The sequence below is a fragment of the Drosophila elegans genome, unplaced genomic scaffold, assembly GCF_018152505.1.
Source record: "Drosophila elegans isolate 14027-0461.03 unplaced genomic scaffold, ASM1815250v1 contig_183, whole genome shotgun sequence".
Lineage (NCBI taxonomy): Eukaryota > Metazoa > Arthropoda > Insecta > Diptera > Drosophilidae > Drosophila > Drosophila elegans.
The window spans coordinates 10397447-10519342 of NW_024545550.1; the positions used below are offsets into that span (position 1 = coordinate 10397447).

Genomic DNA, 121896 nt, shown 5'->3' on the forward strand with positions numbered 1-121896 from the left:
TGGGTCATTCGGTCTGGTTGCTGTACCGCCAAACCAGCATCCCCAACCCCCACCCCATTCTCTCCTTTTTTGCCCTCGACAGTTGACAAGTGGAGCATACGGCCAAATGCCTTTTAGTACCTCTTTCATCTGCAAATATTTGTGTTATTAGAATTTTTAAGCCAACTCGCAAAAACGCTTTTGTCAGCCGGCAACAAAACTATATGCACGAAAAAAGTTTTGCTTAAAATAAGGAAGTTCTTCACTGCAAATTCGCTGCCAAATATGCTAAATAGTATTAAAAGCAGAAAAAAATATCATATTAAAAGGATGAGAAAAATTACTTATTATAATAAATTTTGCATACAAAATTATTTTAAATAAAAGTACATTATATAAAAACAATTTGTTAACTGAATTTTGAAAAACTTGTTTAAGAAATTGGTCTATAAAATATGTAATTATACTTAATACTAATTTGAAAACAACGGTGAAAAGTTTTCTGTAAATTTTCCACACTTAATAATACAGGCTGTGTTTGGATCTTAAAAAGGAAAATAATGTGCCCAGCGAAATAAATCCTTGGAACACCTTGCACACACACACCCAGGCATTTGATTGTTTTCCGTGAAAAACGTACGTATGTATAGCATACTTCTCTGCGCAAACATGACCAGCTTTTATAAATGTATTTGTGGATGTTTCTGCTTGCTTGCGTGTGTTTGTGTGTGTGTCCTGGGGTCGCTGTCAAGTAAAATGTTTTGAAATTGTTTCGAGGCTCTCCCGTTTTTGTTCATTTTTTCGCTCGCGCTATTCAAAATATTTAATTTCCGTATTAACACTGCGCAAAATGCCAAAAAAGTTTGAAACGCTTTGTGCCGTATTTTCGCCTCTCAGCGAATTTTCTTTTTATTATGAATTTTTCAATGTCAATGCATTTCAATTTTGTGGCGCGTCGCCGTCGTGGTGACAATCGAGCGGAATAGATTTATGACAGCGACACTGCATTTTATTATACTTTAAAGGAAATCTTTCTTGAAATTGGCACACGGCAAAAGGGCGAAAAATGAAAAGTTTTTCTGTGAGGAATAAACGCAAAATGGCCAAGGGAAGGGGTTTTTTTCTTTGGGAGGGTGGAGTTTTTCCAGGGACACCTGAGGGCCAGTGGATGGGGTAAGTGAAGAAGTTGGCGTAAGTAAGGCAGAGCCATTTATCAGCGTGACACCTTGCCGGGTGGCCAACTTGGAACCCCAGAGCCCCGGGATCCTACCTCCCAGTCCTGCCTTCTCACCATCTTGTGGTGTGTCTGGTGTCTGTGTGTTCCTCCGTAAGTGTGTGCAGCATTTTTATGGCATGTGAGAAATGGCGCAGAAAGTGTGACACAAAATTGTAGACAAATTGCTCGAAATGATTTCATTTCTTTTATTTATGATGCTCGGTTCAGTGGGGCTTGCCTTTGGCTGGCTGAGTCTGCATTAAGCCTTCACTGAGGTTTCAATTCTGCCGAACAGTCCAATGAACTCAAGGTTGTTCGGTGATTTTGGTTCCTTCGATTTGGTTTGGCTTTTCGGTTACGTGATTGATGGCCAATTGACTGCAGAGACCATAAATTTCGATAAGAAATGCGATGAAAAAGATTTCCGTGCTAAGCTGGAGACATAATAAAAGTTTTAAGTGAATTTGTCGTTTATATACATGACTTAAGATATGCAGCTCCAATGCAGCATTTTAAATTTTTTTTAATAAATATTAAAAATGAATATTTAAAATATAGGACACATGTTCGAGTATGAAATAGGTTCTTTAATAATAAAATTAAAAATTCAGAAGTGCTGTAAGCATTCCAAATCTGGTTCATTTTTGTTTGCATTTAAAATAGATTACCAGAAAAATCGGAAAACCACTAAAGCACTTTATTTGCTTACACTGATGGGTCTGCTAATTTTGTAATTTAATATGCCACATCTGACACATCTACGAAATTCGCTACAACAATGTCAATAGATTTAGTTGATTTTACAAGTTATTAAAAAGTAAGCAAAAAACAACATGTGTATTTTGCATTTCTATTGCATAAATCAACGGGTAAAGCCAACACGAAACAATTTGTACAGAAGTAAACCGAAAAGCGGAGCTCAGCGCATTCCATATCCCATGTCAGGATGACAAAACTAAACTAAAACACAAATACATATGAGTAACACATACAGCACGCGCGAGGGGCGCTTAAAACAAATCCCCAACACAAATAACTGCCAGAGAGCATTTGCATATCGCACAAAAAATAACCAAAAGGCAAAAATCTAACAAAACGGCAAAAACCAAGGAAAAGTCACAAAAATGCAAAACACTTTTGGAACAAAAATGAGGCATTTCCGTTCGACACGCGTGCAAAAAAAAGCCCAATAAACGGAAGGACCAGCGACGGGAAAGGATATCAAATGAAGGGGTTAACAGGAGGCGCGAAAAACGTAAAGAATAATAAACGCAGGGCACATAAAAATCGGCGATGAAATCAGCAGAGCAAACAAAACGCCAAATCTAACAAAGGATTCGAACTGAGGGGTAAGTTATCAAAAGTATTCGACTGCGAGTTACCAATCAATTTTTTGGCTAATATAGTTTTTGTTAATATTAATTTTTGGAATAAATGTAAATGCTTGAGCAGATTCAAAGATTAAATAAACAAAACCTTAAATTATATGCATGTAGGGTTGCCAACGAAAATTTGTAGGGCTTTTTAATTGTGTTTAAGGTTTCTAAAAGTCAGGAAAGTTAGTGATAAGAGTTCTTGATATTATAAAACTATTAATACTTGGCCTAAAACTATAAAATACATTTTTAAATAATTATACTTTATAAAACAAAGTTTATTGGCTGAGAATGAATATCAAACCGCTGTCCTCAGTCTATAACATTCCCCAATTTCCACAAGTACCAGGTAAGCGACAAAAAAAAGAAGAGTTATATATATTTAAAGCATATGCCACGGATGCGGATGCTTTGGCTAATACAATAACATGAAACGCAATAAAATCCCGGTCGGGGTTTTCGAAGGCCTCAAGTGGTGCCAGGATCAGGATTCTGAGGATCCGAGGGACTGTGAGGTACGGCAGCTGCTCTTATCAGTGTGAAGCAATCGAATTCGATTAGCCGAGGGAGGGTAAACAGCAATAGCACCAGCAACAAAGGCTCGAAACACTTGACTGTTTTGGCAGCTGCAAAATTCGAAAAATAAGCAGAGAACAAAAATTGAAGGCCCACGAAGGGGAAGTTCAATTTTTTTTCCACACTTCTGGGGCGGGGGAGTCGTTGGATTCGCCAGTTGCCCTGTTGCCGCGGTAATTGTTTGTTTTGTGTTCATATTTACCCTGCCCCGTTTTCCTCGGAACATTGTCAAGGCTACAACTTGTTGAAAGCCCAAAAACGCAAAACGGGCAAATTGAATGGAAATAATCAGAAAGTTGAGCCAAACCGAAATCCAAAAAAAAAAAACCTCCTATGGAGGGGCATCAAAGAGGCATAAATAGCAAAAAAGAGCCAAAAAAAAAAAAAAAGAAAAACAATTCGCTAGCCGACGATATCGAGCTTAGCCCCAAAGACTTATATAGCGATGGCTAAGTGGTTTTCAAGGACGGTGGAGGCTTTAAAAGTTCGCCTCCCGGAGCTCGAAATTTGGTGGGCTTACCAAGCCAAGATAATACAGAATTTGAAATGTATTACGATTCAAATCCGAAATGTGTTTCAAATGCGATTTGGCAACAAGATTTCAGGGCCTCGTAAACCAACAAAGTTGCCAACTCCAGCGGCTAAGTGGCCATATCGAAATTTGGCTTTCTACCACCCCTTCCCTCGGCCTCAGCCCCTTCTCACGCCCTTTGGCATATGACCCTGGGGTCATATGAAGGCCCAGCTGAGCCTCCCCCGTCATTAAGGATTTCTCTAGCCCCACGGGTCTAGTTGTGCGACAGGGGCCCAAACCCATTGAAACCTCACTCGGGTTGTTGGCCAGACAATTTTACCTACTTTATCGTTATTTATTTGCATATTTTCCAACTTAAAGACGACAAAGAGGACACCATTGTTGGCAAGCACAAAGGCCCAGCTCGCAGGACCACAACAATAGTCGAGAGTCCCTGTATGAGCATTGTGCTGTCGCTTCTTTTTTATAATTGACAATAATACTTGGGAGATATGTTCGGGAAAAAGTAAAAAGCATAATAACGCTAAGTAATACATTAGCCAGACGTAAGCCAACCCTCCTTAAAAAAATGGGGAGGGCGGCTGACACTGACAATGCATTTGCGACCCCGTGTCGGAAAGGTCACGTCTTATCTATTTACCTAAACAATTTGCTTAAAATGTTTACAACATAAGCAACATCATCATCAGCATCGGTAAGGTGAGCCGTCGGCTGAAATTTGGGTGGGTGGGGTGGTGTGTAGTGGGGGTGGCATGTGGGTGGCCGGGTAGTGTCATCTATTTACCTTAAGTAGTCATACGACCACTGCTTTCATTCTCCCCAATTTCTGTTTTTTTTTTGTTCTGTCTCTCCGAGAGTCACAAGGACGGACCAAAAGCTTGGCCAACATTAGAGCGCAATAGCCAGGGGAATTGTTTTATAAGCTATGAATAACAGGCCCAAAAGAAAACGAAATGACAGAGGGTGGTAGGACAGAAAAAAATAGAGAATCTTGTATTCCAAATGCCGAAGATCAAATGCTCTTAGTACAAAAATTAGGATTTTCTATTAAATACATAAAACTTAAAACAAAAACTTACAAATGACCTTAATTTATAGTTTAGTTTAGTGAAAAATACAAATATTTCAACACTTTTCTGTTGAATATTCTGTTGAAAAATTATATATTTGAAAGTTTTCTATTAAACTTATTCCCTAATTTAAAATGCAATATATGTCTAAATTTGTTCAAGCAAAAAAAATTAATGAACAATAGTCCGCAGACTAAAATTAGTAATATATTTAAAGCTTTAACCAATAACATGACTGCTACAAAATTAATCTTATCAATTTGTACTAGATGTTTTGATATCGTTATATTTCTTTTAAATCTCCTTTTATTTGAGAGCTAAGTTACCCATTCCGAGAAGTGCAAGAAATCAACGAGAAGTGCACAAAGAAGTGAAACGAGACAAAACATGGCAAGGACCAGTGCTCAGGGCCAGGACTCTGCGGCTTGTGGCTTGTCCTCTTCCTCTCGTCCCCCTTTCCTCACTCCGACTCTGCCATCAGGAAAAAGCTTCTACTTCCATTCTCCTTCTAATTTTTTTTTAGCCCTAAAGTTCGTGTTCAAGCGGAGACGTACGACATCGGGCTAAAAGGACGCGTTTTATTTTTGGCAACAACCGCTTCCAAAAACTTCCACGACCGACGCACCATTAACCTCCGGGAAGGGCTTGCGAAAATGGTCCTCGGTTGATTATTGGTTCCTCGTCGCATCACTCTCTGCAATCAGCATCATCTATCAGAATTAAACTCCAAGGCAAAGCCCCCCGAAAAAAGCGAAAAAAATAGAACCAACTGCAGACAAAACAATTGGAGGATGGTGAAAGGAAAAGTACTTCCGTTTAGACCCCGAAAAACAAAGCGTTCACAAAAGGAACGCGTGGAAAACATGAATGAAAAAGGAAAGACAAGAATTGCCTTTAATGTGTATGTTGGTAATTTTCTAATCACAGACCGTGGAGCGATGCAGACTTTAAGATAAGCATTTCCTCATTTTCCTCCCTTTTTTCCCCACTTTGGGACGGTGTTAATTGTATAAATATAGAAAAAGTTTTTATGATCTACAGATGGAAGCTTTCAACGGAACCAACCCTCGTTTCAGGAAGCCAAGCGGCTGCTAATTGAGCCTGGCTGTCGCTCCTGCAGGATGTTTTTTTACGAGCAGTGGGATGGGCGCAAAAGTGAATTATCTTGTTGGAAAAATGCCTCGAACTGTAAGGGATATGAACAAGTGGTAAATAGTATCAAAATTGCAGTAAATTCTGGTTGATAAGGCTTTTAGCGGGAAGGATTGGGTTCTAAATACGTTTCTTAAGCAGAGAAATGTTTTTAAGCCATATAAAAACGAAATAGTATTAGACAATAAACTCTAAAAGTTGGGGTGCCACAAAGGCAGCAACCCTTATTTGTTTACAATCTTGATGTCACAATGTTTTTCAGAACAAATTTTACATTATACTGTGAGTATTGAATTGAAATTTAACTGTCTAGAGATTCAGAACTTCAGCACTTGTTTAAATATAATACAAACATTACCATTAAAATCAAACTATAATCGTTTGCTGTGTAAAATTTTTTATTTTCTATATATTCAGGCAGGTCTTAGAAAAATTTGTCTGCACTTTTGGAAAAATATGAATACGAAATATATAATATAATATGAAATTATTTAGTTTTGTGTGGCATTACTTGTTTAAATATAATATAACTATTACCATTTAAAATCAAACTAAAATCGTTTACTGTGTATTTTTAAGCAGGCCTAAGACTAAAACTCCGGAATATCGTAAACAAGGTCCTGCTAATGTGTGTCATTCATTCGACTAACCATCAATCAGGTCCATTTCCACTCTGTATCTGCTTCGCTTAGTGGAAATTTTCGGAGGGGACGACCTAGTTACCCAGCTCTTTGCAATTAAACGCCATCCGCGAGGCGAGAACTGCAGCCGGCAAGGAATTAGAATAACAATGGACGAAATTCGACTGGTATACCGAATACCACCTCGACGGAATTCAACCAGAAGGCCCAAACCAATTGACATGACCATTGTCATTCACATGACCATTTCCACTGCCATTTCCATTCCCAATTGGTTGATGGTTGGTAGGCTGCATTCATTTGCGAACGCAGGCATTTGGAGTGGGTTTTTGGGTTTGGGTTTGGGTTTGGCATTCGCGTGCCCCGGGATCTCCTGCAGCGCTGCGTATACGTAATTTATTACAGACGACGCCATTTTGCGCCACAGCCATGTTCTTGCGTCGGTGGAATGAGTGAGTGTATGAGTGTGGGATAAGCGTGAGCAGATAAAATGCAAAATAGACGTCATGTCCGTACGCAAGTTTAGATGCGAGTCAAGTCCTCATTCCAACTATCATCCCCTCCAATATCGGTGAGTGCTACTTTTCACGGGATATACATACAAGAAACAAGAATCCCAGCCATCCTAATTCAATTACAGCGAAAAAATTGCGTCGTTAAAATTGTTGTGTGACCTGCCTGGAAATTACAGCTCAGACAACGAATTTCGACACTCCGCGAGCGAGAACAAAGCTAGGATTTTAAGCAACTTGGCATTATGCAAATCAATTTGTCCCTGGCTGAAATGGAAATTTGTTACTGCATTAATTCTGTGCGGGCCACTTTGTTTAGTTTTCGGTGAGGAAATTAATTTCGAAAGCAAATCTTTAATTTGGAAAAAAAGAAGAAAATGAAGAAAATTGCGGAAAATTTTCAAGAGCTCTTCCCCATTGAACCAAAAGTTTATTTTTTGTTGTGCTAACGATTTTCTCTACTCCGCTTCTTTTACTCTGTCATTTGTTTATTTTTCGGTTTGGTTTTTGCCTTTGGTTTTTATTCATCGAGCTAATTATGCGCTACAATGCGTCTCCGTGGCCATTGTGCGAACTTTTCGCTACCAACTGTCTGGCTTCGGAGGCGAATAGAAGCCGGATTCATGGCAACTGGCTAAGTTCAAGGACGGAAAATGTGGCCTGTCTATTAATAAGCCTAGAGATTTTGTAAAGGGGTGTGGTTGCCAAGGCGACGGGTTAAAAAAAGAGGAAATAGTGACTTTACTTTCACATTTCAATTAAAGCTTACCCATTCCACCGAAACTTAAACCGCAAGCTTCTGCGGCCCTTCAGATAAAAGGAATTTACAATTTAATTGGAGCCTAGCTAATTATTTTATGGTCATTGCTTGCCCAAGCCCGTACTGTAAATCAAGGACTTCCCAGTTTATTTGACTTATGCATTCGGCCCAATCTCCAGTTCAAACTGTTTGTTAACTGTGCAAAAAAGTCCATCTATAATGCTCAATGTTGTGTGCCCAGCCATAAATCACGCATAGTGGCTGCCAAAAGTTTATGCCCCACAGCAGCAAACTGTCAGAGCATCTGCTCATTACGCCGCACCAGTTCAGTTCAATTGGACTGCGAACTGGCCAGTTGGTGGTCAGATATCGAGGGTGACATGCCGGGAGGACCACTGCTCATTATACTTGGAATTGAGTTTTATTTTTTGAGGCACCAACCAATGTGCAACGCAAAGCATTCGATTGGGTCACCACATAAACTACAATATGTGCACGCGATTGGGCACTCGAAAAATTCGTAACTTCTAAAACTATGGAGAATTTATTTGAAGAAATTATAAGTTTGAAACGGACTTTGAAACGATTCGAATAATATTAAATATTTGGTATTTTATTTATTTAAAGTGCAATACTATTTTCAAGAAGAAGAATTTTTTTTTAAATTTGTTTTAATTTAAATGGAAACTTAAATAAAAGTTGAAAGAGAATGCTTACATATTTTTCACTTTTTATCTTAAATGTGTTTCATTATCAAAGGTGTATTCCTAAATTCAAGAAAATCAAGGAAATTCTGAGGAACTTGTCAATTTCGGCTAAAAGACAAATAAATAAACCAATTGGTCAATATGTTTTGACAAAAGATGCATTCGAATCACATATTAACTTGTTTTCAGAATCCACAATCAATAATAAATTCAGTAATTCAGTTAAAACATTAATGCGTTTTCCATTTTCCCCAGTGTGTTTGTGGGGTCGCCTGTGCAATGCACTGCGAACATTTGGCCCATTGTTGTCATTGGTGCTCACTGCTAATATTGGTAGCTGTCGGTGGCTGCAGTCGATGGCAGTGTCAGTGGCATAGAACAGTCCCCCCAGCAGTCCGACAGCCAACACTCGCCCCATTCATGTGTGTTTTATTGCAACACACTCGCTCACACACAGTCCTGCACACAAAACAGCACCGGAAGCAACTGACCCCATGGCATTGCATCATCAGAGTACAGAGCACAGCAACAAGAGGAACATTCGCATCGGAATCGGAATCAGGACCAGAGACACACACTCCGCACATATTTATGCCCCATATGGTTGTGCCATATCTCCGTGGGCATAAACCACAACTCAACGACTGCCCAGCGGAACTACACCAGCATCAGCAGCAGCAGCAGCAACAACAGAAGGCCAGCAGCGGCAAAATAAGTGCATTGGTTCACTTTCAGGCTCATTACCGCAACCAGGGTCGCAGTTGGACAATGCTGGCTGACAATAATTACAGTTTACAAAAATGTCCAGAGTCACAAAAAACTATGTCAGGCTTGCACAACTTTTAGTTTTATTTAAGGGACTGAAACAGATTTCTAAGGAAGTTTTAGCAAGTGACATTAATAGAAATAAGAAAGACTTAATAAAATAATTTATATTGTTTATAGGGTCATTTTCTTTTCATTGCTTTATTTTACAAACACTCTTATATTAAACTTTTGGATACAATACATAATAAACATCAAAACTCTCGATAAAATTAAAGAAATTTAATAGTGGGATTTAAAACTACATTTTTAAGATAATTCTCAAAAAGCCCATTTACCTCTCAAAGGTAGTAAATATTTGCAAATTTAATTTCTAAATTAAATTAAAAAACCTCAATACTCTTTCAAGTAATTTGAAACTTAAGGTCACTTCTCATTCACTTCAAATGACCATCGTTAAATCGAGAACAACTATTTTGGCCAACAAATGGTCTAAGGGCAAAGCATATTTTACCAGAGAGACAAAAGCCAGCTCTGGATTTTGTTGTCTACTGATTTGGGTTTTAATCAAGTTGCCATAAGAGTTTTGGAGCTGGACTGTGGAAATGAAAATGGAAATGGCAATGGGAGTCAGAGTCAGAGTCAGAGTCAGGCCCTGTGACTTCCCATAAATCCATTCAATTTTCAACAGACAACAAGAAAGTGCAAGCGTCAGCAGATTTTTGTCTACGGCCACATTTCGCAAATGCTGAAGCAACAACTCTAGCCAAATAATATTTATTGTCATTTATTTTATTTCACATTTAAGTGACTCGCTTTCGGGCAAAGCTAATAAGCTGCAGTAATAAATTATGCGGCGTGCAGCATATAAATTATGCGCAATTAACTACAAACATTTTTGCATAACTGCACAAAAATGTTTGTCGCCTGCAACTCTCTAAAATATTCTCACATTTAGCGTACCGAAAACTTCGCCCCACACAATAGTTTGAAATACATATTAGTAGCAGATAAAGCTGTGGGTTATGCCGCACACACGGGATATATATATTCATACACTCGCTCTCGGACACACACACTTAATGAGGTATATTAAATGGATTTAAATTTGGTTTTAAGTGGCGAAATAAACTCGCATTAAGTGCTGTTCGCTGCCATTTCGAATGCCATCTGGACGTAGATTTTGGCTTTATTGGTGCCTGATTAAAGTTTATTGGGGCACAACAAAAGATGATTAGCCAGCTGCCAAATCAGATACATTGTCATGTTCAGATCTCCAGCTAGATTTACGAGACCTTGACTGTCTGGGCTACGAAAGTAAACAGAAAGATTGTGTCTGAAAACAGGAATTTAAATTTCAAATGAAATCTCTAAGTGAGTTTATATGTTTATGGGAGTGCTAAAAGTGGTTTATGGTCTTCTTGGAATTTCTACAGTAAATCAAAATGGTTCTGCAAAATATACAAAAAAAGTAAAAAAAAAATTTATTAATTGCTGGTAGAGAGGCAGCAACAATCACAGGACCAATCACAGGACCTAAACTCACATTGTTATGCAGTGGGGGGAAGGGGAAGGGGGATGGGGAAATGCCGTATGCATTTAAATTTATGCGCAACTTAACGCTTCAGAATTGAGTGCAACGAACGCGACGCAAGCCCAAAACAGGAGCAACAGTCGCATCAAGTATACGCCATGGCAGCCGGAAGCGAGACTTGGAGTGTTTGCCTGACTCCTGCACTCCACTCCTCTTCCCCTCTCCCCTCTCCCCTCTCCACCACCCCACAGCAGCGCAACAAAGCGCGACAACAACAAGGACAGGCCATGCCTGCCTGGGTTCATGTTTTCTTTGCCGCTTTTAATTTCAAAAATTTATGCGCTCGCGCCACGCTAAGCGTAAAATAACGATGCCCGGACAAAGTCGGCTATACGACAACTTTGTTGCGGATACCCTGCAATTGCTCGAATCCTGAATAATAGGAAAAGACACTTAAAATTAATTGGGGGTGGCACTTAATACCTCTTCATGGTATTAGTTTCGGTTTTACTTACTTAAAGTCAATTTCTTGGCTATCCCAATCCGGTTAAACTTTTTTAGGGCTCAAAATAAGAAGACCCTTAATCACCAAGATTTAAATGAATAACTATCGTGACTATCACATTAAATTATAAGTTTTAACTTGCAGTGTTAGGATGCCAAATAAATAATAATAATGATGAAAAAATGCAACGATTTTTAAATCTAATGAAGCAATTATTAAGAAATGCATTCCATTTTTAAAGATAACAATGTATTCAGTTGAAAATTATTATGGTTTGAGAAATTCTTTTATCCCCGCAGAAGTCAATAAAATTGTCTTACTTGACTTTTTAAAAAATTTATGGAATAATGCATCTTCTGCAAAAAGTTCGATAATGTGAGACTCATTAAGCTAATCCTGGCCAGGATTTTAATTTAGATTAAGATTAAGTTGAAATAGCTATTTATTATATAGTGTTTAAGATATATTCACAGGAAAATTCGAACAAATGGTTTTTTATTGGAATTATAAATGGGTATTGCCCCATTTTTACCGGAACAAAATAAGCTTTTAATTTGTTTGTGGGTGGAACTATCATTAAGAACAACATGTATATTACTTAACTTTGATTTCCGAAGAGCAGCTTCACTTCGGCCTGCCAATTATGGTATTTTCTCAATCTTTACTATTGTTTTTGTTTTCCATTTTGTGTTTGTTGGACCCCAGACCCCTTTTCCCTGGGCTCACTGCACTCGCTCGCTAGCTGACTGGCTGGCTGGCTGGCAACTTGATCCTATGCCGCCATTTCGCAGCAAACTCCCCCCAGCCCACCGGCAGAAAATACCCCCCGAATGTCCCTCCATACCGAACATGCACTCCATTAAACTCTGCCCGTTGACTTTGTTGCAGTGCACAGCGTCACACTGAGCTGAGCTCTCTTGCAAATTTTATTTATTAAAAGGAGGGTTACAACGTACAAGTCAAGTGGCTCAGCTCGAAAACAATTAAAATGAAGTTTTCTTTTTGAGATGCGTTTTTGCATGGCCAAAGAGTGGAGAGGCAAAACGAAAATGTTTCAGTTGCAGTTTCAGTTTCAGTTTGTGTTTGTGTATGTTGCCTACTTGAAGGCGCAACCGAGCCGAGCGTAAGATCTTAATGAGTTTTTGGCTAGTTTCACATGCTCGACTGGCACCCAACTTAGTTCCCATAGAGGTACTCGCAGAAACACAAATCTTGCCAAAAGAATGGCATAATTAATTGCCGTTGCCGTTGTCGTTGTCGTTGTTGTTTCCATCGCCAATGCTTTTGCCTTTGCCTTTGCTTTGCCCAAAAGCTTTTCGTACTCAACGCTTCGGTTAAATGTTGCATGCAAATGTGATGGTTTGATCCGGGGAGATGGGGACATGGGGACACTGGGACGCAGGGATCCTGGAAACGGATGAGATAAAGGACCTGGTGGGTGGCCACAGAACCGTACACTCTATTTGGGTCACCTGCCGTGCGTAACGGCTCGTGAATATTCAATGGGTGCCGCTGCTCCGGCAAGAAGGAGTCATCAATTACTGGGAATTCAAGTTGAACCAGTTCCATTTTAAAATAGTAAAAACAAATGTGTCAGCCAGGAAAACGTTTACAAAATGTACTACACTGATAGGAGGTTAATTAAATGTTCTGCACATGAAATCGTTCTGATTGGCTCTCTCTAATTCAGGAACAACCTGTTGTGTTATATGAGTTGGGAATGTTATTTACAAGATATTTGATTAATTTTCAAAAATGGAAATTCTTCAAGTACAGAAGGGATTTGAGATACTGTTTTTATTTAAGATGGCTAAGTACAGTCTCTAACTAATCCAATCATACCTTGGTTTATGTATATACATCCTTTTCATCAAAGGAAAAAGGGAATCAAGCTTAGTTCCACAAAATAATTATTTAAGTTAAGATTTTTAAGAGTAGTCTTATTTTAATCAAATCTTATTCCTGTTTACGTATCACACGTATTCCCTGATTTGAATTAAGAACAACGTTTATTTCCACTATATATTTATAAATTTACACCCAGAACTCTTGTGTTATTTCTTAAAGCCTTTCTCGCTTGGCTATCAGCTCCTTTGGATTCTTGGGAAAATCTTTGCTTATGCAGGAATACAAAAAGCAGCCAAGCGCTAAGAAATCCGCCTACACCACCTTCCTTGGTCCTGCGTCCTCGAAGAACTAAACTAAGGCAGCAGTATGTCTTCCTGCATGAATGTGTGCTGGTGCTGGAGCTGGTGTGGGCCCGGGTGTTTGTCTATGTCTGGGTGCAATTTTGCGGCGTGAAACCATTTAGCACGCAATGAGGTGCTGCCAGGCTTGAGAGCGAGACCAAAACCAGGACCAAGACCAAGTCGACGAACGCCGATGCAGCTCGTCAAACTCCGTCCGTCCCGAGCAGATGCCAATGTGGCTTAGACTAAGAGGCAACAGATACGGAGAGAGAACGGAAATTTCTTTGGCAACAATTTTCATTTAAGTTCTTGCTGCTGGTTTCGCCATATTTTGGGGCTTATGGCTCCTTAGCCGACTGAATGCTTCCCAGAAAATCGACACAAGAAAGAGCATAATAAGATAAGTTCTCAGCAAAATAACCAAATATAATTTTCAACTTAAGAATTTGGCAGGCAGGCTTGGACTTAAATATTTAATATATTTCCATGAAAAAAATGTATTAATATTTATGAAGATCAAACTTTTATTCGGTATAAAAAGACATCATTGTAGACGAGCTTATGTGCCTGATATTGCATGCACTTAAATGGAAGGACTCTATACTTTGGCAGCTGCTACCCCATGCATTAGCAGAGGAAAAAAACAATAAAGGCAAAAAAGTTGCAGCACACATTGCAACTAATTCTATGCTTTGGTATTCTTTTTATTCACTTGCGACATTGTTGCACGAACCAGCCCTGGCGAAACTTCATCTGCCATCAACATCCAATGGCGAAGGAGCGCAAACGTTTAGCATGCGAAAATAAGTGAGGAACGGAACAAAACGATGGGGAGGGGAGCAGAGGGGAGGAGAGGGGAGGGGAAAGGAGATGAGCTGCGGCGGAGGCACTACATTTTAGCAAACTTTGCGGCATTCTCAGCAATTTGTGGTATTTTACTATTTAATCCCTAACTGTCTCGGGTGTCGCCCTAATACAGAGCTAGCTGCCCTGCGACCTCAGCCTGCCACAAGCCATCAACAGTTTGTTTCAAATCAGACAACTACAACAAGTGGAGCAACAATGCCGACGATGACATTGTGTGGCACCTGGTGTGCAAGTCCTGTTCCTTCGCCAACTTCTGGGTCCTGTTCGGTTCCTGCTGCCGCCTCCGTTTCGCCCCCCCCAACACAGCATCCAGGACCATTGTTGCCCTCATCCTAGACAGCACCATTGTTGAGCTCCGCCTGCTCCTGGCAATATGTATGAGTGTGGTAGCTGCGAGTGTGTAGTTCGGTATGTGTGCGCGTATCCCAGAACTGCCAAAAGTCCTGTGCCCCCACCCCGCACCAGTTGAGCTCTCAGTTCGTTGCAAAGTTTAATTAAAGTCGCGCTACAACTTTTGATATGTTCTTCGAGTTGCCTGCCGCGCGCTTCCGCTTCCGCTGGTTGTGCTTCTTCTAAATAGCATCGAGTACAGTGGGTTTCAAGTGGCTACTCTCTCTGGGAATAGACTAACAAAAATTCATAAATATAATAATAATAAGTAATAATTTTTTTCTATTGAAAAGTCATTATTTGTACAAAACGTTCGGCGCCAAAACTTGTGAGTACTTGTCCAAAAGGCCCCAAAATTTAAAGGCTCTTAAAAAATGAACATAATATTAATATTATTGATTAACTAATTTAAAGAAAATTAACTTCAAATGTATTATTTTTTCGATAGTCTTTCATGTGCTATAACGTAACAACGTCTAGTGGCAAAACCAAACCCTTCGTCAAACTTTGTGACCTTAGATAAGTATTATTTTGAAGCGATGAAAATATTCTAATGCCATTGCCATGCATTCCACTGTTCGGTTTCACGTGGCAAATTTTGTGTGTTCGGATCGAAAGGACTTACATACTTGGCTCAAATCTTTCCACGACAGTTTCGCCTGCATAGTTTTTGTTTAGTTTGCTGTTGAATGTTTTAGTTTTCATATCAACTCTGTTGCACATGAATAGCTCAGCTGTACGGGGGGCTGTGGGGGATTTTGTGGCTGCCTATGACAGGCACCGACAGCTGCTGGTGATGGTCTTATGGTTGCTCACCTCTGAAATAACTGATTTCGATTGGAGCTGTCAAAGTTTCTCCTGGTATTTGCTCTGCTGCTCTTATTCCCATCGCTCGCTACCTAAATTGGCAGCAGCCGCCAGAAGAATTTCTCAAATTTATATCGTTATTATTTTTTATCCAATTCAACAAGACATGCACAAGGAGAGCCATTATTATGGCTATAAAATATTCATAATTCTGCTATTATTATTGGGAATGTATAAAAAGGTCGTTGTGTTTGATGCCCTACATAAAAAGGTGGCCTACTTTGAATCAGAGAAGAATTTTAAATGGAAATTTGAAAATAAATGAATACATAAACATTTGATTGGACAAGTGTGCGACATCAACCCAAGGATTTATTAAACAAATTTTAAGAGTGTTTGCATAATATAGAGTGTTTGAACTTCGTTTTTTATCACATACTCGCAGCGTTACATATAAATAAAATACTCTATATGCAAGTGGACTTACATAAGCATTGTGTGCAGGCAGGCGAACAAATTGACAGCATTATGAAAGGTCAGGTCAGAGCGGGGCAAACCATATTTATATATATTAGCCTGGCACGTAACTAAAAAGGACATACCATTGTCCCATAATGTTGGGCAGTTAGCACACACACACACACACACACACACACACACACACACACACACACACATTGATCCATACCGAGTGGGAATCAACGCAGCAGTTGTCCTTTCTCGTTCTCGATTCAATTCCGAGTTTTCTTAGCCAGTGGCATTTCCTAGTCCTTGTCCTAGTCGTAGTCCTCTGGTCCTGTCGCTTGGCAACACATTCGCGCATCCCGAATGCCAAATGCAAATTTTATTTATGAATATGATTTCTGGCAACAAACAATGGCTGGGCCAAACATACACATACAAACATATAATAAAAAGAAAACCCCTCTCGAAAAAAAAAAATTATATTTTCGGTTTGACAAACTCATACAAATGGCAGGACTAACTGCCTTCGCCCCAAACAGGGCGTGGCTGCAGCTGTTAACCCTTTGCTCCTGCGACGAGGAGTTGGGCAAATTTCGATGGTCGATGGGTGGCTTGTGCGTGCCAAAAATTTAGCATTCTATGTGCTGATGCTGGCGCGTGTTAAAATAATAAAATATGCTGCTGTTTGCTCGTGGTCCTTGGTCCTTGGTCCTCGTCCTTCTACTGCTGCTTGCCATAACCGCAGAGTGCAGGAAATCAAAAATTGAGGAAATGAAATTTGGTTATTAGTCAGCGTGCGACGAATGACAAACTGGGGGTTGGGATGGGGAAAAAAGGAAATTCAAAATGTGGGAGGTGGCGTCGTCTAGTAGGTGTGGCAGATGGTCCTGCCAGCACACACGACGCTGAAACAATAATTATAAATCAACGCCAGCACTCGAATCAAGTCTAGACAATGCCTGACAAAGCCAGCCAACCGGCCACTCATTTCGCAGATGGTAATGGAAATCGGGATTGTCCTCTAGGATGGCAATGGCCATGTGTGTTGTCTGACCACGAAGCGAGTCCCTTGGCCAGCTGCCCACACGGTTGATTCCAGACACACACCCACGCATTCCCCAACAAAATTGTATTAAATTACATTTTTTGTAATAATAAACAGTTAATCAGGGCTGAAACACGCGAATAGAGGTGAGAAGTGCTTAAAAATAACCCTTTTATAAAATAATTTATTTGCAATATTTGAAGTGTTCGGCAACACTTGATTTGCCAACAAAATATAATACTTATCAAACACTGATTTAAATTTAAAGCTCTGCACTTTCTTCAGCTCACGGGAAATGGATTTGAAAAAAAAAATCTAACCACATTCAATTGGAATCACTTCAATCGCTGTTTCATCTGGCTAACCAAAAGCTCTGAATGGCAAAACACTGAAAGCAAACCAATGTGTTGCCACATTTCAATCGCTTTTGCCAACACTGGCACAATGCAGCGGGGCCGCAAATGTAGGCAACGCATTTACGTTCGCCCACCACCCACCACCCACTTTTATATTGACATTAAATAGCTGTTGATATAAATCAGCAAACGCATAAAAACGCACAGCGAAGCAGAAATCATCAACACAGTTTGGCTCAAACTGGGGGTTCAACATCGCCTCCTTTTGCAATAAACAAATAAATATGCCAGGTCCTGTTCGTTGGTGTTGCTGATGTTTATTTAAAAATAAAATAAAATAAAATAAAAGGGGACAAGGGGCCAGCGGCGAGAAAGAAATGCGGGCCATGATTTTTAGCGACATGGCACGTACACAGCCAAAATGTTTGCACTGCTGGGGTGGTCGGGCCGAAAAGGAGTGGATTCCTGGCAGGGATGGCTTCGAGGCTACGTGGGATGCAAATTCGGCCAGACGGTTGGGCACTTCAAAACTCGCCGGCAGCACGGCTCCTGTTGCTGTCAATTTTGGACTCCGGCTGGCTTTTTGTTGTGCTCTACGTGCCAGACAGCCCTGGCTGTTGAGCCTTGAGCCTTGATGAGCCGCAGCAGCTATGTCCTGATGACGGCCTCACTGGCCTGCACAATACAAAAATGTTGTTACTTCTATAATGATCCATCAAATGATATTTTACTAGCCCCAAAAGAGTTTACAACTGACGAAAGATAGATTAAGAAATCCCCAGGACATGTATTATTTTGTGCGTTTTAAACATTGCATCATCATTAAGAATTAAAAAAAAAAGTTTTCCAATTTTTTAGAACATTAAAATTCTATTTTTCTGGTTCAGATTTTTCCTAAGCTTTAAGAAAACACATTTAAATGATATATCTTATCAAATTCAATAAAAAACTCTTAATTAATTTATTTTTTTCAGTGTAGCACACACTATAACTTGATGCCTCCCGTTAACCGCCGTTGTTTGTTGGTCGGGTCGAATTACCCGCACAGCTGAAAACTGAGTGCTGTTCGCGAGTGGCTGAACAATGGGAAAGTGTGCTTTAATAAATGAGATTATGCATAAAATGCTTAAAACAAGTCAAAGGCCAAGGACAAATAATAAACTTAAGGCGAAAGAAATAAACCTTTTAGAAAAACAATATATATAAAAATGTTGTTTTGAATTGTAGTTTTGCTGGCCAATAAATAAAACCAATAGTTTTACATAAACCCAATTTAAATAAACAATAGAGCAAATAATAGATGCAAAATATTAAAAATCCAAATACATGATTCATTTGATTTGATGCAAAAAACCTCAATGGAGTGCATTTTTCCGGCTAGTTTGTTGTACACACTGGCAATGCACATGACATGTGCTGCAATCATAAAACACCTATAGCTCTCCCCAACTTAATTAACAACATTGTAGCTCATATTTCGGCTACTTGCAGGTGGTCATGCCCATTGTTAGTTTCCGAGCTTCTGAGTGCTCTGCTTGACTGCAGTTGCGGTTCAGTTCTGTTCGGATTGGTATACGTATTTTCGGTTTCTGGTCGAGCATTCGGTCATCCCGGGGTTGGACCATAATTGCCGAGCCTGCCAGCCAGCCGTAAAAAAACACAGACAAATGTAAATGCGGCTCTGCCTGGTTAATTAAAATGCTCTATGGAAGGCCAGCGGCCGACAATGCGAGTGTTGGCCCATCGTTTTGGGGTTTGAGGAGGCTTCAGGATAAAGGAGTCAGTAAGTTAATGCCGAACATAAATAACAAAGAACAAACAGAAGTGTGCAACACAGCCAGCCACACCAACTGCAATAATAATACAAATAATATTCCAATACGTATATGTATAGCATGGCTGGGTTGGCAACAAAACGATATAATAGAAGTGCAACAGAGATCTACTTTCTCTGTTTTACAAAGGAAGGGATCGAACGTATGATACTTAACAGTATGAGTGAAAAAAGGTTGGGGCTTAAACATATAATAAATACTTTTAAAATTATATAACAATTAAAAAAACATATTACTTCGATAGTTTCTACTTCAAGGGTTATGGTAATAGGCTTACCCTTCCATGAATCCACTTAAGTAATTATCCCTACTTTAGCTTACCATAAGCCATGGCAATTAAAGCTCCATTTGCGTTCGGCATGTAATTTAATCAATAGCCCGGTTTTAACCAGGTCCTAATATACCTATTTCCGTTTGGGATTGCAATCAACTTTCAGGGTAGGATTGCAATATAATTACACCAAATGGTTGTTGTGGTTAACAAATTTATAACGCTGAATAACGAGGCGGCAGCAACAGTCAGTTTGGTCACATACCACTGGCCGTCTCCTGGCCATTTTCTAAACTGACCACGCCCCCCGCACCCCGCCCTGCCGACCCCGGCACACCGCCTCTTTTTAGGGCCATAACACGCACATGGTCGGCATAGAGTTGACCAAATGTTTCCGTAGTTGTAGGTTATATTCCCAGCCACAGGTTGTCACCGGAATGGGCAACGGACCAGGACAAAAGGTGAAATTATTTCTGGATCTGGATCCCCTTCACCTTTTCGGCCAACTCCTTTTTGGCCATAAGCGTATGCGGTCCCGTTTCCCATTGTCGACAGCAGTCAGTTGTTTGATTTATGCCCTGCCCATGTTGTTATTGTTGTGGTGCTCAAATTAAAAACTTTCAAATGACTGGGGCCATTACTCAAATGTCAATGCATTTGTGCATGTGCATGTGGCAGCATTTTGTTGTTTTAACTCTGCAGCTAAACAAAGCACTAAAACTTCATTTATTTGAAATGCCTTAGAAAATTCATCATATTCATTAGGGCCATTTATAGTCAGAAACTGTAATTACTATTTGGATTTTATTAAAATCATAATTGCAATTAAAACAGAAATGGAATTTAAAATAAATTGAAACACATTTATTTATTATTCTTCGTATTTCAATATAACAACACTAATGTATAATGTGTGACTTATGCCAATCAAAATGTAATCATTATTTTGAACAAATAAGTCTTTAATTGGTCAATATTACTGTTTGTGCAAGGGAATTATTTTGTTTATTTTTTTTTTCTGAGCATTCCTTTTAGTAAACAAGATATTTACGAGTACAACTTGTCAATAGAGTCTTGAATGGCACCACTTTGGTAGCAGGGCACAGCTGGAAGTTGCCCCAAAGCCCCCCTCTCTGCAAAGGCAGTAACTATAAACGTTTACCACAAGCGGGTTGCGGAACCACATCAAAACATCAGGGAGCTTCTATCAGTATGGCAAAACAAGGGCCCAAGAATCGGAATTGTAGAATTTCAGAGGAGCTGGCAGATGCGGGGAGCCGGTCAAGCTGCAAATTGCAACTGCAACTGCAACTGCACTCTGCAGACGATTGGCGGCGGCAACAATTAGATAAGATCAACAGGCGGAGGAGTCGCAACGTAACGTAACCGCAAAACGGAGCCATCGCGAAAAGGGGCGACACACACGGAACCGCAAAACTAAGTGCCACGCCCATTTAATTGCAGAAAACAACGCCACATGGGGCGACAACTTGCTGGCGACATTTAGCATCAAAGGGCAGCCGAGCCAACCGCCCACCGCCCCCTTTTCGTACCCGCTGTCAATGCATAAAATTATTTCCGCTTGAAACTACACTGCACGGAAAGAAAACCGACTGGCTAGATTAATTTACTAACTTGCAGTTTTTTAGATGCCAATAGGGTTTCTATTATCCAACTGCCCTTCAGAAAACAATCAACTTAAGTTTAACCTAATTTTATTCCCTAAATATAAAATGATGGTTAAATTGAGTATACAAGATTTAAAATAAACAAAATATTTATTAATCAAAATGGCTTAAGGCAAGATATATTTTTCATTAGAGTAAAGTTTATTTTTTTAGACCTTTTGACTGCTATATGATCTCTTTTTTACTTTGACAACAATTGTTGTATCAACAATCGAATGTTAAAAAATTATGCTGCCTTTGCTTTTTTGTGTGCTGTAAATTTTGTAAGACTTAAAAGATTTTCTATTGGGTAAGCTAGTTATTATTTATGAATGTGACCGTTTTATCCCCAGAAATCCGGGTAAAAGTCTTTTTCGAGTGTAAAGATTTCCCTGCCCTTGTCCGCTTCCCGGCCAGCAATTCTAATTAAGGCAAAAGACATTTGGATTGACACGAGACAAGCGAAGCGACTGTGTAATCGGAGGAGTCGGTGACCACCGCCCAACCATCCATCCCGGCCAGCCCACAAAATCCAGAAGTCGAGAAGTCGAGAAGTTGAGAAGCCGAGAAGTCTCCCCCTCGCTGTGCAGCAAATTGCATAGAATAAATTTTCATTAAACACTGACTGGACTGGAGTCTCAGTCGGCACGTCGATGTAAAATGTCAGGACATACAAAACGGAGGGCGCGGCCTTAATAATAATGGGTCAATGGCCAGCCAGCCAGCCAGTCAGTCCATCGGCAATGAAGATGGAGTTGAAATTCGAGTAATTCCGTTCTGTTCGGCACTGTCCTGTCCATTTTCATAATTTTTAATTATTTTTAATTTAATTGTCGCGCCTCGCGTGCTCTTCGCAACCCAACTTCTGACTCAGTTGAGCACTGGTGATTGAAGACTGTACAGTGATGGTCGGAACAAGTGGACAGGGGCAGGGGAATGGTCAGAATGAGCGAGTGAGCAATAAAATTCGTCTACATTGGAAGCGATGTGATGAGTGCGTTTTGACTGTTTAATAAGATAGTAAATCAAAAAGAGCTACCCCGAAGTCCAAATACTCTATTAAAATCAAAAGATAAACGAGACTTTGATATTTAACGTACATAAGAAGTACACTCTTTTCAATTGATAACATATTTTTTAATTTTTTTTAAATTTTATTAAGCCTTTACATTTTCAATTATGTTGATGATCAAACTGTTTAAATGTTTAAACAAAAAAGGTACTTCAAAATGAACACGAAATAATCAGTGCTTCGTTGTTTCATTATACCTCAAAATAACCTGTATAAATTACACCAGACTTCTGTCGAACTGGTTATAATACAAAATGACAATACATACTTCTCTAAATTAAGTAAATAAATACGTACTTGTGTGGCAAACACTCTGCCAATTTCAATGGTACGCAATTACAACTGTTTCAATCAGCTTTAGACACAATCGATTTCCATCTGCAAGTAAAATCAACAAAGACCTAAGCTCACAAGAGAGTGTATTTTCCTCAAATTTTGATGGTCTCAATTCTTGAGAAAGCACCGACAGCGTGAATAATGCGACCACATATAAAAGCAAAATGCTTATTTCAATAATTTTCTGTTTTTCCCGGGAATTAAATTTGAAATTTTTCATGGTCGCAAAGAAGGAGGAGGAGAGAATCAACCAAACGAACGAACGCTGGAAACATAAACAGAAATTTTAATTACATCAAAATGTGCGGGCGCACTTAGTGACCATTTTATGGGGTCACGCGATCTGCAGTCCCCCAAAACCTCTGAAAGTCCGAACCCAAACAAAAAAAAATTTGTCTAGCCACAGTAGTGGCATTGGCTGGGCAGGTGCCGGTATCCAGCCAAATGGTGAAGCCAGTTGAAAGTTATTTAGCCCCCTGAAAAATGTTATGTAATTACAAAAGTTTTTGGCTCTAACCGTGCTATCTCTCGCAGCTAACCGAAAATAAACGCTCCGGCCGTTGTCAACGTTTATGGCAAAATGTTATCATCTGCAGAGCTGACACCAAAAATACCCCAACTATGCGGCGGAAGTGGGTGGCTTGGGTTGCTCTGGGTTGCTTTGGGTGCCAACTTATTGTCGCCGCTCAAGTAATTCACACAGCAGGTGCTCGCAGTTAGCTGCGGTTCCCATCGCCCAAGTCCAACAAAAATAATTATCACTCTTGATTATCTTTCGCAGAAATTAGTGTGCACACAGAGGGATATTCTCCAGGATCCAGGATCCGGGAGCCTGAGTCGGTGGCACCCTCCTCTCACTCCCCCCAACATCCAAAAACCTCGTAAAAGTAATTGTTGTGTTTTGTTGTCAAAAACCTTTTGGAGCCCTTTAAGTGGGCAACTTGGCAACTTGCGCAGGTGGCGGTGGGCAACTCAACTGTCAGGCAACTATGCTAACTGTTTAATGTTGTTACCTGAGCAAATTGTCGCCGCTTGTTGCAAATTTCTCAACGTTTTATTGGCGATGTGGGAGTGGCATTTCACCCATGATGAGTACGATGGGTTTGGCTATAGAAGGACACAGGAAGCAAACGATGTTTGGCTTGCAAATTGCTTGATATGATGCCAGCCTGACAGTTTTCGGGTTAACAGTTGTTCGCCCAGAGTCTGTCGAAGTTATTAAAGCAGTCAAGTACTTAATTGGTGCTTCGGAGTCACATTAAGGGATTTGCCCTAGCAGATTTTGATTATGAAGGCGGAATAATTATTTTACATAGTTACTCGATTTGAAAAACAAAGAATTGACTTTTTGACTTCAAAGAAACATCCCTCTATTCATTTTAAAAATTGGAGGTAACATAAATAATTGCATTTAAATTAATTTACTTCTAAATTATAAGTATTTTTTGTCAAATTTAAATCAATTTAAACTCATTTACTTCTAAATAGTAAATAAAATTATAAATATTTAATTTAAAATACTTTTTTAAAAAACAAATGCCAACAACTTTTATTTTAAACGTGCCTATTGTTAAAAAAGTCAGGTGATTGATTCTCTAAAATAGTTCTGAATTTAATAGAGGTATTTACTTATAATAAAGACAACCCATACTTACTAAAAAATTATGTAAAATTAGACTGTGATGATATAAAATGATATAATAAAAACATCATTTAGATCTTCAAAATAGTAGAGCTTTTTGTGGCATAGAAAATGCATATTGGCTATTTTTATTTCAAATATTCTACTTGTATGTTAACTGAACCCCAAAGTAGTAAAAACTTTAACCCTTACTCTAAAGTTATGAAACGGACTATAAGCAGACATTTTGAGAGTAGATAATATGTATATTTTCTTGGAAAAGTTTTCAAATACTAGCTTGCTTCGCATCGTTTGCATACAGGGCAGAGTGGCACCCAAGAGCGGTCGAAATTGTTGATTGTAGCTGGTTCGGCTTGACTGCCACTTCCGAAATTCCATAAATGGCTGGGGCCGCAAACTTTCGGATGACATTCACCACCCCGCCCAAAGCCGCCTTTTAGATTTTCCCCTTAGCCGGCTGCTCGACGTTCTCGGCTTCTTTTGAGCCCGGCTCTGACTGTCTTGGCCACACTTTTGTGCTAACAACTTGCGAGCTGCGCATTTCCGCTGAAAACGTGGGTAAAAACTTTTACTTTTGTTTATTTGTCGCTCGTTCCAGTTGATGTTGATGTTGATGCTGATGCTGATGTTTTTTCATCACTAGCAGCTCTCGAGTTGGACTCGAGTTGGACTCGAGTTGGCTTTTTGTGCTCGAGCTGCAATCGCTGGCCGCCGCTCTTGTCTGCCGTTAAATGAAAGCTAATTAAGTTTTATTTTTTCCCCCCCAGTTCGCTTTCTGAATGCGCCTCTTCGTCGACTTTTCCCCGGACTTAAGTGCGGCCCAGCCCGGCCGTCCTTTGTCCGTGTCCGTGTCCGTCTTTTGGTCATTACAAGTTGATTAACTCATAAACATTTACTGACAACTGACGTCGGACATCGGACATCGGACATCGGACATCTGACAAGTGGCAAAGTTTGTTAGCGGCAGACCCCAACTGAAAGCAAATGATTTTTGTATTTTAACTCGACTTTGCCTGATTTCTTTATTACTTATTTAATTCTTATAATTCTTTCTCTGAGCCAAGTTTTTCGCTTTTTTCGCTTATTTTCGTTTTATTTCCCACTTGTTCTCATTTTATCTCGTTTGCATTTGCATTCAAATAAATTCAGGCTTTCCGGAATTTGTTTTCGCACTTTCTCGTGCTGATCTTGTCGCTCTTTTTGCATTTGTAAATTTAATTTCTTTGCGCTTTGTACGCTCCGAATTTCATTTCATTTCTTCATTCGTTTTGTCATTTTGGTACTTTTCATTAATTTGGCGCTATTTTTTCGCCATCGTGTGAACCCATTTAATGTTTTTATTTTTCTTTTATTTCGCCGCTGGCCCACAAAGTAATGTTGATTGTTTGCCTGGTTGACTTTGATTACGAAATTGTTCAAAATAAATAAAATTACACCCCGCTACCCCCTGAAAGTCCGCCTCTCCGTAAAGCAAAGACGCCTTTTAATTGAGTTTTTCTCGTTTTTCTCGCCCCGGCTAGGCGATGGCCATGGGTCAGGCCAATTTTCCTGAACCTGAGCAGATTTCATGCCGGGGATAAGGAACCCTGACTGGCAACGCAGAAAAAAAAGGTAAAGGTCTCTCGCTCTAGATTTCCTACAGGCTTGTTAGGGCTAATTAAAATGTGACTTGTTGATGGGTGGGGTCAATCAAGTCGTTGAAAATAATTAACAATGATTTGGCCTGGCTTGCAATTAACTTCCGCTATTACAATTGTACTAAAATAATTGGTATAATAGCAATAATTAAAAATTATTTTATTTTTGTAGTATGGAATGTTAAAGCAACAATTTCTTTTTTAAAACAGAGATCATATTGTTATATTTACAAAAATATTTAGAATTATTTTTATTATTAATAATGCTTTGGAGCTTACGATATTCTTGCATAAAATCGAGAACATGTTGTCCCTTTATAAATGTATTTTATTATATGTATTATTAAATAACAGTGAGATTTTTGGAGCTGAAGCATACATATCTAAATATTTTTAATTGTCACAAAACGTACCATATTTTTTAAATTTATTCAATTCAGTAGAAGAAATGCACCATAATGTTAAAGATATTCCTACTTAACCAAAAGGTTACGATTATTATTACGGCTTACTTCAGTGCGTAACTATTATTTGAAACACGGCTGTATATATATGAATTCCCCTGGACAAAATGCACAATTGCGAGTGCTCCATTGTTTTCGTGGTCACAAAATCCATTCCTCCGCTTGATTCAGCTTGCCAGATCTTTCACAACACATCTCCCATTACAAATCCCAGGCAGAGTGTTCCACTCACAGATGCTCGACAATGTCCAGGCACTTTCCCAGGTGTATTAGGCCAAAGCCAATACGTACGACTGTCGTACAATAATCAAGGTAATTAACATGCAAACGAAATTATGAACGAGAGCAAAAGGTAAACATACACACACAGTCCAAAACCGAGACCGAGTCGGAGACGGAGGCAATTCTCAATGGAAATTCATTGTGGAAATTCGGTTTGAATAAACACGGCGCACACAAAACGTGGCCCGAAAATACCAAATACTGGTATGCCCCAAGATGCCTGGGAAACCCAACTCTGGAACGTGATGCGACAGTTGTGACGCGGTCTATTGGTGTTGCCATTGTCATTGTCACTGCACATCCACAGCCTCTTTGAAAGCAGGGCAATGATTGGCAAACAGCGTACAAGTACAGGTAACATGTACAAACGCAAAGGCAACTTCAACGGCAACGGCAACTGGAACGGCAAAGTCAAAGTCTCGACTCGACCTTTATGCGTGCGTTGTGTTAATTAAGCAAAGTGAGCGAGACACACGTAGCCGGGTAGCTGGATACCTTGGTATCTTGGTATCCGAACAGGCAACTGGGAGAAAGATGCATTCAAATGAAATGCACAGACACAAACGCAGACCTACAGACACGAGATTCCAAGGAGTCGCCGCACAAAAGGACGCGATGACGCGCTGTCAAAGACTTTCGGGGGAGTTCGTGTCTACCTGGCCGCGAAATTCCATATGGCAGGTGCTGGACTACCAAAGATACCCATTAAAATGAGTAGCAAGAAGAAACAAAATTAAATATTGTTATACCATCTGAGAGTAAGCCTTGGGGTAACTTACTAAATACAAGTAAAGCTTTCAAGTTCCCGTCTTTTACAATTTCACACTTCTTTTTGTTAGTTTTCTAAATTAATATTCTAAAGGTTTTTTGTTCTTCATTTTTGATATACTTATTTTTTTTTTATTTATTGTTCTAACTCATTTCTAAGCAGGCCCAATATACCCTTTCAAAATCGCAGTCAAGTGGCATGGAAATGTTGCAAGAAGGCATTGAAGCGTAAGTCGGTGATAATCACGGCAAGCCGACGCCTCAACACGTAACCGTGACGTCAAATGCCACGACACCGTCCAAGACAAAACCAAAGGCGCTTACACTGCAGAAACAAAAATTTAAACTAATTTAACAGAGATTTATACAATTAAATATGAATTTTTCCAAAAACTTATTGATCTTAATAATGAAACTATTTAAAAACATTTAAAAAAGTCTAATATTACTTTTATTCTATTTATTTATTTATTCTTCTATTTAAATTTCTAAGACAAAGAAAAATTCTCAGATTCCAATCAATTTTAAATTGAAAAGTCAAAATTCTCAGTTTGGAAAAATATCCATTTCAAAATAATGTAGTTTTATATTTCCATATTCGATAATTTCTTTAGGTGTAGAGTGTCAGCTGCATCAGCAGGACGCAGTCATTGTCACTGCCCCCACCTTCCCCCAGCCGGTGAAAATTGCAGGATAATCACAGCAACTTGAGTTCTCAAGTGCATGGCGGGGGAGGGAGAAAAGGCTGAAAGAATGCCCCATGGCATTGGGGAAAGTCCGGGGGAAAGGGAAGTCTGACTCTGTTTATGCGTGGTAAGCCAATTTTGATATGAAGCCCTAGTCCAAAAAATAAACGTTAGGAAAAGCGAGAGCAGACGACGAAAACCAAATCCATTGTCAAAGTGCATGAAGGGCGTTATTAGAGGACGGGATCGGAGGACTTTGTTGTCGCCAGAATAATGACATTTTGAGCTCTTCGACGTTTGCTCCGTCGCTATCGTCATCGTCGTCTGCACGATGAAAGCGAAAATGTGAGTTAAATTTTAATTATTTCTTTTTCTCTTTTTCTACTATGCTTCTGGTAAAAATGCTTTAACAGAGAAATCGCATGAAAGATGCACTTATACAATGCAGACTTCGAAAAGGCAAGCAGAATACAGCATTTTAATGCAAATATAGGCAAAGCAACCACAAAATGTTGCACTGAAATTGCATTGAATTATATCAGACACAACTAGATTCGATTTTCGGCAAAATAGGAAAATTGGATCTAAAAATGCGGCTATGAGTTCATTCAATATGTACAGATACCTACAAACGCCGTTCACCTGCTGAAAAATTTGTATGCAAGCAAAACAAGTTTCAATATAAAAAAATAAATACAGAAACATTTCAAAACTGCAAATGCTTTTTCAGCAAAATGGATAATTCAATTTTGCAGTATCTTAAGTTAAATTGCTTAAATGTTTAGTTGCTGAAAAAGGTTGATTATAATTGAATATATTATTATTATATTCTTTAACACTTAGACAGAGCTAAAGCAAATTCCATAATTTAGTAAGAATGTTAGTTAGAAAATATAATGTTTCTTAGTAAAGTAGTTAACTTTAAGCTTTGATTTTCCAATAGGCAGGTTTTTAAGTTCATAAAGTATGTAATTATTTTAGAGTTTAAATGCTCAAATAAGAATATATCAAAATTTACAAAATTTAATAAATGGAACTTAAGTCCCTTTGTTTATTGTAGCCACTTGTAAATGTTGTTAACCTAAGAGAGCGAACAGTCAAGAGCTCCTCTTTCATTTACATTTCCGTAAATGCTTTTTAATGGAAATATCATTTCAATTTTGTTCACTTACATTGACATTTCTGGTATTAGTTTAGCAAGGAGATTTTTCATATTTTTTATCCAGAATACGTATACTTTAGAGCCACCCCCACCGCCGACCAGTTTAAATTTCGACGAAGAAACATAAAGCACACCCCCCGTCGCTGTCAATTTGATATGCCCTGCTGCAATTTCCGTAAATTGCGCGTAAATCGTTTCAAATTTTCACTTGTCTACATTTGATTCTCCTTTGAAAGACCCCCATGTACCATCGGTCGACCCACAGACACACGTTTCCGTATATCCACATAATTCAGCAAACATTTTTCCATATCATCAGGAGAGGCAGGGGGCGGGGGGCGGGGGGCTATAAACCAAATAAATCAATAAAAAATTATGCGAAGTAATGCATGGGGCAAAAATGTTGGGGAAATGGGAAATGGAAAAATCGAGGGAAAGCAAACGGAATCCATAGAAAGCCACAGCGGCGAAATGAAAAACAAACTGTGCGCCCCAGCATTCCTAGATTCGCTTCTCTTCTCCTTTTTTTACTTACCATTTCTGCTGTTTTTCATTTCATATTTTGTCCTGGCAATCGAAAGGACTTCGTGGTGAGCGAAATTTTAAACGGCATCTAAAGCTGCAAATATGAAACTTATGGCAATAATATTGATGTCGTCTTTGACTCGTTTCCCATTCCACGTGCCATGTAACCCGTAACCCCTGCTAAGCAACCCGCATCAAAAGAGTATGCCTGCCAGCAGGAAAAAGGACGAAGACCAGAGGACTAAGACGTTGCTAGATTGAGGACTGAGGACTTGAGGATTGAGGATTTTTCGGGGGGGGAAAGTGAGAAAGGGGGGAGGGCTACGAAACGAATTGCGATAAAGATAAATAAGCAGCGATACACTTGATGATGTCCTTGTTGCTCTTGTCGCGCTCACGGCTTCACTCGCTTTTGTTGCTGCTGTTGTTATTGTTGTTGTCCTTGTTATCCTTGCTGGTGTTTCGCCCCCCAACACCCCCCAGCTCCCCTCGCAATCGTATTGTATTATTTAAATTTGATTTTATTTCATGAAAATTGAGTTTGGTTGCGGGGCTGTGTTTTTGCTCTCCACTGTCTGTTATTGCCGTTGTCCTTTCCACCGTCTTTTTCAGCAGAAGAAGGACCTCCGCCACCATATCTGCTTATCGCTTCTTATGCTTTCTTATTTTCCTTATTTTCTTCGTCCTGTTTTCGCAGCCCTATTTTGCGGCAAAGAAAGTTCGTAAACAAATTATAATATTGAACTTGTCATAGATACGCGCTTTTGATTGTGTCTATCTGTGAATGGCCAAGTGGGTGAGCGTTTCAAATTGCCAGAGGGATGCGTGAGGTAGGTCATTAAATGGTTCGCCATTTATTTCGGAGAAAAAATATCGGGGAATATTTACGTGGAATTATTGATGGCTTTTTATTTTCGCAGTAGACAGGGTATGGAAAATAGTAGTCACTATTATTTTACATTTAGAATGAAAAATAAAGAAACAAAACTAAGAAAAAAATTAAGATGATTATTTTAGATTTGTATTCATTTTCATTTTTTTTATCAAAGAAATGAAAATACTTTCTAGAAACTACGAATTAATTTGCTAAACTTCATTTATAAATTGTAATAAAATGGCTTTGAAATTACATAAAAACTCAATCAAAAATTTTAATATGAGCTTTTTTCTAATATATTTTTGTAAAAACAACTTTAATATACCTTTTTTAGTATACCATATTATTTCTATATATTTTACGGGTAATGTTAGTTAATGTTAAGAAAGGGGGCTAAGTAAACAGTTTACTTTTTATTTGTTTATCTTATTTCTGATAAATATTTTCATTAGGTTAATTCCCCTAACTATTCCCCAGCACTTTTCCGTATACTCCGCAATTTTCCTGTAGTTTCCCTGCTTTCAGTTTTCTGGTTCGTTTCGTGGCCGTTAAACCAAAACAACAGGCTTCATTTATTTTCAATTAAAAGTCAATCATAACTTCGCTTATCAATGGAACCTCCTTCGCGTACGACCGCTTTTCCGACTCATGGGAAAAGGAAAAGCTTCCGAGTGGAGGGGCATAAAGGAAAAAAACTTTGCCATAACCAAACAATAAAATGCTTGGGCAACAATTATGGTGCACTTTCTGCCCTGCTCAGTGGCTTTCCCCAGATTTTCTGTGTAGTATTTGGATTTACAGAGCATGCTTGTTTGCCTTATGCGTTTTCTGCTTTGTTCCCCGAAAAACATGCGAAGCCGCAAACTGCACAACTTGTTTTTAATAGGCTTCCTTATTGTGCTCGACCCGGCTTCTGTTGATTTTCCTTTCCCGAAGGATCTGCGGATAGTTAAGCTCCCTCTGGCTGATTTTGTTCTCCATTTTAGCAGGGCTTACCTCAGAATGCAGCAAATGGAGTGGGTGGGCGCAGATTCGTGTGGTTTCAGAACATTTCTAATTGAAGCGATGGAATGCCATAAGCGGATTTCATTTGTTTTTCCAGCTTAGCAAACGAATTTCTCATTCGTTATTAATTCGATGCTTTCGGAAGCCTTTTTTTTCAACATTTTGTTCGCTGATAAATTTAAAACCTAAAAGTGGTTTAATGAATTTAAGTATTTATATAATTGGTAGGTATAGTACATTCACTTCGTATGTTAAAGCCATGTAAGCCGCTGAGCTATAAGGCAAGTTTTGCTTTTATTCCTTTAATAAATAATTGCATTTTAAATTTAAATAACCCTTTAAATTATTTCGTTTTACTTTTACTCTTTAACATGATCAACCTTAATAACATTTATATTGCAATGAAGTTTTTCATTCGTTATCCATTTAATTTATTCCGAAATAATTTAATTCCGTTGTTGACTGTGCAATTAAAAGAGCTATTTACTTGCCCTTAAATTGCCGTGGAATTCTTAATATTTACTTATTTTGTAAACAGCAAATTGGTTTATAACATTTTAAATCTAAGCAAAATATAAGTAAACAAAGAAATTCGGTAAAAATACTTTAGTGAGGGAATTTAAAGTTTTTCCCGTTGAACAAAGTTCGTTTGGAAATATGTTTCTTATTTTTATATTCTGTTGAATCCAGCCAGGCATCAACTGTAACAGCCAATTATCGTGATAAGGCAAAGGAGCATTGCAGACAATCAGTACAGAGAAATTCTTCAGGTGGAATCGCCTCCCAGGAGAAGCAAGTCTGCAGGCGACATCTACGCATTAGGGCAGTTAACGCCCCAAACCCTTCGTCCTTTTTGGGGGTTAAAAGGGTGGGGGAAAAACGCGTTAAGCCCGCTACTAAGCCAAGTTGACGGGCAAATATTCAGGGTTATGCCACTGCCAATCCCATTGCCATTCCCATTCCCCTTTGACAACTGGTTACTGGTTACTGTCATTGACATGCATTTAGAAGGGAAACAGACCCCAAAAGCCGAACAATGGAACAAGGCGGGAAATCGTCATGTCAGACCCAACTTGAAGTTTTCTAGACCGGGTAAACAAAGTAAACAATTGCATAGAGTCAGGAAGGGCGAAAAAAACAAAAATGTTTTGATGTGGGTAAGTATTTTCTTTTCTCTTTTTTTTTTACCAGGCGCAGACAGGACTTAAAAATTGAATTTCATTTGCTTTTCAATTTGCCCCGAGGGCCACAGGGGGGAAATGGGCAAAGTGGGGGTGTGATTTAGCTAATATATGGTCGTGCCCCCAAAGCCATGGTTTAGTATCTCTTTCTCTCTCTCTCTCTCTCTCTCTCTCTCTCTCTCTCTCTTTTTGTCCCTTTTCCGCTTGCTCTAAAAGAAAGTAAATATTTTATTACACACATTTATGACGCACTTTGCTGCAGAGAAGAGGGAGCGAAAACTTTTGGGACGCAAAACTGCCAAGTGGAACTATTAAAGCTGTAAAAAAGTTTTTCCCACACACACACACACACACACAGATAGAAACGTAGCCAGAGGGACACACACACAAACATGCGGCCAGCGCTGTCAGCATATCTCCATCTCTCTCTTTCTGTTGTCGTCGTCGTCGTTGTCGTCATTTTGACCGGAAATGCGCAGTTTTTAGTGAAGTGCATGCCATTTTGAATTGCCAACACACACACACACATACAAACACACGCACACAGAGCACAGATACACAATCACACATATGGACTAGATGGACTCCTCGCACCAATACAGGCGCACAGATGCTAACCACTGGCGTTTGTCAACACAGCTCGCGCACTTTGGCTAAAACAAAACGAGTAGGCCCCGAAAACCCCTCCCCCCTTAAACCCTACCACCCAGAGAAAACGAGAAAACCCCTTCCCCACACCCCCGTGTCTCATTGAAATGCTTTTGCAATGCTGCATGCTGCACTCGTTTGGTCAATATGGCGCACTTTTCCCCATTTGTTTCGCTTTCCGTTTTATTTCTTGTTGTTTTTGGGATGCCTGGCCTCGGCGGGAGATGCAAACGTGAGTGCTGCGAATGGCTCTGCATATCATATCAAAGATGCTCGGGGAATCTGGCGAACACTAATGTGGGTATAAATAAGCCAAATACCAAAGGAATTCTCAATTTAACCCTAACGTTCGCTTTCAATTATATCTGAAAAATAATTTCTTCTTTGGGTATAAAAAACTTCATAACTCTTACTTATTTTATATCAACAAAAATCAACCATAGTATTTAAATGGTTTTTATGGTAAAAGCCATTTATAGTGATACAACAAAATATACACAAAGTAGTTCGTTCAATCAGTTAAAAAATAGGTTGGTAAATAATGTAACACTGTGTACATATAAATCAATATATTATTGTCATAAAAACTTTGAAGATATTAACAAAAATGTACATGACTTTATGAAATAAAGTTGAACTAGAGTTTCAAGCTATTTTAGTTTTTTCAAAGACATGTAAAAACTGAGAAAACAAAAATATTAAAAGAAGTTGCTTGATGCCAATTTTTCAAAATAATCCTAAATTGTGAAATTGCTTGGCCAAACTTTTTAAACACATTAGGATTTTCTACAGTTTTTCTACAGTTTTTTTTCACAGCTTTTCCCCCATTTTTCCCCCGAAATTCCCAACTCACGCCGGCATCGCTGTGTTGTTGGAGTGGTCAGTGAACCTGCTGCTCCGTGTGTGTAAACTGTAAGCTGCAACTGGAAAACTATGCGACTGTGTCGCTAACTGTCGCTGTCGCCTCTTGTTAGCCCCGCTGCTCGTTGTTGTTGCTGCCGACGGCTGTGTTGTTGTAGTTGTTGTAGTTTTAGCCACCACTGTTGTTGCTTCTGCAATGCTAATATCGACATTTCCGTTTAGGATTCATTTTGCTAGCTTTGCTTCTGTTACACCAGTTAGTTGTTGGTTTTTTTTTTTGCATGTTTTTTTGTGCCCATTTTTCACACGCTCCCGCTTTCCAAACGCCCCTCCTTTGACCCCGCCCACTTCCTTCATCACAGCACTATATGTGTGTGTTTATTGCATTTTGACCTAGGGATAATTCTCAGGATTGTTGTCCGATTCACTTTAGAGCTTTTCTTTGCACTTTACTCGCTCGTTTTATTTCGTTATTTGGCTTTCCGAAATTGCTAATCCGGTGTGTTGAAGGACTTAGAGGGCTTTTGTTTTCACCTGTCAGACTGCATATTCAAATCTTAGTCCCGGATGTTAAGCAAGGTAAATAATAAACGCTTAAATAATTGATGTGCGCAAGATCAACAATTTTCGTACTTTAATTTATCAATTTCATGATGTTTATGTTATATGACCAGGCTTTAGAAATTAAGTAATAAATGCATCACATTATTTGCAATGCATCGTAATTATTACAAGCTGTATTTTGTTTTAATATTTAAATTGTGTATAAATTTTATTGTTGCTGAACAAAAAAAAAAGGGTTAAACAAAACTTAAATGGGATTTCTATCAAACTTAGTTAATTAACTAATTATTTCCCTATAATGTATTATTATTTTCTGACTCGATTTGACTTTTCTCTTTCTGAGAAAATATATTTTAGATAACCGGAAACTAAGATAACTTGTGGTCAACATTTGAACCTTGTTTTATTGGCTTGGCTCGCAACACTTGGCCACACATTCAACCTTTAAGCCATGCAAATCTATTAAGTGTGATTCTTCGGAAAACCCAACACCCGGAACTTTATCCCATTGCGTTTGCCGCCTTCATCAGGAAAGTTTTGGCCTACTTTCTGGACCCGATTTCCTTGCGAGAAACTCGCGCTCTTGCCAAGTTTGCATTTTGCCAGCGCCTTCTCTATATTTTTCCTGTAGAATCCCCAAGCCTCTTGGCTTTGGCAAGTTTCGTTGAATCCTTTCATCGGAGTGCTCAGACTGGAGGTCCAAACCCACACCCGCACCTAAAGCCATCCTTCCTGGCTGGCAACTTGAATTACTTAAAGTTTTTCAGTTGCCAGTCCTGCTCCGTGTTTACTCGTTTTAACAATCCCCCCTTTGTTGCCTCACTTTTCACACAGCTTAATTTGGATGCTAAAGTTTTCTTTGTTCAATCTAACGTCATATGCGAATCCTCTTCTGGCCTTTCGGCTTTATTTCCTATTTGCTAGCCAACAAAAAATAATTCATCTGCCCCCATAAAGCTTTGAACTCGAGACGGACGGACCCTTTCCTTATATTCGCATCCGTTTGCGGAAAATTTTCATTAAATGTATACCCTTGTCTTTCACAAGGGTGGTTGTCGGTGGCGCAAAGAAATAATTCGTCTTGGCACACAAAACAGCCAGGTTCTTGTTTGGATTTTCACCAAAAACTTCAGGTAGATTATAAACTTGGTTTAAAAACGATGCAATTAAAAAATGATTAAAGGCTTTGTGAAATTAAATTTGTTTTAAATATGAATGGCTTTTTTTTTTTTGATAATATTAATTATAAATATACGTAAGAAAAAATTCCAATATTTTTTTAAAGGGATTTCATTTTAAATTCTTAACTACTATACATCCAATTTTTTAAATATTAAGCTTTAGATACTTTACATTAATTTTCAATTTTGATTTTACAAAGCATCTCCTCATTAAGTTTTCTGTTCCTGCTTAACTTTTAGTTAAAATACACCTACAAACTTGTTGGGCAGTGTTATATCGTAACATTTTTCTAAAGTTGTATTCATTTCTGTGTGCTCAGTCCGCCCTCGTTTGCTTTTGTTGCTTACTCATTTGCTTGGGCGATGCCATGCCCATTAGTTATATTAGTTCTCCTCCAAGTGCAACTCATCCTCACCATGAAAGCACATCCTTTCTCCAGCCCCTTCAATTTCACATATACGTACGTGGGGGGATGCTCTCACTTTAATCATGGCTTTCCTTTCGTCCCGCTCTATTTATTATTTACCATCGAAGGACTTGTGAGGACATTGCATTAACTCACTTCTATAAACATGCATAGTAAAGCATATGGTGACGGTTCCCCCCAAAACACATATAACATACATAAGATACCCATATGTAGTATACATAGTATATGTGGCAAGTTTGAGCTCCAATGCGTTCGAAGATTTTTGATGGCTCCATTGAGTTTATTGCTAGACGCTGTCGTCGATTGCACACTTTCAGTTTTATTCCTGGGAAATGCAGGAGCGAGGAAACAGGCTAAAGAGCGAGCCGAAGGCAATGAATTATTTTCATATTTTCCTCGTACTTTACTACCCAATCTCTTGGATACTTCTCACTGCTGCCACTCCATCGCTCTTTGTCATTGTCAATCGTAAAAAGTCCAAGAGCATCGCAGCAGCAGCAGCAATAACAACAACAACAACAGCAACAGCAACAAAAGGCTTCGAATAATAAGCACAAACAAAGATTTCGATATCGAGACGGGCAACGTCATCATCCTAGAAACGGGAGCTGTAATGGTTAGCCAAGTTAGTCCAAGTGAGTGAAAAATGTAACAACAAGTGCTCTCCTTTGTATACCCTCTGCTGACAGTTTTATGTGGGTATATGGGGTTTGAGAAAAGGTATGTAAGAGTTAGCAGAAAGGGTTAAGTGCCTAATATGATCAGGTTATTTGTATATTTCAAATAAAAAGCGCTTACAAACTTAAATTTCCATAACTTTCAACATTTCTTAACAAAACAGTTAAATAAAAACATGTACTATACTATATACCTTATATTATCTGATTATCTGTTTATCTTCTATATCCGTAATGTGTTCTGTTTTTTTTAACTTTCTAGTCCTAATTGTAAATATACTTTTTGTATTGTAGTAAACTGTAGAACTAGGAAGATTAACCTTTTAAAGTTGCAGGTACATTAAAGATCAGTAATCAACAAAATTGAAACAAATTAAAATCACAACATTTATTAACAAAAATATAATTAAGAAATAGACAAACAATTCTTTATAAATTTAAGTAAATAAATAAAAACTACAAAATAAAATATTTCTTTAACTTAATACTTCCATGTGTGTATGTTTGTTTTGATCTTCTAATGAAAAAGTTGCTTGAAAATATTAATTAATAAATGCAAATCAGAATATGTAAACTGAGTATCTTATTTGTCGAGTCCATTGACTAAAGCGATATTTCTTGGGTTTTTTCTTTTGTAATTGTGTGTGCGCATCTTATATTCATATTTATTGAATTTACGCTCGACAGCCTCAAGGAGCTGCACAAAATGCTTGATGTGGCTAAAAGGAAGAAGAATCGGGGCGGGTAATTCCCTTACTTAGGGGAGGCATATGTGTATGTGGGGGGTGTTGGTGTGCATGGCTTAGTGGATATTTATGTGGCTTGCACTGCGCGACTCCCAGTTCGCCTTCATTTTTTTCATAAATATTAAAACAGCTAAAAAAGAAGTCAAAAGTCGCACGCGAATGGCTCTTCTTCTTGTTCACCCTTTATAGTGTGAGTTTGAGCAACGGCATGTGTGTATCGAATGTGTGTGTTTGTGTGTATGCATGGGTATCTATGTGAACTGCATTGGCATGTTTTGAATGCATTTTGCTCACTTGCACTGCCCATCGAACTTGTTACATTGAAATTACCAGCTCGAATAGGTTGGAGTTCAATGTAGGAGGTTGTTGTCCACGCTAAAGCAACTTATAATGTTCGGGTATAAGGGTTTCTAAGAGTTTATACCAATTTACACCGTTGAATTAACCATATAAGTTTGATATAAGTTCGTTTAAGGCGTAGCATATAACAGTTTAAGGTGCTGCTTATACATAGAAGTTGCACCAAATCTGTTTTAAGTCGCAGTTGCAAGCGTCGGTTTTGTTTACATCGCAAAAGTTCGAAGAAAATGCCGGTGAAAGGCAAACGAACTTTTCCCAGGAAAAACAACAATTAAAAGCAACAAGAAAAAAAGGGAGAAATAACATATCCGGGAAATTCGATACTTAAAATTTAAAAAGAAAACAAATTAAATAAAATAAAGTGGATAACAAAAATTATAGGAAAAATTTCTATATTTGCATAATTCTATTGTAGAACTTAAATTTAAGATAAATTGAAGTAAGAGATTTTATTTATTATTTACTTATAACATTTTATTAAATCAATTTAAACAATATGTAATCATGAAATACCGAATTAAATTAAATATATTTTTTATAGTCTGGTAAAATATGAGAAAAATTAAACATTGAAAATGCAAATAGAACATGGGGAAAATGATACAGCTTCAATACGTAAAAAACCGCCATACCGAAATGCATAAGAAATGAATTTAAATTTCAGTCCTTTTATAAATTTTTTCGGCAACAGCGAACTGGTTGGTTGACTAATATAATGAAAAATATGGCTGAATGCCAAGAAAATTTAATCAATTTATGCATGAACTTTTGTTCAACAAAATAGAACAATAGTGACTTTTTTTAAAATCACATATGCTTGATAAGCTGCGTTTTTGGTTGTTTCAGTACGTAAAACTCAACATGCCAACATTTCTCTCACACATCTCAATAACTTTGCTAATCCTTTTTCATTCGGGTTTTATGGCTGTTTTGGTATCTAATTTAAGCTCTCCTCCATCTTCATGGAAAAGGAACACAAAGGAGCTGGGGATTAACCCCGTTTCGATAAGATTTTCTTTGTCTGCGCGATGAAATACGAATTTCGTTTGTTTTCACAAATTAATTACCCACAGCGAGAACCAAAAATACAGATTTCTTTATAAGCCGCACTCAGCAACCACCAAAAATATTCGAGCACACACATACTGGCAGTCGCGGGTACATAGACCAAATGAAAATCTGAATAATTCTAAAAGCGAACCGAATATTTTCAGAAGCATGAGGGTGCGCCGGAGTCAATGGGCCATGCCAGGGGAGGGGGTGCCGGGGGGGCGCAAGGGGTGAAGGGCCAATAACTTCTCTGTCGACATGAAGTTAAATTCACTGGACGCTAGTTTTTTTCAGCACTTGAAACTTTAAACCTGCAACACAAACGAAGGACACTGAAAGAAACAGGTGAGTTATACCAGACATCTTAATTGGCTTTTAACACTCTTTTGTGCCTTTTTGTTATTAAATAAATTATTAAAACTCATACTTTTAGAGAAAATGTTTCAAAATTGTACAAATTTTGAGCTTAAAATTGAAGATGTTTTTTGACATCATAATTTAAATAATAATAATTTTAATAAGCTTTGAGTAACATTTATATTTGTTGACTATTAACACCTACAAGCAACCATCATATAATTCCTTTTGATTAAAGACATAATAGATACAGTATTATACTTTAAATAGTCTTTCTAAAAACAAAGATCATTTCAAATTTCGACTTAAGGATATTTTAATTTTATTTTGAAAAACATTTTAAAAATTAATCCTTTATTTCCAGACCAAGAACGTAAGTCATGAATGTTTTTTCTTAAAGCTTCTCCTTTAAAAAAGTGTTATCAATAACATGTATATATAAAGCAAAAATGTCCCATTTTTCCAGTGTACACTTCACCTCCTTTTCCAACCCCCTTTTCCGACAATGCGCAAATGAGGAGTGCACTTCCGATGGCCAAACGGAGACGTACTGATGAATGGAGAGGGAAAATCATGACCACCCGCAACTTTTTTAGTGAACCCGCAGCGCGGTAATGAAAATATAGCTACGTGTGTACGTAAGGGGGGCGGTGCAGTGCGGGGGAAAACGGGGGGTACGAGTGTACTTAACCCAGCCCAGACATCGCTTTTCCCACTTTTCCACGTATTCCTTGTGCAGTGAATCGTGCAACGTTCAACCCGTCAACTCGTTCATCTAAATTTCATTGGCCGCAGGCGGCAAAACTGTAACTGACAACGAGCCAAGACCCGAAATCCAACTCAAAGTGCCACCGTCCCTCCCGCACCTGACACATTTTTGGGGCTAATTGAAATGTCTGTCTATCGCAGCAAAGCAACCCATCTGTCAACGGGATCGCTGCAATCGGGGCCAAAATAAATGCAGCTCAATCAGCGAAAGTTCCAATCAACTTTGGCAGCCATTAGACCAAAATGCTCTGGCTGCATCCCCTCGACTTTCCTACGGCCAAATATTCTCCTTATTTCGATGAATAATTAAACAAAAAGTCTGCAGATGAAGCGGCAGAAACAGAAGCAGATACAGAAACAGAAACGGCAAAAAATGGTGAACAATTAAACATGAATTATGTATTAATAATTTCTTCCACTGCAAATGGGGTTGGGAAAACTCCCGAAGAAGTGCGGGGTTCGAGGTCCGTTCAACGAAAAAAAACTTATTTTTTTTCCAAACAAAAAAAAAAACAAAAAACAAAACATTGGCAACGCTTCCCACGCGCCCCAAACAATAGTGAGAGAATTTTTGTTTTGCCTCGTAGTTTTATGTTTTCCAGGCATTGGTAATACTACGGCAGCGCCAACAACAGCTTCAATCAAATACTGGCAAAAGAGGGCAAAAATCTTTTGGCCGCATGCGAGATGTATAAAAGCAGCGGAAGAAGAAGCGGCCCAAGAGCGGCAACAGTGGGTGAAACTATAAGGTTTCAGGGGGTAAATAAATAATGTTTTAGTTGGAAACGATTGAGTTATTAATATCTTGTGAAGCCATACGCTTCACAGAGCTCAACGGGAAATAGATTTATAAATAAATTGTACTATTATGATGAGTTATAAGGGCACAAATCAATGGTTAAATGTTAGAGATATAAAATAATGAATTTCGTTCTCAAATACGGGCTGAACTCATTGCCATTAAAACCATAAATTTTTGCTGCTAATTTTACATAATAATGTTTTCCCACTTCATTATCAAGCTAAGAAACTCGAACTAAAAAACTCTATTTTTAATATTTAATTTTAATAAATAAAAGTAAAATAAATATATATTAAAATATGAAGAATTTATTCAGCTTTTATTAAGCATTTAAATGAAATATTTTTGTATATTTTTTAAAATTAAGTTATCTACATTACACAAATAGTGTGACTGACTCATTATTATAAAAGTGATAACTTGTTGCCCTGAACACTTAATATTAAAATATTATTTATTCAACCATTTTCGCGTTAGTAACATTGAGTTTTCCTAGTTAATGGTCCTGCCACTTTAAATGAATGGCCCTAATAATATTTTTTGCAAACAAAATTGGGGACTTAATCAAACAAGGAGGGAGGTTAATAAATAAATAATAGGGCCAAAATGGAAACAGATAGGCAATATCGGTCAGCGCAGCTTTTATTTATTATACCATTAATTGAAAGCGTTCTTTGGCATTCACAATTTGCATGAATGGAGCCACGAAGGCCCATTGTGCTGCGTTTCGAAAAAAACAAAGAAAAGCCAATTCCCACCCGCACACACACACAAACACGCACGCGTGGGAGACAGACACACACGAGTGCAAGATGCATGTGTGTGACGCCATTTTCATAAGCAGCCAAAGAAACAATTTGCTTTTTTCGTTGGCTTCTGTGGCTCTTCTTCAGCCACATATATGAATGAATATATACGGATATATATTTTTGTTGCTGTCTGGAGCGGCGTCTAAATAAGTTTTTCCGTTTCTTGTTTGCATATTTTAACCAAAGCAAAGCAACTTTAGTATCTGTCTATCTGCTTCTGCAGCTGTGCATTTGTATCTGTATTTGTATCTGTATTTGTATCTGCATCTGTATCTGCTCCTGCCGCTTCAGTCCTTTCATATTTATTCGGTTTCATTGCGTTTTCATTGTGGCACTGGCTTTAGCTTTGGGTTCTCATTCGTTTTTAATTAAATGCATAAACCAAAAAGCCCGTTTGCCGTCAAATGTTGGACACAAAAATCATTTTTGCAACCAACACAAACACAACAAAGCCGGCCAAAAGTGCCATAGTTTTATTTTTCATGTACCTTTTATTTTTCCCAGCTCTGGAGACAAATTACTGGGGGGAAAAGCGTCTCCGGTCTCCCATTATGAATTGTTTTTAATTGCATTGAATTTGCTTGCGGTGAAAATGCGGCAAATACCCACAAAAAATCGAGGCCATCTAGGGAAAGAAGCAACAAGAAATAAACCAAAAAAAAAATCAAATTGTTAAGTAGGAAAAATACAAAAAAAAAACACACAAAATAACGCTCTTGTTGTTGGTGACGTTGATTAAAAACTTTTCGAGTCAGTTGACGTTGCAGAAAAATCTCCGAACAGAGATGAAAAATCCTGTATTTTGTTGTATGTGTGTGCATGCAGCTGAAGAGGCAACTGTAAAATTAGGTTAGCAAAGGAGTTTTGGGTTTGGAGGTGTGGGTTATGGGTTATACGGCTGACTATGTGGTCACATGTGCAATTTGATTAAAAACTTGGGTGCCACTAAAAAAACTGCTGCCCAAGTGAAGGAAAAACGGGATAAAAAATAAGGGAAAATCTGAAAACGAACGTCGTCATGGCTAAGTGGTGACCATGTTTCCGGAAATCATTTGTCCACTCAACTGAACTGTTTTGAGGCCAGGTAGAAAAAAAGGTAGTTTTCCATCAAACTTAAATAAAATTTCGAAAAAATTAAACGACTGATTTGATTTTATGATCAATTATTGTATGTTTAATATAACAAACAATTAATTTCTAGGGGGATAGTACAGCAAAAAGAAAAAGAAACTTAATAAGTAACTTTACAAAATGGAGTATTTATATAAAAATAATTTTTATTGAAAGTTCAAATATTCTGCAAAATTTTTTCATAACAAAATATAAGTTTCATGAAGTGTCCGAACGTAATATAAATCGATAGAAAAAATATAAACATTGTTCACCAATTGTTCACCTTATCACTTGAAACTTTTCAGTTTCCACATACCTCTTCACAAGAAAGGTAATTTACTAAAGGTAAGGGATAATTTACTTAATTTAAACGTCTCTAATTGTAAGGTGACTTTTTATCGTTTTGGAGAAAATTGCTCTTGTAAGCGATCTTGGCTTCCTTCTCGACCTAAAAGTTTACGAGTAGCGCCGAAATTTTTTTGAATTTTCAAACGATTCTTATGCCATTGAACTTTTGTCAGTTATTAAGTGGTTGCAGTCTTTGCTAAAAATGCTGCTTAGAGAAATTACTCCAAAAGTAAAAGGTAAGGTCGCATGTAAAATGGCTGCAACATGTTAATGACTTGTAGATAACAGAAATCCTTCAGATTGAATATTTACAAATTTCAAAAACATCCCGTAAAAGCAGCATGGTCGTATCTAAAATAGTTTTTGAATGGTAGCGTACTAAAGAGCGACCATTCACAGGCATACAACGCTGCTCCTGTAACTTAAAAAATATTTTTGTGAAAAAATAAATCAAAAAAATACAAAATGTTTCAAAACATTCTATCTAGTACTTTTTTGGAAACAAATTCCACAAATTGTCTATTGTTGTTACACTTGTATAACCCCTTAAAGAGTATGACACATGTAAAAGTGATTTCAAATCGTTAGTCTCAAAGTGATTTTAAATCTTTGGTCTCAACATTCCAAACCTCCTTGGAAGTCGAAAGGACCTTAATTGTACCGCTCGAATAGCGTTAAACTTTTTGTAAATAAACATGGCCGCCAGGGGATGAGTCAACTAGCCGGAGAGCCAGAAATCCCGATGAGAGACCCGGAGAGAGGAGAGCACTCGGACTCGCACTCACTTGTTATGCGTGGGAGCGTTGCGGAATGCGCGCGCTTTTTGCAATTGTGGAAAGCGGAAAAGCGGAAAAGAGGAGAAGAGGAAGACGACGCAGACAGGAAGCTTTTCCCACAATTGCACAACGTCGGAGCGGTATTATTATTACGCGACAGGCAATCGGTGCGACAACAACAGCAAACTAAGCAACGCATCGCAGGCGCAACAACAAAACTACATATTACAACATATTTACACGCCGAACGAAAAGGGGGAGGGGCAGGACATTTCCACCCAGCCACCCCCAGAAAGTGGGTGGCGGAAAAATCGTTGTAGGATCCGCTCCTCCGCGGCCATTCATTCAGTCACGAAATCTCATTCGGTGTGTGAGTGTTGATGAGGTTAGTTGTGAAACGCGGTTCGTCTCGGTGAAATCGGAAAACCGAAAAGTGCATCAAGCAATTAATTTGGAAAATCAGTGAATTGAATTAATTCCACAGCGGCAAAGAAAAACCAATCAATTTAGCCCAGTGAGCCCTGTGAAAAGAGGCGAAAAAGTGTTGCATACTTCCGGGGCTGGCTGCCAAAATCTTCGCTAACATGTTGGTAAGTTCCGGATTTAAATATTAAAACTGATCAGGGAAAACTATCCCATAATTGATTTTTCTGGTAAGGGTTTTTGAAATATTTTCCCAGCCGAGTGATTTATTGATTTTTCCGCATTGCGTTGTGTGTGTGTCAGTGTGTGTGTGCGTATCTTTTTCGGTATGCACTTTTTCCAGAGAAACACCCCACTGGGGCCAGCAACCCCCAACTAAAAAGCGCCAACTTCTATTTTTCCATCATCAATACTTCACACAAACACACGCATACATAGGAATAAAAACAAATGGTATTGGTGTGTGGAGCAGAGCAGGCGCTCTATGCAACATTATAACGGTATAGCAACCCCCAAACAATGCACACAACCCACCCTCTCTCGCTCTCGTTTTGAAGGGTATTACTATCCCGCTCTCGCGACAATAGCTCAACTGTTTTGGCATTTGAAAACTAACTGCCTGCCCCCCTCCTTCCCCCTTTTTGATTTCTGGGTTCTGGGTGGGTGGTTGTTTTTCCACAGCCGTAGAACATCATAAATTTTGTGTCTATAACAATTTTTGTTATATTCAACCCCACCCACCACCCCAAAAAGCGACCCACACCCACACCCCTTATCAAAAAAGTGCAAAGGAATTGTGTTGCACTTTCGAGAGTTCAACTTCCGTTCGTTCACTCTCTCGTGCTCTCTTCTCTCTGGAAAAATAACGGCACAGGCTTGCGCTCTCTCCAAAGAGAGAGAGCTGCATTTTCATTTCGATTGTACGGGGTGGGGGGCATTTTGCAAATGGTTTTTTGGGGTTTCGGTTTTTATGCAACATATGCGACAACATATATGTATATGCATTATATAATTTGTATTTGATTATTTCGCCTTTGACGAATTCCGTTTGTGGAATGGTGCTTCAGATGGAAACTAAAAATGTGTGGTTTTTTGTTGCCAGGGGCAATATGGTGAAAATTTGTGGGTGGCAATGTCTGCTGCAAAATGCAAATAACTGCATTCGTGAGCCATATATATATAAAAGAATATATTCACACGCACATATTAAATACATTTATATATTTTATATAGAAAATGCAATTTGTATGCACTCGAATTGCTTTCGGTCCGGGATTATGCCTATATAAATAAATTCTATGCTGGGAGTTGGGGAGAATACCGGCATCGGAATTTTGTTTGATGGCGTCTCCATGGATTATATATATAGAAATTAGTTGTGTATTTGAAACTGCTTACATAGACTGACAGCTTAATTGATTTTTACTTGACGACAAAAATTGATTTTAAGTCCGAGTTTAACGAAGGAAAGCACTGGAAAATGCAAAGGAATCCAATGCAAATTACTTAAGATTGGAAAGTGTTGGTTGGAAAACGGAAACTAAATATGCATACTAGAACAAATTGACGCTAGCTATTAAATTCCAAAAAAAATTTGCATCAGCTTATTTATTACTCTCATGCCAGACATGTCAATTTTAATGTTTATTTAAATAAAATTTAAATTTCTTGCCTTTGTTTTTTAATATCAACAACATCCCAATCATCACCCCCTTTATCTACAGATTTGTTAACTTCTTTGAATTGGCAAGCCCGAATAAAGTTCTTTCAGTTTATCGAAACGATCATTTGAACATGTTCTTAGCCGCAAACTGGCTATTTCCTGTTGACTTCGTTTCATTCACACTCCCCACGCTGATGATGATGATGTTGGAAAAAATCACCCAGGGGCCAAGACCCAGTGACTCACCGACCGCAAGGCAAGCCATGCGGAGACTGTACCCAACCCAGAGCCGAGAACGCACACATTTACACTACCCACCCACTCACACAAAGCCACTTGGAGTTGGGAGTCCGGAGGGAGTTGCGCATGCGTGGCCGCGTCCCACGCCCACTCTGCAAGGGGTGACTCCACAAAGAGAAAACTTATTTGCTTAAATTTTGTATCTATCATTAACATGCAACGTTTCAATTCAACTACAATATGATGTTAATTTTGTAACCTATAATAGGGTAGTGATAGGAGGAATAATGAAATCAATGTGTGCCATTTTATTTAGAGAAAGGTTTCTTTTAATATTTAACTTAAAACCTTAATGACAACAACGATCAATACAAACATAGATCAAAATCACGTAGTAGTCTACTTAAAACGGTATTCGAAATTTATTTATGTTAGTACATATTGGCCTAAAAATATTCTTATTTTTTGCTGTGCATTTTATGCTAAGTGTACGTTTATTGAGGGTGGGAGAGAACTCTGCAGTGGGAACCAGCGATCGCACAACCACCCCGGGGTTCCTAAGTTAAATGAGACGTGACAAAGTGCAAGAATTTCGACCCCTTTTGGAGAAGGGCAGGCAGATTTCCTCTTTACAAGTGGCGCCAGCAAGGAGACTTTCTCCAAAATCGATGAAGAAGGGCTTCGGCTTCGTCTTCAGGGGCAACAGGTTTGGCCGGCCATAGGAAGCCATGTGCTGTTGTAATTGGCCTGGCTCATTACGGGGATCGTTGGTTATATCACAGCTTGCACCGGTCCAAGGATGGACTAACGGGTCCACCCAGACCCAGCGAGCTCTGCCTCCGAAAGAACCTCTCAGGGGGATTCGAGGTGGCCCACATGTTGGCCAGTGACGGCTGCTCGCGAACCGGTTCCAGTCCCCAGGCAGCTCCTTTATCCGAGATCATCATCATCACCATCACCATCATCATCATCGCAGTGCCCAGCCACTTCCACTTGAGTGGCAATGAAGGCAAAGTAGGGTGCTCAGGCTGCTCCATTTCGAGGGTTAACCTGTTTGCCGTTGCCCTACAAATGAGGCATTTTTGTTGCTCAGGAAAATATGGTGATTGGAATTTAGACTTCATGATTTTTGAAGATTTTTCACCTTGCCCATCTGTTTTATTCACATTATAAAAATTAGGAAATTTATTTATTTATTTAAATGCAACTAACTCGGGAGAACTATGTTACATACCAGAAAACCTTATAAAGATTTCCCTTATTTTAATTAAATTTGTATGCCATTTAGGACTATTTGAAATTCTACAACCTACTTAAATAGGGGTACAACCTACAAGAAGCTTACTTGACAATTAACTTGGAGTAAATCCCATGGAAATTCCCAGGGGACAGTTTGAATTGTTTGAATTTTTCCCATACTTTTAGGCGATTTCCGAACCTATCTGGCCGAATATATTATCTTCGCCACCTTATTGCAGTATACGCATTTTTGCAACCATACATCGTTGGCGCTGTTTTCCTTTTGCGGGGGATATACAAAAGTTGTTCGATCAAAATCAGCGTCATCACAACCTGCGAAACCAACAACAACCTGGCGACGAAGATGCACTGGCGTCCATTGATTGCATTTAACTTTCAATTTCATTGACTTGTCGTTGTTGTTGCATTGGGAGTTTCCCATTTATGAGTCATGCACATTTGCATGGCAATTGTATCAGAGATAGCACACATTTATAGGCTAGCCAACCAAAGGTTGAATGGCAAGTCTTGAACCCGAAATCGAATGCGGTTAAAATCAGCCCACGCCAAAAATCGGCGCTCCATGCCACCCAATTGACTCTCTCATGTGGGTGAATGTGTTTATAAATACAGTCAAGCCTGTTAAGGGTGATCTATGAAATATTTTTATAGATTTTAAAAAGAACTGAAAAACAAGTTAGTTTTGAACACCTTACAAATGCATGTTGAAACAAAAATTATGAATCCATATAATGTAGTTGAAATCGAAAAAAGTATTTCCAAATGTGTATACTGAAAGAGTAATAATTCTTATCACTCGATTCCCTTTCGAAGAAAAGAAAATTAGTCATCTGAAAGATTTTCAATCAGTAAAAATTCGGGTTATGGGAGTTGAACTGTGGCTTCACTATATGTATGTCTACCTGGGCCATGTATCGCACGCCCTCCTTCTGGCCAAATACCATATTATACCAAACCCAAAAAAAGCCTCGGCCCCGCTAATGAACGCAACAGTCGCAGTCGTCTGCTCCTCCTTCCCCCTCCTTCTCCTCCGACAGCAACAACAATAACAAAAAAGCAACAACTATAGCAACCCACATGCACGAAGATCATTACCAACCCGAGCGACGCATAAAAAAAACGTATGGCAACAATAACAAAAAAACGACGAAATCAAGTTGCGCCGTCGCAAACTGACCTGGTCCGAAAATTCTACTCCGAACCACCCTACGCGATCAGCTCTCCACCCTCTCTTCAGTCCATTTCCCACTCCCACTCTCGCTCTCCGCCGGCGTCGCACAGTGGGCCAATTGCTCGATTCCCGACAGACTACTTTTGTTATATCAACAACTTTTCGTGAGACTAATATGTAATTTTTAAGTAATAATACAAATTTAACTGAAAATGAATACTATGTTTATAAAAATACTCACTTACTATTTATAATTTTATCAGGTAAAATCAGTTTTCAATTTAGTACAACACTTTAAATTGAAAACAGAAAATTTAGTGATTCAACAGACTGGCTCTACTAATTCTAGTTTTTAAAAGGAATATTATATTTAACGTTCATTAATATTCTTTTTTTTACAAATTTGTGATTGCTTTGTCAGCCATCTCATTCTGCAAAAATACTTATATAAGAGTTTAAGTATAAAAAGTTTTGGCTTGCTATCTTGGTGAAATATCCCACTGTGCAACGACGGCCCACACACAACCACAACAACAGAAAAGTGGAAGAGAGGCAGCGACAACAACAACAAATGTGAATGAGCGGGTGGGGGTGGCTTGCCTTGCTTTGCAGCCGACGCCTCTGCCGACGTCGTCGCGCCGCTTGTTTGTTGCAATTTCTCTTTTATGCGATCATTCGTTTGTAAGGTGGCCGCTCGCACAGTGTGTAAATATTATATTAGTTTTTATTTTATTCCTTATATACCATTTTTGAAGTATTTTATAAAAGTATGTAATAATTTTGTCATAAAACTTCATAATAGGAAATATATTTATTATTTAATACATAAGAAAATAAATGCAAATAAAAGCTAGCGCCACCTTAATGAAAAATTAAATTGATATTAAATAAATATTGACATCCCATAACTTAAATCTATTAACGACACTCAGAACTTTACAAAATCAGCTCGGATATATTTATGTTTCTCACACTTGGGAATTGCACACATCATCTCAACTCGGGCACACTGTGCGCTGCTTTGTGCGTCGCATGCCGGCTGAGCTGAGCAGAGCTGCCCGAATCCGAATCGGCGTCATCGTTTGTTGTATCTCTTCCAGTCTGTTGGAATTTCTCGTGGTGTGCGGTTCGCTCTTCGTGCTTGGAATTGACTTCTCGATTTGTGCGGCATTTTATTTAAAACATTGCAACGCGTGGTTTTCCTGCGAATTTTGGCACGAGTTCTTATTAAAGAATAAAAAAACACAGCTGATTGTACGTACTTGTATGTGAATTGCCTATCGGCTGTAATTAATCCGAAGTGAACAAGTTGTGAACAAATAGTGACTGAAATCCAAGGAAATAAATACAAGCCGGCTGGAAGGCATCATTTGCAAAGAGGAGAGCGATGGCCAGAGGGCCAACTGGAAACAACTAATTCTGTTAACCATAAAAAGGTATAATATGATTGTTTGTGACTTCAAAATTAGAGGGAACTTTGTTGCATATAATTAATTACCCATACCATACCCAATCCCAAACCCAAAAACGAACCCACACAATCTGCGAGCCATCGAGAAATCACCTCGAAGGCCATGTGCAGAGACAAGCCCAACAACCCACAGGTAGCTAGGCCCAGAACCGGTTACCCAATTTCCAATTATAAACCAAAAAAACAGCCACTCCAACGCCCCACAAAAAAAAAGAGGAAAAAAGCGGTGGGCACCCCTTTCCTGAAAAAGAGACAAAAGATTCCAAATGCGACGCCGCAAGGGGCTCAAAAAAAGAAATCGAAAAAACCCACCACCAATCCTTGCTCCTCCTTCGCCTCCTCCCTCATTATCCTACTTTCTTCGCTGCCGCTGGTTATCATCTTCGCACACACTGAGAAATCTGGCCTGCCTTGGAAAGCCGCCTACTCACACACATGGCCTCTCCTATTCGTTCTGCTTTGTCACATGTTCCTCTTCCTTTCCCTTTCACCCTGTTGCGCAGGAGGAGAAATAAAAAGAAGAAAAGAGAGAGGAAGGGAGGCGACTGACCGTCGCGACGCCCGCTGTTTCAAATGTTGATTTCTTGTAGGTTCTCATTTTGGCGTGGCTTTCGGCCTCTCCCTCCCCACTGCTTTATCACTTCGCCTCTGCCTCTCCCACACTCTCCTTTGCATTCTGATGATTTTTTACACCCACCCATCGACAGTAACTTTTGCATTCAACCTACTCCGCCTCTTTCCTATCCTCCTCCTTCGCTTCTCCCCCTCTTCGCTGAGTTGCCGCCCCCACTGACAGTCGCCCTCTATTATTTGCTTGTTTATTATGGACTCATCTTCGTTGTTGGCTCGCCTTCCAAGGAGTTGTCACTGGAACGATCGGTCGGAAAAAAGGGTTGCTCAGAAAATCTCCCCTAGGGGGAAATGGAATTGAATTCTTAAAACTTGATAATTCTAGACAGTAAGAACATTAGTGTGGGAGGCGTTCCACCATTTATAAAAACTGAAACGTGTTCGAAATAAAAAAAATATTTTAATATGTATTACATCAAATTATGTACTTGCAAATTAAGTTGAAAGTTAAAAAACGCATACCGTTTCTGTAGAAAACTTGCTGCAAGAACCGCTTACTGAAAAATCAAAGAAAAGTTATAAATACTTGTTGATAATGTGGGAGTAAATAAATTACTGCTGCTTTGCTGGAACTCATTGAGTCATCTGACATCTTATATTTTCCCCGGCCCCCGACTTTTTACTGCCAACCCACGCTTGGCTTCCTCCCCCCGCCACTCAACTTCGACATTCCCATGGAAAAAGCGACCCCAAAAAAAAGGGCAAAAATAAATTACGCACTTCCCGTCGTCGGTGGTAGAGCAATTTTATGCAGCTAGGGGAGGGCGCAAGAGGGGTTGCGGCGGCGGTGAAGGTACCTGCCCATGTCGCAAAGAGGGTTGTTGCTGCACCGATCCCGATTCCCAATCCCTATCCCTAAGCCGATCCTCTATAGCCCATTCGATTCGGTGCGACCCCAGTTGGCGACCAGGGCAGCTTGTTGTGCAGCAATCTCACCGAAAATCACATAGGAATTTCCTGTTACACCCGCCCCCTGGCCAAAAGGCCCAGGCCCCGAAAGTTACCTGCCCTCTCGGTCTTCGCTTACCTGTTTTCTCCTGCCGCTCTCTACAGCAGCTGTTTGTTTTGCGGCTTTCAAGGTTTCTACTTTTTACCTGTTGGCGTCAGTTCGATTCGGATTCGGCATCGCCATCGGAATCGGAATCGGAGAGTTCGTCCCCTTTCGCAGCACAGCCACCCCATTGCGTAGGACTCATTCCATTTCTTATATCTTTCGCTTCTTTGTTCGCTTTGTGGGTGGGGTGTATGTCGGGGGGAGGAGGAGGAGGAGCAAGAGGAGGATGAAGAATAACAAGGGGAGGGGGTGGAGACTTACTCACATCTTCTTCAATTCTTTTGTTGGCCCAAAACTCAAGCCGAAAATCTTTTGGGCGTCTTGAGTTTTGGTTGGTCTCGTTTTTGCTTTTGTGCCCGGCGATCATCATTATCTCCGTTTCGCTGGCTCATTCTATGGCACCACCACCATCACCACCACCAGCACTCCTCCTACTACAATTTGCCTAAAAAACCCCAACCGTTTCGACCGTTTTTCAATATTCAACGAAACCAAAAAAACAAAAACAGAAAAACAGAAAACGATGGTGGCGAAGAGGAAGAAGCACGACAGACGGCGACGATGTCTGCTTGAAGGTTGTTGTGAAATTTCATTATGGGTCTGGGTCTGTCTCCTCACCTCCACCTCCCACTTCTTCCTCCTGGTACTCGTACTCCTCCCCCACCTCTACATCCACCTCCTACTCTTCTGATTGCCTGCTGCTGTTGCTGTGGTTGTTGTTATTTTTAAGAGGCGTCCAGCGTCAACATTTCAGCGCGGGGTTTCGGTTTTGGGTTGGGTTGGTTGTCTTGGGTATATGTATTATACATATATACGGATAGGCTGGCCCATGGATTGGGATGGTACGCTTTGGTTCGGTATGGGATGGGATGATGATGGTGGCGGCAGCTTGGGCTGTGGCATTTCTCGTGTGTAGGTAGGTGGTTTCTCGGAAATCCATTTGTTCATATGATAACCCAAAGAGTACAACACGAAACCCAAATGGCTGAGAGGCAAAGGAAGCGCAGTCATTTGCTGACGGCGAGTAAAAGCTTTCAACCCGATCGCCTTTTGTAAATCGGGAGGGAGTATGTGGGAGCCCTATATAGATAGGGATCTTAAATCTACGAAAGATTGTGAGTTATGAAATCAGAATAATATGGCTTGTTGAAAATTAAAAGTTTTCACAGAACCTATGTATCTTTAAAATGTTACCAAGAAACAAATGAATATATTTTTCCCCAATGTCGATAGTTCACATATTTTACCGAATTCTTATAAACTCTAATGAAAACAAAAAATCTATAATTGATCCATTATTCACATGAAGAACAAACTAGAAAGTCACACCTAAATGCGTTACCTCTCTTGAATTTCTGAACACAAATCCATTTATCATGCTCCTATGTATGTATTCTGGAACCTCCTTGTACTGCCAAGGATCGCATCCGTTGGTCCGCAACAAAAGCAACAGGATCGGCACTTAAACCCCACTCCACCCCTCAGAAACCATTCCCGCGACCACCCCAACCACCGGCGAATGGCAGCTGCAACCTGCAGCCCAACGGGCAACCCTAAAAGTGATCTCTACTCTGGGCAGCAGGTTGTTGGCTGTCTAGATTGCAGTTGAAAAACGAACGAGGAACGACGAAAAACCACCCCTAAAAAGGGAATGGAAAACATGGCACAAATTGCTACCCCATGGATGATCGGACACCAAGCACATGTTGCATGCGGCAAAGATTTCAACAGAAAAGGAGCAGATCAGGGAGGGTGCAACTGACACTGCTCGGACTTAGGTCTCAGGACCCCGGTTCTCAAGACGAAGGACAGACGAACATGTGCAACGTCTGCGCCTGCATTTCTGTATCTTGAGTTTTGTTGTTTTTTTTTTTTTTTGCTGGCCATTTTATGAGGGCGCGCACCTGCCAACAGCTGCCGCCGCCGCAAAAGACGAGGAAAAATTAAAGGCGGGCAATCATAGCCAAAAGCCATGGTCTCCGACTCGTTTCGTTTCTGGGCCTGCCCTTGAAGTCGACGAACGCCCACCACCACCAGCAGAAGATGAACCACCCAAAAAATTCGAATGAAGCAACAAACGAAACCAGCTTCGAAGACTTTGGGCCGAAAGCGATTTGCTTTTGTTGTCTGCTGGCCGGCCATCCGCCTCAAAAAACCAAAAAAAAAAACAAGCTCAAAGAGAAGACACCAAAAAAAAAGAAAGAAAAGAAGAAACAGCAGCTGCCGTCGCATGGTGGCCACAAAAAGTACCACCTGCCGCCCATATACATGTCGCCTATAGCTGCTGTCCTTTGTTCGCCGGTAGCCCCATTAACCCAAGGATATGCCACCATGGGAATGGGAAAGGAAGTGTTGAGAAAACGTGCTCCCTTAAGTTACAATTCTATTTGTAAGGGGAGATGGGAAGGCATTGAATGGAGTTGTAGGCTAGGGTCCAAAACTCTACTACTAGTGCTCTTTATAAATTTGTATTCAGTTCAATTTAATATTATAAATAAAATTACCGCTCTGAAAAAACAATTTTTCCTTATATTAAAGTAAATCACTAAAACAAAAAAAATTTGCAATCAAAACAATCAGAATTAAAGCAGATTTAGAAATTTCTCTAAGATTGTTATAATAATGATTTCTACTTAGCCGGAAATAGTGACGTTTCTAACTTAACAAACTGATGAGTAATGGGTTTTTTTTTTTGAGAAAGCAAGATGAGTTGAAGATTATAGGTCTAAAGATCGAAACACATAGTCTTTAAATTGTACAACTCGAAACCAGAAAATGCTGTTGCTTAAAAATTATTTAACAAACTTTAACCTCCCCATTAAATATAAAATAAATGTGGAAAAGAAACATTGACCCACGCAGCGAATTGGCCAACGAGTGCAATCGATGACAACAGCTGCGGCCCACACATGCTTAGCTCACCTCGCCTCATCCCATGTACCCACCCACTCGCCACCCCCGTAACCCCCCTTATCCCCTCATACAATACTAACCACCCAGCTGCGCCTGCGTCGCTGTCGCCGTCGATTTTTCGGATTGTGGGCGTTGAACGGCGAGGGAAGCTGAATCGAACAGTGAGAATACCGTTGGCAGTCGCCGAAGCTTTAGCTTTTGTTGGGGCCTTTTGCCGTTTGGTGTTAATTTGGCTCGCATATAAAATCTTCGATTTTATTTCGTTGTCGGTGGAATCGGTTGGATCATTGGGACAGCTGCGGTCAGTTGGATACGATGGTGGTGTGTTGCTAGACACCCACCCACTTTGATGATTAGTTGTAGCTGCCAAATACTAATGGCACAGTGGTTGCTCTATTCTCTTTCTCATTCTAGTAAAGGTAATATTATGAAATACAAAAATTAAATTGAACTTGTTCTAAAACAGATTTCTTGCAAAGCTTGGAAGTTTATTCAGTATAGTGAGTCAGTGCTAAAATGAAATTCCAGCGAATGGTTTTATTAAAATGTGTTGTCTTTAATTAGTTGCTAGTATTAAATATCTCTAAAAGCAATCTTGAAGCAAGCGCAGTTCGTAGGATCTTTTTCTGATAATGAATTTTGCTGGAAATTTCCCAGACCGCAGCGATTGAACAATTGACTGCTGCACTTCGAGTGCGAATAACTTCCTCGTGCAGCTCCAACCGTCCCACTGTGCGTCATCGGCCAAAGCGTTTTTTAATAACTGCGTGCTGGTCGCTCGCAAAGTTGGTGGTAATAAAGGGGGCTTGGAGAGACGCGGAGTACGAGGAAGGGGGTGGCTGAGTGGAGGGATTGTGGCGTTAACATGTCATTAGCTGGTGGCTTCGTCCGATGTTGTTTCTGCCGCTGCTGCTGGTGGTACTCCGCCCCCATCCCGTCGGCCCCCGCCCGCCGTAACGCCCCACCCCCCTCTGCGGTCGCGCTGGTGGCCTTTCACCGCAACAACAAGTAAATGTTGTGGCTCACCCTGAGCTGCCAGGTCGCCAGATTGCCAGATCGCTTTGCCCAACCCACGAGTGTTAAAAAGTGTGTGTATACAATATAACTCTACAGTCCAACTTCTGTAGCTCAAACTACCAAACAAAAAAAAAAAGTGATACAGATATGATAATTTGAAGGGCTTAGGCTTAAAAAAGTCATAAATATCAACCTTTCAACCTTTAAAGAACAATAAACATATTACTAAAGAAGGACTTGCTCAAGTAAATTTTAGAAGATTATTATTATATTAATTAAATAAATCAGATTTCTATTTTAAAATATTTAGGTACAAATCTTAATACAATGGTGTCATTTTATTACATTTATAAACTTTTTTTATATTTTTGTATGTTTGTTTATCCATAGCATACATTTTTGTTATGTACCTTTGTGGCCTTAAAAAGTTTGTGACTAGAGATCTTACTTCATGTTTTCCTCCAATTGTTTAATTTAGGGTATCCCCACTGTAAATGCGTAAATGTGTGTGTGTTTTGTAATTTGCACTTTGATGACCGCCCTCAAATAGAGGCCATAACTTTTGATTAGCCTAGGCTTTAAATAATTATTGCAAATACCCAAAAAAGCCCAAACCCAATAAAAAAGATCCAACAAAGCACCCCACTGGCCCCAAAAAAAGGGGAGAGCCAATAATGCGTTTACCGTTAACATCTGCGAAAATGACATCTGCCAAGTGGAAAAGAGAGACGGATCAAGCGCGCTCTCACTTATTACGTGAGAGCCAAAGCAGCGAAAATTCCCCCAACCGGCATTTTTCAGCTGCCCAACCGGTTTCTCTCGCTCTTCTCCCTCTCTCGCTGTCTCTTTCTCTCACAACTCCCCCAAGCTTGCACACCCACCACACAATTGACGTCGACTGCGCTGCCGGCTTCACTGCCGACGTCGGCTGATCGCTGTTCTGATGTTCGCGTGGTCTGGTGTTGTTGTTGTTGTAAATTGATTTTGTTGCTGGTTTGCGCGCCCATTTTCAGCCCACTCCCGTTGTTGTTGTTTTATGTTTTTTCTGCCGTCTGTTATTAGCAAAGCGGATGTTGTTGTTGCTGGTGGTGGGGCAGCAGCAGCACGAGCAGCACAAAAAAAAAAAAACAAAAACAAAAGGGGGAGGCACAGGCACCCACACGCGCGCTTTTGCTGTTGGCAACGCATAACACTTTTTCCGCTGTTTTTTTTTTTTTTATGGTGTCTCGCCCACAACAGTTGACCCCTCGACGGCTTATCAAATTCAGGGGGTGGTGGTGGTGGGGCGGCGCAAATCGATAGAAATCTTGGGAGCGGTACTTCTTTTCTAGCTTGATCTTGCTAAAGACAAGAACCTTAGCTATAAAGAAGATATACAAAAAATGTTAAATGACTTATGCAAGTGACATAAGAGATATAGATGATATAATAAATTTTCCCTTCTAGTGAAAAACCAGTTTGCAACCCCACACTTGCACTTTCCTTCCTCTCGAAACCTCAGATCCGAAATGGAGGTTATGGTGCTGCATGATCTTGAGAGCGTGGCCAAAGTCAAGCGGCGACGACAACAACAAAGACATGCCCTTGGCTTGAAAAACCACACGCAGCGAACTGAGTGAGGCCAAGCCAGCAGATCAGGGCATGGCCCCCAATCCCCTGAGATCCCCGATCCCCGATCTGCGAACCCGAGCCTCAGACACCAGACCCCAGACCTCCCGAAAAACACTCGAAGTAAAGCAAACAACGAACGCAAGAACAGCAACAACAGCAGCAACAACAACAACAACGGCAGCAACAACAACAACAAAAACAAGAAGAACAACAAACGCCCCCATGGAGGCAGACAAACACCAGGCAAAACACCCCACTGTAAAAAGCACACGAAGCATAAAAATCAAATATGCAAAACTCAGATACGAAATATGAACTGAAAAGAGACGACAGAAACAGGCTGCGGATCGGATCGGATCGGATTGGATCGGATTGGATCGTATCGAAACGGATCTCGGGACTGGGAACGGTCGTGGGTATGTGGGTGTGTGGGTGGGTGGTGGTGCGGCGGTGGTGCGCTGCCTTGGTAGCTGGGTGTCGGTGACTTGGCAACTTGGGCTGGGGCCACCAGTGGGTGTGTGGGTGGGCGCAGCCGTTGGCGCTGGGCCATAGAACGTGCCCAGGGCCCAGCAGCAAACCAAACAGACAGTTTTGTCGCCACAAAGTGGCAGAAAAAACGTTTATTCTCTCTGCAAAAAAAAATGTAAGAGAAAAACGGGCGCAGCAACATGAGGCCAAGAAAAATAAACACGTAGAAAACTTTATTTCTTCTTTTGTTTATTTATTTAGTAACTTTAATCGAAAAAGACTGCGCTGATTAACTTTTAAAAAACATTTTATTAAATTAAAATTTTTGAGTTTTGAGAACAACGCATTTTATTTCTTTAGGCAACAGGTAAAGATGTTTAATTTAAACGAATGGAGTTCGACTTTTTTTCAGTGTAGAGAAAAAGGGAGGGCGACTAAAATAACACACACCCACCCACCACAGAACAAAAGCACCGCCAAAAAAAAAATTGCCACGATCGTTGGCAATTTGTCTTTCTATGAGGATGATGCTGGGCTAGCAATGAAGATGATGATGATAAACCCGTCGTGTGGTAGACGATCAATGGGTTTTTGGGTTGGTTCGTTAGTTGGGCACGTCAAGGTGGTAAATTTATTAATATATGCAGCCGGGACCCAAAAAACAGCCGAGAGTGTGCGTGTTTTTATGCATTGAACAACTGGTTCAGGCGACGAATATGTCACTTTGTGTATTTTATTGGGTCAAATTTGTATTTACAAGGAAATGGGGCTTGTTAAAACTGAAATATAATAGTATGAAAAAACTATACCATTCAAATTTTATTAGTTTTTATTGAGGGGTGCTTCAAAGTCGATATAACAAAATTCTTGCAACCACTTGAACCAAAATGATTTCGTTTCTTTGGTGACCTGACACCCGCCGACATCGGTGGTCCAAAAATCGGAGATTCGTAAACAAAAAGCCCGCTAAAATCGCTGTTGTCTGGCTGACTCAGCGATGCTGCGCCGACGTCAAATCGAAACCCAAGCCCGAGTTCAAGCCCAATCCCCAACCGAAACCAAAAGCAAAACCCCCCACGCAAGCGCCCCAAGGCAGTCCGGTCCCACCCCCTCTCCGCCCGCCCCTCCACTCCCCGCGCCCCCCTCTCCCTGTTAACTCAGAGTTGGATGTGTCAGCACTCGTTTCCCATTAGTGACGTTGTCAACGGGAGACAGTGGGTATTTCGGTGCCGGATGTCGCTCTAAGATAGTCGGCTTGAATAATCCCTCCATGCAGATGAATATTTTTTCATAAGCTACTTATACTCGAAATCTTATTAGAGCCATGATAAAAGTTAGTTAGGTGTAACTTTTCTATCTAGAACTTTTAATATTCTCCAACATTTTGTTGAAATTTTTGGTTCATGTTTCATAAACTAGTTTTCTGCTACCTTTGGGACAGCTTAATCGAATTATATATTGTGGGTAAAAGCATTACAGGTATAATTTATTTGGAAACTCTTCATGAGTTTAACGATTTAAAAAGTATATAATTTTTAATGATTGTTAAAAAAATTTTAATTGGGATAAAAAACTTATTTAAAACCACTAAAGCTCGAAAATATAACTATTGTATATATATTGTCTTTTCTTGTTTTAAAATGAAATTTACACATTTATAATTACTCCCAGTGTACTCATGAATTTCCGTTCGCTCCCTCTCTATTATTTTTGTTTGCAGTTCTCGGCGAGTGGACGTGGAGGCAACAGCAAGAGCAGCAGCCTCCGCCCCCTGAAAGCAGCAGCAGCAGCAGCCCGCCCGCTAGCCAAGGCCGACGGCAACTTGAAGCACCTGCAATGGCCACACTAATACCAGTGAACGGCGGCCATCCAGCAGCGAGCGGACAATCCTCCAATGTGGAGGCGACATACGAAGATATGTTCAAGGAAATCACACGCAAATTGTACGGCGAGGAGACCGGCAACGGTTTGCACACGCTCGGCACGCCGGTGGCGCAGGTGGCCACCAGCGGGCCAACGGCGGTGCCCGAGGGCGAGCAGCGCTCCTTCACGAACCTGGTAAGGATTTTGGTCGGGAATAAGCTCAATTTAAATTTCATATTAAAATTGTAATCATATGTGACTTGATAAAGTGGAACGGTTATTTAATATAAATAATAATAATGCCTATAATAAATCCAAATATATTTCGTTAGGTACCTTTAACGTTTGTTAACTTGTAATTCTGATATAATAATGATTTTACAAACTACAAACAAGTTTGAACAAAAAACTCCTTTACTCTTGATATATAATAATTATTTATAATTTTTGTTTCTTAAAAATATCTGCCGATATGTATGTTTGAATACATTTTTAATATTTGTGTAGTCTATATATGCTATATACAACTCCTTAAACTGTTTTTTAAAATAAACTATTTTTCGTTGTGTATTTAAAATGTTTTTTAAATATGAAAAGATCATAGGTGCATACTTAAAAGTATACTTAGTGTAATTGCTTTTAGCAAAAAGTATATGAGTTATTTAGAAAATTATATATTTTATTCCACATATTTTTGTTAAATCAAAGCAAGAAACTAATAAAATCACCCATTACCTTCCTTTGTAGCAACAACTCGATCGCTCGGCAGCGCCCAGCATTGAATACGAGTCCAGTGCGGCAGGCGGCGCCTCCGGCAACAACGTGGCCACCACCCAGGCCAATGTAATCCAGCAACAACAGCAGCAACAGCAGCAGCAGCAGCAGGCGGAGTCGGGCAACTCCGTGGTGGTGACGGCCAGCAGTGGGGCGACTGTGGTGCCGGCACCCAGTGTGGCGGCCGTCGGTGGCTTCAAGTCCGAGGATCACCTGAGCACGGCCTTCGGGCTGGCGGCCCTGATGCAGAACGGCTTTGCGGCGGGACAGGCGGGTCTGTTGAAGGCCGGCGAGCAGCAGCAGCGCTGGGCGCAGGACGGATCTGGTCTGGTGGCGGCAGCGGCCGCGGAACCGCAACTCGTACAGTGGACCTCGGGCGGCAAGCTGCAGAGCTACGCTCACGTCAACCAGCAGCAGCAGCAGCAGCAGCAGCAGCAACAACAGCCGCATCAGAGCACACCCAAGTCCAAGTAAGTAGCAAGCGAATGATTGATATATTATATGTTAAAGAGTCTCACTAACCAAGTCGAATCTTCTGTTTCCCGTAGAAAACACAGGCAGGAACATGCGGCTGAGTTGATCTATGCCAGCCCTTCAACCTCGGCCAATGCGGCCCAGAATCTGGCCCAATCCACACCCACCTCAGCGCCCAGCAACAGCAGTGGCGGCAGCACCAGCTCCTCCGGCGGCGGAGGAGGCGGAGGCGGTCGCAAGAAGGCCGCCCAAGCGGCAGCCGCCGCCGCTGCTGCGAACGGAGTTCACATCCAGAAGCGGTACGCCTGCACCCACTGTCCGTACTCGACGGACCGACGGGATCTGTACACCCGGCACGAGAACATCCACAAGGACGAGAAGCCCTTTCAGTGCTATGCCTGCCTCAAGCAGTTCAATCGGGCCGACCATGTCAAGAAGCACTTTCTGCGCATGCATCGCGAGCTGCAGTACGACATAAACAAGACCCGGCGCCATGTCTCCGCGGGCAGTGGCTCCTCGGGCAGCGGCTCCTCCGGCGGCGGATCTCATCACTCTGGGGGACGGGGAAATGTGACCATTAACTCGGCCGGCGTGAACATAGACAATGCCTTCTTGGAGGCCCAACGACATCCCACCTCGTCCAGCATGAGCATCGTGGAAACGATCGAGGCAGTGGCCTCGGCCACGGACATGCCACTGGCCCAGCTCAAGCAGGAGAAGCTAGACGATGGCGGCGGAGTGGTCTTGCCCCTTCATGTGGGCGTGGGCGTGATGCAGCAACCGGTGGCCAGCTCGAGTTCAGGCAGCAGTGGCAGTCATGGCGGCAACGGCAACGGCAACGGTGGCAGCGGCTCGGGCCTCCTGAAACCGAAGCGGGAGAAGCGCTTCACCTGCTGCTACTGCCCCTGGTCCGGAGCGGACAAGTGGGGCCTCAAGCGGCACCTCAATACGCACACAAAGCCCTTCGTCTGCCTGCTCTGCGATTACAAGGCGGCGCGATCCGAGCGCCTGGCCACGCACGTGCTCAAGGTGCACAACAAGCGAGCATGCAGCAAGTGCTCCTATCTGGCGGACACGCAGGAGGAGTACCAGGTTCACATGAGCGATGTGCAGTAAGTATTTCTTGTTATATTTCTGATTTTTTGTGGTACCCTTGCAGGGAATTTGCTAGGAGTTCTTAAAAGACAAGAAAGTAGGAAATTTTCATCATTCATCTTTGTTTAGAGAATTAAAATTTTGATAGACATATTTTCTTTAAATATATTTATGTATATTAGGGTGTTCCAAAAACAAAAAGTTACATTTTTGTTTTAAAGACAAGAAAATAGGAAAGTTGTATATAAATCATTTTTAATAGATATATCCATTTTGGGAACGAAGAGAGTTAAAGTTTTAAAAGACATATTTGCTTAAAATATATTTTGTTGAGTTTTTATACAAATTACTCATACGGTAACAGTACGTATGAGTGATATAATTTAAATCCTTGCAAACTCCTTAAATCGCATACTGTAGGCGGGTTAGAGTGGGACCTTATGGACCACCCTATTGTTCCTATTCACTCATTATAATTATTAGTATTAGTTTGTGTTCTCCAAACATAAAATTGAGTTTATGATCCATCTGCAAGGGTACTTGTAGCTTCGGATGCCCCGAATCTAACCTGCCCCCTTCGTTTGCCCTGGGAATTACGAAAAACTCTAAACAGCTTTTGAACTCTCTTTCGCCCCACTTCTTTTCGCTACCCCCCGAAAATTAAAAACCCCCGGACGTTCTCTATATCTAACACATATGTATGTGTATATATATACTCTGATCTGATCAGTCCGCACGATAATCGGCCGGCGCGCAGTGGCAACGGCAACCAGAGCGGCGGCAGCAGCAGCGGCAATAGCAACGGCAACGGCAACGGCGGCGGCGGCGGCAATGGCAACAACAATGCCAATGCCGGAGGCCACAGCCACAGCCAGAACCTCAATGTGCTGCGAACCATTGGCAACAGCCTGGTGGCCAACAACCAGCTGAACACCTATGCCGGCAACGCTTTTGGGTAACATTCTCAGACCGCCCTGACCCATTAAAAAATACCAAAAAAAAAACCAAAAACCAAAAACCCCTCCCGAAAACAAAACAAAAACCAAAAACACCAACATTCCCAAAAAACCAAAAAACCAAAAAAAAAAAAAAAAAAAACCCAAACCGAGCGCGCACAACGTTCCTAACTCTAGTTACTACCCTCGTTCTCTCGTTCTCTCGACTCTCGATTCCCACGACATCCCAACAACCATGATCACCACATCTCCACATGACCACCAACCATCAACCATCAACCATCGACCATCGACCACCATTTCCGGTTAGCTCGTCCAGTGGCAATGTGGGAAATGCGAATGGAGGCGGCGGTGCCGTAACCATCTACACCACCACCACCAATGAGGGCGTGGCCGGCGGCGGCGGAGGAGGTGGTGGCGGCGGCGGCCTTAGCGGCAACATATCCGGCGGCGGACCGCTCCAGGAGATCATCGTGAATCCCTCGTCGATGGTCGGCTGGCGGCTAAGTGCCAACGGATCTCTGATCCCGCCACACGATTTGCTCACCGGCGGATTGCCAAATGCGGCCACGCAGAAGCGCGGCTCGGAGCGATTGTTTCAGTACCTCGAGGCCGAGGGCAGCGATCCGGAGGACTATGCGCGGTATTTGCACAACCAATATGCCATGCCCCCCCCACATCCATTGCGCTTTCGTTGGTTTTCACTCGATTTCTTAACTTGTTTCGTTGTGTTATAAAATTGCATTACATGAAAATGTAATATATGGTTTTGTTTATGTTGGTTTTTATTTAATTTACAAAGTTTTCCAATAAGTTTCCTGAAATTCAGTTGCTTTCACCCATTTTATATGGTCTATTAAACCCATAATTCGTTTAAGTTTTATTTATCATTACCAAATAACTCTTTTATTCCACTTTTATTAGTCAAAATGTTAACCCATATTGTGCGATTGTGCCTTGTGAGTTCCAAAAATCGTTTATGTTTTCAAGCTGCCTTTAAATACTGTTTGTTGTTGTTTTACTGTTCTTCACTTAATATTTACACTTTAGGAATGTTTTGTTTTAGGTCGCACTATTCGTCCTTGCTTTTTGCTGTTTTATCTGTTCCGTTTATACATATATATATTATGAAAAGTTTTATTTTGCACTGTTTAAGCATTGTTTAAATTGTTTATATTCAGTTCCCCTGATTTTCACCCTTAATAGCTGTTTATTTGTCCTTCATTCAAGCATCAATATCATATTCTAATCCCTTGCCATTTACTTTATCCTTGCAGTCTGCTGAAAATGGACGCCATTAGTCGCAACACCGCTTCGGTCGCTCAGGATTTTCATAAGGCGGGAGGCGTGCACGAGTTGAAAATACCAGCCAATCATCAACTCCTGTTTAACAATAAACTGCCTTCGCAATGGACGACACGTGAGGCTGCTGCACTGCTGTACAGCCTGAGCAACATGGGCGGCGGTGCCGCCGCCGGCTCCGTATCCGGTTCCCAGCGCCAGAAGTTTGGCATTAGGGCGCGACAACATTCCACCGGCGAGGATGACGAGAACACACCATCGTCGGCCTCGTCGTCGAGCTTCTCGGGCGATGAGTTCAACATGAGCGCCACATCGCCGCTGAAGCTGTCGCGTCATGCCGTCAAGCTGGAGAAGATGGATGAGCTGGAGGGCAAGGACATGGTGCCCAGCAAGGCGATGATGGCAACGGCATTTCTGGAGGCGGCCAGCTACGAGCAGACGGCCATCGAGCTGCTGGCCAGCAAACGGAAGATCAAGGTCGAAACCGATGACAACGATGAGGACCAAGAGAACCAGCAACAGCAGCATCAGCCACATCAGCAAAATCATATCCAGCAGCAGCAGCAGCAGCGATTGCAGCTTATTAAATCGTCTCCCGCGTACAAATTGAACAACAACAACAACAATAACAATAGTAACAGCCATAACAACAACTACTACAAGGACAAGTCATCGCACAGAAATGCCGTTCACCATCATCGCCAGGATGACAAGGAGAACAACAAAAGCAAGTCACCAACAGCAGCGGTAGCGGCAGCAAGTGTTGCAGCTGCAGCAGCAACATCGCCGCCCAGCGTCAGCGGCAACACCAGCCAGACACCGTTTCTCACCCAAATGGAGTACCAGAATCTCAATCGCATTGGCACTCAGTTCCAGAACTACGTCAAGGACATCATCAACAAGTATTATGCGGCAGAGACGCCTCTGATGTTGGCCGCTGCAGCAGCAGCACTGCCCACGGCCACGACTACGGGTCAGCAGCTGCCGGAATTGGACATTGAGAACCTGTCGCCAAGCAAGCGTCGTCGTCTGCTCAGCGAAACGGAGGAGTACATCGAGTATTTGCGTAACAAGGAGGACATAACACTGACCATTGCGCCAAAGCTGCAGCCACCGCCGCCGCCGGCGACGACATCGCTGCTCAAGCGTCAGTTGGATCTCAGCACGCCGCGTCGGAGTCCCAAGAAGGTGACGCCGGCTCACAGCAACGGCGCCTCCCGCAAATCCCTCAACCAACTGGCCACCCTGCTGCCGCTGCTGGCAGATGCGGCCAGCCAGCAGGAGTATCTGGCCGCTCCGCTGGATTTCAGCAAGAAGTCCAGCTCGCGCAAGCAGGCGCAGCCCAAGAAAATTCGCCTGACGCCCGAGGCGGTGGTCACCCTGCTGAGGGACAAGTACCTCAATCGCATGGTGCGCCAGCGCTTGGGCTGCCTCAAGTGCAGCCAGAGGCGGAGGAGCAGCTCCATCAGCTTCAACTACCACACCCTGGGATCGCTGGCCCTGCACAAGTACTGGCGACATGGCGCGGGGGGTTCGGGATCGGGATCGGGTTCGGGATCATCCTGCTCATCAACTGGGAGACAACGGCTGCAGGCAGCTCTGCAGAAGAGGATTCGCCGCAGACAGGCGGAACAGCAATGCTAATGTGGCCGCGTCCTTCTATCGGTTCTATTTTATTATTCGCTTAAGATTAGAGAATGTTTGCTTGCCATATATGGAATGCATTAGGCATTTGACATTGAAAATCGTTTAAAAAATTGCATTTAATTTTTTAAATTTTAAGTTGTGATGTACCTGAAATATGATTTCTCTTAAACAAACAAAAAATACTTAAAAAAACAAAAACAAACAAACACAATTCATGCAAAACGGTCTCGAAAGCGCTTTTGCAGCCGAATGCAAATGAATTTCATTATCTTAGTTGTACAATTGAGCTATCTCACAAACACAAAGCCCACTCACAATGAACATTTACACACGGATATTTAACTATTTAGTAATTAACCTGGAATGAGCATTTATCAAATGTGTCCCAGCCCCTGATTTCCTCCATTTGTATTTGTATTTGCATTCATATTCGTATTTGTATTCGATTGAATGAAATGTGAAGTAAAAAGCTTTAATTTGCCATTTACAAAGCTTCAGTTTAGTTACGAGTAATGATTGCCATCTTTTTACACCTAGCATTTAGTCGTCTAGTTACCTTAGTTTATGGATTAATTTATGAACTGCAAACGCGAACCTCATCGAACCCTTTGCCTTACTTATCATTTAAGCTTTAACGTGAATATAAATTTAGTTTTAGTTGATTTAGTTACTCCTCAGCAGGAGCAGCAGTCACGCCCACAATGCCCACAAGAAACAAAATCCATTCTCATGCAAAAAACGTTTTACATATGTATGGAAAAAGAAACGTCTATAAATATTAACAAAACAAAATGAACAAAAACTATATTACTGTACGTGTAGATGTGTATTCATGATTTTATCAGAAAGAAAAACAGAGGAAAGTCGGCGAGAAAAACCAGAAGGAAACACAAGAACAACTTACAAAATACTCAAAGAACATGGATAGAATACAACTTTTTACCACACTGAACAAGAAATATTTGACTGAAAAGTGTCGGGGGAAAGAAGATATGATATATATGAATAAAGCTATAAACAATTTTAGTGTAAAATGTGTGTTTTTGCTAAATGTGGTAAACTAAAAAAGAAACGTAAATTTATTACACAAAACTAAACTAAAGCGTAAACGAAGAGAAAATTCTTAAGTAAAGTAAATTTTTGGATGACAAGCCATTTAGACAAAATTTTTGAGACGAAAAAAGACATTTATAAGAAAGGAAACAAAAAAAAAAGAACAAACCGAATTACTTTAAATTTTATTTAAGCAATGAACTTGCAAAAAATAAAAGGTATAATTACAATAACTGTAATGTGAGTGTTTTTAGTTTAAAATTATATATTTCCAAAACATTCAAAATAAAACATAATTAGTTTAAAATATAAAACAAAAAGGTCTTTGTTAATTTCTTTTGTTTTTGGGATTTTTTGATTTGTTTTTACAATTACAAAATGTGGATGGTTTTACTTTGGGTTTCAAAAAAGTGGTTTTATGATATAGCACCTGTTTCAGTTACCCTTTTACAGGTGTTATATCAATAAAATTTTCATTTAGTCCTAAAAAAATAAAGCTTAAGCGTAATTTTATATTAAAAAAATAGAGTTTTGAGCACGGTATTGAAATTTGTATTGTTTTTTACTAAAAAGAACTATCAACAAATTTAATTTTCCGGTTGTAAGAGGACTTTTATTGAAGCACAAGCTTTATTTAGCTACAAACTAATTCCTTAAAAATATAGATTGTCCATTAGTTTTCACGGTTTTTTAACGAGCATCAAAGACAACAACTGCAAGAAGAAACGAAAGATTTCATCAGTACAGTTTGAGAATCATTGGAGACTTTTTCAGTCTCAACTAAAATAATTTACTTACGACGCTTGGTGCGTTTTTTGTACATGATACGGTATCCACACTCGCGACAACGAATTGGATCCCTTGGTCGCATCTCGTTTTCGTGATGACATTCTAAAAGTAGAAAAAACGAACAATATATAATAAAACATAATTTTAAACATTTGTGTGGCACTCCAGCAGCCATGTGCCCGCTGAAGAATTCGTTTTTACACTGAAATACTTTATTCGCCCTACTTACCACCGCAAATATACGTCATTGCCGTCTTGACATTATCCTTGGAGCTAGGTTCCGACATATTAAGTCTATTTTTTTTAAATAAAACCGAGTTTTCCGTAAAAAATGTGTTTTGTTTTGCCGAAATTAGGTTTAGAGTGACCGTTGTTCGGTAAAGTAAAAAATAACCTATATTTAAATAATACCAATTTAAGGTTTCGGTATATTTAAACGGCTTTATTTTCCCGCTTTTTTTGAATTCTTGAAACCGTTGTTTTTAAAAAGGAGAAAAGCAAATGCCCACGTAAGTAAAAAGTCAAGCATTAAAATTGATACAAATAATAAATAGTACAATTTATTGGACGGTTAAATTTTATTTTAAAACTATAAATTTTTGTTATTAGTTATTTTTAATATTTGCATATTTCTGTTGTGTGCAATTAAGTTACGCTTATGTTTGGTCGATTTGTAATGCCTCTGCATATTTCCCACTATTGAATTTCCACAGGGTTCACAAAAAGTTAATTTATCTGGTTTTTGAAATCCGCGAGGGGTTTTTGATTTGATTTTTTCCTTCTTCTGAGTCACGACTTTGTTATTTTCTTTTTTAGTTGCTTTTTCTGCGTTTATACTAGTAGCCTCATTATAACTTTCCATATTAATTAACTCTTCGGTGGTTTGCGTTATTCTATGATTGGATTCTGGTTGGTTAATGGCTACACTTTCTTTTGAAAAAGTTTCCTTGGAGTTTCCATTGCCTAATTCCAGTTTAATTATCTCATCGATATGCCTTTGCGACTTGCAGTGCCTCTGGTAATTTGCCCTGGATTTGACAATGAGATTGCAAACCTCGCATTTCATGGTCTGCATTAAGAAGTGCACTGATTTTCTGTGAGTTTGCATTGTGCCTTGGCTGTAGAAATTTGCTCCACAGATTTCACAGGTGAAATTCCTCCTGTTTAAGTGTGTTTTGTTCAAGTGCTCTCTGAGAAAGAACTTATTTGCAAAATCCTTTCCGCAGATTTCGCACACAGGAGCTCCTTTTAAACGGCGCATTTCGCGGTGTTTTTTAATGGCTTCTCTGCATTCCTTGGGCGTATGAGCAGAACAACAGCGATCCAAAGTGGGATTTTTGCAAATGAGACAGAGTTTTTTCCGTTCATGCTTGCGAATTACATGGATTTTAAGGGCAGACCACAGTTGGAATCTCCATTGACAACTTGGGCATTTAAATGGGCGATATCTGAGTTTGCCTGCCAATATAACTCTTTTCTGGTGTTTGCGCATAAACTTATGAGTAAGAAAGGACCTCTGACAAAAGGAGCAGGGAAAAAGTTTGGGTGTTTCGAACTTATCCCTTCTATGCTTGACCATGTGCAGCTGGTGGCTAAAGGAGTATCCATATTTTTGATGACAAATCGGACATTGTGTGCGACTTGAACTCTGTCGTTTTTTCAGAGGATATCTTGATTCTTCCTTAAGATATAGCTCTTGGTCGTTATATACGGGCACCACTATTTCCTTAACTTTTGCAGGTCGTTTCTCCAGTTCCTCTTGTTCTCTTATTTTTTGATTATCCAGAAATCGTTTGTATCGCCCATTTTCCCGAAGTTCTTCTGAGCCATCATTTTGACCTCCAATTTTCCTGCTCAAATGGGTGGTTAGAGAATGCTGCAGGTAAAATCTGCGATAGCAAATCTCGCAGTGAAAGTTGTCTGAATAAGTATGGCTTTCCTGATGATCCTCCACATCCTGTAGTTTTTTCCAAGGCAGCTGCTCACACTTTTGACAAATACAACGTAATCCTGGTAATGTAATTGCTGCCATTTTGGGACGCAGAGCTCCTTGGGCTTCCTCACCCGTTAATTGGCTAACCGCTCGTCTGTAGCCAGTGCTCACTGTATCCAGAATTGCCACCACCATTTCCAATTGAACTTGCCTCTTTGTTACTTTAAAAACTTGCGAAACAGCTTCATAATCCTCTTGTAAGTCAGCCTTAAAATACTGATTGGTCCAGAAATTGTCACGTAATTGCGCTGCCTGCAGTAAAAGCAAAATATCTGAGCTGCGGAAACGTATCATTTTCTGCACATCTTCTGCTTCGCCGGAAAACTCGTTGGGAAATTCGGAAAAAGACTCATTTTCCCCATTGAATGCCACGTATTTCTCCCTGTGTCCTCTGCAGCATTTACACTTGCAGTCGCAGGCAGGAAAGCATCCTTCTGTTTTGTTGCCATCTTGAAGATCAGGCAAATCGGTTGTGAAGTTTTCGTATGTAATTAACAATTTTCTTGTCCAAGACATAAGACTTATGTGTTTTTGTTTACAAAAATTAGATCAACAAGTGGCAGTAAGACCAGTCATCTAGAACCAGGAAAAAACCAAAAATACTACATTTTCAACCAAAGTAATCAATAATTTGCCATCTCTAATCTTTGGCAAGCAGAGTTGCCAAGCTGCTGCACTAAACAGCTGTTCGAATTTCGGCGGCATTTCATTTCGTAAACAATTGTAATACTTTAAACATAAAACATGGTTAAAACTAAGGGAAATGCCAAGAAATTTGGCATGCATCCGCGAAATATATTACGCCAGCCACCTGATTATACAAAATTGGCTATAAAATACAAGGATTTTCGCAAAGAATGCGAATTGGTAAGTTCTAACTATCTTCTTGGGCTTACAAAAGTTTAATTATACATTTTATTCAATTAGGAGCTCAATGGAAAAGTATCTGTGAATTTTCGCAATGAAAAGACCTTGCGTGAGTTGACCAAAATGCTTTTAAAGGAATACTTTGATTTAAATGTGGATTTTGCACCTGGTAGTTTGGTGCCCACTTTGGCCCTCCGTTTAAACTACATTTTATGGCTAGAGGATCTAATGGAGCCGCTGAAATTGCAGGAAATCAGGGGAATAGATATAGGTGAGTTCAGGAAATATAAGATATAGCGACTAACTAATAGATTCCTTTCAAGGTTGTGGTTCCTCATGCATTTATTCTTTGCTGGGAGCCAAGAAAAATGGTTGGCACATGCTGGCCTTGGAATCGAAACCCCAAAACATTGAATATGCCAGGGAGAATGTGAAGAAAAACCATCTGGAAGAGCTAATAGAAGTCTACGCTCAACCAGATAAAACGAGCATCTTCAGGAGCTACTTCGAGAAGCAACAAGAGGAGCTGCAGTACCACTTTTGCCTATGTAATCCTCCCTTTTTCGACTCCAACTTGGCCAATCCTTTTGGCGGCAATACCAGAAATCCCGAGCGACGTCCTGCACCCAACAATGCCAGAACTGGAAGCCAGGAGGAGCTAACCTGCGTGGGTGGCGAAGTCCGCTTTGTGCAGCGCATTATCGACGAGAGTCTGGAAAACAAGCTACGCATGCGGTGAGTCAATCTTGATTACCTCCTGAAATTAAATTAACGTTGGTTTCTACCGCCTCGCAACAGCATCTTCACCACAATGTTGGGCGTCAAGGCCAACGTGCCAAGGATACTGGACTACCTGAAGGAGCGGCAGGTGGCGAATGTCGCCACCACGGAATTCCATCAGGGACACACCACTCGATGGGCGGTGGCCTGGAGTTTCCATTCAGAGCCGCTAAACCAGGAGACATCATGTAATTGAGTTTACTTAATTCTGTGAGGGGTTACTTTCAAGTTTTTGTTGCTGTAAGGATAGCCAAGTGTTTAGTTTTTATAGCTTTCTTGTAAGCATATTTATACTTAAGTAAGCAATGTGTTTGAAACTAAAAGACATTTTAAGAATGTACTTGGTCTAGGTTAAATAACTTTAAATATAACTTAAACAAAAGTTTACAATTTAAAGTTATAAAAACATAGTTAAGCATAGTTAAGCATTTAAAACTTGATTTTAAAATGCATTATTTGCCCTCTAAATTGTCTTAATTAATTAATAATATTGCAAATCGATCACTGCATAATTTGTTCTGTATCAGTAACCAACAAATGTGCAGCTTTCGTTTAACCTTTTAGTTATTGAGCAACGGTCAACAAGATATAATTTGCCATTATTCCCCAGAGCTATGTTTATAAATAAATTTAAGCTGCAGGCAGTTGCACAAGGGAGTGAATTCTGACCTTCACCTGGGCAAAACTTCCAAAGCGGCTCCATTTCGGTGCTGTCAGAAAGCTTTCGCACTAAATGGAAATTTGCATGTCTATGGTCACTTTGCCGCCCAGGTCCACGAACGGAAATTATCGTTTCGCTTTTATCATTGACCACAGCTGACCACACACTTCGACAGAAAAAGGCAAACAGAATCAGAAAGGCAACCGAAATGGAGGCAAACACGCACACTAAGCACAAGTCGCCAACTTCGGTCAACGGCGGCATTTCCACACCTTTGATCCAGGGAATTCGGACGATTCGCTCGTCCGCCATGTGGGACAGCAAATAGCTACTTTTAATTGCTGCACAGGCACGCTATGTTTTATGCCATAGGTATTCGACTGGGAAATACCCATTGATTACACAATAAATTTACTTTTAAAAATGGAATTTGATAGTAGCTAAACAGTATTGAAATTGTATCATCTATTTGCTTTGTTAAAGTGACTTAGTTTTTAAAAATGTAAGACACTATGTAAAAATAAAAAAAAGTTTTAAAAAGCATTCATAAAATTAATCTCTTGAACTTGCGAAAATATATGTTATTAATTTAATTGAATATCTAACACATTTTATCATTCCTAACTTAAGCATTTTATGTTTTTTTTTTAAGTTGTAAAAATTTTTTAGACTTTTTTATTAAAGTCACATAATGTACACATATGAAATGAACTCTAAAAAAAATTATGTATTGAATTCGTAATAATCCTTAAAATCAAATTCATCTGAAGTTATACCAATTGCTTTTACTTTTTATGTTACGGTATCGTGAGTGTTTTTAATTTTCCAGTAATTTCCCAAAAGGGTATCCTGCATTTTTATCCCCCGTCGAGCACTTTGCTCCACTTTCCTTTTGCCTTTGGATCCTTTTCATGACTTGGCTGTTGCTGCCCTTTTGTGGGCGACTTGCTGTTGTTGTCCTTTATGGCATTTCAACACGTTAAGGTGTAAAGAACAACGTAATTAAAATGCAAGCAGTTGGTTTTTAAGCTCGGAAAGATGGGTTACCGGCTGCGTCATGCGTTTAGGTGCGGTCTGGTTGGCTTTATCCTTTTTCTTCGTTCATGTTCATGTTCATGGTTTTTGTAGCCGCCCTCGCTCCGAAATTAGAAACCAGAGTCAGTTGCGGTGTGGGCTACCCTCCCCGCTGATTTCGGCTGGGACCCTAGTTGCCAGGGCTCCCCCGTCTCCAATTTTCAAGCCATTATCTTAATTTTAGGCACCCAAGGTCCCGAGCTAACCCACAGAATTGGACACGTGTTCCTGGGCTCGTCCTGATGTGGTAATTGTTAATTAAAAACGCTCTCTGGTCACGTAGTCAGTGGGCTTGAGGTGTCCCTTGTAAAGTCATAAACGAGCCCGATGTATTCGAAACGCGGGGTTCGACACTTTTATTGACCGTCGTTAAATGGCTTAGAATATATGTTTATGTTCAACCATAACTCCAAATATAATGCTTGTCTATGGAATTGAGTTTGTAATACATTTTTAATGAGGCCATTGAATGATTGGTGCAAGGGGAAAATAAGTAATTGCTTTGCTAAACACAGAAAGAAACTATATAACCTTTTTAACTTCGATTAATAATTTAAAGTCTAGAAAGTGTGGAAATCATAAGATTTTATGTAAGTTGGTTTTTTTAAAACACATTTTGGTATATTTTTCCAAAAATTGAATGCTTAAATTATTTTATATTAAAATAATAATTTAAAAACCTTATGGACAATGCCAAATTTATGAACAATATAAAAAAAAAATATTTTAATTTTAATTTTGATATTTATAGTTTATAATAATCGTGCTTTCTGTGCAAAAAGTTGAAAAGCAGACCAAAAACAAGGGTTGTTTATACCACGATTAACCCATTAATGTTGTGGCTAGCTATGACGCAAAATGACCACGTGTCTTTCAGTGAGACCTGAAATCGTTGTCAACTTTGTAAAGTTCGTACATCAATCAATTGGCCAAAAATCATCCATCAATCTGAGCGCTGGCTGACTGAAAAAGACAGGAAGCGCGTGGGCCCCAAAAAGTAGGCAATGAACCAACAGCTTAAATCGAAACGAACAGATCTTTAACTTTAAGAGGGGTTCGTTCCGTTTGATTCGGATTGGGAAACTCCGGATGGGAGTTGGAATGGGATGGTGAATGGTGAATGGGGACCTTTCGTGATGGCACGTAACGAGCTGCCAGACGGCGGCGTCTGTTGCAATTGGCAGCGGACTGCTACTGCTTCTGCTACTGCTCCCATTTCCCCCCCCTAAATACACGGCTATGTTATTGTCGTGTCGCATATGCATGCAGATACATTCACTTAATGCAATGAAAAGCAACCAAAAAGGAACGAATCAAAGGATATACCAACAGACAATGCAAATGCTCCTATGCGTGTGAGATTTATGCACTGACGTGCGAAGAGGGGTTTAGAGATTAAAGATTAAAGTTATCAAATAGGTATATTTTTATCGGAAAAAAATGTATAAAATGTTTAAACAGTTATTGTTAAACGAGAAAATAATATAAGACATTAATAACATAGCGGTGCAATGCCAGTGTAATTGCAAGTATTTCTGGTTACAATCTAAAACTGCATTTAATGAGAACAACTTTAAAAATTAGCTTCGACTTTTCTTTAGCATTTTAAGGTAAACGTATTTTAATAGATTTTTAGTCTGAGTTTCTGCCTGAAATGTTCTGATAATTAATGCAAACAGACTTTGTTATTATTATAATATTTAAAGTCCATTTTTAATTGGAGAACATATACTGTACTTATAAATGAAGTATACACCTATGCCATCAAAAATGAATAAATTTGTATTTTTGGATTGCTTTTCTGCCCATTAATATATACTAATGAAATAATCAAAATATAATAATAAGGGCTATTTTTTCCACCCCCTGACAAAATCCCCTGCACGCCCCTGTGTTAGTGTGTGTCTGCGGTCGATGTCGGTCTGTGTGGGTGCTTCAGTTTTTGTGGCGTGTGTGTCATTCATGTAACCTTTCAATAAACAGAGGCAGTGTGGGAGGGTGGGCGGTGGTGGGTTGGGGGCGTACCACTGGGTAGGTAGGCGTGGCAGGCGGTGCAGGCATGCAGCAGGGAGTCGTGTAATTGAACTGCTTATACAAGTCCGGTTGAGTGTGCGGAGCGAACTCTTGAATGTGATTTTAAAGTCAACATCGAGCACTCCTGACATCCGAACTGTCATTTTTTGGTTTGCCGCTTGTCTGCCAGACAAACCGATCCGATCCGATCCGCCAACCCCTTGGCCATCTATTGTCTGCTCATATTACCGGTTAATATTGGCTTGGCGTTTGGCCAAGAGCTGGGTTATCGGATATGAATGCTGGTAGCCATGCGATGAGTAAAGTAGCCTTAAATTTGTTGTGGCATTTTCACATAAATACTAGTTGTAAAACTGAAAACTGCAAAGTAAGGAAAAAAATAATAGCTGTAAAAAATGTACAATTAAATTCAAAAGTGGTTTTAGCAATTAAATTGCACCAATTTTATGTCAACATAAAATATAGATCAAACTGTAACTTTTGTGTCACAAATCATTTGTAAAAACTCTAAGTCAGACTTCATTTTTGGGCTTGCCCTGCAGCTTATAAATAATTAAATATAACATGCTTCATCAATAATAAGGGGAAATTAATTAAATCACACGTACGATGGATATTTCATTTCAACGCCTTTTCAAAGTTGCGTATGATTAATTGGCATTGTTAGGGAAACAACAATATAGAATATCCGTACATATATCATGTCGACGCTAATTCAATTACCGTTAGCGACTTTCTCTGTTGCCACAAATCAACGCGGCAGATGAAGTCGGCTAACAAATGAAGGTGACAAAAGAAACGCTTTTATCGCCGACATGACATCAGATATTCAGATATAAGGGACGTGAGATAAAGGACCTTGACCGTTCAAGGTGAAAAAGTCGAATAAATAATGAGACAGGAATGCGAATAAATTGCTTAGCAAAAAAAGTGCCATACAGACAAATAATAATACTCAACAGACAAGCGGAAACGGTGGAGTTAAGCCGCGGAATAAATATACAGATAAATTACTTGGCAAGTTTTGCGCTCCTTTCAAGTACTTACGGAAAATCGGATTCTCTTTGCTGGAAAGCCTTAAGAGCACATACAGAACTTCGCTTTAAATTTATTTGCTGGCTGTCAGTTTTTCTAGTAGACCTGAAAATTGTTGCGCTCCGCTGAACTTCAGACTTGAAAAAGACGCAAAAAAAAGGACGCGAAGAACTTTCCATTCGGCTCAAGTCCCGGGAGGGTAGTGCAAAAAAAAAAAACACACACACAAATATAATAAATAAAATAGAGCCGAAGTAAGGAGGCGGCAAATGAGTTGGGAGGAGGAGGCGGAGCAAAGAGCAAAGGGCATGTCAGAGTTCGCAGCCACGCGGCGTATACGTATTTTTCTTATTCCTATTCCCATTCTTATTCACAAAAAACAAAACACAAGAAAAATCGAAAAGCCAACACATTTTTATCTGAAAAACAAAGCTATTTATATCTTTTGGGCAACATAATGACCTGGCATTTCTGCTGGCAAATGATGCGCAAAGTTTTGGGCCTTAAACTCTCGAGTCTAGAGACTCTTGAGTTGTCAGTCATTTTATCAGACCCCGAAAAAAGGTAGTAGTCGAGTGCCAAGGGATTCTGGAATTTTAGGCCATGAATTTTCGCCACCAAGCCTTCTGGGTCCTTCTGTTTGTCCCGCACATTTTCGGGGTGTGCGAATTCACGCTTTCAAGGCTGTTTTTCCATCAGTTTTGGAACGACGACAAGTTCTGGCTCTTGTCCTGCCACGTCCTGTTTTTGTTTGCCAGAATGCAACTGCTGAAAAGGACTCAAGGCAGTCGCAGCTGTATGCCGGTTCTTCACACTTAATTGTTGGCCTTTTTGGCATCCTTCCTGCCCAAGAATTTCGGGAATCTTTAAAGAGAATTTCGGGGGAAGCTTAATTTAGCACTTTGGAATGTATAATGATTTTAAAACTGCTTCATGTTCAATCAATATTCACTTTGCTTTTTACCTTTGAAATATGAATCGGGATATCACAAAGCCCTGGTTGCTTTAATGCCCATTTTAACTCAATTAATTTTCATAAATTGGTTTTCTGTCGGGCTTCTATTAAATTTGACTGAAGCTTTTGTCAATGTTTGACTTTCCATCGACATTTCAATTAAATAAAAGCTGTCGTTTTTTAATTAATAATTTTTTTGTTGTGACGAGTCGTACGCAAGCTCATAAAAGTAAAGGTTCATTATTTAATGGAATACCAATGAAATGTATCAGTTTAGGTCTAAACTCATTAAACACGTAAACAAATAGCCAAGTTCCCATGCCTTTAGTTAAATAGTATGTTTGTTCATTTAAGTTCAATTAATTTGTCTGAAAACATAGTTTCAATATATCTGCTTGCCTTTGCTGCTTATTTTGAGTCTCAGCTCAATTTCTATTTGTTGGTTCTTCCGATTTATGCCACATTTGCAATGGGAAGCTAATTTGCATATGCTCAAACATCTGTACTTATATAATATGCATGTGGGTAACCAAGGAAACTTTTGATTAAAATTGCCGCAGGTTCACATATGCGGCTTGCACTTTAACTTGACTAAACGGACTTTATTATTTTATTATTATCTCTAAGGTAAACGTGGTATACACTTCTAGAAATTGAATATTTAAGATAATATAAGAAAGAAGTGTAAACAAAAAGGTAAATCTATAATAAGGAAATTTTAAAATATTGATGCGAATTATTAAGGTAATTTTCTTTATATTTAATAGTATAAATAGAGATTATTAATAAAGATTGGATTATTTATTCCACCGTTTTTTGACAACTCAACAATAGACCCTTGTTAAATTAGCAGTTTATTGTTTTCCACCACAACGTTTTTTAGGCCGTATAAATTTAATATATCCTTTTAAAATCTTTGTAATTTTTTAGTATGTACAGAGAGATGGGATGATAATGAAAGATCCAAATGGGGAACTAAAGAGGAAGCCACAATAAAAGCCAACCAATTCATTTGTCTCACGCACACTCTAGCACATTTTATAGCACAGTGAAGTCGAGGAGCCAACTCCCAAAAATAAATACTATACCAACAAGAAAACAGAAAAGGAAGCCAGATGACAGCTGAGAAGCAAAAGATATAAGCTAGTTGCCTTTTATGAATTGCTATATACGTACAAAGGAGCGGCCCATGTATTCATTGATATTTTTATGGGCCAGGTTCTCAACTCGGTAATATTCCTTTTTTATTTGCATTCCCTTTGGCTGGGCCTTCATTCAGCTGTTTACGCCCGGTTACACGCAATGTGTGTGTGTGTGTGAGAGAGAGTCCTTTGGCCTGCGCTAGTGTGAGTGTGACTGTGACTGTGTTTGTGACTGTGGTGATGATGATGCCATTGCCATGGCTGCTTTTGCTGCTCTTAGGATTCTGGTAGCACCGCAACGCTTTCTGCGGCTCCTCTAAGCCACATTGTCCTGCATGGCCTGCGTATGTGTGTGCGTGTGTATCTGTGAGTCGGCTTTGGCCGTCGGTTTGTTTATTTGCGAAAAAGTTTGCAGCCAAAGCTGGCTCACAACAACAGAGGCAGCTGCTGCTGTTGCCGCCTGGCTCAAAAGCAACTCTCTCGTTGAACTCTCTGCTCTGGTCTTAAGCAAAACAGTTCCTGAACAGTGGAATAAGATTGGGGATACTTAGCCGAACAAAACAAACATAATTTTAAAACAATTTAGAAGCTTTAGATTACTATATTATTCAGCTAAATAAAATTTTATTATATTTAATTATTTGAAATTTACAACTATTTTAGCAAAACATTTACTTATAATCACAAATGTCAAAATTGTTAAAGAAAATATAAAGTAATATACAATTCACAGATTAAGATAAGTTGATCCTGTAATCACTTTCCTGAAATTAAAAATATATATATACATACAATATATAACTTATAACAAATATTTATTATTTCCAAAATGAAAAGGCACAGAAACCACATTACTTGTTAGGATGGACTTTGGATGGATTTATTTGTTCTTTTTCACTGCACTTATAAAAAAGGTTTAGAACTGACATTAAAACGCAATTAAATTACTTCAAATTCAAAAGGCACAGAAACCACATTACTTGTTAGGATGGACTTTGGATGGATTTATTTGTTCTTTTTCACTGCACTTATAAAAAAGGCTTAGAACTGACATTAAAACGCAATTAAATTCCTTAAATTTTATTTTTAATTGTATAAGTTTTTTTTGGAAAATTGTTGTATTAAAATTTTAATAAAGTTTTACTAAAGCCAAAAATATGTTCCTAAAAAAACCTCTGCTTGAGAAATTGTATTTTTTCATTTGTCTGAATTTAAAATTTAAAAGATACAACTTCTTTCAAAAATGTTTAAATTGACATTGGTTGGCAGTCCACTGTGAGTCCTGCGAGAGAGAGAGAGCACACATTCTCGCTCTCGCTTTGAGGTCCTGTCTCTCTGTTTCCCTGGGCTTTGTGTGCCGTTGACTGCCGGCTGGCGCGTCGCTGCTTGTTGAGCTCCCAACTGCTGCTGCTTCTGTTGCTGCTCCTGCAGGATTTGGGGATTTCGGGCATTCGGGCATTCGGGGTCCGTGGCATCCGCAGTGAGGACGCGTCGCCGGCGCCGTTCAGTGTCAAAGTCAGTTGTGCCTGAGCTTGTGCCAGAGACAGTCAGTTTGTTGCGCTGCGAGTCTGCCATCCAGCTGGTTTCCGCTTCCGGTTCCGTGCGAGTTCTTTGGCTGATAACCTGTGGTTGTGCACCTTTTTCTAACGACTTTTGTAAACAAAGAAGAACTTTTTTCAAGGAATAACATTAGCCCAGCGTATTTTTCTAAACATTTTTAAGCAAAAAAAGGTTTCGTCTCGTGAAAGTCAAAGTGCAAATTGGCCCAGAAACAACAAGTATAGTTCCATAAACTAGTTTCCAACTCGGTACTGTGGGTGTGCCTGTGTGTGTGTTAGTTGGATCGTGTCTGTGTGTGTGTGCAATTGATTAAACAAAATAAGGGTAACCTAGGCCAACTGAAAGCGGAGAGACCCCACCAAAATCCGCGGACTAAATATCCGAATCCGAGTGAATCCCAATCCAGTGAGATGGGCTGCAACACCAGCCAGGAGCTGAAGACCAAGGACGGCTCGGCCATCGATGCGGTCAGCAATGGCGAAGCGGAGCCAAGTGCTCCTCCCCTGGACGGCGAGTCCTCCTCCAAGTCATCAGCGAACAATCACACAAATCACGCCAAATCCAGTTCAATTATCTCCAATGGCGATGCGAAGGCGGCCAACGGGGGCGGCGGCGTCGGCGGGGGGAGTGGCAAGTCGGAAGCAACAAATGGCATTGACCGGCCCTGCGACAAAGCGGCAATCACGGAGCTCAACGACGACGACGAGGACGAAGGTAAGGCGGGCTCAATCTCCGATATTCAATACATTCATATCAACACCTATTCAACATTCGGTGTGACTGTGTGGGTGTGGGTGCACTCGGAAAAAACGAACACCAGATTGTGTTTTAATCAAGGGATATTTTTTTATTTTGCTCAACTATCTTGGAAACTATTTTCCTTGTATTTCGGTTAAAAGACGAATCCTTTTCAAAACTATTTTATGAGGTTTTAAAATATGTTTTCGAAATATAACTTACAAAAAACATAGTTCTTTAGTTTTGTTACGAAATCTAAAAATCTGAAACAAATATGACAGACCAAATAAAAGTTTATAAAAACATATTTGCTTAATATTTAAAGACAAAGTATTTTAAATATTTTAAAATGCTTTTTTAGGCAGTACCAATATATTTCTTTTCTTATACAAAATGTCGAACTATTAGACTTCATTAACTAATTAAACCTGCTGGTATTAAATATTGTAGTTAAATCAATAACTAATTAAACGTGCTGAAATAAAATATTGTAGTAAATTAAGAAATGTAAAAAAGATTTTTTATTTTTATCCTAAAAGAACTTGTTGACTATTGCAAAATTCGTTGTTTATAGCTCTCAATTTAAACTTAAATATCTTATTATAGGGACATAAAACAAATGGATTTGATAGGTTACTAGTAGTCAAGACCAATTTTTCTCCGAGTGTGTTGTGTGTGCGGATGAAAGGAAATCCTGTGACCAGAGGTTTCAGCATTATTTACTGTATCAACACGCTGGGCGCTCTCCGTTATCGCAGTTGCCTTTTTGCTCGCACTTTTCCATTTTTTCTCAGCTTTTCCAGTTTCCCTTTACCTCCCGTGCTTAATGGTGTCGCAAATATAAATTGTTTAACTGTACACGATTGTATATGAGGAGATGTATACATTTGTGTGTATACACTGCACTCCATTACAAGCCACTACATCCGCAAGCATTTTTATACGCCAATGGCAAATTTGTGTAAGATCCTTAACTTTGTTAAGTAGCCGCCGCGTTGCCGTCCAGTCGCCTTGGGCACAGTTTTTCCTAATGCACGTTAAGGCAGTTCATGCTCCTATTTATGTTATCTAATAAGCGAAGACGGAATTTACTTTTATGGCCAGCGATATGGGCCATATCATAAGACAAATTCCATAGCTTGCTTTTGGGGACAAAAGTTGAGTTTACGACATATGAATCCGGAGTAGGGTGATAATAACGTTTACATTGCCCAAAAGAAAAGCTTTTAATACGTTTCATTGAGGAGAAAATATCTTGAATAGAATTAGTAGTGTGCCTTGTAAGGTCAGTTCACTGGACATTTTTCAGTAACTATTTTAAAAGCTTCGATATACTATTGAAAAGAAAATATCTTAAAGAGTATAATTTATTGGTAGTTACTTTTACTGGCCATATATTATAAAATATTTTAACTGCTTTCGAATTTTAACCACAGCAAAAGAACTATTAAATGAATAAAATGGTCAAAACAAATTGGTAAATCGGAATAATAATTGCTTTTGTTAAGCTGCTGTGTTCATATTTAACGGACTACTATTTTCTGCAAACAAAATATAATTCAATTGCAATTTCATTATGAAAATACATTTATTACAATTATTTTCAATTTGCTTAAAAATTCATTTGCATTTTCACCACAATAACTTTTTACTCAACCCAAGACTCGGACACAAAGTTCGGGTAATGCCATTTGCAAACCTCAAATAAGCAGAAGCGAGCACCACAAACATTTAATTCATTTTTTTTTTTAAGAACTTTGTGCGGTTTATTTGCTCCTTTTTTTTGAAATAATGAAAATGTGAAAAACCAACGAAGCCAAAAACGAGAGCATACAGCGTTTCCAGAGAATGACTCATAAATTACCACAGCCAGCTTTCCCCAGTGGCAGGTGCAGTAACTGTTTGTTTAGCTGCCGTTTTCCGCACATTTTCCCGCACGTCCCCTCTTTTCGTTTCCCAGTTTTTCCCGGAGGGATTGCTGATAAATTGTATAGCGACACTTTATCAATGGCTGGTTGCACGGCGAAAGTTACCCAGAAAATTTTGGCTCCCTGCTAATGCCACAAATTATAATTATTGCTTAGCAATTTCCCTGCTACTGCTTTTAATTTGCGAATATATATATTCGTTATTCACGGCAGCTGCTCACCATGTTTTCCGGATAAAATTTTGCACAGGGCTTAGCTGAACTAATTGTGGCTTTGTGAAATTTCAAGAATATCTCGAAATATAAGGAGTAACAGAACTTTCAGGAATTGAGGCTTAGTTAGGAAATTTGAATGAGTTCTTGAAACCAAGCAGTCTATTCAATATTCAATTTCATTTGGGTTATAGTGTTTCATAAATATTTGCCAGCAGTCCTTCGGATTCTTTATCTTTTTGCTTACCATAAAGTTACTTACTATAAAGTTTGGGCTGCTCTTCAAACTTTTTGGATTGTCCTCTGCAGAAGCATAAAAGAAAAGCGGCGTAAAACATAAAAAGAAACTAAAGGAGAAACCCAAATCAACCATAAAACTGCCGCTCGGTTACGCCATTTATTCCGCCACCCAGAACACTTCGTATTACAAACACGTAGGCTGTATTTCAATTTCATTCCGGTTGCCAGTTAAACAAAATTAAAAGCATAAATCCGCTGATGGTTAAGTCGAAACTGAGTTTACTAAGCACACTTTTTTGCGGCCTGTCAACTAATTAAGAAATGGTGATGACGACGCCCATTTTATTTCAATTCCTTACGAACTTGGCCACGCCCAAAGCGAAATTACCTGAGAATTGTGAATGGGCCAGGAAGGACATAAATTGCCAATAAAGATGTCAACTCATGCAAAGTATAAGCCTAAACAAACAGACACGAGACGAAGGGCGGCAGAACATGCTAAGTCCTTGCAAAGCTCCTTTTCAGACGCTTTTGCCTAATGTGAAATGCAAATAAGTGCCATCCAGTGTTTGTTGTTCCTGCTAGAGACAAGCAATTAAACTCTACATATACACTTACGGACAGAGGGAATTATCCTTAAAAGGTTGTTTAAGATCTTGAGTCTGAAATATCTAAAAAGGGTTTAATTATAACGTCTTGTTGATTAAAAATCAAATCTTGTACTTAAACAGCTTAAAGAGTGAACACACTCTTTGATTTGATTATTTTTATTAATATTCATTTCTTTGTTCATTTCTTTCAAAATTTCAAGATTTAAGTTAGAGAATTTTATTATCATATAATCAATATAAACAAAAATGTTATAATATTCTATATTCTCAACCATGAGAGTAACCAAATCCGATTTTCCACGCACAAAAGCGCGCATTAGCGGCAGATTAAAAAGACTGCGGGCTTCTTCAAAGACATAAGGCAAGGACATAAGCTTTTTACTTGCGTTTATCGCTGAAATTTGCATAATTTTAATTAAATTTTTGACAAGTCCTGAAGCGTTTTCAGTTCCCGCTTGAGGAGATTGTTTGTAACTTATTCCACTTGGTTAATTATGTAGCAACTTGTTTGTCCTGCTAATGTTCAAAATGTCCTGCTAATGTTCAACTAATTGAGAGTAAATACGGTGTCCTACTTGCCAGCAAGCAGTCAATTTGATTTATTGAGTAAATGATTTTCTGTGGAAACACGTATTCTGTTTACACTTGCCATAAGGTGGGTGCGGCATTTGCTCGATTCTCGGTGGCAAGGTGGTCATGTTGATGATGTGCGTGGCTGTTGTCGGTCTAATTAGCGCAATTCCTGTTCATGGGTGTGTCCTGTTGATAAGCTGTGGGTTACGAATGCGGACTAGGCGTTGGCGTAGACAAGGGTTGAGGAAGTATTCAATTAGTCAAACACATAAAATTTTTATAATAATTAAAAATTATACATAATCCTTGCTCTTATTCATATACTTAACATTTTTTCTATTCTTAAATATATTTTTTATAAAAATTTTTGATATTTCGGTTAAGTTGGTGATACGTTAATAAATTTTGGTTTTTTTTTTGTGTAATCCAAATAATTTCTTCTCTGACTAAAATATTAATCCCTTCTTATACCCATATTTATTTATAAATATATTTTCATAGTATCCAATTAATACACCAACTTTTTCAATAAAAAATATCGAAGCCATAAAACTTTATTGTTTAACATTTATATTTATTATCCAATCGTTTTAAAGAAATAAAAACACCTTTTCCTCCTCCATTTTGCGTTGACAGGCTGAAAATCAATAACTATAAAATATTTTCACGCCAAGATATCGAGAGTCGTTAAGTTTTACCGGGCAAAAGCATTAAAATTCAAATTTAGCAGAACGTTCACAGTCCATTTGGTTGGCAAGTCAGCCGTACCAATAACACGTATCCGCCGCGTTGGCCCAACGCATTTATTTCAATTTTGGCGCCGGGAAGAGAGTGGATCGTTCGACACGGACGTCCTGTCCTGTCCTCGCCTAAAAATACTTTTTGGCAATGGCCTTGCCCACAAATATGAATAATATGTGGGTTGTCAAGGGGGAGGGGGAGCGACATATTTACACGAAAGAAATGCATAAAATTGGACACTGGGGCGGCATTAAAGAGCCAGATAAATGCCAGAAATGCGTGCCCGAATGATATTTAATATCTTTGTCCGACTCCAGGATGGCCACAAATTGAAGAAAGTCGGCGCCAAGACAGAGACAATTATGCATACCACAATGGGGTAGGGCAGAAAAGGGGAACTGGGCCATTAGAGTCCATTTATATGGATGGTGATGTGTGCGGCGGTGGGTCTAATGTCTGCGTGTTTGCCCTGCTAAAATGCCTTTTAAACAGGCGCGCAAAGCATTTCCTAAGCTCTGCAATTTGCGTCGCCTCACCAGCGGAAATGATAAATTGACATTTGTTGGGGCTTCCCGCCCTCTTTGTTGGCTGGATATCCGGTGTTTTCATCCAACTCCATCCAACTCGTCGGTTCAGGTTGGCTTGCCGTTATTATTGTCATTGTTCTGTTTTTATTGAAGCGCTTCCGCACTGACTGCTGATGCTGCCTCTGGGATTGCCGTGACATTCTTGTGCCACATAGCGTTCCGCAGAAGGATTTCGCTTATTGGACTTGAGATGTGTTCCTCTTCGAAATTCCTTTTAGAAATTTTAATTTAGAGCTCCTTGACAACTTCTTATTTGTATTATACATTTGCTTTTTGTTTATTTTGAACAATTTTAGTTATTTTGGTAGACAAATTGTAATAATTGCTTAAGTCCTTAAATTACTTTAAAAATTATTTGAAAAATATTTTTATAACATCTTGGTTGACCCAAATAAAAATTATTTATATTTTTGTTTTCCATGTATACATTTAACTTTACTTTTACCATTTGTTTATAAATAATTAGTTCATGTCCATTCATTTATCTAGATATATTTAAAAAAAATGTATAATGGGTAATCTCATTTAATATATATTTTTTTCTTGCCTTATTTTATTTTTGCACTTCCAGCAATTTCTATTTTAGGAAAAAAACACGGTTGTCTTCGAAGCATTTACTTTCTACGACTTTGTGGACTGGCTTATGAATTTCTTATGTAGCAATTGATATGCCCACATTATTTATGATGCTTATCGCTCGAGTTTGACACATCCCCCTTCTTTTGTCCTGGCATTTGTCACTTGATGCAAATGTATGCGCATATAATTTGTATTTGTGCTGATACACATTTCAGAGATATCATGGCTTTTGAATAAACCAAATAGCGAAGAAGAATAGAGCCTGTTAGCTGTGAATGATTGGAAACGATTTTTGGTTATCGCGTTGCCTCCCTTAGAAATGTGTTTTATGGCTTGGAATTAAATTTTAAAAGCCTAAATTTATTGCGTTCTGAATCTGGTTCAGTACCCCCATGACTCAACAATTCCGAAAATGGGTAATGTCATGATAATGTCTTATTTATAGGAGTCATTTCTTATATCCAATTTAGGCCAAGGCTTCCGAAAATAGGCTGGAATTTCTTATTTATAATACATTCGAAAACTTACTCCCGAAAAACCATTTCATGCACGCAGCGCAGCGAAGCACAATGAGGAACCAACCTAATTGGAAAATATTTCAATGACTGCTCTACTTTTGGAGTGTGTGTGTGTCCTAATCAAGAGCACACAACATAAAGGCTAATTGCACAAAGCCAATGCCAGACATCCCCCACTATCCATTTTCCAGCCCAGACAAAACCGAAGCGGTGAAATGGCCCCGAGCAGCCAAACAGGCGACTAATGAAGTGCCATCCATTGTTATTCTCAAACACGATAATGGATATTACGTATATATGTACTATACCCATATATATCCGTATAATAGCAAATTTAATTAAAAATTGTGTACTCCGTACTTAACAAGATCGGGTGATTGGCCCACGTAACGTATACGTCATATTTGAACAATATTGGCAGCTGAGCTGTTGCTTCCGCTTTTCAAAACAAAAACGATAACAACAAGGACGCGGGAAATAAGTCAAAGCACTGGGTCACTTTCACGTTCCTTCGCCGCCAAGTTTCCTTGACAAACAAAGCGGAAATTGATTGTATTACCAGCAAAAGCAACAGCAACAGCAACGGCAACGGCAACGACAAGATACGTTGAGGGAGCAAAGCATAAAGTAGCAATCGAGCATGGGAACCCATGTACATGTTTTCGACACCAGGACAATAAACGTGGCGCCGATTTACCCTATCGGCTTAAGTTCCTCGTAAGCTCTAATGGCAGGGGCCTATAAGTTGGGCGTACTTTAGCATGGCTGAGTATGCACAAATTGATGTAAAATACGATTGATAAAAGAGGGCTGTAATCCCTAGGAAAGCTTGATGAGCTGATAACAAGAGGTACATAATCCCCGATTTCCTGCTGCTGTTTGGCTTTAAGGCTGAGTTCGTTGTTTATTTAAATTCATTTTAATTCATTTTTTCACTTGAAGTGTCTCAAGTAAAATGATCTACATTTATTAAGTTCAGTTTGAGTTAAGTTTTTCATTAATCATCTAATAGATAAAAAGATAAACAAAGGTTCTTATTCAGATAAAAAGCTGCTCGTTTCAGCTTAAATATTTTTCTTTAACAAAAAGCTATACATTTTTAATTATACATATGTTCAATATAAGACAGTATTGGGAATTCATAGGGAAATTCTTTTACAAGATTTCGTAAACAACTCACCAATTCATTATAGATCTATTTAAAAATCTATAAATATATTTCAGAATTAAGGCTTATGTACTTATTGCATAAAAACAAGTTCTTCCTTTAAAAAAAACCTCTGGGTATCAAAGAGTCCATTCGTTTCTTTCCAGATCCAAAAGACTTCGTGTCTCGTCTGAAAGCCTTTTCATTTCTCTTATTTCTTGTGCATAGCGTTCTTTATGCAATTAAGTTGATTATGTTTTTGTTGCTCAGCAAATTTGGCAATAATTGCGTGCCCCAAAAGAGGGTAGAAGTTTTTCCGCCGCCCATTTTTTTGGAGCTGATTAAAAGTTTAGGGAAACAAGTTGAGGCAGGCAGGCAGCCGTCTGTGCGATGTCTAACTTTGAGTAGACTTTACTTAGTCCTGTCAGTGCACAAGTGTGTATGTGTGTGTTTCGGTGTGCCTGTATTGGTGCCTTGTCATTGGCAGCCTGGCTCATAATGCTTTTATGTTTCGGGCCGGCGGCATCGGCTTGCACAGGGAAATGAAAACTGTTGGAGCCAAGCTAATTCCATAATGAATTTCTCAAGTCTGGCCACAGGCAAAACTTGCCTATGTGCACAAGTATATAATTTATAAACATATAATCGATATTGTTTCGAAATTTATTGGCTGCCATGTCGGGGTAATGGCTTTTGGTTTGCCGACAAACTTATTTGGGGATCGAATGGCAACTAAATGGAAAAGTTGGAATGACCTAAACAGTGAAAATCCTTTTTTTGGCCTAATCCACTTTGGTAAGAACCAAAAATGGGCTAAAGAAGATGAAATTTAGTAATTTAGTTTTTTAAATTTACTAAATTGAAATTTAGCGAAAAAATAAATACATACTCTGTATAAAATAAGGAATTATTTAGTTATAATTAAGACGAAGAATTACTTGATGTAAAGGACTTTAACATTATAAAGAAAATCAAAATTTAGTTGAAATGCAAAACTAGCTCTTCTTTCATTTTAAAGATACAGACTTTTAAACTACAATAGGCTTAACCAAACTGCGTTATCAAGTTAGCATATCCCCATCACAGGTATTCTAACTTTTATTGCGTATTTCGAAGCACACTTATACCAAGTTAAACTTTCGCAACTCCACTTGGCAATTCTTTTATGTCATAACTTCACCCCGAAAGGCCACTTCACACGGAAACACCCCTACAAAGCCGTTCGTAGACACAAAGTATCTCGACTTTAAGAGCTCACATTTCATTTCGGTAGTTTCATTATTTCTAGTTCCAGACAAAGCCAAAATAAAACGAAACTTTTCGTTATAACCAACGACTCGCACTTAATGGCTATTTATAAGATTAAAAAGTTGAGTATGCAGAAAATTAGCTGAAAATTTATGATATTGCCGGGCGTTGATGATTGGGGCGGTATTTTGGGTAAAGGGAGCTGGAGAGAACTCTGACAAAAGGCACTTCTAATGCAAACGGACGTCAAGCTGGCAGGTAGTGCGTGATTCGTTGAAATTGACTTGTATAAACAAATATCGTGTATACGCAACGTTTTCATTTGATACATTTATGATTGCGTGCGTCTTGTCAATGTGAATGTGAATGTGCAACTGTTCTCGACTTTCACTTTGCTTCAATACACATTTAATTCACCCACTTCATTAGACTATTCGCTGTCTCTTTTTCTGATTGCATTAATTTACATAAATATACATATATAAATACAAATATTTTTCCATATTATTGATTATTATTGATATTTTAATGGTTTTTCTTCTGTATTTGTCTCTAAACACACACAAATCTTGATAAATGATTCGAAAATCTATTAATAAACCCAAACCGATGAAGAACCGGAGGTGGAGATACACATACCACATCACCATCATCATCATGGCAGCAAAAAATTCCGTCGAAATCCCTTGAAAAATTTGGATCTCGATTTTAAATTCGATGTCAATTCGTTTTAGCCAACAACAAATCCCTCGACTGGTGTGTGATTATCGCAAGATTTCCGAATTTGTTGTTAATTCAGAGACAACAAGCGGAACATCTAGCAAATAATTGTTTTAGCTAGATAATATTTCTAAGTGTATTTTTTTCGCTGTTGTTGTTAATGTTTATGCAATTGTTGATGTTCCTTGTTAATACTAATAAAAATCGTAAAAGTAGCCAAGAAATAGGCAGATGTTTCATAAATGAATGCACGTACTTACACAGTTTTCTTAGAACTTCGAACTCTACTAACATTGTATTTTATTCGTATGAATTGGCATGTTTTCTCTCTAAAGACTTTCTAAGAAATCCTTTCCTACAATTTAAATTAATATTTTTAACTGGCAACACTTTTCCTAACCAAAAAAGCTTTAAATAAAAGCTTTTCTGAGTTTCTTTTTTAAAACTAACCAAAGCTTGAAAAAGTTCATATGTCTATCCATAAAATCCCTTTATTAGCGAGTTGAACGTTATTTGTGATTTACTTCTGTGTTTTACGTTGGGTTCTTACTTTAACTGATTTATATTTATTTTGTGTACTTGCAGGTAAATATTGGCATTTAAGATTTAACCAAAAACAGCAGACCATTTGTAGCACCAACAGGTACTTAAAGTTTTTCAACTCTATTTATTTGTCCTTGAATAAATAGGGGGAAATTGTTTAAAAGCTCGGGAAAGCTGGCCAAACAAAAAGCTGAGCTTTTCGAACTTCACTCAAGGTGCCTCGATTAATTTCCCACTCAGACCTACTTTCGGCTCATTTCCCGGACCGTTTCAGTCAACACCAGTTAACAGTGGCCCAAAGACAACATCGGCAACCGATGTCGGCCACCCGAATGGTTAACAGGGCCACCAGAAACACGTTTTTAACCAAACCCACACGCCAAACGAGGCCAGTTTCACAAATCAAGCGGAGCGTTCGGTTCGATAGGTTGCCCCACTAAGAACCCAAGCGGAAGTCCTTTGAGCCTTTGACAAAAGGGAAAGTGCGCGCGAATTTAAATATTAATAGAGAAAAGCAAACTATTGGTTTGCCAGTGTCTTGTGGTGAGCCTTTTCCAAGAAGAGCTAAGGTAATTTTCAATTAAAATATTTTATTTAAGTTTTCATTTTAAAACCTAAGTTCTAAATAAATAAAAAATTTGATAGTTTAGCATTTTTGTGTTGTTCACTTTACGACTTTCAGGTGTGCCGAAAGTGGGCATAAAAATCTGAAGCATTCTGATAGTAAAATAAATATTTCTCGGCATCCAGTTGGGTAACATCTCAGTCCCTGATTCCTGGTGACGCACACCAGTCCTCCGTGCCCATGAATAAATAAAACTTTTGTGTGTTTCGTCCCTACACCTCTCCCTTTTGCCAGGGTCCAAAGGACCTCCGCCGCTGGTACCCTATGTTTAACATAAAAATAACATAAAATCTGCCTGGGCTTTGCAATTTTTTTTCCTCCAGCTTTCTGTAGTTTGTTTTGAAGTGTCATCATCGGAGGTCGACTGAGTGCGGGGTGATGCCGAGTAACGACTTAGTTGGATATTGATTTGGTATTTTTATCTTTATCACAGCCATTTGCATCTAATCAGCCTAATATTGACGCCCAAACTTGGCATATTTGATTTTATTATTATGTACATCAACATACCATTGGTAATTATAGTTTTGCTCGTTGTCCTGAGTGAAATATTTATTCAGATTTTCTGTCGTGCGCATTCTGTGAACCATTCACTTTGTCATTTTTTGTGCGGTCTTAATGATTGAGTGTTGATGCTGTGGGGTGGATTTTCTTTTGGCCTTTGCACACCATTTTTTTGCAGCTGAGCCGCGCTATTTTTGTCAAAGCGTCCAATTTAATTAAGTGGCATTAAAAAAGGCGCCAGAAGGGATCAAAAAAAAAGCTGAAGAGTGGTAAGGATTAAAATAGCAGTAGGCAGAGGAAGATCCTTCGGATTTCTGTAAAAGCATGGTCGAATAATGGTTGAAACGAAATGTAAAACTTGATAAGTGTCAAAAAATGTTAATACATTTTAAACTTTTCAATTATCTGTACTTGAGCCAGACTTAACAAAGAGTTCTAGAGTAATTTAACATGTTTTAGTATTAAATATAGACTTAGAAAATAGTAGAAAGCTTTAATTTTGTTCAGTTATATTTAGTTAATTTTAGATTAAAGTAGATTAAGATTAAGATATTGCTTTTTTGATTGAACTTCCTTTCTATAAGCTAACATTTTTTTTATATCTTATATTTCACAAAAATTTTCTAGTATAAAAAAAAACTATGACTAAAAAATGTTTAAACAAGAAAGAAAGCAAACTTCGGCAAGCCGAAGTTCATATACCCTTGCAGCTATCGCAAGAATTAAATATTTTTGAAAACATTAAAATTATGATTTACTTGCGTATTTAAACCATAATTCTGAAATATTTAACCATTGCTATATGTCGAAGAACTAAACAAAAAATTAAAAAACAGCAAAGTTATAATTTTTTTCAATTATTTTTCCGATTGTTCCTATGGGAGCTATATGCTATAGTCGTCCGATTTTGATGAAATTTAAACCATAATTCTGAATTATTTAACCATTGCTATATGTCGAAGAACTAAACAAAAAATTAAAAAACAGCAAAGTTATAATTTTTTTTCAATTATTTTTCCGATTGTTCCTATGGGAGCTATATGCTATAGTCTTCCGATTTTGATGAAATTTAAACCATAATTCTGAATTATTTAACCATTGCTATATGTCGAAGAACTAAACAAAAAATTAAAAAACAGCAAAGTTATCATTTTTTTTCAATTATTTTTCCGATTGTTCCTATGGGAGCTATATGCTATAGTCGTCCGATTTTGATGAAATTTAAACCATAATTCTGAATTATTTAACCATTGCTATATGTCGAAGAACTAAACAAAAAATTAAAAAACAGCAAAGTTATCATTTTTTTTCAATTATTTTTCCGATTGTTCCTATGGGAGCTATATGCTATAGTCGTCCGATCCGGCTCGTTCCGACTTATATACTACCTGCAATAGAAAGACAACTTTTGGAAGAGTTTTATGCAGATAGCTTTAAAACTGAGAGACTAGTTTGCATATAAACGGACGGACAGACGGAAAGACTGACAGACGGACAGACGGACGGACAGACGGACAGACGGACGGACAGACGGACATGGCTAGATCGACTCTACTAGTGATGCTGATCAAGAATATATATACTTTATAGGGTCGGAAACGTCTCCTTCACTGCGTTGCAAACTTCTGACTGAAATTATAATACCCTCTGCAAGGGTATAAAAAATGTTGAAAATATTTTTATGGTTGGCTTAGTCGGTGATTAATAACTCGTTTAACTTTTTCAGCTTATTTAGAGTGTTGATTAATGTAAAAAGCAATTTATGTCCAATTTTTCCACACAATAAACAGGGTAAATTATAACTCCACGGTGTTAAGCAGAAAAACAAAAATTAGTCTAATATTTCAGGGGTCTTCAAAGCAATTTTAATACCATACTTCGTGACAAAATTGGAATTCCAAAATGGCAACTTCCTTTTTGCAGAAACTAAGACAAAGTTATGCCAAATACTGGCGCCCTACCACCTTTTACAGGATCATCTGCTCCCGTGCATCAGCTGTCCAAACTTTCGGGGAATTTCATTAATGCCTTACTTTGTTCTCCACACCCCAGCGAGAATTTGTTTCAAAACGCGACAAAGCAAAAATTAAATATTCAATTTCAGCCCCGTGGCAGCCACGGCACAAAATGGTTCTGTGTTAAAGTTTGTCACACCCGGAGCTGAATGGTATACGTATACGTACACGTGAAAGTGTACGGGCATTATATCCCGGCGGAGTGCAAACAAACATGCCACATGCAATATGAGCCGCCAAGTGAAACAAAACAACAGAAAACAAAGCGGAACTCAGGACTCTGCGGATGACACATGACCTACAACGTTTTGTTATATCGGCTCGTCTCGGCTCTTTTCACTTTTTTTTTTGTTCGGTGAAATATTTTTATGACTTGCTTTACGTGAGCTCCGGATCCTGCCAAGGATATGGGGCTAATGTCGTGTTGCCTCTCTGGCCAATCAATCATTGGCAAGTCCGCTTAGCGGATAATTTGAAAAAATAAATAAACGAGAGGAGTTATGCAAATGCAGGCACGACAGAGTTTTTGCAGGCCCAAATAAATTAAGCAAATGTGATGGATGGCAACACAGCAAACGGAAATAACATGTAAAAATTGTAATAAATGTTTATTAAAAGTTTTTCGAATGGGATATTTTTTTGCTGAGCTCTTGAATTATTGGCAAACATTTCAAGGATTTTTTTTAACAGCCGATAGGCATGGTATCAACTTTTTGCGAGTTAATTGAGAGGAATACCTTTTTATTATGAAAATTAATGACTTTTTTCAAGCTTCAGTGCAAGCGCCATAAGTTATCATCACTGTCTAAATCTGCTGTACTTAAAGAAAAATTCTTATCTCACCACATGACTGCTCAATATTTTCACAATGACAGTACCAAAAAAAAATATAAATATATTCCTACAAAATCCCTTGTCAGAGTTTTGTTGGCCCTGGAGCCCTGCACAACTTTAATTTGTGATAATCCACAGACCTTGAGGCGGCACACAATGCCAGGCTGGATGTGAAGCATTTTAAACCATCTCGCATACAGGACATCCCCTCTTGGATATACACATTTATATGTTGTGTACATACAGAGTTATCAATTTCACAAAAGAAATCATTCAGGCGCATAACAACAAAACAGAGAGGAAAATGGTCGACATGAATGTGTCCTGGCAGCATTTCATATTCCATATATTCCGACCGCTCTCCTGTTTATACAGATGTCAAGTGACGTATCACCACCGCCCCTTTTAGCATACGGATACAGAAACTCGTACTTGGACTCGTACTCCCGTATAAATATGCTACACCCATTTATTCGTAACAAATTGGAAACGTGTTTGCTCGTCTGCTGACACTGACTTTGACTTTTGTGCTGCGCATTCAGTTCGCCATAATTCAATTTCAGAGATATACTGTGACAACAGCAGAGGGCACTTTGCGGCACACCTTTGTCATTTAACGTCTGGTTTGTTCTGTGGCCACACACTGCTATTTTCAAATCAATGGTCAGCCAGCATACACACATTTCACAACTCTGACACGTCATATTATAATGCAAAACTAGTCCAACGCTAGTGACAAGTTGTCCACATTCATTCCTGACTCTGCTGACTGTGCCACATAATTAATGCCATTGACAAACAGTTTTTTTCCTGGCCAACTCGGCCACTTTCAGCCTTTGAGTGTTTGCTCGTCAATCAGCGCGTTAAATTGTCGCACCACCAGCTGCGTTGCTCATACGCCGCGTGTTCAGGCGAACTTTTCGGGCCATTCCGCTACAAGAACTCGGGCTGCTTGTGTTGACTTTGCATCTTTGATGGTTAGTTGGGCTTTCATGCCAAGCCCCCAAGGCTTTGAATCACATAAATTTGACTTTCACTTCAGCTTAAGCACAAGTTTCTGGGTAGTTTGCCTGGTTAGCTGATGGAGTGTTTAATAAGAGTTAGGCTGTGTCCTATGGCGATATGGGTAATGGTCCAAGTTTAGGTTTTCAAGTTGCGAGCTGCAAAGAGGAGTATATACAAAAAACATAAAAACATGAGTCTAAATAATAATGCAATTTAAAACTTTTCTTGTTGGCTCAAAAATGTTTTAATTAATTTAAAATTAAATTCAACAAAATTTTCGAATATAAATTGAGTTAATAACTCAAAATAATATTTTAACACTACAAAAATATTCTGAGTCGAGGCAAAATTGATGAGCATTGATATTGTATATAAGCAATGAAATAAATAGTTTTTTTTTTATTTTCCCCTACATATTAATGCTTTATATACATAGTATGTCAACTACCCACACAAAGAGCTTTTAAGCTCATATCTATTTTAATCCGGCCTGTTCAATTTTCCGAATATCCGTCACTCTGGCTGCCAGGCCAAATTGTGCTGCTATTAATAAGCCCACGAAGGCCTCCTGCTGACCAGGACTTCAGCCATCTCCCATCGCCCATCGGCCATGGCCTGCAATTTAGTGGGGCACTTTTCACGGCACGCATCGCCAGATGGAGCCGCAGTGTTGGCCATTTGTCTAACGCTGCGACACCGTATTCAATTAAATATTGAAAGACGTGGCTAATAAATTACCTAACGCAACGGCAGAAGCTGAAGTCCAGACTCGAAACCGAACAGGGTGAATTATTCAGGCCGTGCTCATAAATATAACCCACATTAGGGGCAAATCGTTATAGATCTACAAATTGCCTAAATATTTAATAGCCATGGGTCTGGTTGCGGCACGAGCACTTTTAACGGCTGGCAGTCATCGGGATTGAGTAGCTGAAGAGATTTATACGCCCCGTTGAAAAGGCACACGCACGTGTTTGGGTTCTGATTGGAAGGGGTTTGGGTTTGGGCTTGGGGCTGGCAAAAAGGAAATCACTTCTTTTTTTTTTTTTTTGTTTGTTTGGCCACATCATAATTCATTTGTTCGAGGCCCGAAAATGTAATTTCCTAAATCAAACCCGGCCTATTGTCTGGCGAATTCAAATTGTGTTCAGTGCCGCTGAACCCCGAATCCCGAATAACGATTCGCAGTCAATAACATCAAATTCATTTCAGTTAGGGATTTTCGGTCATTAAATGGAATTTGTATGCCCTCAGTTTTCCTGTTTTGAGCTTCGCTGTGCTCCATTAATTCACTCCAGTCAGGAAATTGAAGTGAAAGTATCTCGGATCTCTGAAATGTATCTGTTTGGGCATCAGTGATTGTGTGGGGATTTTAAAATGTTCAATCTGACAGGCAAACTAACCTTTATCTACTCGTTAAGGTTGAGCTAAGGTAAGCCAGGGTCATCAATAATTCCGACGCTATTTCGGGCTGTTTTAAACCAATTTTATGAGCAGTTGATAAATCTCTTCCATAACATGCACTTTCATATTTTAGCCAAGACATCCTGTCGATACTTTTGACTTCTTGCCTTGACAACATTGACTGCCGTCGACAAGAACGACAAACAGCTATAGTATACATATATAGTAGTAGTGGTAGTAAATTGGATGGGCCAAAGTTCAAAGTATGCAAAGTCAGTGGCGAAGCAGGCATGTTGCCACAGTAACCAACTGGCAGCAACCTTGTTATGGCCAACCAAGGAGCCAGCACCACCCCCATTCCTGATTTCCCTGCCAAACTAAGATCAGATGACGCCGCATAAGCTGTCCTCGGGACATTTGATACAGTTAGTCGGGACGTAAGAGCCAAGAGCCAAGTCCGTCAGTGGCTCAATTCACTCGATACACGCTCCTGTTTCTTTCCCTTCGCCTTTTCCGTCCGTCAGACAGCCAGTCGAGCATGTATTTCCTTCCATTTCTGCGCTGCAGCGCAGAATTTCCGTTCCAATGCACTCTGATTGAAAGTCTTATGTGCTGCACGGTTCCTGGTATTGGTATTGGTTCTGGTACTCGTACTCGTATTGGTTTTGGTATTCCTACTGGCACTTGTATTGGTGTACTGCCTGAAGGACCTCCACGCCCAAGAGCCACTCGACTGTGTCGTATTTTTTGCAATTTTAATGTGCAATGACGTAGATGCATGAGCTGATAATGTCGAGGACCCCCATTTTCGATAAGGCAGCAACTCAAATAAAATTTGCAGACTGAAAGGGAAAGCGATGGGGCTGAACTGAAACGAACAGGGAAATACCCTGCATAAAATTGGACATAGACACGTAATATGTATAACATAATATAGTAAAAATGTTAAATAAACAGGTTTTAGAGCTTATTTTTTTGTAAGTTAGATTCAAAAACATATTAATAAGTATTTCAGACATTAAATAAAAAATTGAAAATTATTAAGGCATATAAAATGAGCTAGTCACTAAAAATAAATAAATGTATTTTAAAATTAAATGTTTTAGGGCTTAAATTGACAAATTAAAAGAATATAAGATACTAGAGTTGTGCAATACATACATTACACTAGAAATAAGTATATATGCTTAAAATATTGTATAAACTAATCTTTCTTAACTATACAAAATCAAATAAAAGATGTGCTTTAAAAATGTATTGTTATAAAATCTGTTTATCAAAAGTAAAATATTACAGCTAAAACAAAAAATGGTCCTAAAATATTTTGAAACTCAGGTTTATTTTGATTTAACTTAATTAATTTGGTATTACTTTTAAAATGCACAAGTTTAACCCACCTCTTAGGAAAGAAACAAGACAAGAAGACCCGGAAATCTAAAGTGAAGTGCAAAAAGTCGGTTACGTTCTTAGCCATTATCCTTTCAACACCCACAGATTTGGGCAATCCAGGTCTCGTCGTCACCGCAATTCAATGGTGGCGATGTGAATGCGAATGTGTAAGCGAATGCCCCTCAAATCATCAAGTGCATTAAGTGTGTCACTCGGCGATGGCCTCGCCTTTGTCCCCCGGAGAAAACCCTTTGTTGCACGTGCAGCGCTGACAATGCAACTGTCCACGAACCCTTCAGAGAGGACAATGCGAGACAAAACGCTTTTCACTGCTTTTGGCCTTTGTTAATCGGTTTCCCCGATAGCTTTTCGGCCCGCTAGTCCGCTAGTCCGCTGGCCCGTCATCGAGTACGAGTTCGAGTATCTAATTAAACCAAGCGAGCGCTCTACTTAGACGCTATCAAATGTATCTTTCGCTTTTTTAAGAAGACTTCAAGGCTGGAATGGTTTTTCGTGAAATTGCTTTCGCTTTAATTGGATTGGGGTCGCCGGTTGCGGTGGGTCGTGTTTATCCAGGACGAATTGCGCGATACGAAGTACGAAGGACCAAAGGGACACGCGGGCCAAGGTCCTGCAAATACGAGAATTTACCACCTTCGCTCGGATTTCTTCTCGCATTTATTTGCTTTACAGCATGTTTGTGCTCATAACTGTAAATCCGTTTTTATTATCCGCTTTTAAATTACCCAAGAGCTCCAGGCCAAACTTGCTGTCGGATGGGATCCTTTTTGCGCATACTTTCCGATGTTGTTATTTCTTCTTTCCCTCTGGAAATTCTTGGGGCCACAAGTTTGAAGCTCACTATTCCGCCTTTTCGCATGTAAACTCGAAAGTTGAACTACAAAGGTCGCTGGCACTGGGCATCGCTCCATCAGCCCACTCCACATCCTGGCTATTCGGAGTATTCCTTTTGTTGTCCTACTTTGCCATGTTTGACTTTTACAACACAAACTATTGGGGTCTCAAAATAAATAACCAGCATTCCTTGTATGTATGAAATATGCGGTGGAGGAAGGAAATCATTCTGAAAACCAAGCCAAGGACCTTGATTTATGAGCCTGATTGGAGCAAGGGAATTCCCTTTTAATTGGGAGGAATTCTGCAAGGAACGCAAGGGCTACGTTGAAAATGTTCAAAGATGTGCTTGAAATTGCCATTTATTTTGCTGTTGAATGGGTTGCGAAAGTCTTATATTTACAAGAGTTATTATGTACTTTGTAAAATATAAAATAAAAACATCAGTAATTTCAATGAATTTGACAATTTCTACAGTCATAACATTTATATAAAGTTATTAAATTTTTGTGGCAATAAGCATAATTCTTAGAAAGTAGAACATATGAAACATGAAATTTGCATTCAAGTTAAATGGGTTTTCTATTAAATAGCAATTTCATCCCCACGGATTTGTGATCCCAAAATCTCGATTAATTTCATGCTCGACAAAGCGCAATCCAGTTCCTCGTTAAAATTAATCCCTCACCTCAATTATGATAAGCTCCAGTCGGTTTTAATTTCTTATCCTAACATATCATTTACTGGTTCTTAGCTGTTCGTATTTATAATTAAGCCATTGCCGAAGGCTCCATATTCTCATTACATGCCAAATACACCTCTGGCGCATCAGACAAAAAATTGTTTTTTGGTAAACACGACGACTTTACAGCAACCCACCTGTCAAAAACAAGTCGAGTAAAATCTGCTAACGAAGGCCAGAGATCCTTGGCTCAACTGCTCGGGGGCTTTAATTGATTTTAATATTTAATTGCGACAACATTGAAATGCAAATATGCTCAGAGAGTTTCGGCATAAAATCAATTTGGCAAAATGCATAATAGAAAGGAGGTGGGAAAACTGCAAGCGAATAAATTTAAAATTGGCATGTACCTTATTCGACATGAGCAATTTCAAATCTATTGCAAGAGTGTCTAACCATTTTGGCTTTGCATAGCAGAAAGGTTAGTTGATACCATTAAAAATAAATCTAATGTCGGGGAAGTTGATTTTCCTCGATTTTGCCATTTCGAAATTCATTCTCTCACGCTGCTAAACAACTCGGTTGTCACTTTGCAAACATTTCTGAGTGACAAACAATTTGATAAGCTCCTTTTCAGCTGAGCTGCTTTTCCACTGTTGACTTTCCTGCACAACAAAAATTTTAGGCAGCTTAGAGTTTCCACTCAACAGCTGCAGAATTTAAAGCTTGCTATTTTGGGGCTCATATTTGCTGGACTTTTGAAAAATCGCACCCTTGTTTGCTAATCAACTACATAAGTGTCACAGAGTCTTTGGCTGTTTTATCTGCTGGTAGTAGTTTGTCATGAGCAATGTTATGTTCTTCCGTATCAGAACATGTCTCTTGCATTGCACTGAGAAGAAAACATTAACCTAAAATGGTGTCTTGAATTTTGACAGCTTCTTAAAATTTGTGGCTGCTACATTTATTGTATATTGCATACATTTAGAAACCTTAATAAGACATTTACTTAACATCAAAATGAGAGATGCCTGGATTATTTAGGTGTGTTTAAAAACATAATGAAAGCATTGAACTTTTAACTATAATCAAAAAAAAAAATTCTTTTTTATATCATCTAAATCATAGGCTCATAAAAACATTTCTTATTGATTTCAAAAAGATAATACCTACTAAAGACTAAATGACTAATGTGATTAAAATAGAATGAATTTTTTATTATTTATTTATTTGACATCCTTTCACAACAAGTAAAACTTATTATTTAATGTGCTGGTCACAAAATTTTACAATATTTTATCTTATAATTTAAAAAGAATAAAAGAACAAAATTTCAGGGAATGTTACAAACAGTTGACAATTTTTAAGCGACAAGGAAATAATTTTTTTTGTTATTATTGCATCTCATTCGATTGTAGGTGGGTGTGTCATTAATTTGTTCTTTAAAGCTTTTGTATGTAATATTGTATTGTAATTTTAATTTAGATCAAGTCCTATCTTAATCATGGTTCAAAAAAAATTTTACTCTTGATACCAAGCAAATAAAACTTATTTAGGCATGTTTCTTTTCATCTCGGAGTAGTCATCTTGCTGACTGGTTTGAACTCTCTAGATCATCGTTTTGGCTTGCCACTTTATGTCCGCCCAGCGAGTTGTTTGTGGGAGCGGTTAGTGTTGTCTATTGATGAGCTTGTTGTTGTTTCATTTCCTTTGGTGCCACTGGCAACAAAATGGCACAAAATGACACTCGAGACCAGCAGGCGTCTCCGTTTCATTTCCACTCAGTGTTTACATTTGCATGTTTGCATTGGAACCCACACACGCGAGGGGCTATATCATATACTATATATGGGATGTACATCCAAGGGTTTTCGGGGACCTTTGCTTATGACTCTTTTGGGGCCGTCACCAGTTAATTTAATTCAGTTTTCCACTCGCCCGTCTAATTGAGTGGTTGGTCAAGCTTTCTTTGCGTTTGGCGGGGTAAAATGGAAGAGATATGTTTAGTCAAGTTGGCTTAGGGCTCCTTGGGGTCTCCGAAACAGAGACATACATGACATGCTACTTAATTTGACTCAGCTAGCTTTATGTGATTTATTTTGTGACACTGACAGTGGAATTAGTTTAATTGGGATAGCAAGGCAGCTGGTTGGTTGGTCTTGTAAATTATGAGTTGATATGTTATGTGTATACGAAAGTGGCTTAAATTCTGTGGGTATGAAATAATAAATTATCTGGCGTTATTAAGTCATTGCTAAAAAGCAAACATTTGCTGAGATTATTATTGTTATAATTCAGTTCGATACACTTTTCCATTTAGTAGCGAAAACTCCATTCGACACTTTTCAACTGTCAGATAAATGTCAAATTTGGACCCACTTCTTCAGCGTTTTGCAATTTATTCTGCTCATGAGCTGACAGTTTTGTTAATTTAAACTGACATTTGAATGCGCGCTCACACACAAAATACGCGCTTGCATAACCATAGCCATAACAATAACAATAACAATAACCATCTCACTTAAGAACAAACAAAAGGTGACAGCCGCAAACAACAAAAACGGAATCCTTTTGCGCAGGCAAAAGTTTAAGTATAAATTACCACAATAAATATAACAAAAACCAAAAACAACAGCAATAATGCGAACCACTTTACAAAACAACAGCAATAACAAACAAACAATGGCAGTCAATAGCTCACGCATCAGTGGCAAAGAAACAAAAAAAAATAAAAAAATATAAAAAGGAAAAACGAGAAAAGGCCAACGGAAACTGCTGCACAGCACAATAATGGAAATGAAAATGGAAACGTGGCCAAAACAGGCAGGAAAAGTATAAGATTTCCTCGTAAGCATGACGCTTCGTTAAGTTTTTTAATGGTCACTTTTACGAGCTCACCATATATAAAAGGTGAAAATTAATTTTTCGCATGTCAGCTTGCAATTAATTCTCCAACTCCACAGAGCTGCGAAAAACGGAAACAACCTTTACTTTAAAAACACAATAAAATACCAACTACGAAACAATAAAACACCATATGTTACTCAAATAAGTATTACAACAAATTGATTTTATAAAAAAATTTTTAATAATATCCAACATCAATACTGTATTCATAAAAATACCTTTTTATACAATTTTTATTTAATTTGTTGTCCTTAATATGGATAGTTACGATGCACAAAAATTTTACTTTAAGAAGATGTTAAACTTGGTCCTTAAAAATATAAGGTTCTCGTAGAAAATCTGCTTTCCCTGAAAAATAATCGTAAATAAACACTTCTTCCTGTTCTATATTCTAAGTAGGCTAAGTTTAAGTTAAAAATCCGCTTATAAACTTAGTCTGCCTTAAATAAAACCATAAACCCCTTTTAAGATAGGTTCCATACTCTGTTCGTTCAATTCATGATTAAAACTGTACTCAATGACCCCAACCTGGACGAGCATCAAAGGCCTTGAAAATTATTGGACCTCTGACCAGGAGAAGCAGCCAGCAAATTGCCATTTGGCATGCTAGCCAAGGCAGTTAACGTTGGCTCAACATGAACTCTGGCCTTTTGCAGAAGCCAAAGGACCGCCAGCCGAATCCTTTGCACATGCACTTGGATTTTATGGTCCTGGTAGCTTGTTGCTCCTCTTCACTGCCATCCGCGTCATCGACGTAATAAGTTTCAATTGTACTGCACAAAAGGAGGGCAATTCAAGGGCCAGATGTCCACAGATAAAAAGGGGATCCTTTTTGCCATTGCAAGGGGATTCTTTATTAATAAATGTAACTTTTACAGGTCTCTGGCGTTCTAGCGTTCTGGCGTTCTGCTCCTGGCTTTGGCCACATAGTTTTGCCCAAACGAAACTCTTTCTGTTTGAAAACTGAATCCGGTAAAAGGGCGATTGCGAATGTGAAAGTAAATGCGAATGGTGCTGGAGTGCATTTTTTTGCCATAACTTTTTCTGCTGCGTTGGCGCGCTTTGGCTGTTTTAATTTTGTTGGCAAAAGTTACAGGCGAATTTTGAGTAGCAATTTAATAATAAATATTGCACACGCTAGCAACTTTTCCTAGAGTTAAGTTAAGGGGGAAGCACGCGTGGAGTACTCTGAGCATTTTTTTTATAAAAACACCGGAAATATGCAAATGGTGGGTTGAGTAAAAAGAAACATAGAATGTAAACAGCTCAACACATCCGGCATACTTGCAGTCAACTTCAGACAGTAGTTTTGCAAAAAAAAAATAAATAAATAAACTGCAAGTAAGCTTGAAATCTAAATACCATTTGTAAATGTTTCCTCATTAAGTATAAAATATTTTATCACTTGGCTATTTTTCATATTCAGGGAAAACTTGTTTCACAAACTTGTCAAACTTAAAGGAAAAGTTTGGACATTTGTTAATTGAATTCTAAAGTTTTCCTCAGCCATCGCAGCTAATTGTATTTCTAATCAGCGGGTTTCCACTGCAACTGGCAGGAAAATATTTAATCAAAATCAACAGTTTGGTCAGCAAATAGTTAAATAAAATTCTTGCGAAGCACGTAAGCAAATTGTCAGTAAGTGGAATTATTTATTTTGTATTCTCAAAAGTAGGACGTGACTAGATTATGCCCTATCGCCGAATCGCCAATTGGGACTTAGGCTCAACGGTGTCATCAGTTTGTTCGTCTTCATAATTTTCCTTGTTGTGCCTTCTTGCATACCAAATGGTTAAGCTTTTATTTGTATTTTGTCCGTGGCGTACGGAGCATATGGCCAACTTTAAACAATGCTTACACTGGCTGGCTGCCGAAAAAACTTTCCATTTCTAGTCCCATAAAAATGAATTTTTTGGTAATTCAATTACGTATTCTTCACATATAAAAACAATTATGCAGTCAAACAAAATTGAATTTTATAGATAAGAGTGTAGATTGGACATAAATTAAATATATGCATTGAAGGAAATATGAAAATGTAAATTATAATAGAAATATATGGTTCACTTGGGCATGTTTCCATTTAAATTGGTTTTTATCATGAATGATATTTCCTCATATTCACCCAGTTGGACACCCTTTTCCTACATGTCTATTATAGAAAATTGTGGTTGGACTGAGTTTAATTATGCAAAGCCTGTTCATTATGGGCCATCTGATTGTGAGTGCCAGCAGCCAGTGTTGGTAAGTCACATTTAACTCAGATAAGAGCCCTTAATTTATGACACGCTTTGACCGTTGGGCTCTGCACATAATTTCCCCGGGCTAAGCCCAACAATTAGGTGAGCCCAGTTAAACAAATTGCACTACATAAACTCCAATGTTCATTTCCGTAAGGATCAGAACCCCTGGGCCAAAACTTGATTGGAAAAGGAAAACTTCAAAGTAGTAATCGATAAACCACAACTGTTTTGGAGTGACACACTGTGGTTTCTCTCCCACTGCGCTGCATTACAATTTATCAGAAATGTTGCCATTCCCTATTTGTGGTTGCCAGCACGTGCGATCAACATTTACATTTCGTGAGTCCCCCCCTCCAAAACAAGTTTCGCCTGATAAAATTGTTGGCGTTTTACAAAACGGTAATCAACCAAGGTCACGAATTGAAAAGAGTGGGGCGCACGCACACTAAAACTACTATTGAAATGGGAGAAATTAGAGCGCAAACAAATGGAAGTGGCAACCGTTCACAAACAGTCACGGAAATAAATAATATAAATCAACAATATAAATTATGACTGAACAAAACGTTGAGTGTCTGCTGGATATCAGTTGAATTACAGCGTACAAACCCAGCCAAGCAAACTCATAAATAAACAATTTTAGTTGTGTGCTATTAATTTGCCACCAAAATATGACATACATGTATTATCGCAGCCACAAAATAGATCGTATCAAACCAATCCACTCAGGTTGGGAAAGTCTGGGAGTGTGAACGATGGACCTAAATGGCTGGATAAGTGAATGTGAATGGGAAAAAGTTGGCCAAGCTGTATATGAACATTTAATGGACTATGTCAAGCTTAAATGGCTGTCAAGGGTGAAGCCATCTGACAGGCATTAAGGTTAATGAGTCATGTGTGGTCAGGGGAATCCCAAAAAAGCAGACCATAAAAATGACCCACCTAGACTGCATGGAAAAGTTTCGGTTGGGTAAAATCTGTTTATTAGAAAAATTACATAGATCGATGTTATATTTCTTCAATGGCAAAATAAACATTTAGGCGCTACTAAGTAGTGGAGCGTTAAAATGTTTACTTAACAACATAAAGTGAGATCAAACCAGATATTATCTCTCTAACTAAAATAAATAGTTTAGTAGATTTTCAATTTGTCAGTTCTGTATTTTTCTTTAAAATAAAGAAGAAAAGAATCTAGTTCTGTGTTGTACTTTACAGTAAAGAAGAAAAACATCTAAACTAAAGTTAGTCCTCCTACCGATGGCGTTTCCTTTGGGGCTCACATTACGTCTCATCGTTCACTGAAATTACAGTTTACGTTCTCGGATCTGTAATACAAACGGAAATCTTTATAAATAAAATTGTCCTTCTTAGGCGGAGAGAAATCTGAGATACAGTTCGGTTCCTGGTGTTATGGCATCGCTGTTTGCTGTCTTGCTTATTTATTTAAGTTCTGGCTCGACTGAGCTCGCTGTTTATGTTGCTAAGGCAAAGAAACAGCTGGGCCAAGTTTTTTCTTGCTGCTCCTTTGCCTCTGGTCTCGTGCATAACTCATTCGTTTTAATATTCTCCAGGCATTGTTCGTTCGCCCTCCGGTTAGCATTTATTATATTTTTTTGTGAAAAAAGAACTGGGCCACCTGAGTATACGTTTTAATGCCAAGTAAAATTCAAATAAAATTGCAGCAAGCATCTGACAGCCAGCAATTTAATTAAAATAATAAATTCCATGTAATTTGCTGCAGGCGATGTCGAGCAGCAGGTATTTTATTGCAATTTTGATGTGTATTTTAGGACAGGCTTAAGCGACGGTATTTTAAATTAAAATATTTTAAAACATCAGATAGTTTTTTTAAAGCAAAAACTATTAAAGCATTGCCTAAAGTTTTCACAAAACCAAAAGCCGGTATTGAATTAATTAGGAAAGCAAATATTTTTTCATATTCCCATCAGGACAAACGACAATTGTCAAGAAAAGAGAGAAGAAAAGCTCAGAAGAAAAGGAAAATAAAGAGGAATGCGAGCTCTTAGCTAATGAATTTTAATTGCGTAAATAACTTACTTGGTCATTGTGGCAGAGTCGAAACCAGAACTTGAATCCTGCCAAGGACCTGAGAATGGAGAAAAAAAGGAAAAACCGACGAGCTTGACAAATTTAATCATATTTTTCCTGCCGGAAGCGGAAATGATTCCGGGTTATGACCTGGCAAATGGCGAATTATGAATGAATTAAATGGCAAGATGTAAGATGGCTTTCCACGTGCGGAGGAGCCTGTTCCTGGCACCGTATTGAGAGTGCCTCGTGGATAATTGGGTGCGTGTTGCGTTTAGTATCAGGAACTTAATATACCTGGGAGATACAGGTGTGAAAGTGAGCCCTCTTTCCACATCTGTGGTTATTCAATTTTTGTTGCCATTGGGACGCTTTGGCATGCCTCTCCTGCCAAAAATGTATTTCTCTGCGGCTGTCAGGGTTAATGAGCCACATGTAAAATTTATTTAATAATTTCGCAAGCGTTATTCACTGCATTTTATAGTCATACTAAAGCGGAGGTCATTAGGCAACAGTGTCAGGTGGGCTATATACATTTTCATTTTCACCCTGTTAGTTTTTAATTATAATTTATTGACTAAGCTTTTGCAGAACTAACCAATAAAAACAAAACAAAAATGTTAAATTAATTACAAAAAGGATGCCGCTGGACAATAAACAAACAAAGCATTGCTTGGCTACCTCATTTTAAATGCAGCAAACATGTATTTATTCAAATGTTCATATATTTCAATGAATCCTTTAAATTGTGCTTTATATGACGCAAACGTTCAAAGCACGCTTCTGTGGCAGATGGCAGATTGATAAATCCAGTTGAGCGTAAAATTTGCATTTCTATTCAAGTGTAAAACAAATAAAGATTTTTACGGTTTTGTGGGAATATATTAAAAAAACGTTCGTGCAATATATATGAGATATTTACGAGATTTCCCAAGCGCTAAACCCCCAAGGCAGGAAGTAAATATGTTTTTATTCGATGCGAATCCGATAAAAGGGAAACCATTGCAAAACGGAATAATCCTTAAAGCGTAACTGGAGCTCAATGCCGTTTGGCTTTCATCTTGATTCGGGATATTCGATGATTTAACAGTAGTAGGGCCAGCAGAGTGGGCAGCTATTAAAAGCATAGCATTCGCCACTTGACAGCGCAACCTTGCCACGCCCCATCTACCGTTAGCACTTAACACCCACCGCCCAACGCCCACTGGGGCAGCCTTGTGCCAAGCACAAACAACTAGTTTTTAGGAAACGTTTCCCTCTCGGCTTTGCTTTTGCCTTATTGCTAGTGTTTGGCAAGAATGCCGAACCAAAAGCCTTACGTGTCAATTTATTATAACTTATTCAAGGCCAACAGGGCTGTTTTTTTGTATTTCCTCGGTATCTGCGTGAAAAATGCCATAAAAAATGAATGCTGACCCAGGCGGCAAACACGAGAAGCGTTGGCATGAGTGGGCCGCAAAATGGGGGAGCAGGAACATGATCACTATATTTCAGTTTATTGCATACATTGCCTCCTTTCTCGTCCTCATTCACTTCCTTCCTTCGTTCTTCGCAACGAAAGTTGCGCTTCAAGTTTATTAGCAGTATTTTAGCCCTTTTTCCCTTGTCCTTTGAGCCAACTCCTCTGGCAGAGGGCCAAAAATTCCGAGAACGCGCTCAGCTCGATTCAAAATCGATTGAGCAGCCCGGGGTTGGTGATTTTGGCCAGGGGAAATGCCCGAAGACCCCTTTGAAGTTAATTGTTTGAAAGCTGCAACCGAAGTTTTAAGAACTGTCGATGATGTGCCAAAGCAAAAGTTGGCCTGTCATTGAAGCTCGAAACACATGATAGCCTAGTCATAAAACTCATTTTTATTTATTGAAGAAGAGACATAAGTTGGATATAGCGTATTTCAAAGAAGACCACTGAAGGAAAAAGTCACAAAAATTGGAGATAGTTTCCAAGTTTATCATTTGAACAATTTTGTCTTTGAAGCTATTGGCTTAAACTGGTAATTTTGTTGATGACATTTTTCAAACGTGTTGAATAAAAGACGTTCTTTTGAAAAAGCTGAAATTTCACAAAGAGTAAAACTAAATTTGCTAACCTCTGAATAAATGAAAATCTTATGAAAAACCCTAAGCAAAAATGGTAACTTTTTAGGAACATAAGACCTCTAAAGAAAAAGGGAAACAAAAGGGGAGACAGTTTAATATATTGTGTTTAAAGTTTTTGAGTTGTTTATTGTTTATACAAAAAAAAAGAAAGGCCAAAGCAAAATTTTGACTACCTTCGGCATCTCAGAATAAAAAAGAAATTTAAACTTGAATTTAAATTAGTAGCATAATACCGCTTTTTTTGGGAACACATATTGACCATTTCCCTATGAACTGTCCATAATTTCTCCTGTTTCCTGTCTCCACATTTAATTGCAGCAAAAGCCGCAACAAAAATCCAAGCCGTCTTTCGAGGCCACAAAGTGAGAGAAACCATGAAAAAATCGGAAACCAAAACTGCGACCAACAACGGCAGTGCCGCCGGAGCCGCTCCATCGGCAGCAGCAGCAGCCGCAGCCGAGGCAGCCGCATCCGCAGAGCCAACCAAAGCCGAACTAGAGGCTGAATTCGATCCCAACGACAAGGGTAAGTCAAAGTTACAGGACCCTAAAAGCCGCTCAAAAGGTGCGCCAGCTTGGGGCCATCATCTAATAAAACTAATAAGAGCTTAAACTCTAACTTAAGACCCTACACTTGCAATACGAAATCTAGAACATAGCTGTAGAGAGGAGATAAATATTAAAAATAAGGGAAATAAATTAATATTGATGACAATTAAACAGTTTTTTAGTACACCCAAATAAATTGTCACGAATTTTTAATTTTTGGGCATGAAAAATTTCTCACTAAGGTTAGTAATATATTAATACCACGAAACTAAAAAAAAACATATGTTTTAAACTCTTCGGCATAGAAATGAAACTAAAAGTTAATACTATGTAGTTTATTTTAAAAACACTCTTATTAGACCTAAGCTTTCAGTTTTATTTATTTTTCTCTGTGTGCTAGAAAATTTGGGGTAATGTTTATTTCCAACAGATCGTTTTACATATTTAAAGGGAAATTATTTTTTGAATTATTTAAATTATAGTTTTGTAAAATAATATCAAAGACAAAAAAATAAACAAATTGGGATCGAAAAATTCATTTAAAAATATGAAAATAATACAATATTTATTTTAGCTAGTATTGTCTTGTTTATTAGATTTATTTTAAACCCAAATGTACAAAACTCCAATCCATGCCTAGATTTTTAAGTTAAATAAATATATGCTCTTATTTAATTTATTTTTTTTTTTTTTGAGTGCCCTTCAGGTGTGGCAAAGCCAAGCACAAAGGGTGAAACTTTCTTGGAAATCGAATTTGCAGTTCCCGAGCATTGTAGATTCCCCTGCAAATATTGTCGTCGAATCAGCGGGCTTACACAACTTCGACTTCAAGTTGGGGATACAAGCTGAAATTACAGTTGGGTTTCCGCCCGCCAACCGTAATACAAACTTTTCGTGTTACGCAATATATGAGAATTTTCAGCAAAAATATTTGTCACTTGACTGGGACACAAGCTGGTAAAGTTTGTGCCGCCCCGACGAAGAATAATCGGGTTTTTTGGGAAGGGGGATGCCAACGCGTGGAGTGGGTCTGGGATCTGGGATCTGGCGGTGTCAGCCATTGGTTATTTAATCGCTACGCTCATAAATAATGAAAATCTTGAAGACAGCTTAACCCTATTAGGACGTTTCAGGCGTTGGCAGTTTTCAGCTATAATTTGCCTAGGGCACAATGAGCCGAGGGCACTGCGAGTCGAGGAGGAAGCCGTGCCCGGCTCCCCGGCTCATTAAAAAGTCAGAGGCTGTCATCGGGGCGTATACGCAACCGCATTAGGCAGCACTCGGCTCCTCAGCCAGACAACAGTTTCCATTGCAAGTGCTCACGTGTGAATCGCCTCCATGGGCTTAATTATAGTACCGGGTGGGTCTCGAAAGGCGGATTCTTCTTCAGTGGCCTGCCATTCATACGACGAACATTTGTGCGACGGCTAATTAGACTCGCCTGAGAGCTCAAAGGATGCGAGGAGCACGCGGAGGACCTTTCTCCTTTGTGACCGAGCACATACTCAATTAGAGGCGTTGAATGGCACGGGCGTGAATGTCTGCCAGGGGGTAAGTTAATTTTGAAACTTTGACCGAAAAATTCATAATCAGGACTGCCTCTCATAAATCTCTGCAGAGTTCGCAGAGGCTTTGGGCAAATTCCATTATTCATAGTCATAATCAAAAGTGTCACAAAATTGTCTAGACTTTAAGGAGTGCTTTGCGATTTTTCAAATTAGTTTATATATGTACTGGCAAAGGCGTTGTTCATAAATTTCATTTCAATGTTTCTTTGTATAACTAGACTAGGTTAAAAAGGACATTTAAGCATTTGCATTACATTTTAAGTAATTACTTAATTTAATTTACAAATTTTATTAACATAATAATATGTGATCCCTATACAAAGTCTTTATAAACCTGATAAATAAACAATTCCATTATTTATAGTCATATTCACGAGTCTCACAAAAGATTCTAGACATTTAGAAGTCATAAAGGACATTTAAACTATTGCATTGCATAACACATTTAAAACAATAATTAAACCTTATTTACATATTTTATTTAAATAACATAAAATATTTCCATTATTATTTTCAATAAGCATATTGTATAAAAGCAAGACTTTACAAGCCATATAAATAAGCGATTACCCTGCCCAATATAAAGCCAAATAAGTCCATAAAATTTAAGAACTAAACAATCGGAAAACTCCGCTCTTTTGTACCACATAATTAGATCCACTTCATGGCCTTATCCCATATTTAACCAACATGGCAGGCACGCTTGGCTTATCCGAAGTAAACCAGTTAGGACTTCATCATTATTCACAGTTATCGCTCGCAGGCGGCCAACAACGACAAGCTAATGGTGTTGGCCTAGTTGTAAACTCGCCTTGCCGACGGCATATTGTGAAATTGCAAAACAATAAAAACAACGACCACAACGAACTCGGTTTAAGGGTTTAAAGGGAGCAAAACAAAAAATTGAAGCACACATATGGCCAGGCGAAAGCAATTTCTGAGCCCAAAACTGCGATTTAGCCCATTTGGTATGCAAATGCGAGCAGACACATGCACGTACGCACACAAAAGGGACAGGGACACTCTGTATGTGCACGAAAATCGAAAGCAATTTAAGGTTATTTCTTTGTACGTGCATTTCGCATTTGGCGCAAACATTTGCGGCTTTGCTTTGGCCATTTGACTTGCAATCCCCTGTTTTTGTGCAATGCATAAACTTCCCGGAGCCAGGAATACAACTCACCTACGCACTTGGCCCAAAGCCTTGCTGCCCCATTTGTTTGTGTCTGTTGTAGTCTGACCCCAATGCTGTTTGCCTAATCGCTCCCTCACTAATTATTGTTCATGGCCAAAACGACCACCAACAAGTCAGCATGCCCCCAATCAAAAAGAGGGCCTAAGTCCTCCCCCAAAATCTATGGTAATTGAACTGCATCCGGATGGTTGTCTGCCATAATTGTTGGCGGATTCCATTCGATTATGATAAATTATCAGCGAGCATTAGGCCTGGTTTGCTCAATTTGTGGGTCATTTGATATACGTTAGCTACTGTTTGCAAAAACTTAATTGGATTGGCATAAACAAATAAATCATATTGTGTAATTATGAATATTAAAAATAATAAAAAAACGCTTTGATTTTGCTGCTAATTTAATTTTAATCAACGCTTATAAGTTTTAAAAATAATAAAAATGTATACCCTTTTCATTGCAAAAATCTGTCATAGCTTTCCCTGTATAGCTAAGCAGCTAAGATTTATCAATTTTAAAAAATGCCTCCTTTATGTGTCCACGATTTTCCTTTTTCTTTTTTTTAATTTTAGCATCTTTATAATTAGAAGTTTAAGAAACCATAATTTTAGCATTGTTTGAACTTGTAAATGGTTGTTTCATCTCAACATGACATCTTGAGGACATCAAAATCATGACCATAAATTCATGTGTCATTTTTTAAGACCTGTTCGTGATGTTGCTGCTAGTGCTCCCAACAGCAACAGCAACATGAACATCAGCAACATCAACTACATCAGCAACTGCGATAAAACAGCAGCGCAGAGCGTTCTCCTAATTGGATTTTCGGTTTTAAGCAAGCTTGTAATTCCATTTGCACCGCCCGGAGACCCACAAAAAACCAACAGTGTCAGGCCAAGCCATTTAAGTATAATGTTAAGTGCTCCGCCTGTTGTTGGGCGAACAAAAAGGCGGATCCAAAAAAACATGCAACAAAAAAAGAAAAATAAAGCAGGAGGAACAAAGGCGGAAACGACAACATTGACATGAAACACGCAATAAGCAGCATTCCAGCCAAAAACAATGTTTCAGCCGCTGAATTGGCGATTTTTTGCTAGCCCCAAGAAACCCCCACAAAAATTTATTGTATATACTATATATATATATATAGATATATACACAGGTGGACTGTGAACCGCAAAGGGGGCCAAAATAGACAAGAGAGTGTCGGAGGCTTGGACCCGAATTTATATTGCACGGTGGCCACAATATGCTTGTATATATGGCTATTCTCGGGTGACAGCTGGAGGTCGAGTGTTTATTTAGCTACTGCTAAACGTTTAGCAAGTGCCGACTTTGTTGGGCCTTTTAAATATTTCAACGATGCTAGCACCTTTTCGTGTATTTCCTGGCCCTTATCCAACGTGTTTATTGAGGCTCCAATAAAATTCACTGGGTTAATATTTAAATCCTCCTTTGAATGCGATTTCCTTTGCCTGCCAAGCTTGGAGTAAGCAATTAACTAGGTCACACACTTAATCGTATTTCACGAATTTTCAATCCTTTGCCTTATTAAATCATCGCCCTAATCCAGTTAATAATGGGCAGGATTAACTTTAAAACAAGCAAAGTTTTAATGAGTTTTCCAGCAAGGTTTGGCCATATTGCATAATAAGCCTTAATCAGCTTTTGTAACAAGGTTTAATATTAATTAAAGTTCTGTTTGAATTGCTAGGCCAGAGCCCCATCTGCGAATATTGGACTAAAATACATATTTTTCATCGTACTTAACGTTGGTAGACAAATTTGCACAAAATCTACGAATGCAAACAGGAGAGAAACCAATAAGTATTTCTCAACGGGTGACTGTTTGTCCTTCCAGTAGATTTATTTGCTCTAACAACAGGACCATGGAAATGAGAAAAGCACGTTTGGAGGAAAGCCCAAAGTGGACAAAAACTGAGCAATGCGGTAGGAAAACCACAAGACTTTGTTCTGTCGGAAATTGAAAAATGGGCTTAGTCCTTATGGCTGTTGGGTCGCAAGCAAGAAGCAAAAGTAGATGGCCAAAAGTAGATGGCCAAAATGGAATCTTGGCAACCGCAAAAGCTCTCACTCACAAAAACGTTTGGCTTAAAAATTCCATTTAGCGGCTTATTATCGTGGTTGATTTGTCACAATTTGTCGTTACTTTCAAAGGCCCACAAAAGTAGGCAATGGAGTCTGTGACCCAAAAGGTAAACTGTGCGTTTGACATACAAACTTTCGGTTGGCCATTTTGCATGATTTAACTCAAAATGGAGTCACAGCTGACAGAGATGTTGCATGACGATGTCCTGTAGTGAAGGGCCGAGCTTCTGGACTGGGTAATTAAAATGTATATTTACGACAGCAACTTAACATCGTAATTATGACTGCCGGGCGACGACAATGACAAACGCAGGACTCAGCACACTCTGTGCGAGAAAATAAAATTTTGCACGCCATAAATCATCAAGGTTTCCAGAGATTTCAGGGGATAAGTATTTATCTTGAATATTTACTTATAAGTACCTATTTATTTGTTTTTCTTACTGCCCACTTTACAATGTTGAACGTTGGTTCCTAGATACTCTTTTAAATTAAATTAAAGTATAGATTTTATAGAAAGATTACCATGGATTGAAGGCATGTATTTGTTTAATTTTTCTTTCTTTTTCTGAGACATTTGGATTTGATTTTCAAGACACACTTATTTAAACTTAGCCTTCATTTTTTTTTGATGTATATAATTTCTATGCTTTTACCTTTTAAAATTAATTTGCTCTTAAAGTGGTTTATAAAATATTTATTAAATGATTACAGTTACGGATACTTTCAAACTTATTGTAAGCTCAGTAATCACTGAAACAACTTTCTTCTATTCACTTTTATCTACCTTTGCAATCACAAAAAAAAAAACTGATAATTAATAATATTTGATACATTATAACGAATTATTATAACGAATCGAAAAACTGTTTTATGCGAAATGCCTGATCAATACACGAACTACCGGTTCACCCGAGTAGTAATGGTGCTGCTTCGCTGTTCGTGGGCTTTGTTCTATCTGTGGGTAATGATCCATGCTGCTGCCATTCTGCCGGTTCCAGTGGAGCGCTGGACGCCAGGTTTCTGGAGCAGCAAACGGTACTATGTACTAACTTATAAGAGCCTGATCGACTTTAATATCAAGACAGAGCTCTGTATCCATATCCTGGCGAATGTCCTGATGTTCTGTCTGTTTCGCTGCTGCAGCTGCAGTTTCTTAGGACCCCGATATCTGGTCGGTAAAGTGAACAAACCCCATATGAATTATGGCCTATTGGTCTTCAAAGCTCCGTATCTAATTGCCTTTCTTGTCTGCTGGGTGGTCAGCACCGCAATCACGGTACTCGGAGTGAAGCTTGTGGCTAAACAGGATCAGAGTGACTCTACCTATATTCTGTACGGTCAGTTCGCCATTGCCCTGCTGTTCAAGCTCCTGATTTTGGCCAATTTCTATTCGGTCTGTCTGAAGACCTGGGCCTATTTAAAGATATTCGAGGCGGAATCCAATGCAGGTCTGATCACGTACCAAAATTTCGGCGATCACTTGAGTTTACTCTTTCGCGTTTGAGAGAGTTCAATGATATTTTTACCACCTATTGTTATTTTGAGGGAAAATAAAGTTGGCTGATAAAAAATGCTCTTGTTTTATGGGATTTTTCACTTAATTTGGAGTATAGAGTATCCCTAATTCCGCATTTTGCGATCCAAAACATCTTGTTTGTCTATTTATGCTCATTATGTGCGTGTCTGGGTCGGTTTTTGTTTGTTATTTCTGACACAATTACTAAGCACACGTCACGGATTTGCACTTTCGCTAATGGAACTCATCGCCATACACACGCTCGCCAGCACACTGTCATATTTCATAGACCAGCTTTGTTTTTATTTTCCTTCTGTTTTAATACAAATTTGCATTGTTGTGCGAATGTGGGTCAAGAGCGTTGAATCCTCCACACACACACACACGGGGACACTCAAATACAGGGAAAAGTGATACACGTGTGCTGCAGCTTTTGCTTTCGTCCCCACTCAATATTCGCAATAAAAAGGAAAGCGAAGAACAGGTGGAAAGTGCTGGTGGATGTGTGGATGTGTGGCTTATGATTGATTTCATATCCTTTGGGGATTGCCGCTCAATGGAAGCTGAAAATTGGGTTATGAAAATAAGAGACACAGCAAAAAACTAAAAACCTTGAATTGAAAGAAATGTTAAAAAGAACCGAAACGGGCATGCAAATTAAGCAAACTCCAGGGAGAGCGAAAAACGAGCAGCGTGTTAGTCAGTCAATCAGTGGGACGTGACCGATTGCCCCCAAGCCCGGGCACATGCAAATCCAAGTCCCAGGCCAAGGTGTGCAGCCCCGGCCACTGTGCAAACGCCCACCGCCCCCGGAAGTGCATGCCATGCCCACACAGAAGCACTGACATTTTGCCAGAAAGAAAAGCAAACTCAATTTGTATGCCTCGCCAACAGGCAGGACATCAGGACATCAAGCAGATAGCAGATAGGAGTTCGCCGGACGAAGGACGAAAGACGCAGACACAAAAAGCAACATGCATACGGCCTGCTGACAACTTTTCCGACACTGGAGCTTAGATTTTGGACTTATGCGGTCCTGTGACAGGACACGCAGTTTACGTGATCGGCTTTTAACATGTGTTGCATGGCCGGCGACATGTGCAAGTCTCTGCCAAAAAACTTTGCACTTGGAAAAGCTAATACAGAAAATTCGCTAAGGAAAGTGCTAAAGAAACGTGTATTGATTTAAATAAGCTAGTTAAGTGGCAAGAATATGGGGTACCTTTTTATTCTTTCAAAAGTTTTTGTATTTATTTTATAAAGTTAAGTTCGATTATTAAATAACGATTTCACAAATGATAAAACAGGTCAAGTCTTTAATAAAATCTTATAAATGTTTCGATTGCAAAATTTAAACATACACATTATTGCTTATTTCCTTATATAGTTAAATAAAATCAACGACTTTTAAATTTGTTTTTTGTATACAAATAAACTATGGTAAATTTTAAAATATAGCTCTTTTTAGAAAGAGTAAAACTTTAAAGCGCAGATGCAATAAAGCTGTTGCCAAAAACAAAATTTAACTTTCTATAATCTAATTATATGTCTTAAATAAAGACATATTTTTGTTGTGTACATTTTGGTAAGGATCCAAAGCAAATAGAAAACAACTCTAAAAAAAGGAGAACAAATTTTTCCACAGGTAGAAGATTAAAACGTGAAAAGAGTTGGAGACAAATTCTATTTACGGGGCGTACGAGAACTAGTTGATTACTGACCGAGCAGCCGCAACAGCTCAGTTCGGCTCAGCCTGGCTAACTAGTTGCAGCCACATCCTGGCCCGGAAAATGTCACAGCACAGCTATTTGCACGTCTTGCTGATATTTTTAAATATTTTATAAATAAACATAAATGCAGCAGCGGCAAATGGCACGTGCCGTTCGGCCGGGTCACGTTGCTTAGCCGACTTGTGTGCGTAATATTATAAAATAGCACATGCCATAAGTTCTGGGCCAGGACTCTTCCGATGCCAGTCCTCTAGGCCTCGGCCAAATGCTTATCTTGGCCCAACTCCAATTACGCTTAGCGAATTAACACAAACCCACTTTCCCCCTGCCCTCTGGCAATATTTGCATGGCCCAGTGGGCTAACTTGGCCCGCAGGCAAACGCGAAATTTCGTTGCGGAAATTGGCCAAGTTAAATGTATGCACTTTCGTAGCGTAAAAATCTCAACAAAAAAGGAACATTTTTAAATGAGAACTTTCTCTGAATTTGCATAAATGCACAAGTGAGCAATGGGAAAAGATGACAAAAATGGGAAACGACAGCTGCAATAATGTAATCTTGCGGCTGACAACGTAGAAAAAGCGCGTTTTTACAAGGCTATGCATAGTTTAATGGTTTTTTCCTGTGGCCCGAAGTACACGTATTTCCCGAGCATTTTTACACAATTACTGGCTAATTAGAATGAGCTTGTGCTGGGGCAAAAAACTGAGTTAAAGTGGCACGTAGTGAAAGACACGCGTGACTTAACCGCAACCACATGCATCCTGGGCCAGCTGTGAGCTTAATTTGCGGTCAGTCTCCTCCATCCATCCATCCATCTGGTCCGCACTTGGTCTGGGTTATATATGCATCCCGCTGCGTCCAACGTTGCGTATACGTAATGAGATTAGCCGGGAAACGTGGTCAAAAGAAGAAGCGTGTATACTAAACATTCTGAAGAGCGGCGAGGGAATAATTCGCTTCGTGATTTCGATTATTTCCCTTTTTTACAAGCAATCTGGGATCCGTGGAAAATTATGGCCAGTGTTGGGCTATAAAATACGAAGCGGTGGTCAGATAGCGAAAAACTATAACAATAAATTAAAGTAAAAACCACACAAACTCAGTTGAAGCTGGCATAAGGACCCTGGCTAATTGAAAAAAGTTCACAGCAAATTCCGAGAAACAATGTTTGAGTATCATCTAAAGTTTCAATTGGCCAAGAAACACCAGACAAGTTTGGACACTCTTTTATATGTATTTCGGGGCGTTGGCCAAGTGGCCACTTAAGCGCAACTAGAACACTAATTCACACAAACTATCCGTTTCTTTTCGCTTTGCCCGCAGATCTCTGCCATGCTGCATTGAAGATTCAGTCCACTTTCCGTGGTCACTTGGCACGCAAACTGGTCAACAAGGATGCGCCAGAGGACGAGGACATCCAGGAGATAACCAAGAAGGTGGCCGAGGAGTTGGACATAGATTTAACCGATCCCGAGCTTAACAAGGCTGCCACCAAAATCCAGGCCTCGTTCCGCGGCCACAAGACCCGCAAGGACACCAACGCCGAGTAAGGAGTCCACAGCTGCACATGTGGAATTTTGTTGGTCCTGGCTGGTCGAGGCACAGATGAAACTTCAACTAATGCATATGCAAGTGAATAAAAAATTTGGTAAATTGTAAATGTGTAAGAGGCCAACCAAGATGAGGATGGGCACACAATTGTAAACTTTTTAGTGAATATGTTTTAGCCCGAACGGCAAAAAACCCCAAATGATTCTCATAATAATTATATAAACTAAGTCGAAAGCAAGGTTACGTATTATTTGCAAAGCTTTAATAAATTAACAAAGAAGAAATCACATTGTGCGAGAAATGATTCGGAATAAGAAAATATTTACGGAAACATATTTGCGGCTTGTCATATTTTGATTACTAACATTTAGAATCGTAAATTTGCGTTAGTTAATGTTTAATTAAATCTAATTTGGTTTTTGGAAAACTCAATTAATCCCAAGACAGTAACTAAAACCAAACTAAAGTAAACTAAAGTTAAATTTTCAAAGAAAAACCTAATGTTACAAGAAAAGTAAATAAATAAAAGGCACGATGTTCCATAAAGTTTATTGTAGGAAAATGCGAAACCAAACAAAACAAGACAAATGCAAGGAAAATGCTGAACAAATTTTTGGGAAATCATTTCCATTTTGTCTGGCCAATGCCAAAAGTAAAAAATTAATTGTACCTACATGCATACACATGACATGAAGTAAAAACCAAAGAAACTCAATGTTGTTTCAAATTAAGGCAAATTAGGGGTACCCAAGCAACATGATGCAGCTTCGAGACGTCAACTCAACAATTTTTCAGCCCCCGGGCTCTATATAAACTGATAAATCAATGAACATGAAGATAACTAATCTGGTGGCACAATTTTCGTTTTTCTACCAAGTGTATTACATATTTGTCTACTTAACAATTGATCCTCGAGAGGGAAACTGAAATACACATATATATATATATATACCTATACAAAGGCAAAGAAATGTATTAGAGCGAGTTGAATTGGAAAATATTTTTTTTCGGCCACGGCTGAGAAAATTGTTACCATGTGGGCAACCAAAGCCACTAAAGAAATATTTAAAATTCAAATCAATTAACTACAAAGAAGTAATAACAAGCTAATGAAAATAATTGAAATTATATTAGAGATCAAAGTCAAATTCAAATAAATTGCATAAATTATTACATTTAAAAAGCAGATGGGTAAAACCAGTTATATGTGGACAAATGACAAGAAAAAACAAAATATGAAAGCAAACCATATACAAGCCGATGAAACCAAAACAAAGAATGTCCCAACTAAATTTTAATTGAGTAATAAAAATAAATACAATAAAGATGCCAACTCTGATTATTTTAAATGGTTCAATGACAGGTAAGTAATGTCTGCTTTTATTCATTATTGGTAGGTAAAATTATTTCATTGACAGAAAATAAAATTTTGGTTTAATCTTGATCTAAATTTAATATTTTCAAAGCTCTCAGAGGAAAGCACTTAATCTTCATGGCATCCTCACATAATCATAATCATTTGCTGACCAGTTTGGCACTAGTCCTTAACCATTCTCAGCAACTCAACCACTGCACATGGCCAACATTTAACGATTTTTAGTTGCCACCTCAAGAGCTGGAGAACTCCTCCTCCAAAAACAGTGGCTTCCTGCGGCGATGGTGTGCTGCCACTGTAACTGTCAGTCGTCAAGGACATTTTAACGTTTTAAAGGATGGTGGTCCAAAAATACTCGAATCTCTGCTGAATTTTCCCACAACGTAATGGTTGGCATATATGTAAGTATTTTCTTGTGTATTTTACTGATGGGTGGGTCGGAGAAACCACTATATTCAGGTGGCTTGTGGCTCACAATTTTTGAGATTCTCTGGCCCACTGTGCCAACGACTGACATGAACTTCAGTGACAGTTTTAGCACGAGAAATTTTCATGACAATGACGTTGATGTGGCTGACTCTGACAATACTTGACCTAGATGGGCCTGTGTAAATTTTCTAGTGGAGGTAAGTCCCGGGCACTTGAGACGTCAGAGGGCCAGTAAAGGGACTTTCAGCGCATTATCCTTTGCGCCAGTGTTTACGGCTTGCAGGCTTAGTCAAAGGCAGCAAATATCTGAGCGGAAAATGCTCTGTGAAATTTCCCCCCTCCCTCCAAATCCGCAGAGAGTGCATCATCAAAATTTGGCAAGTGTAGGTGTGACTTTCAAATTGAACTTGCCACCAAAAGGACAGCGGATAGCGCGAGAAATTTGCATTCCACAACATGGTGCAGGCATGTCAATTGGGAATTCCCAGTCCTCAGGCGCACCACGTGGCTGTTTTAAAGTGCTCCCGAGCATTCAGTTAACTGCTTTTTCTGTTTGTT

At 39.1% G+C, this 121896-nt stretch overlaps 6 protein-coding genes across 18 annotated transcripts; 4 read left to right on the forward strand and 2 right to left on the reverse strand.

Annotated features, from left to right (window-relative positions):
- The first annotated feature begins 44485 nt into the window (after positions 1-44485).
- LOC108144409 (protein charlatan) lies at positions 44486-67714 on the forward strand. Of its 8 annotated transcripts, none has more exons than XM_017269248.2 (7): positions 44486-44938; positions 59990-60327; positions 60880-61376; positions 61455-62492; positions 63206-63430; positions 63742-64074; positions 64709-67714. In XM_017269248.2, the coding sequence occupies exons 2-7, from the start codon at positions 60106-60108 to the stop codon at positions 66375-66377; spliced, it is 3984 nt and encodes a 1327-aa protein (XP_017124737.1). In that variant the 5' UTR covers positions 44486-44938; positions 59990-60105; the 3' UTR covers positions 66378-67714. The 8 variants fall into 8 exon arrangements, with proteins under 8 accessions (XP_017124737.1, XP_017124739.1, XP_041563172.1 ...); XM_017269250.2 differs by having other exon boundaries at positions 63751-64074; XM_017269249.2 differs by lacking the exon at positions 44486-44938 and adding an exon at positions 50196-50541.
- Positions 67715-68024: 310 nt separating this feature from the next.
- On the reverse strand, positions 68025-68590 carry LOC108144411 (DNA-directed RNA polymerases I, II, and III subunit RPABC4). The gene is made up of 3 exons (XM_017269255.2): positions 68452-68590; positions 68232-68324; positions 68025-68146 (listed from the first exon to the last, which is right to left on the reverse strand). Exons 1-3 carry the CDS (start codon positions 68507-68509, stop codon positions 68124-68126), a joined length of 174 nt encoding a protein of 57 aa, XP_017124744.1. The 5' UTR covers positions 68510-68590; the 3' UTR covers positions 68025-68123.
- A 202-nt stretch (positions 68591-68792) lies between these two features.
- Positions 68793-70779, reverse strand: LOC108144222 (zinc finger protein 555). Its single transcript, XM_017268897.2, has one exon. The coding sequence runs from the start codon at positions 70729-70731 to the stop codon at positions 68812-68814; it is 1920 nt and encodes a 639-aa protein (XP_017124386.1). The 5' UTR covers positions 70732-70779; the 3' UTR covers positions 68793-68811.
- Positions 70780-70890: 111 nt separating this feature from the next.
- LOC108144185 (U6 small nuclear RNA (adenine-(43)-N(6))-methyltransferase) lies at positions 70891-73022 on the forward strand. The gene is made up of 5 exons (XM_017268849.2): positions 70891-71082; positions 71143-71353; positions 71406-71817; positions 71881-72050; positions 72679-73022. Exons 1-5 carry the CDS (start codon positions 70960-70962, stop codon positions 72849-72851), a joined length of 1089 nt encoding a protein of 362 aa, XP_017124338.1. The 5' UTR covers positions 70891-70959; the 3' UTR covers positions 72852-73022.
- A 7195-nt stretch (positions 73023-80217) lies between these two features.
- LOC108144528 (cilia- and flagella-associated protein 91) lies at positions 80218-120855 on the forward strand. Of its 6 annotated transcripts, none has more exons than XM_017269479.2 (3): positions 80218-81037; positions 90061-90201; positions 109636-109719. In XM_017269479.2, the coding sequence occupies exons 1-2, from the start codon at positions 80734-80736 to the stop codon at positions 90177-90179; spliced, it is 423 nt and encodes a 140-aa protein (XP_017124968.1). In that variant the 5' UTR covers positions 80218-80733; the 3' UTR covers positions 90180-90201; positions 109636-109719. The 6 variants fall into 6 exon arrangements, with proteins under 6 accessions (XP_017124968.1, XP_017124969.1, XP_017124967.1 ...); XM_017269480.2 differs by lacking the exon at positions 109636-109719 and adding an exon at positions 90751-90808; XM_017269478.2 differs by lacking the exon at positions 90061-90201 and adding an exon at positions 119307-120855 and having other exon boundaries at positions 80236-81037; positions 109636-109842.
- On the forward strand, positions 115420-117667 carry LOC108144529. The gene has a single exon (XM_017269484.2). It carries the CDS (start codon positions 115613-115615, stop codon positions 116237-116239), a length of 627 nt encoding a protein of 208 aa, XP_017124973.1. The 5' UTR covers positions 115420-115612; the 3' UTR covers positions 116240-117667.
- Positions 120856-121896: the final 1041 nt, after the last annotated feature.

What these genes read in the sequence shown, in the direction of transcription:
- LOC108144409 (XM_017269248.2), top strand. Translation starts at nt 60,106, where the DNA reads ATGGCCACACTAATACCAGTGAACGGCGGCCATCCAGCAGCGAGCGGA. An exon ending in AGCGCTCCTTCACGAACCTG is followed by an intron (nt 60,328 to 60,879) that starts GTAAGGATTTTG and finishes CTTCCTTTGTAG; the next exon opens with CAACAACTCGATCGCTCGGC. An exon ending in CAGAGCACACCCAAGTCCAA is followed by an intron (nt 61,377 to 61,454) that starts GTAAGTAGCAAG and finishes TGTTTCCCGTAG; the next exon opens with AAAACACAGGCAGGAACATG.
- LOC108144411 (XM_017269255.2), bottom strand. Translation starts at nt 68,509, where the DNA reads ATGTCGGAACCTAGCTCCAAGGATAATGTCAAGACGGCAATGACGTAT. An exon ending in AATGACGTATATTTGCGGTG is followed by an intron (nt 68,325 to 68,451) that starts GTAAGTAGGGCG and finishes TTCTACTTTTAG; the next exon opens with AATGTCATCACGAAAACGAG. An exon ending in CAAAAAACGCACCAAGCGTC is followed by an intron (nt 68,147 to 68,231) that starts GTAAGTAAATTA and finishes TTCTTCTTGCAG; the next exon opens with TTGTTGTCTTTGATGCTCGT.
- LOC108144222 (XM_017268897.2), bottom strand. Translation starts at nt 70,731, where the DNA reads ATGTCTTGGACAAGAAAATTGTTAATTACATACGAAAACTTCACAACC.
- LOC108144185 (XM_017268849.2), top strand. Translation starts at nt 70,960, where the DNA reads ATGGTTAAAACTAAGGGAAATGCCAAGAAATTTGGCATGCATCCGCGA. An exon ending in AATCAGGGGAATAGATATAG is followed by an intron (nt 71,354 to 71,405) that starts GTGAGTTCAGGA and finishes ATTCCTTTCAAG; the next exon opens with GTTGTGGTTCCTCATGCATT. An exon ending in GCTAAACCAGGAGACATCAT is followed by an intron (nt 72,051 to 72,678) that starts GTAATTGAGTTT and finishes CATTGACCACAG; the next exon opens with CTGACCACACACTTCGACAG.
- LOC108144528 (XM_017269478.2), top strand. Translation starts at nt 80,734, where the DNA reads ATGGGCTGCAACACCAGCCAGGAGCTGAAGACCAAGGACGGCTCGGCC. An exon ending in CGACGACGACGAGGACGAAG is followed by an intron (nt 81,038 to 109,635) that starts GTAAGGCGGGCT and finishes ATTTAATTGCAG; the next exon opens with CAAAAGCCGCAACAAAAATC. An exon ending in ATTCGATCCCAACGACAAGG is followed by an intron (nt 109,843 to 119,306) that starts GTAAGTCAAAGT and finishes CTTTGCCCGCAG; the next exon opens with ATCTCTGCCATGCTGCATTG.
- LOC108144529 (XM_017269484.2), top strand. Translation starts at nt 115,613, where the DNA reads ATGCCTGATCAATACACGAACTACCGGTTCACCCGAGTAGTAATGGTG.